Source organism: Oncorhynchus gorbuscha, linkage group LG04, assembly GCF_021184085.1.
Source record: "Oncorhynchus gorbuscha isolate QuinsamMale2020 ecotype Even-year linkage group LG04, OgorEven_v1.0, whole genome shotgun sequence".
Taxonomy (NCBI): Eukaryota; Metazoa; Chordata; class Actinopteri; order Salmoniformes; family Salmonidae; genus Oncorhynchus; species Oncorhynchus gorbuscha.
This window is the reverse complement of record NC_060176.1, coordinates 17483985-17598699: the sequence shown is the minus strand read 5'-3', so window position 1 is coordinate 17598699 and position 114715 is coordinate 17483985. Positions and strand designations below refer to the sequence as shown.

The 114715-nt window shown below is 43.6% G+C and overlaps 3 protein-coding genes across 8 annotated transcripts; 2 read left to right on the top strand and 1 right to left on the bottom strand.

Annotated features, from left to right (window-relative positions):
• The first annotated feature begins 631 nt into the window (after positions 1-631).
• Positions 632-36072, top strand: LOC124033486 (polycystic kidney disease protein 1-like 2). The gene is made up of 36 exons (XM_046345506.1): positions 632-956; positions 4278-4436; positions 4571-4759; positions 6827-6937; positions 7121-7268; positions 7357-7586; positions 7683-8090; positions 10474-10860; positions 11033-11175; positions 11309-11488; positions 12147-12284; positions 12397-12549; positions 24574-24698; positions 24850-24970; positions 25181-25312; positions 25500-25725; positions 25853-26040; positions 26147-26377; positions 26571-26672; positions 26767-26945; positions 27063-27209; positions 27309-27508; positions 27596-27828; positions 30112-30334; positions 32065-32534; positions 32630-32726; positions 32885-33025; positions 33116-33301; positions 33431-33761; positions 33872-34005; positions 34104-34231; positions 34350-34510; positions 34618-34828; positions 34992-35093; positions 35193-35324; positions 35486-36072. The coding sequence occupies exons 1-36, from the start codon at positions 632-634 to the stop codon at positions 35645-35647; spliced, it is 6933 nt and encodes a 2310-aa protein (XP_046201462.1). The 3' UTR covers positions 35648-36072.
• Positions 35809-40392, bottom strand: LOC124033771 (26S proteasome non-ATPase regulatory subunit 7). Its single transcript, XM_046346029.1, has 7 exons — positions 40219-40392; positions 39691-39782; positions 39494-39586; positions 39295-39392; positions 39078-39158; positions 38715-38806; positions 35809-36624 (listed from the first exon to the last, which is right to left on the bottom strand). Exons 1-7 carry the CDS (start codon positions 40290-40292, stop codon positions 36183-36185), a joined length of 972 nt encoding a protein of 323 aa, XP_046201985.1. The 5' UTR covers positions 40293-40392; the 3' UTR covers positions 35809-36182.
• Positions 40393-42404: 2012 nt separating this feature from the next.
• LOC124033770 (nuclear factor of activated T-cells 5-like) lies at positions 42405-98622 on the top strand. Of its 6 annotated transcripts, XM_046346023.1 has the most exons (15): positions 42405-42721; positions 62660-62786; positions 69393-69521; positions 84129-84789; positions 86664-86853; positions 87717-87907; positions 88085-88257; positions 89429-89563; positions 89690-89742; positions 90398-90530; positions 91152-91220; positions 91464-91567; positions 91712-93659; positions 93800-94056; positions 94259-98622. In XM_046346023.1, the coding sequence occupies exons 2-14, from the start codon at positions 62771-62773 to the stop codon at positions 94036-94038; spliced, it is 4041 nt and encodes a 1346-aa protein (XP_046201979.1). In that variant the 5' UTR covers positions 42405-42721; positions 62660-62770; the 3' UTR covers positions 94039-94056; positions 94259-98622. The 6 variants fall into 6 exon arrangements, with proteins under 6 accessions (XP_046201979.1, XP_046201978.1, XP_046201980.1 ...); XM_046346022.1 differs by lacking the exon at positions 62660-62786; XM_046346024.1 differs by lacking the exons at positions 42405-42721; positions 62660-62786 and adding an exon at positions 71137-71258 and having other exon boundaries at positions 69391-69521; positions 83475-84789.
• Positions 98623-114715: the final 16093 nt, after the last annotated feature.

The following is a 114715-nucleotide window of genomic DNA, read 5'->3' as shown; positions in this document are numbered from 1 at the left end:
TTTATTTTATTACGTTTTCCTCGTTCCCCTACAAAAGTGACATCAAATTGACTGGCAGTATAGTACTGGGTTGAGAGCGGGAACATAGTTCATTGTGGCTCTAATACTTCTACTACTATTTTGATATGTCCTTGATATACGTTGAAAAGGAAATTCTGACAGTAAAAATATATTGATTTCTTATCATTTGAATAAGGCAGGTTAGAGCTTCTGCTAGGGTTTGAATAGTGGTTGGATATACAGTATAAAGGTCTCTCTCTAACCAGCCTACTGGAGTGTATAGCACTGCTTACTGGACACAATCATCTTATACTGCATGCAGGCTGCAATGAGTGCTACATCATTGGCAGCCTTAAAGAAAGAGTATAACTCAGAGGCTGTTGACAGACGGGCCAGAGGACCTTATTATAGCCCATTCATGGTAGGCCTTTGCTCCGTTTGTTTGTGAACAAGGATAATGCAACCAATGGGAACTCACAAAGCCAGACTGTAAGGCGGACAGCCCTTTGTTGGAGCCAGAACAAATCATTCTGTGATGTTGAAGTGGTGACAGGGATTGCTGACGTCAGTCCCCTTTAAAGATAGCATGTCACCAGGCTGCCTGTAACAGTGTACAGGTGAAGGGGTGAAGATGGACAGCACTAAGCTCTCTGTATTACTCTTGAATGCTTTCCTCTTAAGCCTGTCTTGTGCTGAGGATGAGATAGCACCTCTATCCTGCCCAGAGTACCAAGAGAGCTTTGACGGCTCCTGCTATGAGTTTGTAGGTCCACCTCGTTCGCGTTCCTTCCTCAGTGCACAGGGTTGGTGTGAGCGAGGTGGTGGACACCTGGCCTTCATTTTAAACGACGAAACACAGCAGTTCCTACAGAAGCACCTGCAGACGGAGCAGGATTGGTGGCTGGGTCTGGCACCTGCCTCCTCAAACCTAACACTGGACTCTGCTGCTGCTGAGGGTAAGAGGACAATTGAAGAAAACACTAATTGCAATCAACATACTGTACAATAATAGATATGATTATGTAAAGGAAATCAAAGGTTGAGAGTAGACTGTCCTGTGCATGGATGTATTTGCAAAGAGTTATTTTATTGTGTTAGAGTGTATGATTTAAAGTCTTATGAAATTGCCATGATATGAGGGAATTTTGATGTAAAAGGACCCATAAGCACTAACAAGAGAAGTTCATAGGATCATGTCAAATCTAGCATCAAATGAAAGCTATATTTTTTTAAATGAAGGAATATATACATTTTCCGACCATTTTCTATCCTAAATATTAGGAATAACAAGCAAAGGCTTTGACTGCTGGTCAAACAGATGGAAAAGGGGTCTTAGAAAACATCTACCAGATGTTGGTTCAGATTTGATCCGAACCAATAAAATGTTGTCTTGTTTTGGGAGGAGCTCATTATTAAAATAATAGCCAGTGTGTAGAATAATACCCAAATATGCAAAGGTGGATATACAATTGAAGTCGGAAGATTACTTACACTTAGGTTGGAGTCATTAAAACTTGTTTTTCAACCACTCCACAAATTTCTTGTTAACAAACTATAGTTTTGGCAAGTCGGTTAGGACATCTACTTTGTGCATGACACAAGTCATTTTTCCAACAATTGTTTACAGACAGATTATTTCACTTATAATTCACTGTATCACAATTCCAGTGGGTCAGAAGTTTACATACACTATGTTGACTGTGCCTTTAAACAGCTTGGAAAATTACAGAAAATGATGTCATGGTTTTATAAGCTTCTGATAGGCTAATTGACATCATTTGAGTTGGAGGTGTATGATTATGATGTTATCCATAATGATGTTATCGGGTGTGTAAATCCACTTCATTACTGTAGTTCAATATCGAAAAGAGGTTCAAGGTTAAGGTTTCATGTCATAGCTGACACCCCATTGTCTTTTGAATCCTCCTTCGGAGCAGATATTGAGTTTTTGGAAAACGTGGTCCCGTAAAAACCTGAGGGAGATTTTACCAAAATTCTGTTACCAAATATGCATCTGCACAGTTTTTCCAGTAAATGTGTTTTTGGAAAATGTTCAGTTTAAATTGTTAAAAGTAGTCTTATGTAAAACATCAGTGCAATTACAGTGCATTCGGATAATATTCAGACCCCCTTGACTTTTTCCAAATTTGGTTACGTTACAGCCTTATTATAAAATGGATTAAATACATTTGTTCCTCATCAATCTACACACAATAAACCATAAGGACAATGCAAACACAGATTTACATTTTTTTGGGCAAATTTATAAAAAATAAATAACTGATACCTTATTTACATAAGTATTCAGACCCTTTGCTATGAGACTCGAAATTTAGCTCAGGTGCATCCTGTTTCCATTGATCATCCTTGAGATGTTTCTACAACTTGATTGGTGTCCACCTGTGGTAAATTCAATTGATTGGAAATTATTTGGAAAGGAACAAACCTGTCCATATAATGCCAAGAATCACATCTGGAGGAAACCTGGCACCATCCCTACGGTGAAGCATGGTAGTGGCAGCATCATGCTGTGGGGATGTTTTTCAGCGGCAGGGACTGGGAGACTAGTCAAGATCGAGGCAAAGATGAATGGAGCAAAGTACAGAGAGATCCTTGATGAAAGACAATGCAGGAGTGGCTTGGAGACAAGTCTCTGAATGTCCTTGTGTGACCCAGCCAGAGCCCAGACTTGAACTAATTTGAACATCTCTGGAGAGACCTGAAAATAGCTGTGCAACGACACTCCCCATCCAACCTGACAGAGCTTGAGCGGATCTGCAGAGAAGAATGGGAGAAACTCCCCAAATACAGGTATGCTAAGCTTGTAGCGTCATACCCAAGAAGACTCGAGGCTGTAATCCCTGCCAAAGGTGCTTGAACAAAGTACTGAATAAACGGTCTGGGATATTTCATTATTATTTTATTTTTTAATAAACTTTCAAAAATGTCCACAAACCTGTTTTTGCTTTGTCATTATGGGGTATTGTGTGTAGATTGATGAGGGGGAAAAATAATTTAGTCCATTTTAGAATAAGGCTGTAACATAAAAGAATGTGGAAAAAGTGAAAGGGTCTGAATACTTTCTGAATGCACTGTACATTACCATGGAATTGCCCATGATGACTTTGTGTGAGAGTAGGCCTAAATATTTCATTGATATTTGAAAGAGGTAATAGTGTTTTGGGGTTGTTGTTTTTTCATAGAATAATCCTACTCCTTTGCTGAGCTGTGGAAGAAGTATTCCTCACAATATTTTTTTTTCATGATTATTTGCATCAGAAATCAGTTCCATTCCCAGTCTCCTAAACTAACATGATCCGCCCACCACTTCTCTTGAGACAAAGATGGTTACTCTTGGTCTTGTTTTATCAGTAGACCTTCTTTGATCTGGCAGTAAAACTGGAAGTAGACACAGGCTGGGTTTGGTGGCTATCTCTCAAGTCAGCTGGCCTTCCTGTGTCACGCTGGGAGATTTATAATGTATTTACCTCGTACCATTGCTAGGAGACCATGCCACATTAAGATATCTCCTTTTAGCAGCACCTGGCTGATGAAGAACACTTGTCATTCAATTGGATCTGCTGTCCAGTCCCTTGATTTAGACAGGCCTTTTTTATTCCCGTACAAAGGACCAAATTTATCACCTATTCACAGCCGGCTCCTGTGGCATTGACTTTGTTTTCTTACGTCATATCCCTTACTCTGCTTTTCAAGTGTTTTATTACGTCATATCCCTTACTCTGCTTTTCAAGTGTTTTCTTACGTCATATCCCTTACTCTGCTTTTCAAGTGTTTTATTACGTCATATCCCTTACTCTGCTTTTCAAGTGTTTTCTTACGTCATATCCCTTACTCTGCTTTTCAAGTGTTTTATTACGTCATATCCCTTACTCTGCTTTTCAAGTGTTTTATTACGTCATATCCCTTACTCTGCTTTTCAAGTGTTTTATTACGTCATATCCCTTACTCTGCTTTTCAAGTGTTTTCTTACGTCATATCCCTTACTCTGCTTTTCAAGTGTTTTCTTACGTCATATCCCTTACTCTGCTTTTCAAGTGTTTTATTACGTGAATTAGAGTATTAACAGAATGATGTATCAGGATGAACAGCTGGGATGTCATTTTGTAGGAATATATGTCACAAATATAATATAATATGACAGAGTACTTACATACTTTATTTCCTCTACTTTGAAGAGCAGGTGTTCCTAATGTTTTATACCCTCAGTGTATATAGAATATAATACTTTGATTGGTGTCTGTGCTGTAAATCCTCAGGTCCTCTCTCCTGGCTTGATGGCTCTGATGTCAGCTACTCTAACTGGGTGAACGACCCTGATCCAGGGGCTGGCTGTGGTCACATACTGAGGAGGTCAGGGTTTCAGTGGGAGGCAACAAGCAACTGTAGCCAGGAGCTGCACTTCATCTGCCAATTTGGTTTGTATTTGATGTGTGTGTTTGCACACATGCATCTGTGTGTGCATGTATGCAGAATAACAAGGTAGCGAGGAATATACTGTATGCGCTTGCTATTCCCTTTAACCTAAACCTTATTTACTTATTTGTCTCAGAATCTGGGCGCTCCATTGCTTGTGCTGCCCACAATGCAACACTACAGTGTGGTTCTGGTCAGGTGATAGAGATTGATGATAGCTTCTATGGTCGTAAGACGGTTCACTACTGCCGGACGAGTCCCACTTCTTCAGCCACCTCCACACAGGAGGAGTGTAGCTGGATAGATGTTGTACATTCAGTGACAGGTATGGTGTGAAGTCTAATGTTTTTGAAACTTTTGAAATATTGTGCAAGGTGTATTTTGTCCATCACTCAGGATATTGATATATGTTTTGGTTTGACTATTGATTCAAGAATAGTCGTGTTCTTACATTGTATGAGTAAGAACAGTAAAGGTCCAATGCAGCCGTTTTTTAACATCTCAAAATCAAATCATTTCTGGGTAACAATTAAGTACCTTAATGTGATTGCTTTCAATTAATATGGTCAATAAGAAACATAAATAGCTTCTTAGGATAGAGTAATTTCTAAAGCAAGAATTTTGCTAGGACTGTCTGGGAGTGGTCTGAGTGGGGAGGGGGAAACTGAAAACTAGCTGTTATTGACAGAGAGGTTTGGATTTAACTATATTTCTTATTGGTGTTATGCAGGTGAATGAGGACCCAAAAGCAACTTGGCGAAAACAGAGTCTTTAATCCAGTAAAGTAATTCTACAAACATAAGACATAATTCCGCTCGTAATGACGAGAACAGACTGGAGACTCGATCTTGAACAGCAGGTTGCCTCGGGAAGGCACTTGAACTTAGCAGACTCAGACACCTGCTCACCACGCAGCATCTGAGGGAAACACGACACGACAGGGCGATACACAAACACAACACGGTGAACAATAGACAAGGATCCGACAGGGCAGGAACGGAAAACAAGGGGAGAAATAGGGACTCTAATCAGGGAAAAAGATATGGAACAGGTGTGGGAAGACTAAATGATTGATTAGGGGAATAGGAACAGCTGGGAGCAGGAACGGAACGATAGAGAGAGGAGAGAGAGGGAGGGGGAGAGAGAGGGATAGAAAAAGGGAACGAACCTAATAAGACCAGCAGGGGGAAACGAACAGAAGGGAAAGCATAATGACAAGACAATATATGACAAAACATGACAATTGGTCTATTAACTAACTTATTGCCTGGTGATGTCGCGAGGCAGGCCAATACTCCATCCCACCAAAATAGGCTGACATTTCACGCAGTCTTTTCAAACAGCTCTCACACTAAAAGAGCATTATCATAATTTGCACAATATCACAGTATTATTCCAGCCTAATAGAGTAGAAATACAGTGGGGAGAACAAGTATTTGATACACTGTCGATTTTGCAGATTTTGTTTTAGATTCCGTCTCTCACAGTTGAAGTGTACCTATGATAAACATTACAGACCTCTACATGCTTTGTAAGTAGGAAAACCTACAAAATCGGCAGTGTATCAAATACTTGTTCTCACCACTGTATATATATATATATATATATATAAAACACAGGAAACCACGTTTTTGACTGCACTGGGCTTTTAAGCAAAGTGCTTTTAATGGGTCAAAGTAATTGCCTGCTGTGCAGTATTTGATCATTGCACTTTTAGGACACACTGCTTAAAGTAAAAAGCAGAAATGTAAATATTGTAAAGCAAACACAGATTCAATAAAGGGCCCTGCAATTCAATAGAGGCAGCAATTCAACTTAGTTTCACTTTAGCAGGATGCTAATTACCAAACAACTACATGATGAACAATATTTAAACATTGAGCTCTTAGAACATGTATGCATTTGCAAAGCATAGAGCAGAACTGTAAATATTGTAAAACACACACAGCTTCAACAACGGCACCAGATGCACTGAGGCAGCAATAAAACTTAATTGCACAAAGCACCAAAAAAAATATGTATTTGTGTCTTAACAAAAACCATAATAGAGGTACATATGCTGGTACAATGTCAAGACTGAAAGTAAAGCCACAAAATGTACCAGTTTTAAATGGTTGTAATACTGTCAATGAAATCTAAATGTACTGCACTAGGTTTAAGCCATTGCTTAAGTTAGTGCTTCATGTATGAATGACAAATAGAATAGGCATTGTGATAATAATCCTTCCTTTGAACAGTGTGCACACAATGTATATTTTCAGAGCACTTGGATAAGTCTATTATAATGATAATGTGGATGATGATCTTAATGATGATTCTGATGACAATTATGGTGGAAAACTCTTCTATTTCTTCACCTCTCATATCTCTATTTAATGTACATTATTTCCAGGAGACTGCCGTGGGCTGCAGGCGTGCCAGGCCACGGCAGATGTGGCCTCTTTTGGTGAACCATGCCCAGGGCTTGGAAGCTACCTGTCTGTGGAATACAACTGCAAAGATGGTCAGAACATTCTACCCCTGTTACTGTCTCTCCTTCCCTCCCTTCTACATTCCATTTAAATACTCAAATATGTTTTCAGCTAGTGAAGGGCTCGATTTACGTTTTCTCTAATGTTGTATTTCAACACATTATGAGTTGCGGTTAGCACACACAATCTAACCTAGCCATGTCTGTGGTCCACAGGTCTCCACTTATTAATGAGCAAGTTGGCTGCCGTCTTTGACAATGTCTCCATAACAGTGAAGTGGCTTCTCCATCCCTTCCAGGGCAACCTGACCTGCACTCTAAGTGCTGGAGATGGGCACAACATTGATCCTTATAGTCCAGAAGAGTGAGTAACTGAGTAATGTATATCACCCAACATCAAAGCCAAAAAGTCCCTAATTCATTCACAATTAATGGAATTTACACTCTCACAGGTTGGAGAGCAGTGTGGTTCATAAATACACCCGTCCAGGTGTCTTCATAGTTGGGGTGGAGTGTACCACCAGTGAGTGGCATGTGACAGCTCAGAAAGCCATCACCATTCAGGAGCCCATCGGGGAGTTTGGCGTCATTAAGTGCTATAGCATGAACCAATCAACAGATGGAGCAAACTGCAAGGCCCTGTATGGCAGTCCCCTTCAAATCCAGGTTGAAGTAGAAGCTGGTAAGTAAAACCAACATGAGCAGAAATAAAAGCATTTGGTCTTACATTTCCGAGAGTACAAATCTTGGTAGAATGAGACAGCTTTGCTATCTACAGGTACGAATGTGACCTACAAAGTCCACCGTGGTGAGATGTTGGTGGCCAATTCATCAGCAGTCAGAGGAATCGTCCCCCACAACATCACAGTGGGACCAGAGGTGGAGCAACAACTGGGCTCTGGCTGCCACCAGCTGACCCTGCATGCCTCTAACGGGGTCTCGGTCTTGGGCATGTCCACTGAGCTGCAGGTGTGTCTGCTGGAGCCAGTGGAGGGCCTGCTGGGATCAGTGATGGCTGAGGAGGGGGAGTGTCCAGACTCAGACCTCTATGTTAGTGTCTCCCTGGACCGGGGGTCCCCGGTGCAGCTTCTCTTCCAGGTGTCTGGAGCTAACGACAGCATCTCTGAGACCAGAGACATGCAAAACAGCAGCATGCAGGTTTACAATATCTCAACCACTATCCAAGGTACCTACCCAAATACAATCAGAAACAATGACAGAAGATAGGAAAAGATGAAATGTTTCCTTGTTTATTTATATCAGCTGTTTTGTTACAGGAGCTTTGCAAGTGAAAGTCAGAGCCTGGAATGTCTTCTCACACATGGACGTGGATGTGGGGAACACAGCAGCAGTTTGTCACAATAAATCAGAATTTCAGACAGAGGAGCATAAAAGGCTTCCCCAGGCTAATGTGGAAATCACTTCTGATCCAGAAAGTCCATCTGACTTCACGCAAAGTGTCACACTTGGGTTAACTGGCTTGAGTGGAGTACTCGGAATCAGTGAACCTGGAATACTACTTGAATGGGAATGCAGTAAGTACCAGAGCTGAGAACACTCACCTCTCAGTTCAACTCATTAGTAGGCTACAGTAACAAAGTCTGTCAAGACTTTTACGTGGCCCACTTGTTCAAGTCTTATCTTCAAGGCCTGTGCTAGTTATAAATCTGAAATCCGAAGATTTTAGTTTTCAGTTCAGGCACAATCTTTCTATGAATAGAATTGTTCTTCTAAACTCACTAAGTAACAACGGCGGTATTTCTCTGGTTTCCGGGTGACCGTATAGATTGTGTAGGACCTTTAATGTCCTTTCAGCACAGATGTTATACTCAAACCATGTTCCCCATTTATTCCAACAGATGAACAATGTAAATGCAGAGACAAAACAAACCAGGAGACTCATGTGATTACAGCAGCCTGTCTTCCAGACCCATTTCTTTTTTATATATACAGTTTTACTGTGCAGAAGAAAAATGGGACCGGGGCTCAAGTGGCTAAAGCAGAGAAATGCATCACTGTCACTCCGCCAGAATTCACCGATGTTACCATAAGGTAAAACAAGGGAGGGAATGGCTCATTAGACAGATGTATAGTCCCGAGTGACATTTTGTTGGTTAGGAGAGGTTTGCATTATCAAACGAAGAAGCTAAATGGCTGATTTGAATCAAATTCAAAGTTACAGTAATCTATGTCCCAGAAGATCTGTTGTATGATAAAAGTTAACCTTTGTTCTTTTAGTTGTTCTAATTGTAACCCAGTGAACATAAACCAAGATGTAACCCTCAAATTGGAGTGTACCACCGCAATGAGTTGCCCAACAGTAGTTTGGCATGTTGAGGACACAAGACCTTTGACAGTAAGTGTGAGACTCCTCTATTGTGCACACAAGCATATTTATGAATAGTGGTTTCAGTGCATGAATAGATAGAACTTATGTTGTCTAATTTAAGATTAGATATACTTTATTAGTCCAGACAGAAATATGTCTGTTGTTAACCAACCCCACCGACATGCACACAAACACACAGGTGTTTGAACACACATACACACAAACACACAGGTGTTTGAACACACATGGACACAAACACACAGGTGTTTGAACACACATACACACAAACACACAGGTGTTTGAACACACATACACACAAACAAACAGGTGTTTGAACACACATACACACAAACACACAGGTGTTTGAACACACATACACACAAACACACAGGTGTTTGAACACACATACACACAAACACACAGGTGTTTGAACACACATACACACAAACACACAGGTGTTTGAACAGACATACACACAAACACACAGGTGTTTGAACACACATACACACAAACACACAGGTGTTTGAACACACATACACACAAACACACAGGTGTTTGAACACACATACACACAAACACACAGGTGTTTGAACACACATACACACAAACACACAGGTGTTTGAACACACATACACACAAACACACAGGTGTTTGAACACACATACACACAAACATACATTCATTTGTAATTTGTCACATGAGCAAAATAAGTAACCTGAAATGAACGCATGCGCAGTTGGATTGTACAAAAGCTGTAGTCATTCTGTACAACGACAGTGTCTATGAAGGAAACAGATTTAATTTTGAGCTAATTCCTTCTAGGGAGACCTCAAACACTGCTACAAAAAAGCAAAGCAAAGACCACTGCTACACAGAATAGATGGTGGCAATGAATACATGGTGACAAGTGACAATCTGAAAAATGCCCAGTCCAGATCTCTGAATCTCAATGTGATAGCGTATGGTAGGTATTCATTGATTTTAGAGTATGTGCTGTTACACGTGCTTTATTTACAGATTATAGTAGGATGAGCATCACTTATGTTGAACCTGACATCAGAATGTCAAATTAGCCATTGTAATGTGGGCCATAAAATGAATAAAGTGTTCCAATGTGTTATCTTTTAGGTAGTGTATCATTTGATCATGGATATTTAGAGTAAATCGTGTACATCCAGACCAACATTTACAGAATGCATTTATTTACATTAATGTAACCTATTCAACTTTTTTGTTGTAGGTAAGACGACACCTGGCGTTGTCAAGTACACCATTCAGATACCAGGTGTTGCAACACTTGCACCTGTTGCCACTAACATACCGCCTGCTACCTTACCGGCTGCTACCACCATCCTACCGGCTGTTACTACTCGTCCATCTGCTACTACAATACCTGTTGCTACCATCCCACTGGTAGCTACTACCCTACTGGCTGCTACCACCATAGCGGCAACTACTACTGTATCTGTAACTGTACCTGAAAGAACAGCGCCAACTACCATCACCAGCCTCCATTCCTGTGTAATTTCCCCTCAGTCAGGCACAGTTCTAGATGCTTTCAATATCACCTGTGCAACAACCTCCTGCTCCACAGGCAAATGCCAATATTGTTTCAAAACTGACAAAGGTGAGTTGTCTGAAATCTGTCGACAATGTAGTCTATTTCAAGAGACTTTCCCCTATCAAAGAAGTTGAATAGTAGGACATTAAATCAAAATTTAAAATGCAGTTCCCTGTATACAGATGAAGCTTCATCCACTGTATGAAAACACATTATATAATATTTATTTATATTTCAGATAAACATTTGCGCTGCAGTTATGGAAATGAAGTCAAGTCAATCTTCCTACCTCTCGGGAACAAAAGTTACAACTACAGTCTGTCTGTGGTGGTTACTCTAACAAATGGGGAAAGAAAAACCAATGCCACAATCACCACTGAGGTTTGTCATCAAGTAAAAATCCTATCATTTACTTCATGATTTAATGCATGGAATCTGTCCTGCCTTTCTGCTCCATAGAGCTCACATTTATAATGGAGTATCTGGAGCTCTCATTTGATTGTTGTCCACCAAGGTGTGGCCAGCCAACTCCAGTTCCTCAGTGGAGAATCTGCAGTCTGTGGTTGAGAACACTGTCGCTCAGCTACAGCAGCAGGGGTTGCTCACTGGGGAGACCCTAGGACAGATGTTCAAGTCTGTGTCCGACATTCTGAACAAGGGCTCCAGTGAGGATCAGAAAGGTGCCAGGGAGGAGGTGAGAACGGGGTAATATTCTATGGTCATAGGGAGCATGGGCTTTAATGCCAGGAATGTCTACGCCAGGGATTGGCAACACACGACCCGCTTTTGTAGTCCCATGGATCAATTTCCAAAAACGAAGCACCAATAATTATAATTGTTTATTGCCTTTATAGACTAATAATGAACAGTTTATAAACTACTTATCATGGTTGGCTCCAGGCATAAGCGGTCACTTAGGGCCCCTGGCTGCTAAGACGGGGACCAGTCAAATAAATTGGCCCACGAGGTGCAAGGCCAAGTCTCGCTCAGGGCCCCCAAAAGACTAGGGCCCTGAGCGAGGGCCCTACGGGTGTAATGCATTAAGTTAAGAGCGTTAAGTAGTTTAACTGCAGAAATTGATCGATTGCTAAATTCAGTTGACTGCATGTCTGGCTATGGATGAGGGTACGCAGACCCGCGAGCCACTGCAGCTCCTCATGATGAGTTCACATTTTTTGTTTCCCCTCGCCCCCATCAAAGTTGCCCATCCCTGGTCTAGGGACTCTGTGTATTGTTGAACGTAAGACATGACACTAAACTAAAAGAGTTATGATAAATGAGTATGAAGTTCAAGACAAAGGGAAGTGTCTCTTTAGATGGATGTTTGTGAGGTGTTCTGATTGATGTTCCAGCTGCGAGAACAGATGCTGAGCACCATGACTGCAGTGCTGAAGAATGTCCCCAACAACACTCCTCAGGAAGTGGAGCTGACGGCCAGAGCAGTGGCAGGGATCACCAAGAGGAGGGAAGAGGTCAATTCCGCTGCTCAGGTACAATTGGATATGAGAGCAAGGCAACAAAATCTTTTCCAAACATGTATTGCTGAAAGAGAGCAGAGATTTAGTTCCCAATGGTCTATGTTATGCTGTGGATCTTTTCCAGCTAGAAGCTAGCTCCCTGGTGGCAGACCTCAGCTCTTCCCTCCTCTATATGAATGTCAGTGAGCATGGTGGACAAGAGATGGTGCAGGCAGCTACACCAATTGTAGAGGCAGCCAGCAATATCCTGGGAGTCCCTTCAAATGCAAGCACACAGGTGATATACAGTTGAAGGCGGATGTTACACTTAGGTTGGAGTCATTAAAACATGTTTTTCAACCACTCTACAAGTGTCTTGTTAACAAACTATAGTTTTGGCAAGTTGGTCAGGACATCTACTTTGTGCATGACACAAGTAATGTTTCCAGAGGCAAAAGAAACGCACTGTCATGTTTTGTCATTTATTATCTTGTCTTGTCCCTGTGCTTCCCATTCTATTCGTTTCCCTCTGCTGGTCTTATTAGGTTCTTTCCCTCTTTCTATCCCTCTCTCTCCCCCTCCCTCTCTCACTCTCTCGCTCTCTCTTCTCTCTATCGTTCCGTTCCTGCTCCCAGCTGTTCCTATTCCCCTAATCATCATTTAGTCTTCCCACACCTGTTCCCGATCCTTTTCCCTGATTAGAGTCCCTATTTCACTCCTTGTTTCCCGTACCTGCCCTGTCGGATCCTCATTTATAATTCACCGTGCTGTGTCAATGTTTTGCCCTGTCGTGTCGTGTTTCCCTCAGATGCTGCGTGGTGAGCAGGTGTCTGAGTCTGCTAGGTTCAAGTGCCTTCCCGAGGCAACCTGCAGTTCTCGATCAAGTCTCCAGTCTGTTCTTGTCTTTACGTGTAGTATTATGCTTTTTGTTTTGTAAAGTTTATTCTGGATTAAATACTCTGTTTTCGCCAAGTCGCTTTTGGGTCCTCATTCACCTGCATGACAGAAGGATCCGACCGAGGAATGGACCCAGCGACTACAGACGCTCGTAACACTGCCGTCGAGATCCAAGGAGCCATGCTCGGCAGACACGAGCAGGAATTGTCTGCTGCTCGCCATGCCGTGGAGAACCTGGCCGCTCAGGTTTCCGACCTCTCTGGACAGTTCCAGAGTCTTCGTCTCGTGCCACCTGTTACTTCCTGGCCTGCCGAGCCTCCAGAACCTAGGGTTAATAACCCACCTTGCTACTCCGGGCAGCCCACTGAGTGCCGCTCCTTTCTCACCCAGTGTGAGATTGTGTTCTCTCTCCAACCCAACACATACTCTAGAGAGAGAGCTCGGGTTGCTTACGTCATTTCACTCCTTACTGGCCGGGCCCGAGAGTGGGGCACAGCTATCTGGGAGGCAAGGGCTGATTGTTCTAACAATTACCAGAACTTTAAAGAGGAGATGATTCGGGTTTTTGACCGTTCAGTTTTTGGTGGGGAGGCTTCTAGGGTCCTGGCTTCCCTATGCCAAGGTGATCGATCCATAACGGATTACTCTATAGAGTTTCGTACTCTTGCTGCCTCTAGTGACTGGAACGAGCCGGCGCTGCTCGCTCGTTTTCTGGAGGGACTCCACACAGTGGTCAAAGATGAGATTCTCTCTCGGGAGGTTCCTTCCTGTGTGGACTCTTTGATTGCTCTCGCCATCCGCATAGAACGACGGGTAGATCTTCGTCACCAGGCTCGTGGAAGAGAGCTCGCATCAACGGTGTTTCCCTGCTCCGCATCGCAACCATCTCCCTCCTCTGGCTCTGAGACTGAGCCCATGCAGCTGGGAGGGATTCGCATCTCGACTAAGGAGAGGGAACGGAGGATCACCAACCGCCTGTGCCTCTATTGCGGATTTGATGGACATTTTGTTAATTCATGTCCAGTAAGAGGCCAGAGCCCATCAGTAAGCGGAGGGCTACTGGTGAGCGCTACTACTCAGGTCTCTTCATCTAGATCTTGTACTACTATGTCGGTCCATCTACGCTGGACCGGTTCGGGTGCTACATGCAGTGCCTTGATTGACTCTGGGGCTGAGGGTTGTTTCATGGACGAAGCATGGGTTCGGAAACATAACATTCCTTTCAGACAGTTAGACAAGCCTACGCCCATGTTTGCCTTAGATGGTAGTCATCTTCCCAGTATCAAATTTGAGACACTACCTTTAACTCTCACAGTATCTGGTAACCACAGTGAGACTATTTCTTTTTTGATTTTTGATTCACCTTTCACACCTGTTGTTTTGGGTCATCCCTGGCTAGTATGTCATAATCCTTCTATTAATTGGTCTTGTAATTCTATCCTATCCTGGAACGTATCTTGTCATGTGAAGTGCTTAATGTCTGCCATCCCTCCCATTTCTTCTGTCCCCACTTCTCAGGAGGAACCTGGCGATTTGACAGGAGTGCCGGAGGAATATCATGATCTGCGCACGGTCTTCAGTCGGTCCCGAGCCAACTCCCTTCCTCCTCACCGGTCGTATGATTGTAGTATTGATCTCCTTCCGGGGACCACTCCTCCTCGGGGTAGACTATACTCTCTGTCGGCTCCCGAACGTAAGGCTCTCGAGGATTATTTATCTGTGTCTCTTGACGCCGGTACCATAGTGCCTTCTTCCTCTCCGGCCGGGGCGGGGTTCTTTTTGTTAAGAAGAAGGACGGTACTCTGCGCCCCTGCGTGGATTATCGAGGGCTGAATGACATAACGGTTAAGAATCGTTATCCGCTTCCCCTTATGTCATCAGCCTTCGAGATTCTGCAGGGAGCCAGGTGCTTTACTAAGTTGGACCTTCGTAACGCTTACCATCTCGTGCGCATCAGAGAGGGGGACGAGTGGAAAATGGCGTTTAACACTCCGTTAGGGCATTTTGAGTACCGGGTTCTGCCGTTTGGTCTCGCCAATGCGCCAGCTGTTTTTCAGGCATTAGTTAATGATGTTCTGAGAGACATGCTGAACATCTTTGTTTTTGTCTATCTTGACGATATCCTGATTTTTTCACCGTCACTCGAGATTCATGTTCAGCACGTTCGACGTGTTCTACAGCGCCTTTTAGAGAATTGTCTCTACGTAAAGGCTGAGAAGTGTTCTTTTCATGTCTCCTCCGTTACTTTTCTCGGTTCCGCTAAGGTCCAAGCTGTCAGTGATTGGCCCGTTCCTAGGTCACGTGTCGAGTTGCAGCGCTTTTAGGTTTCGCTAATTTCTATCGGCGTTTCATTCGTAATTTCGGTCAAGTTGCTGCCCCTCTCACAGCTCTTACTTCTGTCAAGACGTGTTTTAAGTGGTCCGGTTCCGCCCAGGGAGCTTTTGATCTTCTAAAAGAACGTTTTACGTCCGCTCCTATCCTCGTTACTCCTGACGTCACTAGACAATTCATTGTCGAGGTTGACGCTTCAGAGGTAGGCGTGGGAGCCATTCTATCCCAGCGCTTCCAGTCTGACGATAAGGTTCATCCTTGCGCTTATTTTTCTCATCGCCTGTCGCCATCTGAGCGCAACTATGATGTGGGTAACCGTGAACTGCTCGCCATCCGCTTAGCCCTAGGCGAATGGCGACAGTGGTTGGAGGGGGCGACCGTTCCTTTTGTCGTTTGGACAGACCATAAGAACCTTGAGTACATCCGTTCTGCCAAACGACTTAATGCCCGTCAAGCTCGTTGGGCGTTGTTTTTCGCTCGTTTCGAGTTTGTGATTTCTTACCGTCCGGGTAGCAAGAACACCAAGCCTGATGCCTTATCCCGTCTGTTTAGTTCTTCTGTGGCTTCTACTGATCCCGAGGGGATTCTTCCTTATGGGCGTGTTGTCGGGTTGACAGTCTGGGGAATTGAAAGACAGGTTAAGCAAGCACTCACGCACACTGCGTCGCCGCGCGCTTGTCCTAGTAACCTCCTTTTCGTTCCTGTTTCCACTCGTCTGGCTGTTCTTCAGTGGGCTCACTCTGCCAAGTTAGCTGGTCATCCCGGTGTTCGAGGCACTCTTGCGTCTATTCGCCAGCGATTTTGGTGGCCGACTCAGGAGCGTGACACGCGCCGTTTCGTGGCTGCTTGTTCGGACTGCGCGCAGACTAAGTCGGGTAACTCTCCTCCTGCCGGTCGTCTCAGACCGCTCCCCATTCCTTCTCGACCATGGTCTCACATCGCCCTAGACTTCATTACCGGTCTGCCTTTGTCTGCGGGGAAGACTGTGATTCTTACGGTTGTCGATAGGTTCTCTAAGGCGGCACATTTCATTCCCCTCGCTAAACTTCCTTCCGCTAAGGAGACGGCACAAATCATTATCGAGAATGTGTTCAGAATTCATGGCCTCCCGTTAGACGCCGTTTCAGACAGAGGCCCGCAATTCACGTCACAGGTTTGGAGGGAGTTCTGTCGTTTGATTGGTGCGTCCGTCAGTCTCTCTTCCGGGTTTCATCCCCAGTCTAACGGTCAAGCAGAGAGGGCCAATCAGACGATTGGTCGCATACTACGCAGCCTTTCTTTCAGAAACCCTGCGTCTTGGGCAGAACAGCTCCCCTGGGCAGAATACGCTCACAACTCGCTTCCTTCGTCTGCTACCGGGTTATCTCCGTTTCAGAGTAGTCTGGGTTACCAGCCTCCTCTATTCTCTTCCCAGCTTGCCGAGTCCAGCGTTCCCTCCGCTCAAGCGTTTGTCCAACGTTGTGAGCGCACCTGGAGGAGGGTGAGGTCTGCACTTTGCCGCTACAGGGCACAGACTGTGAGAGCCGCCAATAAACGCAGGATTAAGAGTCCTAGGTATTGTTGCGGCCAGAGAGTGTGGCTTTCCACTCGCAACCTTCCTCTTACGACAGCTTCTCGTAAGTTGACTCCGCGGTTCATTGGTCCGTTCCGTGTCTCCCAGGTCGTCAATCCTGTCGCTGTGCGACTGCTTCTTCCGCGACATCTTCGTCGCGTCCATCCTGTCTTCCATGTCTCCTGTGTTAAGCCCTTTCTTCGCACCCCCGTTCGTCTTCCCTCCCCCTCCCGTCCTTGTCGAGAGCGCACCTATTTACAAGGTACATAAGATCATGGACATGCGTTCTCGGGGACGGGGTCACCAATACTTAGTGGATTGGGAGGGTTACGGTCCTGAGGAGAGGAGTTGGGTTCCGTCTCGGGACGTGCTGGACCGTTCACTCATTGATGATTTCCTCCGTTGCCGCCAGGATTCCTCCTCGAGTGCGCCAGGAGGCGCTCGGTGAGTGGGGGGTACTGTCATGTTTTGTCATTTATTATCTTGTCTTGTCCCTGTGCTTCCCATTCTATTCGTTTCCCTCTGCTGGTCTTATTAGGTTCTTTCCCTCTTTCTATCCCTCTCTCTCCCCCTCCCTCTCTCACTCTCTCGCTCTCTCTTCTCTCTATCGTTCCGTTCCTGCTCCCAGCTGTTCCTATTCCCCTAATCATCATTTAGTCTTCCCACACCTGTTCCCGATCCTTTTCCCTGATTAGAGTCCCTATTTCACTCCTTGTTTCCCGTACCTGCCCTGTCGGATCCTCATTTATAATTCACCGTGCTGTGTCAATGTTTTGCCCTGTCGTGTCGTGTTTCCCTCAGATGCTGCGTGGTGAGCAGGTGTCTGAGTCTGCTAGGTTCAAGTGCCTTCCCGAGGCAACCTGCAGTTCTCGATCAAGTCTCCAGTCTGTTCTTGTCTTTACGTGTAGTATTATGCTTTTTGTTTTGTAAAGTTTATTCTGGATTAAATACTCTGTTTTCGCCAAGTCGCTTTTGGGTCCTCATTCACCTGCATGACAGAAGGATCCGACCGAGGAATGGACCCAGCGACTACAGACGCTCGTAACACTGCCGTCGAGATCCAAGGAGCCATGCTCGGCAGACACGAGCAGGAATTGTCTGCTGCTCGCCATGCCGTGGAGAACCTGGCCGCTCAGGTTTCCGACCTCTCTGGACAGTTCCAGAGTCTTCGTCTCGTGCCACCTGTTACTTCCTGGCCTGCCGAGCCTCCAGAACCTAGGGTTAATAACCCACCTTGCTACTCCGGGCAGCCCACTGAGTGCCGCTCCTTTCTCACCCAGTGTGAGATTGTGTTCTCTCTCCAACCCAACACATACTCTAGAGAGAGAGCTCGGGTTGCTTACGTCATTTCACACCTTACTGGCCGGGCCCGAGAGTGGGGCACAGCTATCTGGGAGGCAAGGGCTGATTGTTCTAACAATTACCAGAACTTTAAAGAGGAGATGATTCGGGTTTTTGACCGTTCAGTTTTTGGTGGGGAGGCTTCTAGGGTCCTGGCTTCCCTATGCCAAGGTGATCGATCCATAACGGATTACTCTATAGAGTTTCGTACTCTTGCTGCCTCTAGTGACTGGAACGAGCCGGCGCTGCTCGCTCGTTTTCTGGAGGGACTCCACACAGTGGTCAAAGATGAGATTCTCTCTCGGGAGGTTCCTTCCTGTGTGGACTCTTTGATTGCTCTCGCCATCCGCATAGAACGACGGGTAGATCTTCGTCACCAGGCTCGTGGAAGAGAGCTCGCATCAACGGTGTTTCCCTGCTCCGCATCGCAACCATCTCCCTCCTCTGGCTCTGAGACTGAGCCCATGCAGCTGGGAGGGATTCGCATCTCGACTAAGGAGAGGGAACGGAGGATCACCAACCGCCTGTGCCTCTATTGCGGATTTGATGGACATTTTGTTAATTCATGTCCAGTAAGAGGCCAGAGCCCATCAGTAAGCGGAGGGCTACTGGTGAGCGCTACTACTCAGGTCTCTTCATCTAGATCTTGTACTACTATGTCGGTCCATCTACGCTGGACCGGTTCGGGTGCTACATGCAGTGCCTTGATTGACTCTGGGGCTGAGGGTTGTTTCATGGACGAAGCATGGGTTCGGAAACATAACATTCCTTTCAGACAGTTAGACAAGCCTACGCCCATGTTTGCCTTAGATGGTAGTCATCTTCCCAGTATCAAATTTGAGACACTACCTTTAACTCTCACAGTATCTGGTAACCACAGTGAGACTATTTCTTTTTGATTTTTGATTCACCTTTCACACCTGTTGTTTTGGGTCATCCCTGGCTAGTATGTCATAATCCTTCTATTAATTGGTCTTGTAATTCTATCCTATCCTGGAACGTATCTTGTCATGTGAAGTGCTTAATGTCTGCCATCCCTCCCATTTCTTCTGTCCCCACTTCTCAGGAGGAACCTGGCGATTTGACAGGAGTGCCGGAGGAATATCATGATCTGCGCACGGTCTTCAGTCGGTCCCGAGCCAACTCCCTTCCTCCTCACCGGTCGTATGATTGTAGTATTGATCTCCTTCCGGGGACCACTCCTCCTCGGGGTAGACTATACTCTCTGTCGGCTCCCGAACGTAAGGCTCTCGAGGATTATTTATCTGTGTCTCTTGACGCCGGTACCATAGTGCCTTCTTCCTCTCCGGCCGGGGCGGGGTTCTTTTTGTTAAGAAGAAGGACGGTACTCTGCGCCCTGCGTGGATTATCGAGGGCTGAATGACATAACGGTTAAGAATCGTTATCCGCTTCCCCTTATGTCATCAGCCTTCGAGATTCTGCAGGGAGCCAGGTGCTTTACTAAGTTGGACCTTCGTAACGCTTACCATCTCGTGCGCATCAGAGAGGGGGACGAGTGGAAAATGGCGTTTAACACTCCGTTAGGGCATTTTGAGTACCGGGTTCTGCCGTTTGGTCTCGCCAATGCGCCAGCTGTTTTTCAGGCATTAGTTAATGATGTTCTGAGAGACATGCTGAACATCTTTGTTTTTGTCTATCTTGACGATATCCTGATTTTTTCACCGTCACTCGAGATTCATGTTCAGCACGTTCGACGTGTTCTACAGCGCCTTTTAGAGAATTGTCTCTACGTAAAGGCTGAGAAGTGTTCTTTTCATGTCTCCTCCGTTACTTTTCTCGGTTCCGCTAAGGTCCAAGCTGTCAGTGATTGGCCCGTTCCTAGGTCACGTGTCGAGTTGCAGCGCTTTTTAGGTTTCGCTAATTTCTATCGGCGTTTCATTCGTAATTTCGGTCAAGTTGCTGCCCCTCTCACAGCTCTTACTTCTGTCAAGACGTGTTTTAAGTGGTCCGGTTCCGCCCAGGGAGCTTTTGATCTTCTAAAAGAACGTTTTACGTCCGCTCCTATCCTCGTTACTCCTGACGTCACTAGACAATTCATTGTCGAGGTTGACGCTTCAGAGGTAGGCGTGGGAGCCATTCTATCCCAGCGCTTCCAGTCTGACGATAAGGTTCATCCTTGCGCTTATTTTTCTCATCGCCTGTCGCCATCTGAGCGCAACTATGATGTGGGTAACCGTGAACTGCTCGCCATCCGCTTAGCCCTAGGCGAATGGCGACAGTGGTTGGAGGGGGCGACCGTTCCTTTTGTCGTTTGGACAGACCATAAGAACCTTGAGTACATCCGTTCTGCCAAACGACTTAATGCCCGTCAAGCTCGTTGGGCGTTGTTTTTCGCTCGTTTCGAGTTTGTGATTTCTTACCGTCCGGGTAGCAAGAACACCAAGCCTGATGCCTTATCCCGTCTGTTTAGTTCTTCTGTGGCTTCTACTGATCCCGAGGGGATTCTTCCTTATGGGCGTGTTGTCGGGTTGACAGTCTGGGGAATTGAAAGACAGGTTAAGCAAGCACTCACGCACACTGCGTCGCGCGCGCTTGTCCTAGTAACCTCCTTTTCGTTCCTGTTTCCACTCGTCTGGCTGTTCTTCAGTGGGCTCACTCTGCCAAGTTAGCTGGTCATCCCGGTGTTCGAGGCACTCTTGCGTCTATTCGCCAGCGATTTTGGTGGCCGACTCAGGAGCGTGACACGCGCCGTTTCGTGGCTGCTTGTTCGGACTGCGCGCAGACTAAGTCGGGTAACTCTCCTCCTGCCGGTCGTCTCAGACCGCTCCCCATTCCTTCTCGACCATGGTCTCACATCGCCCTAGACTTCATTACCGGTCTGCCTTTGTCTGCGGGGAAGACTGTGATTCTTACGGTTGTCGATAGGTTCTCTAAGGCGGCACATTTCATTCCCCTCGCTAAACTTCCTTCCGCTAAGGAGACGGCACAAATCATTATCGAGAATGTGTTCAGAATTCATGGCCTCCCGTTAGACGCCGTTTCAGACAGAGGCCCGCAATTCACGTCACAGGTTTGGAGGGAGTTCTGTCGTTTGATTGGTGCGTCCGTCAGTCTCTCTTCCGGGTTTCATCCCCAGTCTAACGGTCAAGCAGAGAGGGCCAATCAGACGATTGGTCGCATACTACGCAGCCTTTCTTTCAGAAACCCTGCGTCTTGGGCAGAACAGCTCCCCTGGGCAGAATACGCTCACAACTCGCTTCCTTCGTCTGCTACCGGGTTATCTCCGTTTCAGAGTAGTCTGGGTTACCAGCCTCCTCTATTCTCTTCCCAGCTTGCCGAGTCCAGCGTTCCCTCCGCTCAAGCGTTTGTCCAACGTTGTGAGCGCACCTGGAGGAGGGTGAGGTCTGCACTTTGCCGCTACAGGGCACAGACTGTGAGAGCCGCCAATAAACGCAGGATTAAGAGTCCTAGGTATTGTTGCGGCCAGAGAGTGTGGCTTTCCACTCGCAACCTTCCTCTTACGACAGCTTCTCGTAAGTTGACTCCGCGGTTCATTGGTCCGTTCCGTGTCTCCCAGGTCGTCAATCCTGTCGCTGTGCGACTGCTTCTTCCGCGACATCTTCGTCGCGTCCATCCTGTCTTCCATGTCTCCTGTGTTAAGCCCTTTCTTCGCACCCCGTTCGTCTTCCCTCCCCCTCCCGTCCTTGTCGAGAGCGCACCTATTTACAAGGTACATAAGATCATGGACATGCGTTCTCGGGACGGGGTCACCAATACTTAGTGGATTGGGAGGGTTACGGTCCTGAGGAGAGGAGTTGGGTTCCGTCTCGGGACGTGCTGGACCGTTCACTCATTGATGATTTCCTCCGTTGCCGCCAGGATTCCTCCTCGAGTGCGCCAGGAGGCGCTCGGTGAGTGGGGGGTACTGTCATGTTTTGTCATTTATTATCTTGTCTTGTCCCTGTGCTTCCCATTCTATTCGTTTCCCTCTGCTGGTCTTATTAGGTTCTTTCCCTCTTTCTATCCCTCTCTCTCCCCCTCCCTCTCTCACTCTCTCGCTCTCTCTTCTCTCTATCGTTCCGTTCCTGCTCCCAGCTGTTCCTATTCCCCTAATCATCATTTAGTCTTCCCACACCTGTTCCCGATCCTTTTCCCTGATTAGAGTCCCTATTTCACTCCTTGTTTCCCGTACCTGCCCTGTCGGATCCTCATTTATAATTCACCGTGCTGTGTCAATGTTTTGCCCTGTCGTGTCGTGTTTCCCTCAGATGCTGCGTGGTGAGCAGGTGTCTGAGTCTGCTAGGTTCAAGTGCCTTCCCGAGGCAACCTGCAGTTCTCGATCAAGTCTCCAGTCTGTTCTTGTCTTTACGTGTAGTATTATGCTTTTTGTTTTGTAAAGTTTATTCTGGATTAAATACTCTGTTTTCGCCAAGTCGCTTTTGGGTCCTCATTCACCTGCATGACACGCACACCTATTTAGATGAGGTGCTGGCTAGCGGAGTGGAACACTTAAATAAATGAAGGAGAGCCGCACACTCTAGGAGCTCAGATGCAAAAATATTTATGTACAACGTTTCGACAGACAATCGGTCTTCATCAAGGAATTAGCTATAAACTATACAAACTATAGTTTTGGCAAGTCGGTTAGGACATCTACTTTGTGCATGACACAAGTAATGTTTCCAACAATTGTTTACAGACTGATTAATTCACTGTATCACAATTCCAGTCGGTCAGAAGTTTACATACACTAAGTTGACTGTGCCTTTAAACAGCTTAGAAAATTCCAGAAAATGATGTCATGGCGTTAGAAGCTTCTGATAGGTTAGTTGACATCATTTGAGACAATTGGTGGTGTACCTGTGGATGTATTTCAAGGCCTACCTTCAAACTCAGTGCCTCTTTGCTTGACATCATGGGAAAATCAAAAGAAATCAGCCAAGACCTCAGAAAAAGAAATGTAGACCTCCACAAGTCTGGTTCATCCTTGGGAGCAATTTCCAAACACCAGAAGGTACCACATTCATCTGTACAAACAATAGTACGCAAGTATAAACACCATGGGACCACGCAGCCGTCATACCACTCAGGAAGGAGACGCGTTCTGTCTCCTAGAGATGAACGTACTTTGGTGCAAAAAAGTGCAAATCAATCCCAGAACAACAGCAAAGGACCTTGTGAAGATGCTGAAGGAAACGGGTACAAAACCATCTATATCCACAGTAAAACAAGTCCTATATTGACATAACCTGAAAGGCCACTCAGCAAGGAAGAGGCCACTGTTCCAAAACCGCAATAAAAAAGCCAGACTACGGTTTGCAACTGCACATGGGGACAAAGGTCGATGTCCTCTGGTCTGATGAAACAAAAATATACCTTTTTGGCCATAACGACTATCGTTATGTTTGGAGGGAAAAGGGGGAGGCTTGCAAGCCGAAGAACACCATCCCAACCGTGAAGCACGGGGGTGGCTGCATCATGGTGTGAGGGCGCTTTGCTGCAGGAGGGACTGGTGCACTTCACAAAATAGATGGCCTGATGAGGAAGAAAAATGATGTGGATATATTGAAGCAACATCTCAAGACATCAGTCAGGAAGTTAAAGCTTGGTCGCAAATGGGTCTTCCAAATGGACAATGACCCCAAGCATACTTCCAAAGTTGTGGCAAAAAAAGACAACAAAGTCAAGGTATTGGAATGGCCATAACAAAGCCCTGACCTCAATCCCATAGAAAATTTGTGGGCACAACTGAAAAAGCGAGTGTGAGCAAGGAGGCCTACAAACCTGATTCAGTTACACCAGCTCTGTCAGGAGTAATGGGTCAGAATTCACCCAACTTATTGTGGGAAGCTTGTGGAAGGCTACCCAAAACGTTTGACCCAAGTTAAACAATTTAAAGGCAATGCCACCAAATATTAATTGAGTGCATGTAAACTTCTGACCCACTAGTGATATGATTAAAGAAATAAAAGTTGAAATAAATAATTGTCTCTACTATTATTCTGACATTTCACATTCTTAAAATAAAATGGTGATCCTAACTGACCTGAAACTGAATCTTTACTAGAATTAAATGTCAGGAATTGTGAAAAACTGAGTTTAAATGTATTTGCCTAAGGTGTATGTAAACTTCAGACTTCAACTGTATATAGCTTCACTGAGTTCCCTGATGACAGTTGTGAATTATGGTTACTTTTCAGCCCTTTTCAGGACTACTGCATTTTGTTTTGTCTTTCACAGAGAAAGGTCTCAAAGACTATCCTGAACAGTATGGACAATGTGCAGAGTGCACTGTTAAATGGTAAAAAGGTTGGTCAGGAGCCTGCCATTATCAAGAGCCCTGAGATCAGTGTGTATGCTAACAGGTAAGAGACAGAGCGTTGGAGTGGAAACATTACTATAACAAATGCAAGGCCTGTCACATAAATGTAACTTGAAATATGTAATTTGTATTTACAATACAATATCTCAAATACAATTTTGAGTTACAGTATATTATACACTCTCTTCTCTTAGGATGTCTGCAAATAGCATTCAGATGCAGTCTATAAACATCCCAGATAGCTCCTCTGCAAGCTTTTCCTTCCCTCCCCTGGGTGCTGATGTCCTTTCTCCAGAGGAACCAGTGGATGTGCGAGTAAGTGTGTATGTCTGCGAGTGAATGTGTGGAGGTTAGTGAGGGATTTAATCACAGAAGTGAATACGGCAGTGAAAATGATTTTTTTTTTGTGTCAAGCATTAGGGAGGTTTTCATTTGGTTAATTGTTCATGTAGTAATTGTCTATTAGTATATTGTGGACGGTTTTAACCCTCATTCCCTTATCTCATCATTTCCTTACTTTTACAGATGCTGAGTTTTGAGAAGAACCCTTATTCTTGGAGTGAGGGGGGTAACATCAGTGGTGCCATGGGGTCTGTGACACTCACCAGACAGGATGGATCAGCCATCCCTGTGGAGAACCTGTCTGAGGAAATTGAGGTCAGAACCCTCCTGCAAACGTGTACCAATTTTAATGGGGCTTTTCTCTTGAGAGCCCTTGATGTCCAAGACGTACAGTATATCTTCTAAGATAATGTCCAAGACATATACTTTAAAGACTATATGATCAAGTAAACAGAATTATGATTACAGTTGTATATATTACAACATATCCTATGATTCTCAGATCCTCTTGCCGAGACTTGAAGGCGGGCAGGTAAACAGCACAATCCTTGACCTGGGAAACTACAGCACACTGATGATTGACGTCCCTTCACCAGACATAACACTGGTGCTAAAGATGGAGCCCTCAGAGGACATACCATTTGTACTGTTGCTGGGGTATAAAGACTACCCAAAGGACAAGCAATATGTAGCCAAGACGCAGATGCCTCATCAAGGCAATTCACAAGGTGATCAACCTCCTGAACTGACTTCTTGTAAATGGCAGACATAGAACTATTGTGAAGCATAATGAACCAACGACACTGAGTGTTTAGAAAGATAAATGTGCTTGTGTTGTGTTTATTTTGGGTACAGAGAGATACACCTGGGTCCTGGGTCCCAATGATTTGACAGGAAAAGTTGGGGTGCATTACCTTGTGGTGAGGCCCATTGTAGAAGCAGGGGTTAAATCCGTCAATGCCACTGTGACTGTCACCTCCATTGCTGCCCAGTGCAAGTATTGGAATGAAACCTTATCCACCTGGAGTGAAGATGGCTGCAGGGTGAGTTCAACAAGTACTACACAACACCTTATAATAAAATATTGGTACATCACTGCAACCAGGCACTGCCAATATCAAATGCATAAACTGACTGTGGTCTCCTTAGGTCGGTCCTTTAACCACGTCATTGGTCACTCAGTGCTTATGTAACCATTTGACCTTCTTCGGGAGCTCTTTCTTCATCATGCCCAACCTTGTGGATGTGTCCCGTACCGCTGAGCTCTTTGCCACCTTCTCAGACAACCCTGTGGTGGTGTGCTTTGTTGGTGCCATCTTCATTGCTTATCTCTTGGTGGTTGTGTGGGCACGCAGGAAGGACATCAAGGACATAGCCAAGGTCTGCCTTCAACAATCGCTGCCGCCATTTTCTAGACAATTTTTGTCCAGACTATACAGACACCTTGAGAACATGCTACTCTGGTGATCCAATCAGCAGATTTCCAGTGCTTAGATTTACCAGTTTGAGAATGTATCATCCTGTTGGTTTGCTGTTGATGCTGAGTTTTACCTTCAAGTGTTACTTCTTGTAGGTGAAGGTAACATTGTTGGAAGATAATGACCCCTTGGCTGAATACCGTTACATGCTGAATATCAGCACTGGGCATCGGCGTGGTGCTTCCACCTCCTCTCAGGTCAGTACCAACAGTTCCCACTGCTGCAGGACATCATATTCTGTTCTCTGATAAAACCACACTCAGTCACCCTGACCCTGTGTTGCTGCTGCAGGTTACTGTGACTCTGCTGGGCACGGAGGGAGAGAGTGAGCCACACCACCTCGCTGACCCTGACAAGCCTGTGTTTGAGAGGGGTGCAGTGGATACGTACCTGTTGACCACACCCTTCTCTCTGGGGGAGCTGCAGAGCATCAGGCTGTGGCATGACAACTCAGGGGGGCACCCTGCCTGGTAGGAGAGTGGACGGGGAGGATGTCTCACAGTAGTAGAGGGACAGATGGATTTTACGTTAATTAAAGCTGACGTTTGAAATTGTAAATGTAGTTGACAATAACGGTTTTCATGCAGGTATATAAACAAAGTGACGGTGCAGGATCTAGAAACTGGACAGAAGTGGCACTTCCTGTGTAACTCATGGCTGGCCATAGATATGGGCGAGTGCATCCTTGATAAAGTCTTCCCTGTTGCCTCTGACATAGATTTGAAGAAATTCAGGTGAGGTTAAGCATGGATGCATTTTGGTATGGCAATATATATATACCAGGATATTTGTCAATCATGTAACTAAATCTTCTTACATTGTATATTCTGCAGTAATCTGTTCTTCATGAAAACGGCAAAGGATTTCCGTGATGGCCACATCTGGTTTTCTGTGATCAGCCGGCCTCCAACGAGCACCTTCACATGTGTCCAGCGAGTCTCCTGCTGTTTCTCTCTGCTGCTGTGTACCATGCTGACCAGCATCATGTTCTGGGGCATCCCTACCGATCCCTCTGAGCAGACCATGGACCTGGGTATGGATGCCTGCACAGTATTGGTGCTGTATGGAAATAATAACATGTTTTCAGAACATTAAGATTTTCTCTCTCTCTCTCCTGTAGGTCATATCGAGTTCACCTGGCAGCAGGTGATGATCGGCGTTCAGAGTTCAATCATAATGTTTCCAATTAATCTCCTCATTGTGAGTATCTTCAGAAACACCCGCCCCCGAGAGACGAAGCCTGGAAAGCCCAAGGCAGAGGTGTCCAAGCAGGGGAAGACTGGCAGAGTGACTCCTTCACAGCCTCCGTCCCCACAGAGGGAGAGAGAACTCACACCAGACACTGTCATAAAGGTAAAAGAAGTAAACCATTTTAACAGAATTTGTGATCAAGAGTCACCCCCAGTTTGCATCGCCACAGTAGCAAAGCTGTTAATACAGTGCTGTGGTATGACTTAAAGATTGTTGTACACCAGCAGAACCAATCCAACTTGAAGGAGCTGGAGCAGTTTTGCCTTGAAGAATGTGGCTAGATGTGACAAGCTTATAGAAACATACCTCAAGAGACTTGCAGCTGTAATTGCTGCAAAAGGTGGCTCTACAAAGTATTGACTTTTGGGGGGTGAATAGTTATGCAAGCTCAAGTTCTGTTTTTTTGTCTTATTTCTTGTTTGTTTCACAATACAACATACTTTGCATCTTCAAATTGGTGCATGTTGTGTAAATCAAATGATACAAAGCCCCCAAAAATCTATTTGAATTCCAGGCAACAAAATATGAAAAACTCCAATGGGGTGAATACTTCCGCAAGCCACTGTAGGTAGAGTTGGAAGTTTAAATACACCTTAGCCAAATACATTTCAACTCGGTTTTTCACAATTCCTGACATTTAATCCTAGTAAAAATTCATGTCAGGTCAGTTAGGATCACCACTTTATTTTAAGAATGTGAAATGTCAGAATAATAGTAGAGAGTGATTTATTTCAGATTTTATTTATTTCATCACATTCCCAGTGGTCAGAAGTTTACAAACACTCAAATAGTATTTGGTAGCATTGCCTTGAAATTGTTTAACTTGGGTCAAACATTTTGGGTAGCCTTCCACAAGCTTCCCACAATAAGTTGGGTGAATTTTGTCCCATTCCTCCTGACAGAGCTGGTGTAACTGAGTAAGGTTTGTAGGCCTCCCTGCTCGCACACGCTTTTTCAGTTCTGCCCACAAATGTTTGATAGGATTGAGGTCAGGGCTTTGTGATGGCCACTCCAATACCTTGACTTTGTCGTCAGTAAATTTTGCCACAACTTTGGAAGTATGCTTGGGGTCATTGTCCATTTGGAAGAACCATTTGCGACCAAACTTTAACTTCCTGAACATGTCTTGAGATGTTGCTTTAATATATGCACATAATTGTCCACCCTCATGATGCCATCTATTTTGTGAAGTGCACCAGTCTCTCCTGCAGCAAAGCACCACCCCGTGCTTCACAGTTGTCCAAACATAACTATGGTCATTATGACCAAACAGTTCTATTTTGGTTTCAACAAACCAGAGGACATTCCTCCAAAAAGTATGATCTTTGTCCCCATGTGCAGTTGCAAACCGTAGTCTGGCTTTTTTATGGCTGTTTTGGAGCAGTGACTTCTTCCTTGCTGAGCGGCCTTTCAGGTTATGTCGATATAGGACTAATTTTACTTGTAGATATAGATACTTTTGTACCTGGTTCCTCCAGCATCTTCACAATGTACTTTGCTGTTGTTCTGTTATTGATTTGCACTTTTCGCACCAAAGTACATTCATCACTAGGAGACAGAACGTGTCTCCTTCCTGAGCGGTACGACGGCTGCGTAGTCCCATGGTGTTTATACTTGCGTACTATTGTTTGTACAGATGAACGTGGTACCTTCAGGCATTTGGAAATTGCTCCGATGGATGAACCAGACTTGTGGAGGTCTACAATTGTTTTCTGAGTTCTTGGCTGATTTCTTTAATTTCTCATGTCAAGCAAAGAGGCACTGAAGGTAGGCTTGATTTGCACTTTTTGCACCAAAGTACGTTCATCTCTAGGAGACAGAACGCGTCTCCTTCCTGAGCAGTATGACGGCTGCGTGGACCCATGGTTTAAATACTTGCGAACTATTGTTTGTACAGATGAATGTGGTATCTTCTGGTGTTTGGAAATTGCTCCCAAGGATGAACCAGACTTGAGGTCTACATTTCTTTTTCTGAGGTCTTGGCTGATTTCTTTTAATTTTCCCATGATGTCAAGCAAAGAGGCACTGAGTTTGAAGGTAGGCCTTGAAATACATCCACAGGTACACCTCCAATTTATTGAAATTATGTCAATTAGCCTATCAGAAGCTTCTAAAGCCATGACATCATTTTCTGGAATTTTCCAAGCCGTTTGAAGGCACAGTCAATTTAGTGTATGTAAACTTCTGACCGACTGGAATTGTGATACAGTGAATTGTTGGAAAAAAATACTTGTGTCATGCACAAAGTAGATGTCCTAACCGACTTGACAAAACTATAGTTTGTTAACAAGAAATTTGTGGAGTGGTTGAAAAACCAGTTTTAATGACTCCAACCTAAATGTATGAGAACTTCCAACTTCAACTGTAAATATGTTATTCTCTCAGGACATAAAGAAGATTGCTCAGTCACTCTCCAAGGCTATGAAGAGCCCCATTCCACACCTGGAGTTAGAGATGAAGCCTGGACAACAAACTGATATCAACTCTATGCTCTCTCTGGTGGAGGACATCATCCGGCAGCAGAACCGAGCCAGTGGAGAGTTCTACACTGATGCCTCCAAGAAAGAGGGATCGCTCATTCTCTCACTAGGGGTAACCAATCTGCAAGGTACAGCCCAGTTGGGAGGGGGGGGGGGAGGGGTCCTGCATTGCACTGCTGGTTAATCTGATGTTCTGGTAGCTTGTCCAGAGATGCAATATTTACAGTATTTAGTGGCCAAAGTTTAATCATTGCTGTCAGTCAGCAAAAGTATAATCATATGATATTTGGCTCAAACTCAGAAATTATAACCAGATTAAAAACAGCTAGGATCCAGAACCCTGTGTCACCTCTCACCTTACAAGAAACCAAAAGATCCCTGTGTGCCACGTTGACAACCGGGATACTGCCTCTGGCAATTAAGGTAAGCAGGTTAAATGCAATAATTGAAGAGTAGCTAGGGGCGATTTAGGGCAGGTTGAGAATGAACTGTATTTTACATTTACATTTTGATTTACATGTTTAAGAGTAACTGTGTTTGATAAAATGCAACAACTGAAACCAGAAATGAGATATGAAGAGAAACTGGAATGCTTATTTAGAAAATAAGTGTTGCTGGTCACAAATGTTTCCAAAGCATGGAAGATACATCAAGATAAGCTACACTGAGTATACACAACATTAAGAACCCTTGCTCTTTCCATGACATATACTAAGTGAATCCAGGGGAAAGCTATGATCCCGTATTGATGTCACTTGTTAAATCCACTTCAATCAGTGTAGATGAAGGAGAGGAGACAGGTGAATTAAATAAGGATTTTAAAGCCCTGAGACAATTGAGACATGGATTGTGTATGTGTGCCATTCAGAGGGTGAATGGGCAAGACAAAATATTTTAGTGCCTTTGAACAGGGTATGGTAGAAGGTCTCAGATGCACCGGTTTGAGTGTCAAGAACTGCAATGCTGCTGGGTTTTTCACGCTCAACAGTTCCCATGTGTATCAAGAATGGTCCACCATCCAAAGGACATCCAGCCAACATGACAGCTATGGGAAGCATTGGAGTCAACATGGGCCAGCATCCCTGTGGAACGCTTAACAAACCTTGTACAGTCCATGCCCAGACAAATTGACTGTTCTGTGGGCCAAAGGGGGTGCAACTCAATATTAGGAAGGTGTTCCTAATGTTTGTACATATTTTTTGTCAAAATTGTTCAAACTCAGTACATTTGGTTGGGAATAATTTATGGACAACAAATATTCAAACCTTGATCCCTGATTTTAGAGCTAATTTAAGTCAGGACCACGCAGGAACACTCAATCCCTATTGAAAAGCCATTCCGGTGTGTCTTTGGCAGTACCCATAACATGATGCTGCCACCACAATAGTTTAAAATACAGAGGATCAACAACATTGCATTCACTCCACATTACTGACCTGTATGAAAAAGTGAAAAGAAGGAACCCTGCGTAAAAAAAATCCACTCCAAATCTGTTTGCAACAAGGCTGTTAAGTAATACTGCAAGACAATACGGCAAATGAATGTACTTTTAAAAATGACAGGTTTGGGTCAAATACATCACACAGTGAAGCCCTTTGTATTTTCAAGTATTGTGGTGGCAGCATCGTGTTATGGGTATGCTTGTCACCAGCAGGGACTGGGGAGTTTCTCAGGATCCAAATAAATATGAAAGGAACAGTTGAATTTTAACTGGGGAGTTTGTATGTGCGCATATGTATAATTATTTTCTTTGCTACTGCAAATACAGTGCTCCTACAAGCCCATGTGGGCTGGGCATTTTGAAAATGCAAGACACTTTAATAATGAAATAAATCAAATCAAGAATTGCTGTTTTCAGAGACCAGCCTGTGTGGGAGCCCTGAGAAGACTGGGGATGGGAGACAGAAAAGGAGCAACAACAGCCAATATCTGTACAGGCAGCTACACCATGTAGAGAAGGAGCTGAGCCTACTGGGACCTTCTCGCTTCCCCAACCCAGACAGCTACTGCCGGGCAGTGCAGCAGGTCCAAGGCATGAGGGGTCTGCTAGAGTCCCACCTCTCCTCTTCCAGCCTGGGAGGGGACCAGCTGTCTCAAAGCCCCAGCCCGGCAGAGAGCAGTGAGGGAGACAGCAGTAGTAAGAAGCAGGGCGGGCTGCCCTGGTGGTTTGTGTTTATTGGCTGGATTCTGGTGTTAGCCACCAGCGGAGTATCAGGATACTTCACCATGATGTATGGGTTGACCTATGGGAAGGACCGCTCTATAAGCTGGCTCATCTCCATGGTCGTGTCTTTCTTTGAGAGCCTCTTTATCACTCAGCCGCTGAAGGTGAGACCTACAGTACAATACATACTGTACAATGTCAAATGCCGTGCAGCATGTATCTGAAATCTGGGTATTACTTTGTGGATTTCCTATCACAGGTGCTTGGTTTTGCAGCCTTCTTTGCTCTCGTTCTGAAGAAAGTTGATCAGGAGGACTATGGGGATGCAAAGTTTGAGGGGGAGCTCCGAAACCCAGGTGCTTTATCTTCAAGCTAATTTTCCATATCTCAGGCATAACAACATGTAAATTCTGCTTTCCTAAATCATTGTTATGAATATTGTGTTTACTTGTATATGAGATAGCTAAGACTAGATACAGCTTGTTTTCAACTTTTACAACCATCTTGTCCACAGATGACCCTGATGTGGTGCAGGCTGTCAGGAGGGATAGCACATGCAGCTTCTACCAGCCCCCTCCTCCAACAGACATCGAGAGGATGAAGAGCAACATGATCAAGGAGCAGAAGGTCTTTGCCCTAATCAAAGAGATTCTCAGTAAGAGGAACCGCTTTTTCATTCACCGCACTGTCATTCACTGCACTTATTGGTTAACATACATGTTTAAGGCCTATGATTCTGTTGCAGCCTACATGGGGTTCATGTGGATGTTGCTCCTGGTGGCATATGGCCAGCGGGACCCTAATGCTTACTTCCTGACTCAGCACATTCGGCAGAGTTTCAGCCAAGGGATCTCAGACAGCATGAGTCACAAAGATGTGTTCACCTGGGCCAATACCTCTCTTCTCAGCAACCTCTTCGGAGAGTACCCAGGTAGGATTCTCTAAAGAGGATCTTTATTTCAGAGAGAACATTAATTTATAGAAAGTTAAAGAGAAAAATTATAGCTGGAAGCGTGCTAGCGTTTTATCTTTTGGTATTTTTTTGCATGCTGTGTTATAGGTTTCATCACTGATGGGAACTCCAAACTGGTTGGTAATGCCCGACTTCGCCAGGTGAGGGTGCAGAAGAACTCCTGCCGCATCGCCCGCTCCATGTGCCAGGCTGTACCGGACTGCCATGCTCCATACTCATGGGAGGTGGAGGACATGGGCTCCTATGGGCCAGGCTGGAACCGCTCTGCGAGCGAATACGCCTCAAAGACCCTCCACAGTCCCTGGCAGTACCAAACCCAGGCCAGACTCAGAGCCCAACCCACCTGGGGCAGTGTGGTCCTCTACAGGGGAGGGGGGTATGTGGTGGACCTGGGCCCAGAGTCACAGAATGCTAGCAGGTAAATTAACATTTACAGTACTTAATGTTTAAAAATTATCAGAATTATCAAACCATCTTTGTGGTAGAGAAAGATGTTATTTTATTCATCAATGTTTTCTGTCTCTGCAGTACCCTTCAATATCTGTTTGACAACACCTGGCTTGATATGTTCACCCGAGCAGTTTTTGTAGAGTTCACTGTGTACAATGCCAATGTCAACCTCTTCTGCACTGTCACACTCATGCTGGAGACCACAGCTGTAGGTGAGACAGTTTTTATATCACTCCATGAATACAGCACAAAGTAAGTATTTTAAAGGCATCCAAAGCTCAGATTGTCAGCACCTGCCTTATTCGCTCAGGAGCGTTCCAGTTTCGCAGTGAGCTGCAGAGTGTCCGACTATACCAGTCCACCGGTGGACTCCATATCTTTGTCATGGCATCTGAGGTCATCTATTTCCTCTTTATCCTCTACTATATGTATGTTCAGGTAAGTGTTCATTTAAATACCTTTCTTATGTGTATAGAGTATAACATCTGTGAAACAATGGTCTAGTGCCATTGTTCTGGAATTCCTCCTCAGTCTAACTCTTCTCATCTCTTCACAGGGAAAGCTGATGAAGCTGCAGAAGTGGGATTACTTCAAGACAAAGTGGAACCTGCTGGAGCTCGCCATCATCCTCCTGAGCTGGAGCGCGCTGTCTGTCTTCATTAAGAGGACCCTGTTAGGGAACCGGGACATGGAGTACTACCACAACCATAAAGACCAGTGAGTTCACACCGGGTTGGGTTTCTGCTTTAGTTTCGCCAGTCTGCTACCCCTATCGTTGATCAGTTGCTCCTGTGTGATGTTCAACTTCTCCGCTCCCTATCCAGGTTTGCCAGTTTCCATGAGACAGCCACAGCAGATGCAGTGCTGGGGTATCTGATCGCATTCCTGGTGCTACTGGCTACAGTCAAACTGTGGCATCTGCTGAGGCTCAACCCCAAGCTACACATGATCACAGCCACACTGCAACGGGCCTGGACTGACATATCAGGCTTCCTCGTGGTCATCACCATTATGTTCCTGGCCTATTCTATCGCTGTAAGCATCTTTCTGAAACACCTATCCTAGAAGTGGTCCATGGTACAGTCATTCTTCAACTTCATCCTCATTCTCTTCTTATGTGATGTTGTGCTTGTGTATGATGGGTGTTCCCTCGACTTTTTGCGTGAGTGTCTAAACTGTGATCATTCTCTGTCTGCAGTCTTATCTAATGTATGGCTGGAAGCTGTACTCATATAGGACTCTCCTGGATGCTGCTCTGACCATGGTCAGCTTACAACTGGGCATCTTTAACTATGACGAGGTTAGTAAAGTAGGACAGCTCAACTAGACTCCCCGATTACTGCTGTAGTCATGATGGTATCTTTGTAATTCAATTCTGTAACTTCTCCTTCTAATCCAGGTTCTTGATTACAACCCGGTGCTTGGTGCGTTCCTCATCGGCTCCTGCATTATATTCATGACCTTTGTGGTTTTAAACCTGTTCATCTCAGTCATCCTGGTGGCGTTCACTCAAGAGCAAATACATCACAAGGTACTGCGCATCAATCGTACACTATGTAAAATTAACCTTGTTCTGGTCGTATTAGGTTGTAAAATATAGAATAGAATCAACAGGGACCAATACCTTAATACATTTTGACAGAGGTGGTCACTTGACTATCAATTCTGAGCTGTCTGCTCACTATTCCACAGCCCTCAGAGGAGGAGGAGATAGTGGATCTGATGCTGATGAAGCTCTGCAGCTTGTTTGGAATCAAAATGAAGAAGGAGGAGAAAGAAGACAGTGACAGCCCCAAGGAGAATGGCATGACTGCCTCAGCAACTAACAAAGGATTCTCCACTATATCATCATAGATGTTACTTCTAAGTACTGGTGAATCACTCTGTATGTATTCATAGTGAGCTGTCATTTTCATTTCTGTTGCTTTCTAGGAGCGGTGATGCTTTTGTTGACTTGTTGCCTCTAGCTGTTCAATTATCTAACATATCACGCATAAATGAGGCTATTTGTGCCATTTTGTGATCTAATGCAAAGCTTTAAAAAGAAGTTAGAGGAAATAACAGCTCCTTCTGTTACCTCACACAGTCAGAAATACACATATGTATGGTTACTATGGTAACATGTTAGGAGACAACAATGAGGAGAGAAGGATACAAAGATAATTCCAATGTTGTTCTATTAGTATTATGTTTGTTGTGAAATTAATAAAAATGGTTGAAACATTAACCAAATGAGCTGTATAAGAATAAAAAACAATAAGACTTATGTGGAGTAGATAACCAAATAGCCAATTTCCTTCACTCTTTGAATCCATTAAAAAAAGAGTGTCTGACAGGTGGGGAGAACGAAGAAAAAAAAGCCAGTCCGTAGTCCGAAATGAGCATTGCTTCATTTCTTGTCCTTCTTATCTTTCTTAGTGTCTCCCTTCTCTTTCTCCTTCTCTTTCTCCTTGTCCTCTTTCTTCTCTTTCTTGCTGTCATCTTTTTCCTGGCCTTCCTTCTTCTCTGCATCTCGGTTGGCGACCTTGTTGTTGATGAGGTTGTGAAGAGCAACCACGGAGCGGATGAGTGAAGCCAGGTAAACCACCAGCATCTGGTCATTGGTCTTGAGGTAAAATGCCTTGATGAACTCTTGAAGGTTGACGTCAGGCAGCAGGTTGAAGACGTCCTGCAGCTGGTAGATGATCTGGTGGTTGATGGGCAGCTTACCTGCGGCAACTTTGTCCAAATACCCTTTGATATCCACTAACTTGCAGTTGAGGCCCTTTAGGCCATGCACCTGGTTGGTGATGCGTTGAGACAGGGTGCCAACTGTTGTGTCCTTGATGTCTCTGGATAGAGATACAAATCATTTTATTTTAGAAACTTGCATGTTTTAAGTTACCCTGTTTCCCTTTTTGGTGGCAAAACTGGCCTTACATTTTTATGGTATGAATCAGACTTGGGTTCAAATACTAGTTCAAATTGTTCAGTTACTTTCACATACATTTAAAGTACAGTCCAGGCAAAAGTTTGGACACACCTACTCATTCAAGGGTTTTTCTTTATTTGTACTATTTTCTACATTGTAGAATAATAGTGAAGACATCAAAACAATGAATTCACACATGAAATCAAGTAGTAACTTATATTTTGATTTGTTTAAATATATATATATTTAAGATTCTTCAAAGTAGCCTTGATGACAACGTTGCACACTCATCGCATTCTCTCAACCAGCTTCACCTGGAATGCTTTTCCAACAGTCTTGAAGGAGCTCCCACATATGCGGAGCACTTGTTAGCTGTTTTTCCTTAACTCTGCGGTCCAACTCAAGTCGGGTGATTGTGGAGGCCAGGTCATCTGATGCAGTACTCCATTACTCTCCTTCTTGGTCAAATAGCCCTTACACAGCCTGGAGGTGTGTTTGGGGTCATTGTCCTATTGAAAAACAAATGATAGTCCCACTAAGCGCAAACAAGATGGGATGGCGTATTGCTGCAGAATGCTGTGGAAGCCATGCTGGTTAAGTGTGCCTTGAATTCTAAATAAATCACTGACCGTGTCACCAGTAAAGCACCCCCACACTATCACACCTTCTCCATGCTTCACTTGAGAACCACACATGCGGAGATCATCCGTTCACCTACTCTGCATCTCATATAGACACGGCGGTTGGAACCAAAACTCTTACATTTCGACTCATCAGATCAAAGGACATATTTCCACCAGTCTAAATGTCCATTGCTCGTGTTCCTTGGCCCAAGCAAGTCTCATCTTATTGGTGTCTTTTATTAGTGGTTTCTTTACAGAAATTCAAACATGAAGGCCTAATTCACACAGTCTCCTCTTAACAGTTGATGTTGAGATGTGTCTGTTATTTGGGCTGCAAAGGCTGGTAACTCTAATGAACTTATCCTCTGCAGTAGAATTAACTCTGGGTCTTACTTTCCTGTGGTGGTCCTCATGAGAGCCCGTTTCATCATTGCGCACAATGTTTTTTGACTGAACTTGAAGAAACGTTCTTGAAATTGTTTGCATTGACATTAATCCATTAATCCACCGCCATCACGTTTCAGCATGATAATGCACGGCCACATGTCTCAAGGATCTGTACACAATCCTGGAAGCAGAAAATGTTCCAGTTCTTCCATGGCCTGCATACTCACCAGACATGTCACCCATTGAGCCCGTTTGGGATGCTCTGGATCAACATGTACAACAGCATGTTCCAGTTCCCGCCAATAACCAGCAACTTCGCTGGAGGAATGGGAAAACATTCTACAGGCCACAATCAACAGCCTAATAAACACTATGCAAAGGAGATGTGTCGCTCTGCATGAGGCAAATGGTGGTCACACCAGATACTGACTGGCATTCTGATCCATGCCCCTATTTTTTTTTAAGGTATCTGTGGCCAACAGATGCATATCTACATTCCTAGTCATGTGAAATACATAGATTAGGCACTAATAAATGTATTTAAATGGACTGATTTCCTTATATGAACTTTAACTCAGTAAAGTCTTTGAAATTGTTGTATGTTGCATTTATATTTTTGTCCAGTATATTTAGAAATACACTTGGAAAGCATTGAAAACACTCAAATACACACCCATGCACTTAACCCAGATATTTGAAAATAGTATTTAAAAATGGTTTCAAATACAATTTGGTAGACTTTTTAAAATATTTATTTTATTTTAATTTGACAAATAAACATTAAAATACTCAAATAAAAGTACTTGATTTGGGCTGTGTATTTGAAAATACTCAGAGAATAAAAAATAGTTTAAATACCAGATAATCAAATATACATGTATTTGAACCCAGGTCTGATATGAAAAAAAGATGAGCAATAATACAAGAACAGTAATTTACATATTGAACTTCAAGACCAATGACAAGAACACATTGACTACATGCATGGGCCCAGTCTTACCGGAGTAAATGCTCCACGCCCACTTCCTCTGCTTCTTCAGCACCAATCTCACTGGTGACATGTTCAAAGGTCTTGGTTGTGGGAGTGCCATCCTAAAAACAAAAGGAATGTTACAACCATTAGACCGTCTCAAGCAAATGTGCAGGTTTTCCTCAACATTAAAGCTCAAAAGGCATATGTTGCTCCACAACCCTTAACTTAAATTTGTACAGTGACATTCTTTCTAATCCTACAATTTTTTGAGTTCACTAAGTGGTAGATGTAAGACTGACATGCAGCATACACCTTTGTTGCAGAGGTAATAGTAGAGAATTGTAGTTCCACTATTACATTCATTCAATAATTCCACTGATAAAAACATACATCATGCACTTCCTCCACAGATATGTAGGCCTCCGTTGGTAGACCCAGATCTTTCGGTTTCACGTCAATGATGACTAAAACCTATAAACGACCCCCCAAAAAATCAAGTTAAAATCTTTGTACCGTAGTATGTTTACTCATATCAGTGACATCAGTAGTAAAAAGTAATTACTAAGTAAAATAATTACATAAATTAATATGTTGTACTTATACTTACAGAATTGGTACAATATTGCTTCACGAGTTCATTGATGGCAATGTCATTCTTGTGTAGTTTGGGTCCTGTGTGATACCAACCAACTATTCTTTCTCTTGCTGAAACACAAATGGAATACATGTTTAATCTCCAAATTACATTAACAAGTAAATCCTAGTGTTGTTAAAATGCATAGGAATTTACAAAGAACTCATCTTACCATTGACTTTCTTGAACATGTTGTACATGTTCTCCAAATAGTCATGGTCCAGGAACCACACAGAATCATCCTTGTCATCCTCGTCAAATGGCACTGGAAGAGTGGGGGGGAGAGAGATCAGCCAGATCAACAAGAAACCAGAGTGTAATCAAAGAATGGACCGTGGTTGTAGAAATAGGTAACGTTAGGAAACTCACGTGCAAAGCTGTTGGAAACATCAAGAACCTTCTTATGCCATGAGCCGAGCAGTACACCCACAACCCTCTTCTGACTTCCAACTTTACCGATTCTGATCAAATACAGCACGAGAGTAGGCTGTTAGCTACAGACAGCGTTTCTGAACTGTCTTTGCGAAAGACATGTGACAGCATTATCCCTGACAAGAGAGCGCGGATGGAGCTAACGCGTTATAAGCTGGTTAACGTTAGCTAGCTACAATAGCTAGTAAAGTGCATAAAACGATGCACCAACCGTAGAGGAAACCTGCCATTTGTGTAATATGACAACTTGTGTATTTAGCTAGCTTCTAGCTATACTGGATAGCATTAGGTGAACCATAGCCTTCTGAGGTGAATCAGCTAGTTAGCTAACGTTAGCTTGGTTGCTCTACGTTAATTTACTGTCGTTAGTTAGCTAGCTAAACTTTACTGTTATTTGGGAAACAACAATAAATCCACATTTTTTAACAATCATCAACAACTGTCTAGCTCATTCGAATCATTTACCTGTTAAAATGATCCACCACACTCAGGAGCACCAGGGGATGGACAATCACTTTTTCAACAGCCAACTCCGGCATGTTTATGTGTGAATTAAATTCAATAGAAAATATTTTCGCTATAGAGAACCACAACCACCGTCAGTGCTCCACAATCCCACAATCCTTCGCGTAGGGTCATGTGACCAAAGAGCCAAAGGGGATCGATTTGTCAAAACTGCGCAAAAAATGCTCCGTTGAGTTTTAACGTGCATTTTTCATTCATTTGAATACTCTTTCAAAAACATTTTTAGGCGGGCGAAATATCTTAATTTGACATGCTATTTTTTTTTACCCAAATGAGTTGAGAATATACTTTGTGTAGATTCATTGCGAAGTTCATGTGCAATTTTTTTTTGTATGGATTCCTCCATGGGTTGGGCTGTCCCTGCTTTTAACACTAGAGGGCTGTAAACGCATAAATAATAACTCTTACCCACGTCCCCTCCTGTCATAGTTTGATTCAAGCATGAAAGTGCTTTTGAATTTAGACATTTGACCTATTTTCAATGTTGCTCATGATGGCAATACAGACAAATCAATGGTGGACAAATCAATCAATAAATTGTATCCTAATTTATTTCCCATCGTTTATAGCTGTAGCTCTTAGAGTTGGTGCTTCACTTTATACTGAACTCTCTTCTCGCGTTTCTTTAGAGTAAATAATAATCCGCCTTTGGTAACTTCATTACCCTCATGCTCATCCAAGGTTAGAAGTAGTTACCACATGATGTGTACATGACATGCTTCACCCTGGGTGTGTTATCTAACGGTACATAATATTTCGAATTTTGGTTGTGTGGTATTTTCTACAAAGGTTGATAAGGCTTCTTGTGATTGAGGAGTTAGGGTAGTGCCTTTATACACTAATAATGAGCAGTTTATAAACTACTTATAACCCTCGTTATAAATCCTTAGGTTGTTGGGTTGCTACAAGCTGGGCAGGGAGCTATTTTATTGCAGGCCTACTGTCTATTTTACTTCAAATGTAGCCTACCGGTAAAACATTTTTTATGATTAACCGTTCCTTGTGTCCACCATAGAAGGCAAATTAAGACATTACCACTGAACAGAAAGTATTTGGAAGGGTGGTCAGAGAAGCCTGGTGGTCATCAACATCAGGGGGTAAATAAAGGCATTAAATCCCAAGGACAGGGTCATAAACACTAAGGCCACAGGTCGTTTGAAGATTATTTTTCAGTGTTCCTTTCTTTTTATAGAAAGAGTAATGAATGAACTTCTGAATTTGAAACAACTGATGAAACATTAACTCAATGCACTGAGAAAGTGATGATGAAATACACATGGCTATTTTAGGAGGCACGTGGTGAGTGCAGTGGTGAGATTAGGTCTCTGCATTGTTCGGAATGGGCCCGTAAGTAAGCATTTAACTGTAAAATCTACACCTATTGTACTCGGTGCATGCAACCAATACAATTTGATTTGATGTCCAATGATGTTGGGATTTGATCTGGCAGAAGTCAGGATAGAGTACTTTAATGCCTATCTGCAAACCTGCAAACTTTCTAAAGCGTACATATGACATGAATAACGAAAAAGTCTCACATACCTCACAAGATCTACAGTACAGTGCAGTACACCCATTGTTACAGTCATGCCCCAATCAACAAATTAGTTTCTGCAATTACCTTGCTGCTGCATTAACTTTGCTCTTGGCCATTGTTAGGATTTATAAGCATATCATTATTCATTCCACTCAAGAAGCTCATTGTTTTATAATTGGTTTTTTTAAAGTCTGTATATCTATTTAAACTTTTGAAAGTTAACTAATTTAATATCACATATGACATAACACGTCAGAAGTGGCCAATGTGATGAGTGGATGCACCTGCATGACTTATAGCCACTTTGCCCGAAAGAAAGAAAAGCTGTGACCAATCTCATCATGACCATTTGCTTGTGGATTATCCTAGAACTACATTACAATTAGGGGGAGATCACCAAATGCAAGAATGAAAATGATTCGATTTACTTTTCCCTTATTTGTGTAGGTTTAGTGCTTTTACACATTCAATTATGCAAATTTTTCACTCGTTGTAGGCCTACAATCATGTGACAGATTATTGTCCAGTGGCTACTGTTTTATCTTGGCTGACGGGTTTGCGTCATGGGTGGGCGGGGCTGTACAGAAAATAGACGAACTGAACATATTTGACAAATACTAATGTAAAGGAGGCAGAAAGAAGCGTGCTACACAGGCTAATAACGACTGGTTCAAGATATACATAGCCTATATGTCAAATAGCGTTTTGTTTGGTATCAGTATATTTATTTCCCATTAATTCGGTGTCAGAGAAATATTTATTTCTAGTTTGCTAGCTCAACGACGGTCATATCTGAGGGGGTCCGATTTCCCCTCCTCTTCAGATGCATTACGATGCCCTCTGATTTTATATCCCTACTCAGCGCGGATCTCGACTTGAATTCCCCCAAATCCCTATATTCCAAAGGTAATACATCTATTTTATGTTAAGCATAGACTGTCCTATTTTCTTGTTTGTGTTGTTTTGGTTCTGTTCGTTGATATACGCTGTTGTTATTCTCGTACATGTGTGTTGAGAGCGCTGCCCTGTTTTACTGCACCGGTCGGCGTGAACGCCAGCGCACGGTGTCGCTTTGGCATTACATCTAAACCGTGGCTATATAGCTGCTGCCGCGTTCAGAACAACTGGGAAATCGGAAATATCCGATTGACAATGCATTTAAGTAAACTGGGAACTCGGGGGGAAAAACAGCTCCGACTGGGAAAAATCGTTTTGAACGGTCATCCAATATGGAATTCCAAGTTGTAAATCGGAAATGCATCTTCCTAGCGCGCCGACTTTTCCGACCTGAAGATCACTGACGTCATGATTTGACCTCGATTTTTCCAAGTTCCCAGTTGTCTTGAAAGCACCATCAAGTGATCTGTTTTGTATGAGAGCCATGTATAGATTATATAAGAAAACAGAAAGTTGCCTCTTAATTATAGGCTAGTCTTATGAATGTAAGACATTTTAAGATTTTGATACCATTCAATGTACCTTTATATGATATACAGACTGGTATCTGATAATGGACCAAAATCTGCTTACCTTGATGCAATGTCAACATGTTACTCTTGTTCGTCACAAGTCAACTAGGCTATTTATTCAGCTGGTAAATGATTACACTAACTATTTAATTTTTATTTTCCATGTAATTATGGTAATTAAACTATTTGTTTTTATGGTCCCATACCCTACACATATTTTAGGTGCTGTCATGAGTGTGAGAGGATAAAGGCTGCCTCATTGATGTCACAACACAAAAATAGTTAATTCCTGATACCCTATGTTGAAAGCATATTCATGCATTCAGTGGAAGTGTTTACCAACACTGCCATGTATTCAGTGGAAGTGTTTACCAACACTATGCCAGCAGTAATTGCAATATTTCATGTTTAAACAAACACACTCATCACTCAGATGGTGATTTAAAAAAAGAGGCAGATACTAGAGTACAATATAGGCCTAGGCCCTATTTTTATGGTGTAGTTGTAGGTCTAAATAGATTATATTCACCAGTCCCACTGAAAAACAACCAAGGGGGAGTGCACTGGTTGTCTGAACAGTTTTCATATATTTTGGCAATATGACTCAATACAGCACTTCAACAACATATCTATAAGCCCTTTGACGAACAATGGTATTAATGTCCAATGTCACAGTAAAAGTGAATTGTGAAACAAACAGCCCATGGACTTAGGCTAGCCTATGTCTCTTTTTTTTACTCCCTCAAATCCCCTACAGAGTGGGAAATGCAGTCTTTATTAAAATCAGAACTTTTTTTGTAACCCATTCCTGAAAACATGTTTTTAATTTCCTGAGTATACTGCAGAGATCTATATTCTGCTTGTAAATATACACACGTCTTTGGTTCCTAGTACAGGACCCCAGTAATCTCTGTGCAATTTAGTCTGAGAGAAATTAAACTTTTATCCTGGTATCTTTTATCAAACCCCTAATTACTATACATTTACCAGCATTTTCATGCAGTAAGTCCCGAGGGTGCGTGTGAATATTCAACTTCAATCGCACTGTTAGCCAAGTAGGGACTCTGTGGGTATAGTGTTGCACCTGAGTCATGAGTTCCTTATCATTTTAGAGGAATCTTCAGTCTTCATTGCCTACTTTCAAAGACAGATACTGTATAACTTAAGCTGCATGTTCCCTCAACTGAGAAAGGAGAAAAACAGTGTGTATGTTTTTCTGATGTCTTTGGTATGTTTGTGGTTTGCTGAAGGTATCCATAAGACTTTGACTGTGGTTTTCAACTGAATTCACAATAATCTGGATAACCTGAAGTATAAAGGGCTGTATTGACTTTCTGTTAGGTGCTGAAGTAGAGAAGTGGGTGTGTCTGACCGTGCTGTGCATTGCTGTTAATCCTCTACCTGGCTGGCTGCTGGCAGTGACCACACATAGGCTGCATGCCCAGAGTAATCTTTGTACAAACGATCAGATTGTATCTGTGGCTCAGATTTGCTGAGAGTAGCCTAAATATCATAGGCCCAGCATTGTTGGAGAGGTGGCAGACTGAATCCCAGAGGGGGTCAAAGAGCCACCCTTAATTTGTGTGGTTTAAAGCCAGTGGAGTGAAGAAATGACTTAATCATCCTTTTGACTAATGTCAGGAAGTTGCTCATAAATGGGTCAACTTGAGTTGGCCTGATTTGAGGCTGTGTTGGACTCCCCCATGTCAGAATATGCAAATGATTTGGCTAGGCCTAGTTTCTTCACTGAAAGTCTGCTTCTTGAGGAGCTAAAGATTGATATCATTACAGTAGGCTCACATGGCTATCTATTTTGTCACTACTTTTTTAAGGGTGGAATGAGTGACCGGGCATGTATGATTCTCTACACTGGCAGGCCCCTTACATAATCGTAATCCAAAAGATGCTGTGCGGGCTTAGAGGACGTTTATCCACTTTTGTAATAAGAAGGAAAAGTAGAGATTTGAGGAAGAGAGAATATCCTCAAAAAAAAGTATTTAACTAGGCAAGTCAGTTAAGAACAAACTCTTATTTACAATGACGGCCTACCAGGGAACAGTGGGTTAACTGCCTTGTTCAGGGGCAGAACAACAGATTTTTACCTTGTCAGCTCGGGGATTCGATATAGCAACCTTTCGGTTACTGGCCCAACGCCCGGTCACTCTTGTTTTTAACCACTAGGCTACCTGCTGATACCTTCCCATAGACTTCCAGTCATTGAGCCAACGACTATCCTTTTAAAAGCACGTCTTGGCAGAAATATATATATATTTTTGCAGTGAAATTAATATAGGGGAGACACTGGGATGATAAAGCAGATGTTGCTGTCAGCCGAGGCATGGTGATAAGCATTACATAGACAGGACAGAGTGCAATGAATGTCCACCGTTCTGTTGACTCTCTTAACCTGATTTTTAGCCTATAAGTGGTAGTTTATTAAATCAATTGTCAAACACCTAAATACTTGTACGTAGGTTACATCTATTACAATGTAATGTGGCTGGTATAAAACTGTACAAGGACTTTTATGATGGACAAGCAACAAGCATTTCACTACACTCGCATTAACACACACTGCCAACCATGTGTATGTGACCAATAAAATTTTATTTAATTTGGGTAAGGATTTTCATCCTTGTGTATTTTAGAGTATTCTTTTCATGTTAAAGGATAGAAATATATGTGAATTGAAACATGCAAAGTGTGAATGCAAAGTTTGCCTGCAGCTGAAGTTGAATCCAAAACATGAAACATTCACAGCTTACATGGAATTTGGAGCAGACAGCTGTTTCCCTCATGGCTGCGTGAGGTTGTGTCGTCATACTGTACTTTTCTTTGCTGTCATTTATGGATCGTATTGTGGTGTCCCCCTCTGGCTCAGAGAGACTTCCGGGGCCTCTGGGAGCTCTCTAATGAGGCAGTGAATCACACTACACTGCAAACACGGCTGTGGAGATGGAGCCAAGCATATGGCCATGTCTCTGCTGTCCTGAAAACATGGCAGAATGCCCTAGAGGTGAAACACTTCTATTTCTAGTACATTTCTCCTATTACATCTGTTTTTAGTCAGAATTCACATAGTCTATATGTAGATGTAGGGGCAGTGAGGGCTTAGGTTGCATTTAGTACATCTCAGTTGGGTTTTGTAATGTGATCCAGGTACAGTACCATAGACTTAAGAATATTTGAAACTATAGGATAAGGGCATGCTTTGCTTGTCTTAGGGCTGGCAATTGCCACAGACCTTACAATATGATATCACAATACTTAGTTCTGATACGATAGAATCTTGATCATCTCAATACATATGTGTTGTGTTTTGATATTCCAAACATATTGCTCACTATATGTCTGCTGCAGAGAGAAGAGAGCATTATAACATTTTGTTTTGATCAGTCATGATAATAAAAGCTGAAAACATGTTGGCTGAATATTTTTCTGAAGAAGATTGAGGATATAGGATGAAAATACTGGAGGTTTGGCGCAGGTACAGCCACTAGTGCTAGCAAATGCTACCTAGCAAAAAAAAATGTTTTGCAATTTTCTTTACCCCCATCACTAGAGTGCCTTGTCAAGTTGTAGAATTGTGACCATTTTGCAATGTGACAGGCATTTTAGGAGAAGGTGTTACTACCATTAGAAGTCAAATGGAATTGGTAGATTACAAGGCAAGATATTTTAAATGGCCAGTCACACATTGAAACCTTTACTCTTGAACACTTACTTCACTGTTAAGTTAACTGGTCGGCCCAATTTACAAACCCTGTGGTTTTGGTAAGCTTAAGAGCTCAGGCCTAGGGAGACTGGTCCCTGTGTTAATGACTGTATCTCACAGTGATGCTTTCCATCAGTATTGCTGTCTTTGTCCTACCCTGGACCACAGATCTCCCTTTGGCAGAGGCCCTCTTTATCTCTACTAAACTGGCCCACCAGAGCCCATAGGGTCAATCATTAACCATCACAAGGGAGCGGCTGCATTGTGTGTAAACCTGTGCTTGCGCTCAATTAATATTGACTCTGCTATGTTAAACAAACTTGGTGGCATGCGCTTAAAAATATTTGATTGCCTTGAATGCTAATATATTTATGATGATGAAAGACCAAAGACCTCAAAGGGACAACAAATGAAGCCAGTTTTTGATTAGATTCTTGATAATAATTTTACTTGTTTGACTTTCTCATCGGAACAATGAGAATCAAATGATTTGATTTGATTTGACTACAATGCCAATATCCTCTCTTTTTTAAAACCGATGCACAAACATTCAGTCCCACACTCCTGTGCTTGCACTTCTACCTCAAATCTGCAGGCATGGCATATACAGAGAAAGGACGGATTAGTGATCTCTCTTTTTAACCTTTGGGATCATCGTTTAGAAAGAAGCCAGAATCAGCTATCCCACTCTTTTTCTGCGCCACACAATTTAATTTAGCCTAATCACAGCAGTTGATGGTGTCAGTTTCACACTACTACCCAGGCACACTTTTGAAACATGCCCTAAATCCTTCCGATGAGGGTGTGCAGAGTTACGGCACAATTAGCCTAGCGTCGTCCAGGTCAGGGAGGGTTTGGGAGGGTCAGGGAGGTAGGGATATCATTGTCCCATCGTGCACTAGCAACTCCTGTGGCGGGCCGGGCGCAGTGCACGCTAACCAGGTCGCCAGGTGCACGGTGTTTCCTCCGACACATTGGTGCGGCTGGCTTCCGGGTTGGATGCGCGCTCTGCTAAGAAGCAGTACGGCTTGGTTGGGTTGTGTTTCGGAGGATGCGTGGCTTTCGACCTTTGTCTCTCCCGAGCCCGTACGGGAGTCATAGCGATGAGACAAGATAGTAGCTACTAACAATTGGATACCACAAAATTGGGGAGAAAAAGGGGGGTAAAATTCAAAACAATAAATAAAATAAAAATTTAAAAAACATAATTTTGCCAGAGACCAAGTTATAATACGCTGGGTATTACATGTCATGCAGGGAAGATTATGCCAGCTGGGGTGCTACAGGTACAAGGGCTGCAGAGGGCTGTTACATCGCCATCTGTGTCAGTGAGTTAGGCTCCACAGTGGGTTAGTTAGGGGCAAGTGTAAGGTTTTTGCCAAAGTGGATGCTTGTCTCAATGTCTAGTTACACACAGATAAATCCATTGGATTTGGCTTCCAAGAACCATCGTATGATTTAGTCTCTTTAGGCATAGGCTACTGCTTTAGGAACATTGTCATAAACCAGGCTAAATGGTTGCATACTTTAGTATCATTCACATAGGAATAGTTGATATATCAATGAATGGATTGTTTTGTATCCAAAGACTATTTTTTTCATTTGCCCTTTACAGAGATAGACCTACTTTAGGACTCTGACTGTAGGAGAGTCAAATTACAGTGTGGTCTGGACATTTTGAAATATGGCTAGTATTTTTCAGTCCCATTTCCAATAGTCATGGTCATGTAAATTGCAGTGTACTTTAGGTCAAAGGAATGTTCAATGCCAATCTATGGCTTAGGCCCTTGTCTTTGTTATCTGTGGGTCTGGGTCACTCTTTGTTGTGAATCCATCCAGTGGTTATCAAAATGCTTGGTTATTTCTGAGTAGCTCATTGTTTTTGTGCTTGTCTGGATATTGAAAGCTGTATGTCACCACCAACATGGAAGGAAATGGGTCGGCATCGCGTCCGCTGTGTTGACATGGCTGAGAGTGGTGGTTCTTTCACTTGGTTCAAAGAGCCAATACAGATGACAGTTACGGGTGTAGGATCTTAATTTGACCTGTTTTGTCGCAGCAAAATAGTCCTGCAGCAACAGGATTTGAACGTTTAGTCTATAATGTTGCTTCATCGGTGGTTAGGTAATTAACTGGTCAAAATGAGGCTATATGAAACGTGGAATACTGTTAATATAACTGTGTGTTAGTGCAGTAACTGATATGAGGAATTTCTGTAAATCACAATCTGCATTTCCTGTAAATCAGGAAAATTCTCAGCAACAAGAGTGATCAAATTAAAATCCTTAATCTGTATGTGAAAACAACACGTTTTCTGGAAGATGATAGGTTTACTAATAGCCTAGTTTTTTCACCCAATGTTATTGTTCAAACTATGTCTTGGGCCAATGTGTTTAACAGGTTCATAATCAAAGCAAATGTATTTATATAGCCCTTCGTCCATCAGCTGATATCTCAAAGTGCTGTACAGAAACCCAGCCTAAAACCCCAAGCAGCAAGCAATGCATGTGTAGAAGCACGGTGGCTAGGAAAATGCTTTTTATGCTCTCAGAGTACAATGTTGTCAATGAACAAGAGCTGTCAGCACTAACTAGAGTTATTAAAGCGGTGTATGCATAAAAGTGAGACTTGTTTTGAGAAATTAAATTTGAACGCACAGCCCACTCCCCCTCAACACACTAGCCTACTTCAAACCAGGCTGCACACTAAAGTCTTCACTGATGGATCTTAAATCCACATTTTGCCATGACTTATTCCATGTTCATATGACACCTGAGTGAGAGTGAATATCAATATCAATGAGGGTCCTGACCTCTAGGGGACTGGGAACATGCCTTGAGTGCCCAGTCACTAATTCATGACTAAAACAAGGTTTAGATTAGCTGGCTAGACTAATTTACCTAGCAAACTAAACTGTTAGCTGACATGGGCTTATTGACTGGCTGCCAGTAACTGACATAACGAGTAATACTTCCTTTTGGTTGGGGGTCTCATAGCGGCCGTGGGGCCCTCCCCCATAACTTCCTTCTCCCCCATAACTTCCTTTTAGAAACTCAGAGGTTAATGGTTAACACTAACCAAACCTCAGTAAAGAGGAGCAATTTGCATCAGGTCAAATCATTACCTCTTCCAGTATTTACTGTGATCTTGTTTAGGCTCTAACCATTCTATGCGTGAACGGTTTAACCTCCTAGCACCCCTAGCAACAGTCACTGATAGTAACATCAACACTTGTCATTTCACCTTGTAGTGGTTATCATCCTTCTTGTTCTCGTATCAAATTGACAGATTAATTATTTTATTTTTTATTTTACCCCGTTTTTTTTCTCCCCAATTTCGTGGTATCCAATTGTTTAGTAGCTACTATCTTGTCTCATCGCTACAACTCCCGTACGGGCTCAGGAGAGACGAAGGCTGAAAGTCATGCGTCCTCCGATACACAACCCAACCCAACCAAGCCGCACCTGGCAACCTTGGTTAGCGCACACTGCACCCGGCCCGCCACAGGGGTCGCTGGTGCGCGATGAGACAAAGATATCCCTACCGGCCAACCCCTCCCTAACCCGGACGACACTAGGCCAATTGTGCGTCGCCCCACGGACCTCCCGGTCGTGGCCGGTTACGACAGAGCCTGGGCGCGAACCCAGAGTCTCTGGTGGCACACATAATGATCGACACACCAGTCCCTGTTGCATGGTTTGTATTGATACAATAAGTCACTGCTGTGAATGAAGTGCCTTGCCTCATTGAGCTTAAAAGTGTGGCTTTTATCTGTACTGTTAAATGCCATTTGTGATTTTGGTGAACATCAAGACTGTGGTCTCTAATGTGACTCTAATTGATTACATAGCAATTCAGAAACCCTGTTTTAGGAGCTATTGAAGGGATTCCCAGATCAGTTGTCTGTTGGGGACAATTCAAGAAAGACACAATCGTGCAGGAAGAATGACACATCGGGCAGTAGGTAGCCTATCAGTTCGAGAGGCGAGCCAGCTACCAGAGGGTTGCCAGTTTGAATCCCGGTTCTGAAGGGGGGAAAATCTGGCTGAAAGTGAGCCAGGCAATTGGAGGGTTGCTGGTATCCTAGATTCCATTGCCTGCCGCTGTGCCCTTGAGCAAGGCAGTAAACTCCCCGTAACAACTGCTCCACGGGCGCCCAGTGTAGCAACCCCTGCTCCAACCTCTCTAACCTGTATGTGTCTTTTGGTGGGGTTGGGATAAAGCAGAAGTCACATTTCGGTTAGACATTCTGTACAATCAACAAAGTGATCATAATCTTGTGCCACATGATCTGCACGTACCCAAGTTCTAGCTTATCTTTGGAATCAGAACTTGGCACTATTTGATTTCTGCTACTGCCAGTAACTATAAGGAAATACATGTCGGCCTTAGGTAGGCCTATGCACTTAACAGCATAGTCTCTGACCAAATAGGGCCTTAAATTGGGCGATACAATTGCCCAGTCTCAACACTGTCCCTTGGCTTTTGTCTCAGAGACAGATCCTGCTGTATTCAGTGATACCCCGTGCCCACAGGGTACCCTGTGCCCATTCCGGTAGTAGATTCATTCTCACGTTTAGTATTTCAGAAATCTCTTGTTGACAGATGCACGTACCATAAATGTTAATAGCAGCTGTCGACAGAGTGTGATGCGACGACTGAAGCCTGCTGCATGCTTCCCAATCAAAACATTTTGTGGATATATTATGAAAACATTTGGTGAAGTTTTGGTGTTTGGCAGGGTTTTTTTTCATCTGTTCACGCGCACACAAAAAATTCTTAGGGCGAGTCGAAGTTTGGTAGCTGAAGTCTGCTCCCCTTCGTCAGTGATTGGTCAACAGTACTACTCCTAGTAGGAGTGGGAACTATGGACAGGATTTTTCAATAGTGTTTGTTGTCATTGAACGAGAGACAACTAGTTTTCATACAATTTTTTAAACTTAAATACTCCAGTTAGATGTGAAATTGCACAACTAAGACCTCCTTTGCAAAATCGTTCAAATGAATTACAGATTTCTTGATTTATCTTTGTGTAATTATTTTGAGGAAGTGTTACTGGGTATGTTGTTGCTACAGCAACTCAAGAGGGACAAATAATAATTTTGCTGCTTTTTTTCAAGTTTTTCAAGCAAAGGTCTTTTTTAAAGGATCACGCGAGGCACAGACGTTCACTTTGCCTAGCCGGGTTCTGCTAGGAGCAAACCGAACCTAGCATGCAGACGCCATTTATGTGGAGCTTTTAGGTACACAGATTTTTTTGTCACTGGTCTTTTGGACAAATCACGATTTAGCAGGTCCTCACATCTTTCAAATTTCAGAAGGGGAAGAGGTATCTGGGCTGTAGACTTGCCCCAAACTGTCTGAGAGTTTATGTTCAGAGGGGCGGAGACCGCTTGTCTCATTAGTAATTTTTAGAATACGTCTCCCCCTATAACCTAATCGAGCAACTGACGCAATTACGCAAGGTTTTAGTTCTGGATGTCCGAGGTTAGTGGTTTATTAAATCCTCTCTGGCCACAGGTGCTGTACCAGTGATAGACGGGATCGTCTAGGAGGTTGGCTGTGGCGCTCTCTGCTCTCGCTGTGCCTCTCCCTCGTAGGAGACTGATTTGTGACACCTTTCTGTGAAAACCCAAATGCGTCTCCGAGCTCTGATCCCTCTGTTTCTACCCAGAGCGAAATGAAGACTTTTTTTATGTCAACAAAGATGTTAAATATTTAGAGGGCTAAATCATAGCTGTCAGGAGCTTTTCCGTTAGCAGCTGAGGAGACACGGTCAGGTTTCAGTGTAGGCTTACAGCTCTACTAGTCCCTCCTTAAAGAGCATGGCTCCTTATGTGGACTTCGTGACATGTCTGCCCCACTTGGATCCACCGCTAATGAGCATTGTTCATCAATCTTAACCAAAGACCATAAGCCTTTTCCTCTTGTGGTAGTTTTCAGATAACCCCTTGCTCTTTAGTGCTATTTAAAGTCCTATTCCTGATTTGTGATTCTTGTTAAAGCTGTTTCTCTCCTCCCTCCCTCCCTCTGCTCCTGCCATTGCCACACCAACACGTGCTCTGTCAGAGAGCTTGCCCAATGATAGATTATTATACACAGGACGTATGCCAAGGGCTTTGGCAACACTGTGACTTCAAGGGGGGTATAAAGAGACAAACATTCCAGCACACCATAACGGTTGTGCAATCTTAATTTCCTGTGTTTTCATTCCTTTTTCCTGAGTCACCTGTTAGTTCTCAGGGAGGTGGGGGCAGAAAGAATGGTACCTTTTGGAGTGACAGTGTCCTATTGTTCCCCCTAACATCCTGTCATAAAATATATATATATTTTATGTTTTATGTAAGTAGCTTAGCTACCTGTCTTAAGTCTCAATAACTTGTAATTGGGAGCATAATAAGGTTCACTTTCACTGAAGTACAGTTAGTTATAATTTTACCTCAGCTGAACTGCCTCTTAGTCACAGCCTGATAAATTGTGAAATGTTAGAAGGGTTTTGGTGAGTGGGAAAACCAGACGTCATCATCAGGTATGACGGTGCCCCACTGCCAAGCTCTGAACCAGATGGAACCTGTTTCTGGTTAGAGATGGAACTGATTACATTTTATCTCAGGGCCTCTTGCTTGATAGCACTGTTTAATCAATCTGTGTGGCAAAAAAATGGGCTACTACCTTTCTCAAAACGTATCTGGAACAGCATTCATTGTCCCTCATAGTTTTGAATCACATCCAATACAGCCTTGGCAACCGAACAATTCTGCTGAACTAAATTATGTAGCTTAATTCATTTGGTTCTTCTCAGGATAACACCCTCGCCCCCAAACATTGCAAACTGAGTTGCCATCAATTATTTATTTGTGGTGGTGTTGGCATGTACTATTGCTCTGATAATAGCCTCATTCTCCCATGGTTATTTCTAATTAATCAGCAGACATTCTAAAGCCTTAATTAGATTTTGTGCCAAATCCTCTTAGGTGATTAATATACTGTAGGTGTGGTCTTAGTATGGCAAGGAGAGGTGAGACTGAAGGACAAATTAGCACTGCTGTGCAGCACTGGCCAAGACAAAGACCGCTCCAAACCCACACGCGGCACCATCATGGTCCAACTGAAGAATTCAATCAGGATTGTGGTCAATGTGTACAGCAAGCCTATCTCATCACGTTTAAATTATACAAATGGGTAAATACACAGTTGGTTTCATTTTGGTTGTTCTGACTGCTGTTGCTGCAGTCCTTCATAGTGCTCTGCTCAGTAATAACCTATGTTATTTTCATGTTTTGTCGATTATTCTAAATGCATCCACAACCTCCCTCCCCAACCCCCATGAAGGGGGAGCCTCAAGGCCAAAACAACCCTTCCTAACATAAATTGTTAATGCCAAATATTTTATCAGCTTATTTCAACATTCTTATTAGCAGAGTCAACATGCGCCCGTAGCAAAATCAAGAGCAAATACACAAAGGTTCCAAATTTGGAGCCTTGTGACGCCGCAGGCTATTTTTAAGCATATCACTAATAACTCTCCTGGCCTTTATAGATGGATGGTAGGAAAGGACTCTCTGTTTCCCCATGCTCTACGGAGCTGACGTTTGACTGTGGATTTCATGGGCTGCTGGGTAAATGGTTTGGAGTCTTTCATAGTTCTCCTATGTCAACATGGCTGGTACTGATAGAGCCTCAACCAGTAACCATTGTTCATCAATCATTCACTTGGGAAGAGATGCATTTTTCTCCTTCATATGATCCTGGGTAAATCATAGGGCCGGGACTATACCAGTATTGCGATTTATTTTTTCCATGACAAAAATGAAACCATGAAGCAGACTATTTGGTCCTTTTAACCTGCTGTGTGTAAAATATTCTGTACTATAGCTTGGAAAATAAATAAATGTGACTCTGGATGACAACATAATGATGTTTGTTTCCAACATTAGAGCTGATTTCCTAAAGAAGTTCAATCCACATTGTTTTGTTTTCTTGCCATGATACTGTATCTTCCTGATCCTAGTAAATAGTATTTCCCTTTTTGTCTTTTAACAAAATCTAAATCTAATCCATTTGTATTTGTCACATACAGAGTTTACAGCAGGTATAAAGGGGGAAGCCAAATGCTTATGTGCTAGATCCACTGAGGTATAAGAAGAACTAGAAACTGACTACAAGATGGCTGATCGTTGTTTTCATCTTAATCTTCTCACATTCGCATATACCGTTCTGTGGTTGCTGCCAACTTTCTTACTGGGCCTACGCCGCCTGCGCAGTAGCACTCTGTGCGCACTGCACAGACAGCAGTATCGCACGAACCTGCTCCGGGAACTCAGTCAAAGCAGGTGGGCAGCTAAACAAGCCAACCGGCACTTCCTCTGGCTAGCTGGGGTCATGACCTCAGAGCAAGAATAAAACATGTTAACTTCTGCTGTGAGTGATGAAAAAAATATTAAAAAGGACTCTCAGCGACAATTATTTGAATAATTCAAAATTGTTTTGTGCATAAAGGGGGTGACTAAAGTCTTATTGCAAATTTTATAATTCGACTTCTCTACGGCGCCGTCAATGGGAATTGTCTTTCTTGGCTAGGATTCAGTTAAACTGCAATACTGTAGGTGCAGTCAAAAGTATGCTTCCATTACATTTACATTACATTTAAGTCATTTAGCAGACGCTCTTATCCAGAGCGACTTACAAATTGGTGCATTCACCTTATGACATCCAGTGGAACAGTCACTTTACACAGACTGGAACCCTGGCCCCTTGATTAGCTCCCTCAACAATGCAGTATTTCAGTCAATAACAATAATACCGAAAAAAAATAGTCAAAAATAACAAGTAATAAGAGAGGTAGTATGCATAGTAATAATGGACTGTAATTACACTATTTTTATACATATAGAGTGGGTAGTGACTTGGTCACGCAGTGAAATAAATATTATATAGTAGAACTGCAGTGTTGACTGTGTGTGTGTGTGTGTGTGTGTGTGTGTGTGTGTGTGTGTGTGTGTGTGTGTGTGTGTGTGTGTGTGTGTGTGTGTGTGTGTGTGTGTGTGTGTGTGTGTGTGTGTGTGTGTGTGTGTGTGTGTGTGTGTGTGTGTGTGTGTGTGTGTGTGTGTGAGAGCTATTAGTACATGTGGGGGCTTGTTTGTGTGTGTAGTCAGTGGGGCTGGGAATTGCCATGGACTTCACAAGACAATATTATCACAATATTTAGGTGCCGATACGATATGTTTTGCGGTTCTCATTACTCTAATATATAACATGGGGCAAAAAGTATTTAGCCAGCCACCAATTGTGCAAGTTCTCCCACTTAAAAAGATGAGAGAGGCCTGTAATTTTCAACATAGGTACACTTAAACTATGACAGACAAAATTAGAGAGAAAATAACCCAGAAAATCACATTATAGGATTTTTAATGAATTTATTTGCAAATTATGGTGGAAAATAACCATTTGGTCGCCTACAAACAAGCAAGATTTCTGGCTCTCACAGACCTGTAACTTCTTCTTTAAGAGGCTCCTCTGTCCTCCACTCGTTACCTGTATTAATGGCACCTGTTTGAACTTGTTATCAGTATAAAAGACACCTGTCCACAACCTCAAACAGTCACACTCCAAACTCCACCATGGCCAAGACCAAAGAGCTGTCAAAGGACACCAGAAACAAAATTGTAGACCTGCACCAGGCTGGGAAGACTGAATCTGCAATAGGTAAACAGCTTGGTTTGAAGAAATCAACTGTGGGAGCAATTATTAGGAAATGGAAGACATACAAGACCACTGATAATCTCCCTCGATCTGGGACTCCACGCAAGATCTCACCCCGTGGAGTCAAAATGATCACAAGCAAGAATTCCAGAGCAAAAATCCCAGAACCACACGGGAGGACCTAGTGAATGACCTGCAGAGAGCTGGGACCAAAGTAACAAAGCCTACCATCAGCAACAGCCCCAAAACATCACTGCTCTAGAGGAGATCTGCATGGAGTAATGGGCCAAAATACCAGCAACAGTGTGTGAAAACTTTGAAGACTTACAGTAAACGTTTGACCTCTGTCATTGCCAACAAAGGGTATATAACAAAGTATTGAGATAAACGTTTGTTATTGACCAAACACTTATTTTCCACCATAATTGGCAAATTAATTAAGAAAAATCCTACAATGTGATTTTCTGGATTTTTTTTCTAATTTTGTCTGTCATAGTTGAAGTGTACCTATGATGGAAATTACAGGCCTTTCATCTTTTTCAGTGGGAGAACTTTCACAATTGGTGGCTGACTAAATACTTTTTTGACACACTGTACATATATACACACAGTGAGCTCCAAAACTACTGCCACCCCTGACTGGCAATACAGAAACAATACTTTAAAAAATATAAACAATATAATTATAGAGAAACTCACAATACCAACATGTGAGAAATACTGTACTTTATTAATATTTCAATGGAACCAACCAAAATCATTTATAGATCCTCCAAATCAAGTTTTCACAATTAATGGCATCCTAAAATATTATTGTAAATAACATCTAACAAAATTAAACCAGGAATTAAATTCCACTTATTTAAGTTGATCTAAGTCTTAAGAAACTATATTGAGCCATTACATCACTTCCTGTTTCACTAGGGTATAAAAATGAGGTAACGCATGCAATATCCCTTTGTCATCCAACACCATGAAGAAAACAAAAGAACTGGCAGTTCAAAAGAGACCGATGGTTGTAGACCTTCATGAATCTGGTAATGGCTACAAGAAGATCCACAAACAAATGAATATACTACTGAGCACTGTCAGAGCAATTAATAGAAAATTGAAAAGATTTGGAACAGTTGAAAATCTCACAGGTAGAGGACGCAAATGCACCCCCCCCCCCAGGATAGGGAGGAGGATGGTGAGAGAATCAACTAAATCCCCAAGAATCACTGTGAAAGAATTGCAGGCCTTGGTGGCATCTTGGGGTCAACAGGTTTCAAAAAGCACCATCAGACTCCACCTCCACAACCACAGGCTCTTTGGAAGGGTTGCCAGGCTCATTCTGACGCCAAAACAAAGACGCAAGTGCTTGTAGTTTGCCAACCGTCATTTAAATTATGACTGGAAGAAGGTGCTCTGGTCAGATAAGACCAACATTTAACATTTTGGTCAGATACAGCATCGGCATGTTTGGCGTCGAAACAGAGATGCATAATAGGAGAGGCACCTCGTACCCACGGTGTAATATGGTGGTGGGTCAGTGATGTTCTGGGGTTGTTTTTATTCCAGAGGTCCAGGGGCACTGGTTAAGATTGATTGCATAATGAATTCCACCAAGTTTCAGGCAATTTATGGGTGAGAATCTGGTTGCCTCTGCCAGAAGGCTGGGACTTGGCCGTAGGTGGACTTTCCAACAAGACAATGACCTAAAACATACCTCAAAATCCACACAGAAATGGTTCTGTGATCACAAAATCAATGTTCTGCCATTGCCATCTCAGTCGCCGGTCCTCAATCCAATCGAAAACCCGTGGGTTGAGTTGAGGAGGGCAGTTGAGAAGCGCAAAGCCAAGAATGTGAAGAATCTTGAAAGGATCTGCAAAATCTCTCCAAATGTGTTCTATAACCTTGTCAAACATTACAGGAAAAGACTCCATGCTGTTATCCTTGCCAGGGGTGGTTGCATTAAGTACTAAATTAGGATAAATAAATCAAATAAAAGGAGTGCCAAAAATGATGAAACCTTGAATTTGGTGAAATGTATTTTGTATTAAATAATTGTATGATTTTGGTTGGTTCCATTGAAACATTAATAAAGTACAGTATTTCTCACATGTTGGTATTTTTAGTTTCTCTCTATAAAAATATAAACAATATAATTTAAAGTATTGTTTGTGCATTGCCAGTCAGGGGTGCCAGTAATTTTGGATCCCACTGTATAAATACTTACATTTGATTGCTGTTCCGTGTTACAAACATATTGCTCACCATATGTCTTCTGCAGAGGGACGAGAGAGCCATGAGAAAATGAATTTGATCAGTTGTGGCAATAAAAGTGCTCAAACCAAATTGGCTCCCTATTTAAAAACAAGATGGAGAACAAGCTATGAAGGAAAAATACTGGAACATTGGTGCAACTAGCACAAAAATATTGCGATATTGTCAAAATGAAACGATACATCGTCCAAAATGATATCCCGATATGTAACTGTATGGATTTTTTTTCATCACTAGTCAGTGCAATTAATCTCTACAGTGCAGATACTCTCTGAGGTAAATGAACTCTAATTTCAGTGTTGTATGGCTGTTTTTTTTCTGATTGTCCTGTTTGGGAGGCTGAGAAGCTAAAAGCTTGGCTTGGTGATTTCATGCAGTGAGTGTATTTGTGCGTGCTGAGTGACCACAGGCCTCCTTGTTGCCTAAGCATGGTTTTCCCTCTGGCTGGAGAAATGCCTATGTGGGCACACTACGCTCATTGTGAAGCAGCGTCCTTGTGAATATGGGGGAATGGCAGTCCTGTGATGTGTCCTATGAATGAGACTAGCAGTAACAAGATAGATATTAGCAGATGGACCTGATTGTGACTGACAGCCTGATGGTATGCAAGGCCTGGTCTGCAATCGTACCGGTAAATTGACAGTTGATGAGTCGGATTAAATGATTGTCGTAATAGGTAAAGAAGGAAGTGTTTAAAATGGCTAAATAAAGGTTGGCAATAGGTTTAGCTACTTAAGAATCATACTGCATGTTTATGGACTTAAATCTGTAGATCCGTGCGTGTATGTGTGTTCTCACTTCTCAAACCTTGGGCAGATTTCAGCTGTTCAGACAGAATGTGCATTGTCGTTTTAATCTTTTTTTGCTACCCCCGCTCTCCCTGTTCGATATATTATCCACATATATGGCTTCGTAGCGAATGTAATCACCATTAGCTAGTTCTCATAGTATCTGAAAACCTCAACAAATGATTGAGTTATTTCGAATTTAGTCATGGCAGCTGAGTTGTTTAGAGGTGCATCCTGACGGCAACAAAAACAATACAAATATATTCCAGATCACAGAAAATGACTAAAAATACTAGTTTCATAACAATTCATGATCATAAATCATGATGTTACGTTGGACCCATTTGCATTGAATAGCTATTCTCAAACTAACAGCAGTGCCTATATGATGTCCTTCCATACAGGCGTGACATGCTGGAGTGATTCTGCTATGCAAATGTTGTTGATCAGTAGGCTACTATATGTCCCAAATAGAAGGGAAACAGATTGTCATCTGTAGCATCCACTGATCAGCTAAAACAGGCTCAATAACTCAATGCATGCACACACTCTTATTGAATATGCATTCACATGTATTGTGAGTAGGCCTATGCCATCTTCATTTACCCAGTTTATCAAGAGATTTACCATTCAAATCAAATGTTATGTAGTTAGATTGGTAAAAACTTTTAAAAAAGGCAAATGTATTGTTAGATTTTCTTTAATTGATGAATAAATGCATACATGGCTGTCTCTGGGAAATTTAATTAAATTGAATATCGGCCTAAAATATCGGCAATCGGCCTCTCAAAATTAGTATGGACATTAGCCCTAAAAAATCCATATCGGTCGTTCTCTAAACAGAACATGCAAATCACAGATGCAACAGCATTCGTCCTTCTTACTGAATTCCGATGCGCAGTTTGAAGATGTTAGAATAATTGTCCACATATGTTTCTCAGCCAACAAGATGAGTAACGAACAGCAAAATCTGTAGCCTATGTCAATCTACTATCCTCCATAGTCAAAAAGTTGACCTACTCTGTTGGTCAGCTTGTTCTGTGCGAGAAAGAAATTCCAAACAGACTCTGGGACAGTTGTGCGATAATAGATCCCATATTCATACAACTAGTACATCAAAATAACTTTAAAAAGCATTGAGGCTGATGCAACAGATCAGAACTTTTGGCTTAAAATTATGATAAACAATTATTTCTTAACATTATAGCTGTGTGGCAAAGCACACACGTCAGTAGGCTATGCGTGAATGTTCCTTCCATAATGCAATTAGAGAGAAAACAACAACGTTATCAAAAGCACACTGCACATGCAAGCGGTTTCATGTGACAGAGATGAATGAAAATATCCATTAGAAATTTCGAGAGATGGGACATCTAAAGATGCAGCAACAAACATGGGTTGCTAATATGACTAGGATTGTGCCTTAGGCTACTGGACAATGAAAGAAAGTTGATTTGAAAACCAATAGAACATGGGAGAAATCAGGCTAATTGTTTCAGTGGCATATGGAGTTGTTGTGTTTTAATAATTACCTCCACGTTTATAGAAACGGATTTTGGCTCAGCTACTTTGAAGCAATGTAAAGACATGCCTCATGATATGAAGTAAAACGTTAAGGTTTCACACAATACGTATACGTTTTAAAAATGCATACTGCCTCCAGCTCTTGTGGTGAGATTATAAATCCTGCCCACTGTTGCCTAAGCACTTGAATGGTGAATGAGAAGCGCTCTTCAATTACCAGTTGAGAAATAAAAAATAGTAGCTATCTTTAAGCCTGACCATCAAATCTGTAGAATTGTTGCACAATGATTGGGCTAATAGAAGCACGTTTCACTCCAGCAGCAACAGGATCTGTAGCAGCAGCTCTCGTACAGATCTTCCACTCAAATTACGCTCTGTATCTGTAAACTGTGCATGCGTGATAATTAAGAATCATAACAACTAACAAAAATACACGCACAATTGAATTCCACAGTAGGGCTCACTGTGACTGGCTAGTTTATCCTGATGAAGGTTGGTGGTGTTGTCTTGCGAGCCAGTCGGAGGTAGGCCTAATCTGATTCCAAGAAGTGGTCTCTGGTCACCATGAGATTAGCTGGACAGAAACAGGAAGCAGGTCACGATCTCTGAGCCTTGCATGACACCAACGGCTGCCCTTAACCCAGGACCTGGCTGCCTTTCACAAACAAACACAGATGGAGAAAGAATAAAGAGTGAGAAGACCAAAGATGCATAGACGACAGAGATCACATTCTGAGAGGTGATATGGGACCTGATAAAGATGATGCACAGTCTATGAAACCAAACCTCTCAACCTACCTTGTGATGCGTTTCACTCAATGGTTAACAAACCTCGGCTAGTTAGTTTCTTCCCCTGTCATACTGAATGGAATCAATGACACACACTAGGAAGCACATGGAGGGGAAATGATAAACATCCACTCTGTTAACTCCTCTGTCCATGCACTGCTCTTGCATTGGTCTAAAATGGTCTTCTTTCATCTCAGTGCTAAGATATTGTTTGCGTGAGACGTTATGGCGCTGTACTAATGGTCAACCACACAGATACACACTGGACTGGTTGTGTGGAAAGAAGCCTGAAGTACATCTGCTCTCACCTAACCTCTACACTCGTCGTGACTCCTTCCAAACATTGTACTGCAACTGGTATATAACTCAAATATTGCCACTCATTAAATAATTTATTTGAGCTATTTGCCCCAACAACATTGTTCCAAGTAGTACAGTGATTTGAAAATACAGATAAAATTGAGAATCCTCATCTTGTTCTTTGTGAACAAATTCACCTAAAATGTCCCTATGAAACAGGAAGTACACTGGACGCTGAGGGTATGGGCCCCTGTGTAAGTCACACATTGTGTTTTGTTTTTTCTTTCAGGTGGTTGATTCCTCTCTGTCTCTGTGTGAAGAATAGATCTGCTCTGGGATTCAATTCCATGGAGAGCATTGTCATAAAACATTCATCAGTGGATGGCTTAGGTGACAGGACATGGCACAGGAAGTAGGTGAGAAGACCAGACCTGCTCTATTGGATTAATGAAGCCATTATGTTTTTTTTTCTCAGGTAGTGAGAGATTGTGACTGGTCTGGGGCTGAGGATGGTCACATTTGCATTTGGTTTCCGGTTTTCAGGTACCCTAGATGGAGATATGAATGTTCCTTTGGTTATGCACAGATAGAGACCCCAGTTCAGCGGTGTGGTGGGGCAATGTATTGGAAACCTGTAGGAGTTTCTTCTATGACTGGAACTGTGTGTGGGAAAGAACATAAAGTAATAGTTGTGTCTGTTGTGCTTTTAACCAAACTGTTTCCACAAGACTGTGACTGACACACATCATCGCAGTGTCTTTGTTAGTCTTTTTTGCAATGTCCTTGTTGGAGGTGTGCTGGTGACCACATCTATAATAATGTCACTAGGCCGTGTGGTCCTTGTTTACACCTCTATTTGGGCAGCGGGCACAGCAGCAAGAGATGTGGGTTGATGACGGTACGGTGACACTGGTAACGCGCAGGCCAACTGTGCTATGAGCTTGCCCCCTAGACGTCAACACATTTACATTAATCCCTGACACCAGAGCTGGTGACCCCTCACTTTGTTCTCTCCCAGCCCTCCAGTTTTCCTGGAGAGAGTGAGAGGGGACAGATTTGCTGTTGGGTGATACCGTGGAAGCATTTTATCACTCCATCCCTTAGTTGTCAGGCGCATTTGAATCATGCCTCTGTTAGGTTGGCCAAATTGAACCGATGGGCATTGCAATGGTTGAGATTGTCATAGTTGCCTTTGGGGAAACCTTTTTGTTGTGGCTTGAGTGGACTCTTGGTGATATAGGTTACTGTTGGGTGTGAGGATCACAGTGGACAGGGTAGGCTAGGCCTACTTGTCAAATAAGTTTTGGTTGACATTTGGGGTGAATACTTTTAGCACTTATTTTTGTCGCAACAATTTCACAATGTTTCAGTCATACATTTTATCAAGTCGCATGGGTGGCAACATCTTCCTTCCTGTTGAACAAATTTGAAACCACGCTTTTGACGTCATCATTCAGCATTCCTCACTCAAAATCGTATTTTTCTGTGTCAATGTTATACAAAGTAGGCCGGCCGGCCGTATGTGACTTGTGCTTCAATGGTTTGTGTTGGTTTGCCGTTAGGAGTGTATTTTGCGAAGATGTTGAGTTGTCCCTCTGGGCTCATACCAGAGTAGCACCTGATTTGAATATAGAGTTGATTGATGGCTGCCCAGATCCTTTGCCTGCTTTAGATGTCAGGGGAGGCCGTGGGTGGCGTTTAAAGAGTTGAACGATTCTTATTTTATTTTTTTAACACGTGTGTGTGTTACCATTGCTTACTGAGATGATTCTGCAGTATTTACAGTAACTCTGGCAGTTGTTGAAATAGCCACCTGTAATATTAGGCTAACTTATTTAGGGATATATGTGTCTGTTTTTCTCCTCATTAGCTCAGGAGAAGAGACAACTCTCTTCTGGAAAGTGCCCCCATGTTCCCTGTTGCTATGGTGTCAGTGGCATCCCTCGTGTAGGCTTGGTTGTAAACATGTCAGGAGTGTTGTAAATAGCTCACTGCAGGTGCCAGCCCTCTGAATGTGTTTCTCCCTGCCTGGGTTGCACATCAGATGTGCTGCTGTGAAGGTAAGCCTATTCTTTATCCTTCCTAGAGTCTCTTCATTTAGTGTTGTCCCACCATAATGTAGCCTAGCCACCCTGCACCTTTATCCTACTTTGGCTGTTTGTGTTTTTCTCAATGGCCTCCATTTCTATTTGACAAGCTTCAAATGACAAGTTGAACAAGCTGATAGAAAAAGGTTGGTGAACACCATAACAAGACAAGTGGTGGGAGGGGAGGGGCACAGAAGGGGTGTTAACAGTCATTCGGCCAAAAGCACAGTGCCACGCCCCAGGTGCTAGGGCTAGTGAGAGCAAGCAGCAGGAATGTGAGGGAAATGAATGGGAGTGTAAGTCCTGCCTTTCCCATGGTGAGTGGTCTCTCTACACTTTTACTTCGACATAGAGTTGTGCAGTAAAAACTGAACACAAGGGTGTCACATGCTATGGACACGATTTTTAACTGTGTGGATGTTTAGAGATCCACTTTGCCTCGATTTTTTTATTTTACCTTTTATTTAACCAGGCAAGTCAGTTAAGAACAAATTCTTATTTTCAATGACGGCCTAGGAACAGTGGGTTAACTGCCTGTTCAGGGGCAGAACGACAGATTTGTACCTTGTCAGCTCAGGGGTTTGAACTCGCAACCTTCCGGTTACTAGTCCAACGCTCTAACCACTAGGCTACCCTGCTTCTAAAGAAGATGAATCTTTGAACAGTAGGCTACATGTGGCAGAGTTGGGCTAAATAAATTGTACCTTCATTTGTACCCTATCATCATTGCATGTGTAGTAACAGCATTATTTATTTGAGAAATGGGATGGTGGCATCTTTCCCTTCATTCATTTTAGTTTAGAAGCAGATCCAATCAAATAATTGGTATCTTAAATCCAGTTTTGGGGCTGTGAACTGATTCACTTTCTGAACTGTGACGTCTGTCAGAATAGAAGAGGAAATTAAGTTATCCTCATTTTCAGTCTGACTTGATCAAATTCACAGAACAGCAAAACAGAGCGTATTAGAATGGAGGCAACACATGGTGTCAAGTCAATGTGTTTATTTAGCCAGTTAATGATATTGACCCTTGTTTTTCTTTTCCCCATGCGAAAGGAAAATCGTGTTTAGCGATGTGAAAAGAAAGCACTGTGCTCTGTTTGCGAGGGAGGAAACTATGCAGCAGAATGGGAATTTTCACTCTTTATAAAGTCCTGGGACTGTGGAAACACTAAAACAGGCCAGCCACTGATTCGAGAGCAGAGCTCTGAGAGCAGAGTACACACTTTCTGTCTGTGCGGTCTGCATTCTGTTTACTGGAAGGGCCCCGTGCAGAGTGCACATGTTCCCGCATGTGCCATCAGTGTGGCCAGGGAGGACTGGTAGAGGGACTGGTAAAACGGAGCGGCAGACTCAGAGAATTGGAGAGAAAGTGTGTGTTTGTTTATAGCCTTTCTTTTCTGAAGAGGTTACCTAACATAGGAGCATTCCAACCACACCAGGTCCCCTTGTGCCGCTGCAACGTGAAGCAGGGATGAGGAGGCGGCGGACTTTGTCATTTTCAGGCCCCTCTGTGTGGGAAACTGTGTTTTCATCCAGAATGAGCCGTGCTGTGGGACTCTCAAGGCCTGTGGGCTTGTTTCACTGCTTGCTTCCCAGGTTAGTCTGTAGTGGACAGCCAGAGGTAACAATGGGAGGGTTAGGTATCTGACACACACACCAAACCCCGGGACTCAGCTGCAAGTAATTAAAGCTGGCAGTTGGCAGAGAGTCAGGCGACTGTAATGGTCACTGTAAGTTCATACCATAATATTTGGAAGATGAATAGGGTCTAGCAGTAAACGTGTTGTATTGTTGTTGACCTAAGGCTTTCTAGCTCCCCTCCCTCTGTCCTGTTCACCCTAATGGGGGAGTCCGAGGGAGACAGGCCCTCAGTAAATCCTGCTCTCTCTACTGTAATCACTTCTGAAATGCTACTTATTGACATGCGAGAGCTTTTGTTGTGACCTGCGTGGTCTTGTTTTTTCCATAGAAGTCGTTTATCCCTGAGGTGTTACCGTCTCGGGTTTGAAAGTAAAAGATGGTTTCCTTCTCAGAGAACCCTCAGCAGGCCATTCATTTGATTCTAATTTGACACGACTGCATGGATTCATTCAGATCTGGTGTTGCAATCTCAATCATAAAGAGAAAAGTAGCTATTGAGCTTTTTGTCTTGTAAAATATATAAAGTATCAGCAGGGGCTTTACTAGGACACTAAAAGCAATCTATTCAAATGATAATTGGGATAGGGAATTTGGTGTTCAGTAGGACTTGTTTGTTTGGGCTGACGATGGCCCTATTCCCACTACGAGATATGAAGGTCTGAGGAGCGGGGTGGTGAAAGAAAATTCAACTTTTCAATTCACATTACATCCTCGCTTTACATTTCGTAGTGGCAGGCAACACAACATTCTTTGTCCGCAGCTCAAATTGAACATAAATATCACAGTAGCCACTAGCCATAAAGCACGAACTATTCAACAATATCCAACTTTTCTTCAAAAACATATAACATTGTTGAATAATGCAACCAAACCATATTACACTCTTGAATAATACAAGAATTCACAAGCATGTATATGCAGACAATTAAAGGGTTTGTTTTCTCGTCCATAGCCTACACTCGTTACATTTTTAGCATAGAGTTGCTATAACGACATGTTATAGTAATATATGCCATTTAGCAGACGCTTTTATCCAAAGCGACTTACAGTCATGTGTGCATACATTCTACGTATGGGTGGTCCCGGGGATCAAACCCACTACCCTGGCGTTACAAGCGCCATGCTCTACCAACTGAGCTACAGAAGGACCACCTATAGCAAAGTTAGCCTATCAAAGATGTTTTATATGGAAGCCCATAACTGCCACAAAAAATAAAATTCCTCATGATTTGTCAACGTGCACAATTAGTCTGATCTTCAGTCTGATCAACTGTAGTCTACTGATAACAACCACAGCTGCAGGTAGCCTAGAGAAACCTATGCGATTCTATCCCATCTGCGCCTGGCCAGGGGAACGTCATGTTGTTATAGCCTACGCTATGTATTTATAGTTGGGATGTAACGATTCACCCGATTTTTCAGTTGTTTAACATCGGTCGGTGGACCTCAAAACGATCCAAATGTAGCATGCATAAGTCAGAAAATCAATTCAAACATTGCGAATCGCCGGTTCACTTTTTTTTGTGACAACTGATGTGTCCTCTCATTCATTGTCAAACTAGCCATTGTCAAACTAGCCATATATACTAGCCACATGGGGAGGGATGGGCCGGTAGGGATGTTCTTGTCCCATTGCTCTCTAGCGACACCTGTGGTGGACCGGGTGCAGTGCATGCTGACACGGTCGCCAGGTGTTCGGTGTTTCCTCCTACACATTGGTGCGGCTGGCTTTCAGGTTAAGCGGGCATTGTGTCAAGAAGCAATGCTGCTGGGTTGTGTTTCGGAGGACGCACGTCTCTTAACCTTAGCCACTCCCGAGTCCGTGCGGGAGTTGCAGCGATGCAGCGATTGCCAATTGGATACCACGTAATTGGGGAGGAAGGGGTTAAAAAATAAATAATAAGAAGAAGAAATATATATTATTTCAATTGTTCAGGTTCACCATCAGCAATCGTTTTGGTCCTTTAAATGTCAAACGTTCAAATCAGTCGGTTTTGAGATGGGGTGAAATCCAAAGTTGCGCTATATTCATTGGCTATGTCATAGCTAATTTGTAAACAATAAGTATTGATACATTACTTGCCCAAGCACTTAATCTGCAAAAATGACAAATTAATTAATGGGCACAATTGATTTCAGAACCAAAGTGGGGAGACAAACATAAACTAAATCTGATAGTGGTGGTAGATTTCTAGTCTCTCTTATTCCTCAGATCAGGCTCCTACTGCGACAATTTCAGAATGTAACAGGCTGTTACTGCAATTTCAGGTAAAAACTCAATAAAACAAGTCTCAAATATTAGGAAAACGCCTATACATTTCAGCTGTTTCAAAAACATTGCTCTGGTATTGCCATTTATACTTTAGGAGTGTTGTCTCAATGAGACAATTCTGTTCGCACTGCCCTGCTTCAAGTCGGGCGAGTGTCATGCACTACCTCTGAAGTAATATGTGTAACCAACGTTATATTAGTAAAAGTCTAGTAAGTGTGAAGAGACTCTATCTGCAGAACCATAGATAGTCCTATTGAATGGAGGAGTTGGATGTGTGAATGTTCTGGTCGTCATCACAAGTAGTGTAGCGCTTGAAGTCACCTCCCTCCACACCCGCTTTCCTCCAGTCCTCCTCAGCCCCTATTGTTTTCATTGTGGTGCTCATCAGCATACTTAACATGGCTCGGGGGGCATTGCGCTCTTGTTCCTCTAAATAGCTCCCTGCCATTTTTCAGGGAGGGGGCCTAGCAAGACCTCCCAGGCCCCTGGCACAGGCATGTGGGGATGGGGGTTGGTAGGTGGTAGGGGCATCCGGGCAGCAGCTGATAGGCCAGGCTGTGGAGACATGGTAGGAATCTGGACTGGGTCTGTATTTATCACTATAGTGCATTTTATAAACTGCTAGGTCATTTTCTAGAGTGCTGGCCAGGCAGGATAATGCTCTGGGCCTGGTACAGGGTCAGTGTCAACTGACAAAGGCATGCTGTACCATGTTTATGAAAGTTATTGTTTTCGCTGTTTAACATTTTTCTTGATGTTTATAAGGAGAGCCTATAAGTATAGGTGAAAGGAAAAAAATAACTATACTCACAGAATTGTATTTGACAATTTTACTCAAATTTTGAAAAGGAGGAGCTGCAAATTTAAACTTGTACTAAGAATTCTGAAAGAGCTTCATCTACAGTAAATCTGCTGACTTCTTTGCAAGCGCTCTCATGCTGTTAGATTATCAACAACCTTTCAAGTCCTTACAAAGGGACTCGACTCATCTCCTGAACCCCCCCCCTCTCTCTACACAGAATCAGTGTATGACCTTCTCCCCAAAGAGCTGCAGCTGCCATCCTCCACTCAGCAAATCCCAGCAGCAGCCATGAGCCAGAAGAGCGGTGGAGAGGCAGTTCCTCCTCCCTCAGCTGCCCTTGACTCAGGTAAGCCCCTCCTCCTCTGCCTCCTCGTCTCTTCTTCCTCCATGGTAACAGTGAGCAGTGCTGGTAATGGTTCCATCCTGTTTCCTGGAGTCAACCCTTCTTTAGGCTACCTCTTCCAACTACATTAGGGGTAGGCAGCACACAGTCTGTACCTGTAGGCTTACACCTGCATGTAGAGAGTACAGCCAATAGGCAAGGAGCAGCTGCTGAAGACCGGCGTTATGAGGCCTTATTGCCCTCTCCCTTGGGCGTCCTGTGGCCCTCAGAAATCATACTGCACACAATGCCAGCCAGCCATCCCTGGGCCCTGGGGGCTTGCTCACGTCTCTGAAGACTGTGAACAGTTCTAACTGTGAGTGATGGGAATGACCTGTTCCTGTTTTTTTGTTTTGGTGTGCATTATCCCCTGGGTTTTTACACAGAGATAATTATTGCAGACATGCAGAACTATGAGTACCTTTTATATCATGATCTGTTGCTGGTTTCTATAAACCTCACAGCTCAGATGTAATCAGCTCCAGCTGCAGCCCCTTTTAGAATCCCAATCAGAGGGCTAGACTGAAAATGAGCTGTAATAAAGCATTGCCTGGGTTTGTGCTGAAACAATGATTCTATACAGGGACTCTAGGATCCAAACATCTCTTTATGACACAGGCCTACAGGTTGCAAGCAGATCAGAAAGGCCTCTTTTTAATGTGCTTTAGAGTAGACATTTTTAAAGGTTTTCCCATCCGGGCGTAGGGGCTGTTACACACTAACAGAGAGGGCATTCTCGCTCTCCATAGAAATCCAACTTCATGATCCTAGCTCAACAATTGGCTAAACGGATTGCATTGTTTTGAGTGGTTGGGTTATGCCAAAACAAAGTCATGCCTACAGTCCTTGCTGGGAACACTGTGCCTTGCAGTTGGAGTCTAAGGAAACTCTCTTCATTCCATGCCATTAGAGGACACCCCTGATTATTTCGGGGCACACAAGACCTACCGAGTCCCCATCTTTTTGGGCTGTCTGAATGATCTTCAATATGGCAGTCTGTCTATTTGGGGTCCACTAAATCATGAAAGGCAAAATGTACCCCATTATTTGACAATAGCAATTGGCTCCCAGTCTGTTATTGTACATTTGTGAAGATAGATGTTATAAAAATGCAAACCATCTCTCTTTGGGACAAGACACAAGTCAGAAGCCGGGTACAAAACCATTTCTGTACTGCTCACAAAATCATTGTTTGAGATTCAAAAATGTGAAGTAATTCAGTGATATCTCTTTGCAAAATTCCAGAAATATTACTAACTGTTTACTTATGTGTTTTGCAGCTATTTTGCTTAACCAGTTACTGCCACACCATTAGTTCAAGTAGTATCTTCTGACACCATGCATCAGTCTGTGTAAGGCTAAATAGTACATCTCGTACACTACAGTACTTGCACATAAGGAATCCAGAAAATCTAGTATGTTTGCAACTGTAGGCCTAAATGTTAATTAACCCAATATCATATTCAAAGCAAGAGGAAAAAATATAAAACAAAACACCTTTTTCTGGTTAAATCTGTCACAACCTGAACGTTCAAAATGCAATTCACTTTAGCTCTTTTTACTCTGCCCCTTACCAAAGTGCCCCGGTTTAGAGTGAGTTTCAGTAGAACCAGAAGTCTGTTGCCTTCGGACATCAGTGCTTCAATGCAGCCAATGCAGCCCTCAGACAAGGCGGGACATACTGACTGTAGCTGGAGGAAGGTGAAGTATTTTTCAGTTTACATGAAATTTAATTTGGGACTGTAGGTTTTACTGCAAATTGGCCTTACTTCTTCTGGCTATCTCTTCTTCTTTTCACTTTTTTTGTGAATTTTATTTTGTACCACAAATCTTTCAAATCAAGTATTGAAAAAATACTTTGACATTAAAATGTAGGTTTCTATTGGTTCTCTGTCAAATGAGGACAACTTTTTAAATTTTAGGCTGTCCAGCAGTTCAGGTTAGTTTTTTTTGGTCACACCAGCCAATTTTCCCCATCGCTTTGGCTCTTTGTTCAAGTAGTTTCTCCCTCCCCGTATCCCTGCACAGCCTTCATCCACTTGCTTTCATATAGCTCTCTGCTGAAGCATCTCTGCCCTGGCCTTTTTACACCTTTACTGTTCTGTGCTGTTACTGTTCTTTGCAAGGCGGGTGCATGCTGGCTGTGATATTACCCTACACCCATCACCCATCCGTGGTCTGCCCTGCTACTTTTTATAGCTTGGCCTGGCTGTCACCACATCCCTGATGCCAGTGTCCTTACTGTTTAGCTCTATGCGGCTGCACACTTCCATGTTCCTATCCCTGTTCTTATCCCTGTCCTACCACCCCTGCCTGTAACTTTAAGGCTTGGTTACTTATGTTTGTCCCCTCCCCTGATCCCTCCATTTTGAGATATGGCTGAATGGAGATGTAGCATCGCTCTAGGTTGGCTTCAGCTGTTGTGTAGGAATGTCGGCTATTTTTAGTCAACTCTGGCCATACAAAATTCATATTGCTTTTACTTTGTTTATTAGCTCACCCCTTTTTATTTTTCTAATTGATGTAACATGTTATTGATTTCCATTTAGAAGTCTGAAATGAGCATGAATTATTTGTTGTCTGAGGTCAACTTTCTTCCTTGCCTTTCAGTCAGTCTACAGTTGAGGCCAAAAGTTTTGAGAATTACACAAATATTAATTTCCACAGTGTGCTGCTTTAGTGTCTTTAGATATTTTTGTCAGATATTACTATGGAATACTGAAGTATAATTACAAGCATTTCATAAGTGTCAAAGGCTTTGATTAACAATTACATGAAGTTGATGCAAAGAGTCAATATTTGCAGTGTTGACCCTTTTTCCAGTCCTCTGCAATCCGCCCTGGCATGCTGTCAATTAACTTCTGGGCCACATCCTGACTTATGGTAGCCCATTATTGCATAATCAATGCTTGGAGTTTGTCAGAATTTGTGGGTTTTTGTTTGTCCACCTGCCTCTTGAGGATTGACCACAAGTTCTCAATGGGATTAAGGTCTGGGGAGTTTCCTGGCCATGGATCCTAAATATTGATGTTTTGTTCCCCGAGCCACTTAGTTATCACTTTTGCCTTATGACAAGGTGTTACATCATGCTGGAAAAGGCATTGTTCTTCACCAAACTGTTCCTGGATGGTTGGGAGAAGTTGCTCTCGGAGGATGTGTTGGTACCATTCTTTATTCATGGCTGTGTTCTTAGGCAAAATTGTGAGTGAGCCCACTCCCTTGGCTGAGAAGCAACCCCACACATGAATGGTCTCAGGATGCTTTACTGTTGGCATGACACAGGACTGATGGTAGTGCTCTCACCTTGTCTTCTCTGGACAAGCTTTTTTCCGGATGCCCCAACCAATCGGAAAGGAGATTCATCAGAGAAAACGACTACCCCAGTCCTCACCAGTCCAATCCCTGTACCTTTTGCAGAATATCAGTCTGTCCCTGGTGTTTTTCCTGGAGAGAAGTGGCTTCTTTGCTGCCCTTCTTGACACCAGGCCATCCTCAAAGTCTTCACCTCACTGTGCATACAGATGCACTCACCTGCCTGCTACCATTCCTAAGCAAGCTCTGTACTGGTGGTGCCCCGATCCTGCAGCTGAATCAACTTTAGGAGACGGTCCTGGCGCTTGCTGGACTTTCTTGGGCACCCTGAAGCCTTCTTCACAACAATTGAACCGCTCTCCTTGAAGTTCTTGATGATCCGATAAATGGTTGATTTAGGTGCAATCTTACTGGCAGCAATATCCTTGCCTGTGAAGCCCTTTTTGTGCAAAGCAATGATGATGGCACATGTTTCCTTCCAGGTAACCACGGTTGACAGAGGAAGAACAATGATTCCAAGCACCAGCCTCCTTTTGAAGCTTCCAGTCTGTTATTCAAACTCAATCAGCATGACAGAGTGATCTCCAGCCTAGTCCTTGTCAACACTCACACCTGTGTTAATGAGAGAATCACTGACATGATGTCAGCTGGTCCTTTTGTGACAGGGCTGAAATGCAGTGGAAATGTTTTTTGGGGGATTCAGTTCATTTGCATGGCAACAAGGGACTTTGCAATTCATCTGACCACTCTTCATAACATTCTGGAGTAACTGCAAATTGCCATCATACAAACTGAGGCAGCAGAATATGTGAAAATTAATATTTGTGGAATTCTCAGAACTTTTGGCCATGACTGTATATGGGAAAACATTTTGTAAAAGGAAATCCAAATTGGATCTAATGCCAAGCCATTTAAGGGAGGTCATTTCAAGTAGTGCAGTTCACAAGAGAGTCTGTTTTTCCGTTTTAAGTAGGTAATTGCAGTGGGAGTCTTTTTATAGGTGAACACCCATTAGAGAGGGAAAGGACCTTATGTTACTTTTGCCCATAATTTCATTCATTCAGTTCATCTTTAGGAATGTTTGTTCAGTTCAGACCTTACTATCCCAGCCACTCCTTCTCCTGCTTCCCACCCATGCTAAAGGGTCCGAGTTTGCTTGTGCCAACTTAGCTTCTGCATGAGTTTAAAGTGGAAATGCATTTTATTTTACAAGCTCCAAAATGACACTCAGCCTGTACATTGAACAGCACCCGATCAATATCGGCATCCACACACCTCAGCAATATATTGACAAGTGAACATACTCCACAAAGCCTTTGAAATGTTCTTCCTTTCTTTGTTTCAATAATATTCAGCAAATGCACAAAGTGAATTGCTTTTTTGTTGATTGGATGGAAGTTGTTTTGCTATTAATGAACTTAACTTGCATTTTAGCTGGGCCCCACAGGCGTCGTGGTGGGTTGTGGTACTGTGTCTGTCTATCAGTACACATTTAGTCCCAAGGGCTCTTAACCCATCAAAATTCATCCAGGGTGTTGAGTAGGTCCGTCTAAACTTTTAGACTTCTTATTATTTTCATTTACTGCATTTACCATTTTTTGTATTGTATTGCAACTGAGTTTTTGATGTCAAATGTTTTGTTTCTTTAATTCTGCATTTAAATGGTAGTGGAACATATTGTGGAAGGGGTGGAGTTAAAGGGACATAAAATACAAAAAAATTAAATCGATTTCATATTCATTATCTCCAGCACCACCCCAACATCAACATATGCGAAAAAGGTGCACTTCTGTGTTTTGTAGTAAAAAATATAAAGATCTGTTTTTCCAATGACATCATGAACCAATTAGTAGGTAATATCTACTCAAAATGTGTCAATCACACGATGCACACCGATGTCGTCATTGGAAACACGTATCTTCCGCTATCTTTTTTTTACTATAAAACATAGAAATGCTCCATTTTCCCTTATGTTGATTTTGGGGTGGTGGTGGAGATGATGAATATGATGTTGAGAAAGAGTTTTCCTTCATGGGTTTAAGGGTACAGAAAAGCAGAACTTGGGCTAGGATGGAACATGCAATGGTCCCATAGGTGGAGGCATGGGTCTTCGGTAATGTGTTTACAATAAGAGTAAATGTTCTATGTTTATTTGAAAATGTATTAAGTCTACGCTGTAATACACCTTGAGTATTATTGCCTCCATCTGCTGGGACTGGGCAATAATCACATTGGTTTTAAGAGCATGGTGATTTGCAGCCACTTTCAGCATTTTTGTTAAGTGGAAATTGGTAGGGTTTGTGGAAAGAATAGCCTAAATATATTGAGTGATACTACCGATACTACCATTTTATGGCCGAAACAAATAGTTCCAGTGCCTTCAGAAAGTATTCATACCATTTGACTTATTACATATTTTGTTGTGTTAAGACCTGAATTCAAAATGTATGAAATTGTTTTTTTCCCTCCCCCATCTACACGCAATAGCACATAATGACAAAATTAAAACATGTATTTAAACATTTTAGCAAATTTATTGAAAATGAATACAGAAATATTGAATTTACATAAGTTTTCACACCGCTGAGTTAATACTTTCTAGAAGCACCTTTGGCAGTGATTACATTTACATTTAAGTCATTTAGCAGACGCTCTTATCCAGAGCGACTTACAAATTGGTGCATTCACCTTATGACATCCAGTGGAACAGCCACTTTACAATAGTGCATCTACATATTTTAAGGGGGGAGGGGGGTGAGAAGGATTACTTTATCCTATCCTAGGTATTCCTTAAAGAGGTGGGGTTTCAGGTGTCTCCGGAAGGTGGTGATTGACTCCGCTGTCCTGGCGTCGTGAGGGAGTTTGTTCCACCATTGGGGAGCCAGAGCAGCGAACAGTTTTGACTGGGCTGAGCGGGAACTGTACTTCCTCAGTGGTAGGGAGGCGAGCAGGCCAGAGGTGGATGAACGCAGTGCCCTTATTTGGGTGTAGGGCCTGATCAGAGCCTGGAGGTACTGAGGTGCCGTTCCCCTCACAGCTCCGTAGGCAAGCACCATGGTCTTGTAGCGGATGCGAGCTTCAACTGGAAGCCAGTGGAGAGAGCGGAGGAGCGGGGTGACGTGAGAGAACTTGGGAAGGTTGAACACTAGACGGGCTGCGGCGTTCTGGATGAGTTGTAGGGGTTTAATGGCACAGGCAGGGAGCCCAGCCAACAGCGAGTTGCAGTAATCCAGACGGGAGATGACAAGTGCCTGGATTAGGACCTGCGCCGCTTCCTGTGTGAGGCAGGGTCGTACTCTGCGGATGTTGTAGAGCATGAACCTACAGGAACGGGCCACCGCCTTGATGTTAGTTGAGAACGACAGGGTGTTGTCCAGGATCACGCCAAGGTTCTTAGCGCTCTGGGAGAAGGACACAATGGAGTTGTCAACCGTGATGGCGAGATCATGGAACGGGCAGTCCTTCCCCGGGAGGAAGAGCAGCTCCGTCTTGCCGAAGTTCAGCTTGAGGTGGTGATCCGTCATCCACACTGATATGTCTGCCAGACATGCAGAGATGCGATTCGCCACCTGGTCATCAGAAGGGGGAAAGGAGAAGATTAATTGTGTGTCGTCTGCATAGCAATGATAGGAGAGACCATGTGAGGTTATGACAGAGCCAAGTGACTTGGTGTATAGCGAGAATAGTAGAGGGCCTAGAACAGAGCCCTGGGGGACACCAGTGGTGAGAGCGCGTGGTGAGGAGACAGATTCTCGCCACGCCACCTGGTAGGAGCGACCTGTCAGGTAGGACGCAATCCAAGCGTGGGCCGCGCCGGAGATGCCCAACTCGGAGAGGGTGGAGAGGAGGATCTGATGGTTCACAGTATCGAAGGCAGCCGATAGGTCTAGAAGGATGAGAGCAGAGGAGAGAGAGTTAGCTTTAGCGGTGCGGAGCGCCTCCGTGATACAGAGAAGAGCAGTCTCAGTTGAATGACTAGTCTTGAAACCTGACTGATTTGGATCAAGAAGGTCATTCTGAGAGAGATAGCGGGAGAGCTGACCAAGGACGGCACGTTCAAGAGTTTTGGAGAGAAAAGAAAGAAGGGATACTGGTCTGTAGTTGTTGACATCGGAGGGATCGAGTGTAGGTTTTTTCAGAAGGGGTGCAACTCTCGCTCTCTTGAAGACGGAAGGGACGTAGCCAGCGGTCAGGGATAAGTTGATGAGCGAGGTGAGGTAAGGGAGAAGGTCTCCGGAAATGGTCTGGAGAAGAGAGGAGGGGATAGGGTCAAGCGGGCAGGTTGTTGGGCGGCCGGCCGTCACAAGACGCGAGATTTCATCTGGAGAGAGAGGGGAGAAAGAGATCAGAGCACAGGGTAGGGCAGTGTGAGCAGAACCAGCGGTGTCGTTTGACTTAGCAAACGAGGATCGGATGTCGTCGACCTTCTTTTCAAAATGGTTGACGAAGTCATCTGCAGAGAGGGAGGAGGGGGGAGGGGGAGGAGGATTCAGGAGGGAGGAGAAGGTGGCAAAGAGCTTCCTAGGGTTAGAGGCAGATGCTTGGAATTTAGAGTGGTAGAAAGTGGCTTTAGCAGCAGAGACAGAGGAGGAAAATGTAGAGAGGAGGGAGTGAAAGGATGCCAGGTCCGCAGGGAGGCGAGTTTTCCTCCATTTCCGCTCGGCTGCCCGGAGCCCTGTTCTGTGAGCTCGCAATGAGTCGTCAAGCCACGGAGCGGGAGGGGAGGACCGAGCCGGCCTGGAAGATAGGGGACATAGAGAGTCAAAGGATGCAGAAAGGGAGGAGAGGAGGGTTGAGGAGGCAGAATCAGGAGATAGGTTGGAGAAGGTTTGAGCAGAGGGAAGAGATGATAGGATGGAAGAGGAGAGAGTAGCGGGGGAGAGAGAGCGAAGGTTGGGACGGCGCGATACCATCCGAGTAGGGGCAGTGTGGGAAGTGTTGGATGAGAGCGAGAGGGAAAAGGATACAAGGTAGTGGTCGGAGACTTGGAGGGGAGTTGCAATGAGGTTAGTGGAAAAACAGCATCTAGTAAAGATGAGGTCGAGCGTATTGCCTGCCTTGTGAGTAGGGGGAAGGTGAGAGGGTGAGGTCAAAAGAGGAGAGGAGTGGAAAGAAGGAGGCAGAGAGGAATGAGTCAAAGGTAGACGTGGGGAGGTTAAAGTCGCCCAGAACTGTGAGAGGTGAGCCGTCCTCAGGAAAGGAGCTTATCAAGGCATCAAGCTCATTGATGAACTCTCCGAGGGGACCTGGAGGGCGATAAATGATAAGGATGTTAAGCTTGAAAGGGCTGGTAACTGTGACAGCATGAAATTCAAAGGAGGCGATAGACAGATGGGTAAGGGGAGAAAGAGAGAATGACCACTTGGGAGAGATAAGGATCCCGATGCCACCACCCCGCTGACCAGAAGCTCTCGGGGTGTGCGAGAACACGTGGGCGGACGAAGAGAGAGCAGTAGGAGTAGCAGTGTTATCTGTGGTGATCCATGTTTCTGTCAGTGCCAAGAAGTCGAGGGACTGGAGGGAGGCATAGGCTGAGATGAACTCTGCCTTGTTGGCTGCAGATCGGCAGTTCCAGAGGCTACCGGAGACCTGGAACTCCACGTGGGTCGTGCGCGCTGGGACCACCAGATTAGGGTGGCAGCGGCCACGCGGTGTGGAGCGTTTGTATGGTCTGTGCAGAGAGGAGAGAACAGGGATAGACAGACACATAGTTGACAGGCTACAGAAGAGGCTACGCTAATGCAAGGAGATTGGAATGACAAGTGGACTACACGTCTCAAATGTTCAGAAAGTTAAGCTTACGTAGCAAGAATCTTATTGACTAAAATGATTAAAATGATACAGTACTGCTGAAGTAGGCTAGCTGGCAGTGGCTGCGTTGTTGACTTTGTAGGCTAGCTGGCAGTGGCTGCGTTGTTGACACTACACTAATCAAGTTGTTCCGTTGAGTGTAATAGTTTCTACAGTGCTGCTATTCGGGGGCTAGCTGGCTAGCTAGCAGTGTTGATTACGTTATGTTGCGTTAAAAGAACGACAACAATTATCTTTGATACACAGACGGCTATGTAGCTAGCTATGTAGCTAGCTACGATCAAACAAATCAAACCGTTGTGCTGTAATGAAATGAAATGAAAAATGTGATACTACCTGTGGAGCGAAGCGGAATGCGACCCGGTTGTTGAGTGCGGAAGTTCTATTCAGTAGACGTTGGCTAGCTGTTGGCTAGCTAGCAGTGTCTCCTACGTTAAGGACGACAAATAGCTGGCTAGCTAACCTCAGTAAATTAAGATAATTACTCTAAGACTACACGCTCTAAACTACACAATTATCTTGGATACGAAGACAGCAAAGACAACTATGTAGCTAGCTAACACTACACTAATCACGTCGTTCAGTTGAGTGTAATAGTTTCTACAGTGCTGCAATTCGGTAGACGGTGGACGTATGCTAGCTGGCTAGCTGCTGGGCAGATAGCAGTGTAGACTACGTTAGGACGACGAAATACAAGTTGCAATAGAAGTACTGTTTCACTATGTTGTCCTCTTTCTTTTCCTTTTTCTTCTGTCCTTCTTTTGTCCTTATTTTGTCTTCCTTTCTTCTGTTAACTAGATATTTTTTGTTGTTATTCTTTGTAAGCTAGCTAGCTTCAGCTGTGTAGATTACAGCTGTGTACGTCTGCTTTCCACACCTATTTTAAGCCCTGTCAAATTGGTTGCTGATCATTGCAAGACAACCATTTTCAGGTCTTGCCATAGATTTTCAAGGAGATTTAAGTAAAAACTCGGCCACTTGGGAACATTCACTGTCTTGTTAAGCAACTCCAGCGTAGATTTGGCTTTGTGTTTTAGGTTATTGTCCTGCTGAAATGTGAATTAATCTCCTGTATGGTGGAAAGCAGACTGAACCAGGTTTTCCTCTAGGATTTTGCCTGTGCTTAGCTCCATTCTGTTTTATTTTTTTTATTCTGATAACCCCCCCAGTCCTTAATGATTACAGGCATAACCATTACATGATGCAGCCACCACTATGCTAAAATATGGAGAGTGGTACTCAGTAATGTATTGGATTTGATCCAAACATAACACAGGACAAAAAGTTAATTGCTTTGACACATTTTTTTGCAGTATTACTTTTGATGCAAACAGGATGCTTGTTTTAGAATATTTTTATTCTGTACAAACTTTCTTCTGTTCTCTCTGTCAATTACGTTAGTATTGTGGCGTAACTACAGTGTTGTTGATCATCCTCAGGTTTTGCCCATCACAGCTATTAAACTCTAACTGTTTAAATGTCACCATTGGCCTCGTGGTGAAATCCTTTGGCAGTTTCCTTACTCTCCGGCAACTGAGTTAGGAAGGATACCTGTATCTTTGTAGTGACTGGGTGTATTGAAACACCATCCAACGTGTAATAACTTCACCATGCTCAAAGGGATATTCAATGTCTGCCCTTCTTTAGGAGGCATTTGAAATCCTCCCTGGTCTTTGTGGTTGAATCTGTGTTTGAAATTCACTGCTCGACTGAGGGACATTACAGATAATTGATTGTGCGCGGTATCATGGTAAAGGCTATTATTGCACATAAAGTGAGTCCATGCAACCTATTGTGTGACTTGTTAAGCAAATTTTTACTTCTGAACTTATTTAGGTTTGCCATAAGAGGTTGAATAATTATCGCCTCAAGGCATTTATTATTTATTTTTTCTACTTTGACGTTATGGGGTATTGTGTGTAGGTTAGTGACAAATCTCAATTAATCCATTTTAAATTCAGGCTGTGTAACATCTACTGTGTGAATACTTTCTGAAGGCACTGTATAAAATTTGTTCATAATATACACAATTTTATGAATGAAGTTCTTTAGCTTCAACCTATCTGTACTCTGTTCCTCTGGATGTCTCGGAACCAAACCTCTTCAGAGTAATTATACATGAAGCCTTCAACCTTTTGTCCTCCATCTCCCTTTGAATATTGAATTTCAATGCATTTCGTTAGCCAGGGTATTATGCACAAACGGAGCAGGTGATGACTCAAAATTCAAGCAAGAAATGAATCCTGAATCCCTGCCCTTCAAGTCAGCCATTTTGGTGGTTATAGCTGTCCTATTGGCCAGCTGTCTTTTTCTATTAGAATGGATGGGCTCCTATTGAACAGGATGTCTTAATTACCACCTGGCGCTCAGCATTTCAAGGTTATCACATGTACTGTGCTGTTTACAGGTATCATAGTTTGTCAAGATCAAAAGGTTTAACACCAGGCAATGCTTTACGAGGGCCAATTTCCTGGACCCAGATTAAGCATACTCCTGAATTAAAAAGACTCTCCAATGAAAGTGCTTTTTAGTCCAGAAATAGTCTTAACTTGACATGTTGATGACCAAAAGACACATTATGCTTTATAGAGGCTTAACAACAGGGGTTAAAATGTTTATGTGATAAATGTCTCTTTCTGTGGCCAGGTGCCTTTCTCCTGTGATAAATCAGACTTCCTGATTTAAATGATTTATACCCTGGATAAAGAGATGCAGCAGTGCTCTCCTCTGTCCTCCGTGTAGGTGTCTCTGGGTTTTCTCTTCTTTAAGACCTGGCTACATTTTAAACAAATCAGCCTTGCGTGTTTAGACTAGAACGCTAATGGGGGTGTGGTAGAGGGAGAGACGGAGAGGGAGATTCTATCCAACAGTTCTACTGCTCCACAGCACAGGCCAAAAACAGAGGGATTTCATTCTCTCCCACAGCGTTTGCTGTCCTGACGTTTATTACACGGTTGTCTTTAGTTTCATTACACTCAAAGCAGGGCAACTCGTTTTATATGAGAAAAAACTAGATTACCTCCCTCTGGACAGACAGCAGGACATAAAAGGGCAGTTGTTTGAAATGTGTACACAACTCACGGATGGGACAATTTACTCAGGCATATTTGCCAGTGTACAGTAGTCTACAGAAAGCTTTTAGGCCATATAAATAAGTCAGGAGGGAGCAGAGTAAGAGCTGTGAACCTTTACAAAGCTGGAGAGATTTACTGGACTGGGTTTCTTTGAGGCCTTTGTTTCTCCAGATTCTGTGAGTGTTTTTAAGTGTGGTGAGGGGGCGCTCAAAGTGGCTGCAAATCATTCACTGCGGTTCCAATCTTAGCAGGGCCTGTACGTTTCTCATGTTTGTTACGCTACCTAAAATCTGCATGAACAGCACATCATGAAATGTGTTTCAAAGGAATGCGTCATATTTAGATTTTGTACCTGACTTCATTTTGTAATTAACTAATTCTTCAGCATTTCAAATCCACTGTTCTGTTATTTTTATTCTTGTTTTAAAACTGATTTTCATTTGATATTACATGGTTGTGAAAATGGAACTAGTTCTTTTGGTTCTGTGGTATGAAGCTTACAACTGCCATGGGGAACAAATTGCTGTCTTGCAGGATCCCAATCGAACTAAAATTATTCCCGTCTCTCGAATAAAACATTTAATTATAATCTATTGGGTAAAATAGCTGCTCCCTACCATCTGCAATCAGGTGGAGTTTTTTTGTCTGTTTGCTAGATTGCTTCTGTTTGCAGAAATCCATACAATGTGCTGTATGTTTTGAAAGCATTCCTGTTCATCAGAGCATAAATAGATGTTATTGCTTTATTCATTTCTTCTTTTTATCATGGCTACTCTTCAATAAATTCAAATAGTTTAGCCACTAAAATTAATTTGAGAAAAATAAAAACCTATTAATTAAAGCAAAATGATGTTCCATATTGTTGCAGTCAGGGATAGTTCCTACATATGAGTGCATTTGGAATGGGAAAAGTGAGAGGGCTTGTGGGTGGAATGTAAAGTGACTGGAATTTCTTCATAGACAATGCACCACATTGGCTTGTAATGAGTCATAGATACCTGGCATTCTTCCGATTGCCAACAGAAAGCTATCTTATTTTTCAGTCAAAAGCACTGTAGCTACAGTTTTGAATGATGTGCCGCCTAGTTGCACCTCTTATTTTTAATTGTTTTTATTGACATGTTGAATTCACAGTATCGATAAAGGTTTTACAAATTAGGATAGCTTGTCTGCCTCTCCTCTCCCTTCCTCCTGCAGCAGTCTTCAGGATTTCACCTCCATGCTCAGACCTTATCCTAGAGCTAGGCCCTTAGGCCACCAAGGCTTCCATTTCTTCCATCATATCATCTTGAGTAGACAGTCGGGTATTGCGTGTTTATTTCTTACCATGGGGTGTCATAAGCTTTCTCCAACTCCCATGTTTTTTGTCCCCCTTTTATGCCAGTAGCCAAACTATCCAGTTTGTTTTCACAGAAGTGGAAGATGACAATCTACCATGCAGCATCTGCCATTTCACCTGCTTGAAGCTGCACTCTACTGTACCCTGCATTGAGGACCTGATAACTAGGAATGCTTTTGAAATGTACTCCACATTTGCTGCCATTTTCCTCAGGTGTTTTAGGAGGACATTCAGAAAAACATATTGAGCAGGAATAGAACGAGACCCTTGAATGACGGTTCCATTTTCACATATACTTTTTGTTCAACAGTTAAAAAAAAAAAAAATTACATTTGAATGTTCAGCTCTTATTGCTCATTCGCTGTCTCGTTTTTATTCCAGGAAGTTCCCTCTGAAGCAGGGAGTGTCTGCATATAAAATGGTCTGCAGTTCTCTGCTTCATAGGTCAGAAGCTTGTTTATTTTGTCTCTGTGGCTACGTTCAGTCCCAACTAAATTGTTTGAACCTGTATGAGAAGGAGCTCTATTTGGCACGCATCATCTTACACACCAGATAATCTTCATTTCATTTGAACATCCCTCTACGTGTAGATTTCCCAGTTAATTTCTGTTCATGGCAAATGCTATTGAAAATCAAGGTCCAGTGTCACTGAAAGATGGCTAGAGAATTGGATTACTGCACGTTCTGGGGCACAATTTTTTTGCAGATTGAATTAGAAACTCTACGTATCAATTTCAGATAATTAGATATTCATGTCAGAAAATGCATGACTTTCCATGTATATTATGTCCTATAATATGACTCTTTTCCCCCATTTTTTTTGTGTCAGAACACACTACATACACTCTCACACACATAGACACACTCACACATCATGATGCAATAAAAGAAAAGGGAAAATTATAATTGGATGACCAAAGAAAAGGGAAAAAAACACAAAAAAACAATTATGCACAAATTTCGCTGCTTGAATGGGACTGCTAGCCAATGCTGGTTGAGATGCCTTTATTTACTGTCTAATTATATACACTGTAGATGCCACCACCGTCTCCTCTTCTATGACCATGGGAGGCCCTCGCAGTGCTTTTCCCACCTCTTCCAGCTCCATCGTGCACTCCACTACTTCAGCCACCGACCAGACCTCTGCTCACACCAGCATCGCTGCTCCAGACGAAGGTGTAAGTAGCAGAGCGGTGGCGGAGATGCTTGGCGCTGAGGGCGGGACTGGCAACAGTGGGAGTGCTGGTGGCGGAAGGGCTGGCGGCGAGAAAGGAGGAGGGGCCGGATCCCTAGGTGGAGGAGGAAGAGGGGGGGCATCCCAGGAGGCCCAGCAGCACCACCAGATGACCCCCTCCAAGCGGCGCACGGTGCTGAACATCTCGCCTCCGCCCGAGGACCTGTTTGACGACAGCCGCATGTCCTGCCAGGAGGATCAGCTCCAGGACTCCGAGCAGAGCAACAGCATCTGGATGGATGACTCCGCCTCCAACTTCAGCATCGTCAGCTCCAGCTCCTACAACGACAACACAGAGGTGCCCCGGAAGTCGCGCAAGCGCACCCCCCGCCAGCGACCCGGGCCCAAGCCTGCCTCGGCCGAGGAGGCCAGCATGGACGTGTTTGATGCAGACAGTGCCAAAGGGCCTCACTTTGTGCTCTCACAGCTGGGCTCAGACAGCAAGGCCTGTACCAAAGGAAGGTGGGTGCCCCTGGATCTCTTTTACAGTGAAATTAGCCCATGTGGAAACATATCTAGCCTACTGTTTACTTCCTTTTGGTCTGCAGAGTTAACTTTCCTATTATTTTACATCTCTGAGATGGCTCTATGGACTTTGGTTGAGTTTCCGTTTTCAGTTTGAATCTTGTTCTTAACACAGAATGGAAATACATTTAGAAATACATTAAGACAAGTTACATGTCATAAAATTATTAATTCATCGAAAAACACTGATAAACTTATACCATTACAACTACTATTGAATGGACATCTCAACAGAACTGTTCATACCTTGCCTGATTTTGAAGAAGTTTATCTAAATTTGCTCCATACTTATTCCCATTGTTAAGATGTGTAAACCCCTATACCACAAGTGGAAATCGAACCAAACCACTGGCTGAATGTTTCTCTGTGCTTGAAGAAGAGCTGGCAGATCAGACACTAGGGAGGGGCAGGATACCACAGCTCAAACAATGGTCAGCCATGGTGAATCACACTGAGCCTCTTTGAAAAGCGTTGAGAAAGCAGAGCAGATTAAATAACCCAATAAGTCCATCTCCTAAGAGGTTCTGGTGGACCCTGCTTGGTAGTGAGCCTCCAAACTCTGCATTGCTCACTAGTGTCACTGGGAAACCATGGCAGCTATTTGGGGATCCCTCACTCATCCCCTGCTGCTCTCTAGTTCCAAATACCCCCTATGCTCCACCATACACACATACTGACACTCACTCACACACAAACACACACAGATATCTGCTGGTGGGGGTCACAGCTTGGCTGGAACTTTGATAGTAAGTGGATGGTCTCCAAGTCCTGTCAAGTTCTCTTCCACTGAGAGGAAGCTTGGTGCCAACAGTGGAGCTGATCTTCCCTCCCCTTACATAAACGAACACAAGGTGGAGCTGATCTTCCCTCCCCTTACATAAACAAACACAAGGTGGAGCTGATCTTCCCTCCCCTTACATAAACAAACACAAGGTGGAGCTGATCTTCCCTCCCCTTACATAAACAAACACAAGGTGGAGCTGATCTTCCCTCCCCTTACATAAACAAACACAAGGTGGAGCTGATCTTCCCTCCCCTTACATAAACGAACACAAGGTGGAGCTGATCTTCCCTCCCCTTACATAAACAAACACAAGGTGGAGCTGATCTTCCCTCCCCTTACATAAACAAACACAAGGTGGAGCTGATCTTCCCTCCTTACATAAACAAACACAAGGTGGAGCTGATCTTCCCTCCTTACATAAACAAACACAAGGTGGAGCTGATCTTCCCTCCCCTTACATAAACGAACACAAGGTGGAGCTGATCTTCCCTCCCCTTACATAAACAAACACAAGGTGGAGCTGATCTTCCCTCCCCTTACATAAACAAACACAAGGTGGAGCTGATTTTCCCTCCCCTTACATAAACGAACACAAGGTGGAGCTGATCTTCCCTCCCCTTACATAAACAAACACAAGGTGGAGCTGATTTTCCCTCCCCTTACATAAACGAACACAAGGTGGAGCTGATCTTCCCTCCCCTTACATAAACGAACACAAGGTGGAGCTGATCTTCCCCCCCTTACATAAACGAACACAAGGTGGAGCGGAGAGGAGGAGTGGGGGTGAGGGTTGCTGCCACTGTCACCCAACGCCAGGTTGTGCGGCCCTCAGTCCCCAATGATTACAAGGTCACAGGCAGGGTTAGCAGGGGACAAGTGCTGTGAATGAGTGAAAGGAAACAGTCCCCTGCATTAAATATATATGGAAGTGGAAGTGTATTGTAGATAATGTTAGTGTTGCGTGTTTCAATGTAGGTTGTTTAGGAGCTGTTGGGCTGACACAGTAGCTAACCAGTCTGTCTTGCAGTTCGGCAGATGGCTCCCAAACAACCCATCAGAAATGTGGGACCCTAGCGAGCCAGTTCCCTCAGAAGAGTGAGTGCAAGGAGCTGAAGATCCTGGTCCAGCCTGAGACCCAGCACAGAGCCCGCTACCTGACTGAGGGCAGCAGGGGGTCAGTGAAGGACCGCACTCAGCAGGGCTTCCCTACCCTAAAGGTATGCCTTAAACCAGCACCAGGACCAGGGGGGCTGTGGCCTCTAGGGCTTTTCGTGGACGGTCAGTGCCCCATACACGTGTCACTGTTTTGACTCTACCCCTTTGAAAGTATGCCTTTATCTGTCCTTCATCAAATGCCACCATCAACCTGCTCCATACTCATTGTTACATAACACCTCTACATTGGCTTAACATGCTTAAGTCAGTGATTCAGTGATTGTCACAGGCTATGTAGAAACTTGTATAAAAAGTGATGCAACATATCAACCCCAGGTTATTTTCTTTTTATGAAACAAGGTTTAATAGCTAGCGGTTACAACACACCTTGGAAGGCAGCACTCAGGTGGTAGAGCATGGCTCTTGCAATGCCAGGATAGTGGGTTCAATTCCCATGAATGAATGACTAAGTCGCTTTGGATAAATGTGCCTGCTAAATGCAATATAGTATATAAACTACATAAACACAACAGATTTTCTTGTCCACCGAGAAAATAGGTAACTATCATTATTCTCTTGAAATGATTACAATCGCAAATCGTGACTTTGTTTGCATTTCTTTGTCATATCTCAGTATCAGCAATGTATTCCTTATTTCAAATGTTTTACTCTCAAAGTAGACAGCAAAACAGACAGTTGTGCAGTGACAGCTCTGTTATCATATAATGCTATTAGATATCATCTTACTAAGCAGAAAGCTGCCACTGTCTATTCACCTTTGTATGTTATTTTAGCTCCACCCCACTTGCACAATATATTCCACGCTCAAAAGTCTCTAGTGACTTACAAAAATAGGTAGAGTTGACTTTGGAGCAGCTGTGCTATTTTCTGATTTGAGTGTTCTTTGTTTCCTTCTTGTCCACAGCTGGAGGGTGTGAATGAGGCAGTGGTGCTGCAGGTGTTTGTGGGTAATGATGCTGGGCGTGTGAAGCCACATGGGTTCTACCAGGCCTGCAGGGTGACGGGGCGCAACACTACAGCCTGCAAGGAGGTGGACATTGAGGGCACCACTGTCATTGAAGTGTCCCTGGACCCCAGCAATAATATGACCCTGGCGTATGTATCTGCTTATTGCCATAGCTGTTGCAATTCTGTAAAATCACACATACTGGAGACTGCTCCTCTTAGTAGACCTCCAATGGGAGTTATTTGGGGGCTGTTACAGCCGCTGGGGCCTTGTTCAGCAGGCCTGCTTGCCAGTCTAATAGCTGTGATGTGTGTGTGTCTCTGCAGGGTGGACTGCGTGGGGATCCTGAAGCTGCGTAACGCTGATGTGGAAGCTCGTATCGGGGTGGCCGGCTCCAAAAAGAAGAGCACACGTGCCAGGCTGGTGTTTCGGGTCAACATCTCCAGGCCGGACGGCTCGGTGCTCACGTTACAGACACCGTCGTCCCCCATCCTGTGCAGTGAGTGGCTTTAGGTTATTCATAGCATCTGCCCACCGGAGTTCTCTCAGGAACGCTGTCGGAGCTTAGAGCTGACGCACGTCACCAGAGGATTAGGGGGAGGGAGAGGTTCATTCAGGGGGTTGGGTGGACAGGAGGAAAATGAAAAGGAGCTTGGGTCAGGACAATGATGTAAATAATGAAGTCTCCATTGGGAGCCGTTACTGTCCAAATTCGACTGGATAGTCTTATGAGCATTTGTAATATAGGTTTTGTTTTATTGTTTTCATCTCGTTTTTAAGTTCCAGGCTGAAGACTTGGACACTTTGAAGAGTTGATTCAGTCTAGAAGTTTCATTTTCTAATGCATTATGTATGCTTAGCAGATCATTTTCAAATTTAAGTACATTTTCAGAGACCATGTCTATAGACTCTCTTCAGCATCATGTGTTCCTCCCGTTGTGGACATAGGGTGTGGCTATGAGTGGCAAAAACAGGAAAGACTGCTCTGGGGTATAAGAAGTTCTATTTGTCGGTGGTTTTAGAAGCAGAACTCCAAAAAATCGAGGGAGAGAAAGAAAGGCCGGTGAAAGAGGTGTGGACTTTTTTGTTTACAATGCCAGCGTGCAATCCGACCAAGCAAAAATCTGTCCAGAAAATATAAATCTCCAACGGCGTCTGTCTGTGTGTGTTGTGGAGCGGGGTGGTGAGAGTGTGGAAGGCCTGTGAAAACTGGGGAGGGAGGAGGAGTGGGAGGAGTCTGAGCTTGTTGTTTATAGAAACTTGGGGATTTCTATTTGCCTGTGAGAAAGGGGGACTGCAAAGAGTGTCAACTTTACCTATAGTACAGTCATTTTACTGTCTGGTTAATGATCATATACTGTAAAATAACAAAATAAATGTACATAAACTCTCAAGTACATGCACATACACACCATTTTTTTAAACACCAGCTCAGCTCACATTTGTCCTGGCAAAGCAATTAAAGCACAATTACTATTTCCCCAAGATTACACATGTGCCTTCCAAGAATTCACAATGTACTCTTGAGCAATTGGTTTAAGCTTTTCTGTCGGCTTCCCCTGGTTCCTCTGAGAAGGCCAGCAGTTCTGTACTCGTGACAAAATATTAGTTAGAGAAGCTAGGTCAAGCAGAACTCAGAGCCTGACGGTATGTTGGTGTCCTGTCTACAGCCCAGCCTGCAGGGGTGCCTGAGATTCTGAAGAAGTCCCTCCACAGTTGCTCGGTGAGGGGGGGTGGGGAGGTCTTCATCATTGGGAAGAACTTCCTCAAGGATACCAAAGTCATATTCCAGGAAAATGTATCAGGTAGGTCTACACAACCAATTATTGTCTGAAATCCATGTCCTTACAGTATATGAATAATGAATAACATTTATATTTATTCCTTTACCTACCATACTATTGAAACCGTTCACTGTTTTCCCCCCTAAGATGAGAAGTGTTGGAAGGCAGAGGCTGAAATTGACATGGAGCTGTTTCACCAGGTAAATAAGCTTATTCTCTGCTTATTGTGGTCCTAGAATGATTCATGCTAATGATTTAACAGGGTGGTTAGATAACAGCAGCCATTTGAGATTTGTAGGTTTAGATGTAATCATCTTAAATTGCTACTCACTCAGGGAGGTGAATGGCCTCATTGTTTTGTCACCTAATTACTGTGAGCCACAGTGGTAAGTAGGTCTCAACAGTCCTGCGTAAACCTTTGCCCTTGAAGCTCTGACCCTCTGGCTCCCGTTAGCTAAGCCTCAATCAGTTGTCTAGCCCAGAGGTGTTTAGATGTCTTTCACATGTTATTCACAATTTGTAACCAGGCAAACTCTGTAAATCATCGCCACACCTTCTACTAGTCAGAAAAGTTTGAAAGGGGTTGCACATCTGAACTAGTTGATGATGTATGGAATCTCCAGTTCATCGTCTGTGCCAGGATTATGTCCATTGTGGCTCTCTCTCTCTCTCTTTCAACTCTACATTGTGCTGACATCACTTGATTATTTCATCCAAGTAATTATGCGCTTGCGCCTGTTTTATAAGGCATGTTGACACGTTTGTCACATGACTTGATGTATGTAATTATAAGACTGGGGCTACTGTACATTTCTGTTAGCTAAGTCGATTTGTCTGTTATGCGTTTCCCCTCAGAATCACTTGATTGTGAAGGTTCCTCCTTACCAGAACCCAGCCATCGCGTCTGCAGTGTGTGTGGGAATCTACGTGGTGACCAATGCTGGCCGATCCCACGACGTGCAGCCTTTTACATACACTCCAGAACCAGGTCTGTGATAAGTCCATGAACAAATGTTCTTTTGTTTCACCTTCTGCGCCACATTAGGACCAAAACAACATTTCCTCAGACCATGTCTTCAGCCAGAGTAAATTACAACCAGTACTCTACCACGACAACTGTATTAGGTGGATATATCATCTAGCCTGCTCTAAATTTACCATTACAGTCTTTAGTACAGGAAGCCATGTCAACTTGGGAACAGGGGGGTATTTGTCTCCTCCTTTTTCCTCATCACTTCCAGGCGTCAAAATGTCCTTTGGGCACTGTGGCACGAACTATCAATGAGCAAGCAGGAAGTGACAGGGAAAGGAACTAAAACAATGAAACAAAACATGGAAGTGTAGATGATCTATCTAAAAACAAAAATGCCCTTCTATATACAGTATGTACTAAACATGATACCGGATTAGGCAGCGTCCTATACAAAACAGTCAAGTCATACAGATTTAGTCCTGATTGTTTTTCACTCTATACAGTTTCATTTCATATTATATTTTTTGTATATGAAAACCTGACATGCAGACGAAGGAGAATGAGACTGGGTATGAAGAATAAGGTCATCTGATTTGCATGTCCTTAACTCAACCTGCTTATTTGTGTACGTCTCAGTGGACATATCTGTGAAGAAAGAAGTTCCATCTCCAGGCAAGCCCTGCCCTTTTGATCAACGGATGAAAGGTATAGTATATCTCTACCATGCTGTATTGTGTGTGTGTGTGTGTGTGTGTGTGTGTGTGTGTGTGTGTGTGTGTGTGTGTGTGTGTGTGTGTGTGTGTGTGTGTGTGTGTGTGTGTGTGTGTGTGTGTGTGTGTGTGTGTGTGTGTGTGTGTGTGTGTGTGTGTGTGTGTGTGTGTGTGTGTGTGTGTGTGTGCTCCTTCCTGTATGACAAAATTGTAACATTGTCCCTACATGCCCCTACAGTAATTGATGGTGCCTTGATGCCCCCAATGTTGCCTCTTGTGAAGAGAGAAGAGATCACTCCAATGGAGGTCTCCAGCAACCTCCCTTCTGCTGGCATTTTCAAGGTAAAAGCTCTACAATTGCATTCCCAGCCTTGGCTGTGATAATGCCTCATTAAATAGTAGACTCATATCCATATGAACCATATCGATCTTTCCCCCAATATATATGAAAAGCTAGCAGGTATCATCTGTTTTTTGAATTCTCAGCGGACCCCCGATGTCATGTGTTCCGCCCAGCAGACGCTGGACATGAGTTCCAACCTTCCCCCCAACAACAGCCCGTACTCCAACTCCTTGCCGCGGCCTGCCAAGGACCCTGCCGAATCCCAAACAGCAGTCTTCAACAGTGCAGACGCCCTGAGCACCATACAGAAGCAGGACATCGCTCTCACCAACTCCTTCCCCGTGCCTGCGCCTGCAGACTCTCTACTCCAACCTGGGCCTCAGCAGTTCCTCCTGGAGCCCAGAGAGGGGCATGGTCAGGACAGGGCTGGCAACAATGCTGGGGCGGTAGGGAGGCTCAGTCAACAAGTGGAGGCCCCTCAACCTGCTCCCCAGCAGCACCAGCTGCCCATATTCCCCCCAGACGATGTGGCCCAACTGGAACAAGCAGTGAGACAACTGCAGGCAAAAGGGTACTGCAGCCAGCAGCAACAGCGACAACAGCAACAGATTCAACAACAACAAATTCAGCAACAACAGCAACTACAGCAACAGCAACTACAGCAACAGCAACAGGTTCAGCAGCAACAGGTTCAGCAGCAACAGGTTCAGCAGCAACAGGTTCAGCAGCAACAGGTTCAGCAGCAACAGGTTCAGCAGCAACAGATTCAGCAGCAACAAATTCAACACCAACAGATTCAGCAGCAACAAATTCAACACCAACAACAGCAACAGCATGTGTTGGAGAACCTGCGGCAGGAGCTGTTTAAATCACAGATGCCAATGCAGTGTGGCATATTTCAGGGCGGTTCTCTAGGTGAGAACGCTGAACAGCAGGGTTCCCAGCAGGGCATGGTGCAGAACCATGGTTCCCTCTTTCAGCAGGCCCAACAGCAGCAGAGGCAACAACAGAAACAGCAGCAGCAAGCAGCACTCTTTCAGCAAGCCAATGAGCTCCTCTCCATTCAGACCAACTTTCTCCATCAGACCCCTTCTCATCCCTCTCCACCCCTCTTCCATAACCCCAGCCCCCTGGCTGAGGCACAGGACCCACAGGGGGCGCTGTTCCACACTCAGAAGGCCTCTCCCATCCAGGAGCAGGTCCAGGCAACCCTCTTCCAGAACACCCTGACAGTGTTGAGTAGGACCAGCCTCTCCCCAGAGCAGCCCCCCTCTGCCGCCAACCTGTTCCTCCCCCAGAGTGCCCTGCCTGGTCAGCTCTCCTCTAGCGGCAGCCAGCAGCAGCAGCTGGCCTTCCTCAGTGCCCTGCAGACCTCTGCCCCTGAGCCCCAGTCAGTGTTCCAGGCTCAGACCCAGCTTTCTCCTATCCAGCAGGGGACCCCCATGGAGCAGCAGCAGCCCTCCCAGCCTCAGCCACCTCAGCAGACCTCTATGTTTCAGAACATCTCCCCTCATCCACCTGCAAACACTCTCTCTCAGACCCAGCAGCAGCAGGCTGGCCTACTGTTCTGCAGCAAACACCTCTCCACTCCAGAGCAGCCCCCCAGTTTGCTGTTCAGTGGCCAGGGCCAGATGCCCCCCATGAGCAGCAGCCTGAACTCTCCCCAAAACCCCTCCATGCTGTTCTCTCAGGCCAGCATGGTGACTGTTAGCCAACAGGAATCCTCTGAGCCCATGGCCTTCCAGGACCAGAGCCAGGTGGTGGGGAACCCCTCAGAGCCTCGCCATCACGGCCTGTTCCAAGAGCAGCAGCCCATGCAGCTGATCACCAGCTCCAACAACGGCCCAGAGCAGCCCGTCTCTCTCTTCATGCCCCAATCCAACATGTCTGCCCTGCAGGGTTGCATGGCTGCCCGGGAACTCCCGCAGACAGGCATCTTCAGCACTCAGAATGGGGTGGCAGGCTTGCAGACCACCACCTCCTCCCCCGTACAGCAGCCAGGGTCTCTGTTCCAGACAGCAGTCAGTGGGAGCCTCAACCAGCCCAGCGAGGCCCAGCAGCCAGGCCTCTTCCTCTTTGGGATTCAGAATGGTAAGGATTCATGATTATGTGATCTGTCCTTTTATCAAATGTCATCTTTTTTTTTATATGCTCCAGAAAAACATTGTTTGGTTTTTGTTAGCATTTCATGTGGCATGTAGTCAGTGACTACCCTTTTCTTCCCCATACAGAGTGTGGCCAGCTGATAACCTCTCCTGGAACCACTCTGTCTGATCAGATCATTGCCATCAGTCAGTCTGGTCAGAACCAGAGAGAGAGCGAGGCCCAGATCCAGTCGCTGCTCAACCAGTCCATGTCTGAGTCAGGGAGCATGCAGAACAGCATGACCGCCTCCCAGAACATGGAGAAGATAGATGACCTGCTTGTCAGCCTGCAGGAGCAGGGCAACAACCTCACTCGCTCCTACTAGGCCTGCTATAGGTTTCAGGTGAATGCTCATCTATCTATGAACATGTTAAAAAGTTTGGTTTGTGTTTAAAATGGTAGTACTTTCATTGTTCATTTTATACATCTTTGAGGGTATCTCAGAAAGCAGGATTAACCATTTGGAATTCTAGTTCCAATTTGAATCACTGACTACTGTTTACATGCTTCTATGTCTTTAAACATGTAATTGCCCCTCCCTTTAGGAGCCCAGAAGACCCCCAGTGTGGACCCCCATTACAGACGGCAGAAGACCCCGGTGTGGACCCCCATTACAGACGGCATAAGAATGAAAACAAACTCAATGGTGGGCTCCTGTCCGAACTCCAAGTTACATGTAAGCCTCAGCGGCCTTTTTCTCCAAGGACAGTCTTCATGTGTAGATGCTCCACACATGAAGTCCTCCACTGCATCTAAACCTGGACCTCAAAATAGGACATAGGTTGTAGTTACCCCACAACTGTCATTGTATCTCGCAGCTAGTCGCCTCCAGCTCTTAATGAAACATGACACTATGTAATGTTTGGCTAACTCCTCAGTTCTCAGAGCAGCACTTTGCGGTGTGGTTTTATAAGGATGGTGGTGGAAGCTAGCACAGCATTCTGTCTTCTCCAGGACCAGAGTGTGGGCTCACAATTGTTTATAACGCATTGTTGTCCTTTTTATACGATATTAAAAGTATTTTAGGAAATAGCAAAAGAAAATTTACAATTCATGAAAAATAAACCTTTGTAATATATTTTGACTTTAGTTCTTTCAGCACTTTACGATGCTTTCCTTTTGTGGCCAGTTACTCATTAAGTTGGCCTATGCATTCGCTAGTCAGCTATTTAGTCAGTACATCTCGACAACTTTATTACTCATGCATGTGTTTTGAGTTATGGCTTTAGTTTTTTATTGTTCCTTTCATGAAATACCAGTTTCTTATTGGCAGCCATCTTCCCATTACCCATTCATGAGAATAACTCCAACTATTGGAGTATTACACCATGGATTTCTTTCCCTGATTAGACTCTGTAGTACGAGAGATGCTCTAGATTAGGGTCAATGTGGATCAAGAGAAAAAAATCATCCAGCCTTTAAATGAAGAATTTCCAGTCTACATAATTAAATAGGCCTACATTTTGAATAAAACAGAACCATATATGTGTACTATATACCAGTGTGCATGGTTGTCTAATGTAATTAAAGAGTATATTGTTATTTGTATCATTCTATCGCAAATGTAGATAATGTGTTGTTTTGTAATGATGTCTCCATGGAAGATGTTTGTATTAGCTCACGTCTGGCACGCACAAACTGGACTTTTATCCATAGATCAGAGAGGAGTTTTCCGTATGTTTGTCTTACTGTAAAATACCAACTCTCTTGCCTACAGTGGGCCACCCCAGGACCTGAGTCAAGGCCTCAAGTCACAGCCTCCTTTTTCGTCTTCATGAATGGCCAGTTTTATGGCTCATATTGATTGGTGTGTTCATATTTGTCATTTGAGACTCGCCATGTTTTGACAGGAAGAAAGTGGTGAAAGTGACTGGATCTGTTTTGCCTTGAGCATGAATGGTTGTTTGTAGTTGGATTATTAGTATCAGGCGTGATATACAGATGTATGATCTTAATTTGATCACTCTTTTGTTGCTGAGAATTTTCCTGCACTGGAAGAAAAACATTTTTTATTATTATTTGTATTTTATAATTTTTGTATATATTTTTGGTATACTTTGTACCCCGAATTTCATGATATCCAATTGGTAGTTAGTCTTGTACCATCGCTGCAACTCTGCAACTGCAACACGACTCTGCCAAGCCGCTCTGCTTCTTGACGCACAGCTCGCTTGTGTGTCAAATTTCGACTTTGACATTTCAGACTTGATTTACCCTAATGAAAAATGTATCAACCTCTACAAAAATGTCCATTAATTATAATCCACAGAATAATTCACATTTCCTTTTGCAGCAGGATTATTTTTCTGCTTTAGCAAACTGGCTCAAATTAAGACCCTACACCTGTACTGCTGCCAAACTGGTTTGTGCTTTTATTCTTTACATGTGAGTATTGGGCTGGAGTGGAGCCAACAGTAAGATTGTGTCTTGTTTTTTGTCTGAATCTGAGTATACACATGAACAAGGTGCTGGTCTCTGATGACAACAATAACAGCTTCGTTGAGTGCCTCCATCTTTCTCTCTTAGTGTTGTATTTTATTGTGTGTTCTTAACATCATTACCTTTTTTTCACTTTAAAAACAAGCAGATTTTTTAAATGGAGAGTATTTAAATAATTTTTAGTAATGTGATTGGTGGGGCCCCATATTCCCCATCCCAGAGCTTGAGCTGTGTTCTTTTAGATATTTAAAGGGACCGTTAAGTTGCTTTGGAGAAAAGAGCTGTCTGTGATTGGCCTTCTTCAACTCTTGTGAAATACTAGTAGTTTTGTTTCCAGTAGTCGTGAGTATTTGTGAATTTTTATCATATTTACAAATATTTTATCATATCTTTTTTACTGGTGTAGTTCTAATACATCTTTTCAGAAATCATATCTAATTTATTTGGTATTTCTTGTTTTAGATATTGTCTAAATTGTGTCCCACAATCATATTTGTGCTACAAATGACTTGATGTACAAGTTTGGTTCTGATTTAACTCCGTAATTGTATTAATATTAGTTATGTGGATTTGGCCCTTCCCCACCTGTTGAAACTGTAGTTGGCTGTGGTCTTGTGTGACATATCTGTCAGTGAAGCTTTTCTTCTCCTTGTAGATGCGAGGACAGGAATACAACTTTATGATTGAGGGAGTTAAAATGTAACATGTACACTGAGTCACATGCACATTCCTGTGCATTGTTTTCTTCCCTTAGATAGATTTCTGTTCATATGCCAGGTTGAGATCAATTGTACAGTATGTTTGTCCAAATCTGATTTAAAGTCAAACCCTTGTGTTATCATCCATGAAACATTGAACCATTGAACCTGTACTGTCACATCTACAACTTATTTCACCTCTTGAATAAGGAAAGAGCAGGAAGTTATTGGACAACTATGCCAGTTATAAAGCCATACAGACAGTTTAAAACAGCATCTATTAAATATTTGTTAATAGGGTTTACAAAAAACTCCAAACGCAGAATGTGTTTGTTACCTCAACCCGAGCAGGTTGCTAATCAGGCCACCTTACTCAACATTGGACCAATTTCAATGATAAAGTACATTCTTTATATATAGTATACATACAATATTTTGTTAGCAACATGTTAATGTTTTGTGTTATGAATACACAATAAGATTATTGTTATTTTCAAGCATAAGGATATTGAGGAAAGAAATACCTATTTTCAAATGTAACCCATGAATATCCCATGTAGTATGTATGACCTTTGACAAAATAGGAGGCCTATTTGTCAAGTAGGCTACATGTTTTACATTGATGACGACATGAGTCTTTGTAATTGAGTGGCGCTGTACTTTATTGTGCCAGTAAAGGTTTAATTTATTGAAGACCTAAAAATGAACGACTTTTCCTACTCAACCAATGACTACAAAAATGCAGGGGTCACCTTGAAAGTTCATCTATATTTTTACCATATTTGCACCCAGACTAACCAATGATTTATGACATCACAGTGTACAGCAAATATATTTTAGAAGTATTGCTCAGTACATTGGATGATATACTTGTGCCTTGACAAACTTTTATAGTAGAGACCAGATTTATCTTGTACCAGTGTTGCCTGATTTATTCACCGCTGTGACACTTGTCAGTGGTTATTAGCCCTTGATTACTAGTATCTTGCAAGCCATACAACTTGTGTGCTTCTAATGCCGTACAGAAATGAGTGACCAGATAAATGTATAGTGTTGTGCAATTTGTTGTGCATCTGATTTATTTTCACGAAAATATGAATTGCCTTTGTTTAACGTCGTTGCAATTGAAGTTTTGTCTCAAACTGCTATGCAGCTTGATTCAATATAAATGTATATCTGTTACTTTTTTAATATATATTTTATCTATCTAGCCTCTCTTGATTGTTCATTGCAAAGGGGAAACTATAACGAAATATTGTAATTATGTGAATTATTTATGTAACTTTTTGAAATAGTATTGATACTGTGTGCCACCGGGATTTGTTTTTATTTTTATGATTGGGCTTATGTCAGTCAAGACCAACACAAATTTCACCTAATTCAAACAAACTTGTCATTCAGAATTTTCATCATGGTTGTTTTGTTTTTATTGTAAATGTAATCTGTTAGTCTGTTCACACACTGTTCTGTTTGTGTCCCCTTAACCTGTCTGGCTTTGGTTTGATGTGAAAGTCTGCTTTATTTCCATTAGGTTTTTTTCTGGTGATCAGTAATGAACCTGTTGATAGCATTGACAGGTTCTAGGTATGGGGAGTGCATATCACCTATGTGTTTTTACCTACCATGTGAACAACTGTTAAATATTACCTTTAAAAAAAATGAATCTATATAAAAATGTATTTTTGCTTTTGTTGGGGCATTTGTATACTCTTGCAATTATATTTATGTAAACCTGCTGGTATCTATATATTAATAAAGATAGATGATACGTTTTCCTTTGTCTAGTTGATTTCCCCACCCTCTGTTTGGTTTTCGTTCGATTTTTGCATTGAAAGACTTTTTGTTTTTGCTCAGGAGAGACAGAAAGACAACATGAATTTCCCATACCGTGAAAGATTGGAAATGGCAAAATCACAAGCACACCAATCCAATTGCGTTTCAAGAGTAACATAACAAATCATTAATCAAATGCGCCATGGCCTTACCCTAGTTGTCCATCCAAAACATGTTTTAACATTATGAAGGGAGGAGAACGAGGGAAGTAGAAAGGGAAAACATGCTTGCATGCTCAGAAACCAGATGAATATGATCACATATTAAAATGTAATTTAATATTGTGATTAGAGATGTATAATTAGTAAATGACCTGTGTTCTTCAATGAAGAGGGTGAGGGTTTGGCCGTCATTGTAAATAATCATTTGTTCTGAACTGACTTGCCTAGTTACATACATTTTTAAAAATGAAGACCGCCCGCAACAAAATTAACTAATCTGATCCCCCTGGTGGTCTGGGTGCAGTACTACTTTTGCGCAGTGTCTTCTGTGACTGATCCCCTCGAACACGCTGAGCCGTCATTGCGTACAGTTCAACGTCAAAGTGTGTGTACGTGCGTTGATCTCGTTTAGAGCTGGAGAGGATGGAGGGCCAGGATAGAAGTAAGGTAATGTGGTGTAGGGAAACGGATCGATGGAAATGACCAAGTGATGGAAAATCTGATAGTAATGAAAGATGTGGTGTGCCTGAATGATGGCCGAGGGACCAGGATTGATGTAGCCACAGTCTGCCTTGGCACTCACTCTGGTGTCTAGTGTGATAGCAGGAATCCTTTGAGTGGAATGTATGGGAGGAGTTGACAGTAGGGAGTGATCATTATCCCATACTATGTACAGTAGGTTGGAGGAGGTGTCAGTGGAGTAGACCGGTGGGTGTTTGGAAGGGCAAAGTGGGATCAGTTTCAGGAGCTGAGTGAGCAGGTGATGGCTCGGGTGGATATAAGTGGGGATGTGGATAGTATGAATACCTGAGTGGGACAGCTACTGTGGCTATACCTAAGAGTTCAGGAAGGAGGAGGGGGAAAGCAGTCCCATGGTGGACGGAGGTGTGAAGGGCAATGGCAATGGAGGAGTAGAAAGAGGACATTTAGAGTACTGAAAAGGACGCATGACTTCCAACATCTGATTCGGTATAAGAAGGCCCTGGTGAGGAGAACTATTCGTCAGGCAAAGAGGTCATGTTGGCGTCGGTTCTGGGACACCATTGGAAGGGCGACACCTGTGGGAGAAGTGGGGTTAAAGGGAGTGAGATTATCCAGTGTTGACGAATGGGGAGGATATGGCAGTAGCAGATGAGAAGGCAGAGATGATGGCCAAAATGTTTGTCCAAGTGCATAGCACAGCAAATTTGGCAGAGGGGCAGAGGGGGAGAGAGAGAACAAGAGAGGAGCACCCAGGAGTGCTGGACAGGAGGGAGGATGTAAATGATGTGTTGAATGCACCCTTTACCATGGCAGAGGTGAAAAGGGCAATAGGTAAGGCTGGGTTATCTTCACCTGGGAAATATAAAGTGTGCTATGTTATGTCGACCCATCTTCTTGATGGGGCACTGGATAAGGTATTGGTGTTGTACATCAACGTGTGGGAGGAGGGGAAACTACCAGGCAGTTGGGAGGCAGTAGTGGTACCAATCCGGAAGCCAGGGAAGGACCCAGCGAGGCCAACAAGTTATTGGCCAATAGATTTAACATCACGTGTGAAAGATTATGGAACATATGATTACGGCGAGGCTAACTTCCTTCCTGGAGAGCAAGGGGCTAGTATCACCACATCAGAGTGGGTTCAGGAAGGGAAGGGGGACCCAGTGCTCTGCTTAGAATCAGAGGTCAAAGGCTCAGGTGAACAAGGAGAATGTTGTAGCTGTCTTTTTTGATGTGAAGGCGTATGATATGATGTGGAAGGAGGGGTTGTTAATCAAGCTTGATATTATGGGGGTAGGAGGAAGAATGTACAACTGGATAAAGGATTTTCTGTTTGGTGGTACAGTTGAAGTCAGAAGTTTACATACACCTTAGCCAAATACATTTAAACAAAGACAAAGACACAGTTTTTCATCATTCCTGACATTTAATTCTAGTAAAAAATTGGGTAGCCTTCCACATGCTTCCCACAATAAATTGGGTGAATTTTGACCCATTCCTCCTGACAGAGCTGGTGTAACCGAGTCAGGTTTGTAGGCCTCCTTGCTCGCACACACTTTTTCAGTTCTGTCCACAAATGTTATATGGGATTGAGGTCAGGGCTTTGTTATGGCCACTCCAACACCTTGACTTTGTTGTCCTTAAGCCATTTTGCCACAACTTTGGAAGTATGCTTGGGGTCATTGTGCATTTGGAAGACCCACTTGCAACCAAGCTTTAACTTCCTGACTGATGTCTTGAGATGTTGCTTCAATATATCCACATAATTTTCCTCCCTCATGATGCCATCTATTTTTTACAACAGTCCCTCCTGCAGCAAAGCACCCCACAACATAATGCTGCCACCCCTGTGCTTCACGGTTGGGATGGTGTTCAACGGCTTGCAAGCCTCCCCGTTTGTCCTCCAAACATAATGATGGTCATTATGGCCAAACAGTTCTATTTTTGTTTCATCAGATCAGAGGACATTTCTCCAAAAAGTATGATCTTTGTCCCCATGTGCAGTTGCAAACCTTAGTCTGGCTTTATGGCAGTTTTTGAGCAGTGGCTTCTTCCTTGCTGAGTGGCCTTTCAGGTTATGTCATTATAGGTCTCGTTTTATTGTGGATATAGATACTTTTGTACCTGTTTCCTCCAGCATCTTCACAAGGTCTTTGCTGTTGTTCTGGGATTGATTTGCCCTTTTCGCACCAAAGTCCGTTAATCTCTAGGAGACAGAACGCGTCTCCTTCCTGAGTGGTATGACGGCTGCTTGGTCCCATGGTGCTTATACTTGCGTACTATTGTTTGTACATATGAACATGGTACCTTCAGGCGTTTGGAAATTGCTCCCAAGGATGAACCAGACTTGTGCAGGTCTACAATTTATTTTCTGAGGTCTTGGCTTTCTTTTGATTTTCCCATGATGTCAAGCAAGGAGGCACTGCGTTTGAAGGTAGGCCTTGAAATACATCCACAGGTATACCTCCAATTGACTCAAATGATGTCAATTAGCCTATCAGAAGCTTCTAAAGCCATGACATCATTTTCTGGAATTTTTCAGGCTGTTTATCCTACAGGATGCTTTCAATTGTGCATCTGTAAAAGTGTGTGGGGCCAAGACAAAGTCTTAGGGGCTCAGACAAATTTATTCAGCCTCCTAAGGTTGAAGAGGCACTGTTGTGCCTTTTTCACCACACTGTTTGTGTGGGTGGACCATTTCAGGTTGCCAATGATGTGCAATCCAAGGAACTTGAAGCTTTTCACCGTCTCCACTGTAGTCCTGTCGATGTGGATAGGGGCGTGCACCCTCTGCTGTCTCCTGAAGTCCATGATCAGCTTCTTCATTGGTTGACATTGAGGGAGAGGTTATTTTCCTGGCACCACTACGCCAGGGCCCTCGCCTCCTCCCTGTAGGTAATCAGGCCTGCTACTCTTGTGTCGTCTGCAAACTTGATGTTTGAGTTCGAGGTGTGAGTGGCCACGCAGTCATGGGTGAACAGGGAGTACAGGAGGGGGCTGAGCACGCACCCTTGTCAGGCCCCTGTGTTGAAAATCAGCTCAGTGGAGGTGATGTTTCCAACCTTCACCACCTGGGGGTAGCCCTTCAGGAAGTCCAGGACCCAGTTGCACAGGGCGGGGTTCAGACTCTGGGCCCAAGCTTGGAGGGTACTATGGTGTTGAAGGCTGAGCTATAGTTAATGAACAGCATTCTTACATAGGTATTCCTCTTGTCCAGATGGGAAGGACAAGGCAGCTACCTGGTGGATAACGATACACCGCTGGGGAGCGTAATTAGGCCTTTGTTGTTTTCATTCATGGTCAATGATGTTTACTCTCAGGTATGGCGCGATATTTGGAGGTCGTCATCCAGGTCCTGGATGGCAGGAGACAGTGGAGCATGTATTGATACAGTGTGGGCAGTATGAGAGGGAAAGAGAGAGGCAGAGATCTTGTATGGGGGAGAAGGGAATAGAAGAAATTAGTTTAAAGAGTATATTGAGTAGAACGTCATTAGATATAGTCTCAAATATTTGTTAATCTTTTTTAAGAGAAACATGGCTGGCAGGTAGAAGTTCATTTCTCCCTTGCTCTGGCCCACAGTCCAGTACAGAAGGTGGCGGTAATGCACCATAACTTGGATGCCAACGCCCGACAAAGCCTTGCGAAAGAGAAAAATAAGATGGCAGACGTTACGGAGGTGGATGCAGAGAAACTAAGCAAAAAGTAAGCCATTGTCGAATTCACTCGTTTATTGGACAACATTTATGAAGACGTGTGCAACACGTTGATGGTGTGTGTGGATCACTTCCGTGTTATTATTCCATAAAAGCAGTAGGATATTGTTGCACATGGTTGCATCAGATCGGATAAAGCAAGATGGAAAAATAAGTGTACCATAGCGAATGTACATACATATTCTAATGGTCCATTAGGTTCAAGCAGCTTATCACACGTGCTGCTTGCAGTTCATTAATGTACACGTATGCATGCTCTCCATCCTATTCTGTGAGTGGATATAACTACAAAACCGATATTGCATCGTACAAATTACCTTAGGTTATTTGCTGATTTGAAGTTTCTTGTTTTCATGTAGGCTGATTAACAAAACCACGTTTTAGCTAACGAAGTGTTTGCCTTCTTAGCTTTATCATAATGAGTCGCTTGCCAAATTCACCAACCTTGCAGGTCATACTGATGTGCTATTTATGTGAAGAAACATTGAACTCATCAGTATTTTGCATTATTCTATAATCTCACTTCTGTAATGGGATGGCTTGCTAGCTAGTGTATTTAGCTAGCTACTTCTGGGCTACGTGGTCTTGTAATGGTTTTCTTCCATGATCTCGCCATCACGGTTGACAACTCCATTGTGTCCTCCTCCCAAAGCGCTAAGAACCTTGGCGTGATCCTGGACAACACCCTGTCGTTCTCAACCAACATCAAGGCGGTGGCCCATTCCTGTAGGTTCATGCTCTACAACATCCGCAGAGTACGACCCTGCCTCACACAGGAAGCAGCGCAGGTCCTAATCCAGGCACTTGTCATCTCCCGTCTGGATTACTGCAACTCGCTGTTGGCTGGGCTCCCTGCCTGTGCCATTAAACCCCTTCAACTCATCCAGAACGCCGCAGCCCGTCTGGTGTTCAACCTTCCCAAGTTCTCTCACGTCACCCCGCTCCTCCGTTCTCTCCACTGGCTTCCAGTTGAAGCTCGCATCCGCTACAAGACCATGGTGCTTGCCTACGGAGCTGTGAGGGGAACGGCACCTCAGTACCTCCAGGCTCTGATCAGGCCCTACACCCAAACAAGGGCACTGCGTTCATCCACCTCTGGCCTGCTCGCCTCCCTACCACTGAGGAAGTACAGCTCCCGCTCAGCCCAGTCAAAACTGTTCGCTGCTCTGGCCCCCCAATGGTGGAACAAACTCCCTCACGACGCCAGGACAGCGGAGTCAATCACCACCTTCCGGAGACACCTGAAACCCCACCTCTTTAAGGAATACCTAGGATAGAATAAGTAATCCCTCTCACCCCCCCTCCTTTAAGATTTAGATGCACTATTGTAAAGTGACTGTTCCACTGGATGTCATAAGGTGAATGCACCAATTTGTAAGTCGCTCTGGATAAGAGCGTCTGCTAAATGACTTAAATGTAAATGTAAATGTAAAGAGAGGCGGACCAAAATGCAGCGTGGTTATTTTTGTACATCTTTAATAAAGATCAAAATAGAACAATCTACAAAACAGGAAACGTGAAAAAACGAAAGTCCTATCTGGTGCAACAAACACAAAGACAGGAACAATCACCCACCAAACCCAACACAAAACAGGCTACCTAAATATGGCAACCAATCAGAGACAATGACTAACACCTGCCTCTGATTGAGAACCATATCAGGCCCAAACACAGAAACAGACAACCAAGACATCCAACATAGAATGCCCCCTCAGACCACACCCTGACCAAACAAAACATAGAACATACAAAGCAAACTATGGTCAGGGTGTGACAGTAACCACCCCCCAAGGTGCGGACTCCGGACGCAAAACCTGAACCTATTGGGGAGGGTCTGGGTGGGCATCTGTCCGCGGTGGCGGCTCTGGTGCTGGACGTGGCCCCCACTTCACCATTGTCTTAGTCCGCCCCATTGTCCGATTCCGTGGCCTCCTAACCACAGCGACCCTTCTAAATGAACCCACTGGACTGAGGGGCAGCTCGGGACAGAGGGGCAGCTCGGGACAGAGGGGCAGCTCGGGACAGAGGGGCAGCTCGGGACAGAGGGGCAGCTCGGGACAGAGGGGCAGCTCGGGACAGAGGGGCAGCTCGGGACAGAGGGGCAGCTCGGGACAGAGGGGCAGCTCGGGACAGAGGGGCAGCTCGGGACAGAGGGGCAGCTCGGGACAGAGGGGCAGCTCGGGACAGAGGGGCAGCTCGGGACAGACTGATGACTCTGGCAGATCCTGGCTGACTGGCGGATCCTGGCAGACTGGCGGCACTGGCGGCTCCTGGCAGACTGGCGGCACTGGCGGCTCCTGGCAGACTGGCGGCACTGGCGGCTCCTGGCAGACTGGCGGCACTGGCGGCTCCTGGCAGACTGGCAGCTCCTTGCAGACTGGCGGCACTGGCGGCTCAGGACAGACTGGCGGCACAGGACAGACTGGCGGCACTGGCGGCTCAGGACAGACGGGTGAGACTGATAGCGCTGGGCAGATGGGTAGCTTAGGCGGCGCTGGAGAGGAGGAAGGTTCCGGCGGCGCTGGAGAGGAGGAAGGCTCCGGCAGCGCTGGACTGAGGGTCTCTGGCGCCTCTGGACTGAGTGGCTCTGTGGCCTCTGGACTGAGTGGCTCTGGCACCTCTGGACTGAGGGGCGGAAGCTCTGGCAGCGCCGGACAGGCAGGAGATTCCGGCAGAGGTGGAGAGGAGGAAGGCTCTGGCAGCGCTGGACAGACGGCCAGCGCAGGCTGCGCTGGGCAGACGGCCAGCTCAGGCGGCGCTGGGCAGACGGCCAGCTCAGGCGGCGCTGGGCAGACGGCCAGCTCAGGCGGCGCTGGGCAGACGGCCAGCTCAGGCGGCCAGCTCTGGACAGAGGGGCTCTGGCGCCTCTGGACTGAGGGGCTCTGGCGCCTCTGGACTGAGGGGCTCTGGCGCCTCTGGACTGAGGGGCTCTGGCGCCTCTGGACTGAGGGGCTCTGGCGCCTCTGGACTGAGGGGCTCTGGCGCCTCTGGACAGGCGGGAGACTCCGGCTGCGCTGGAGAGGAGGAAGGCTCCGGCAGCGCTGGACAGAGGAGCTCTGGCACCTCTGGACTGAGGGGCTCTGGCGCCTCTGGACTGAGGAGCGGAATCGATGGTAGCGCCGAACAGGCGGTAGCACCTGTCTTGATGGGACGGAGAAACAGCCTGGTGCGGGGAGCCGGCACTGGTGGTACCGGGCCGGGGACACGCACCTCCGGGTGAGTGCAAGAAACAGGACACACCAGGTTGTGAAGGTGTACTGGAGACTTGGTGTGTATAGCCGGCATCAAATCCTCCGGAACTCCAACACAAGTTTCAGGCTGAGTACGAGGAACTGACACAGGTGGCATCGGACAGCTAACACGCTCCTCAGGGCGAATGCCGTGCATACTATGCCAAATCAACTGCTCTTTCTCCTCACACTCCCCCAATTCTATTAACACCTCCTCGAGTGTCTCATCTCCCATCCGTTCACTCTCCTCCATTCTGTCCAATAACTCCTCGACCCTCTCAGACTCAGCCCTCAGCTTCGCCGATAGCTCCGATAACATCCATGGCTCCTTACGATAAACAGGGGGAGTTGGCTCAGGTCTGACTCCTGACTCTACCACACTCTCCCTGTGCCCCCACCCCAATAAATTTTTGGGACTGCCTCTCGGGCTTCCAGCCGCTCTGCCGTGCTAGCTCCTCATAATGCCGCCTCTCTGCTTTCGCTGCCTCCAGCTCGGCTTTGGGGCGGCAATATTCCCCTGGCTCTGCCCAGGGTCCTTTCCCGTCTAGGATCTCCTCCCAAGTCCATTCTTCCAAATAATGCAGTCTCTCCCACTGCTGCTGCTGCTACTGCCTCTGTTGCTTCTCCTGCTGCTGCTTTTGCTGCTGCTGCTGTTGCTCCTGCTGCTTCTCCTGCTGCTGCTTTTGCTGCTGTTGCTGTTGCTCCTGCTGCTTCTCCTGCTGCTGCTTTTGTTGCTGCTGCTGCTGCCTCTGTTGCTTCTCCTGCTGCTGCTTTTGCTGCTGCTGCTGTTGCTCCTGCTGCTTCTCCTGCTGATGCTTTTGCTGCTGCCTCTGTTTGCCACACCGCTTGGTCCTTGGTTGGTGATTCTGTAACAGTTTTCTTCTGGTGAAAGAGAGGCGGACCAAAATGCAGCGTGGTTATTTTTGTACATCTTTAATAAAGATGAAAATAGAACAATCTACAAAACAAGAAACGTGCAAAAACGAAACAGTCCTATCTGGTGCAACAAACACAAAGACAGGAACAATCACCCACAAAACCCAACACAAAACAGGCTACCTAAATATGGCTCCCAATCAGAGACAATGACTAACACCTGCCTCTGATTGAGAACCATATCAGGCCCAACCACAGAAACAAACAACCAAGACATCCAACATAGAATGCCCACTCAGATCACACCCTGACCAAACAAAACATAGAAAATACAAAGCAAACTATGGTCAGGGTGTGACAGGTCTGACTGATCAGCTCAGAATGAAAGTGAAAATGTTCTTCCTACTCAGTGGAACAAGTACCCAATTGTCATAAAGTAAAGTTACCTGAATAGAAAATGACTCAAGTGAAAGTCAGAGTAAAATATATTCCTTGAGAAAAGTATATGTTTGTTTTTATGTATACTTAATTCTCAGAAGTAAAAAAATACTATTACTTTTATTACTTATATTAGGCAAATCAGAAAGCATGATTTTTGTTTAAAAACAAAATCTCAAACACTAAGTAGACAGGACACACCAGAAAGCATTTTTTTTTACATTGGATAAAAACACAGACTACAAAATAGTATATCTATATCAAACACTACACTGGTTACCTTGTAACCCCACTTCTGAGAAAAGGGCCCTTGTTTTGGTACACCTACTGGAGAGTTCTTATTTCTCTATACCCATTCAGCAGAGTTCACACCCTCTTAAGCCTTAGCCCCACCCATCTCTTTAAGGATTCACATGTGAGGCCATGAGCGAAACAAAGTTTTCAAGACTTAAAGTGGTGAAAGTAGCAGCAAAAAGTATTAGTTCACTTTATCTAGTCCTTGGCCTAAATCTTAATCTGATGTTGGTGCAGGTCATGTTGTTCTTCACATTACCATCTCTGGTAAACACACACGATATATCAAATCAAAGTTTGTCACATGCACAGGATACAGAAGGTGTAAAAGCTACAGTGAAATGGTTACTTGCATGTCTGCTTTTGCAATATAACAAATAGAACGGGTCCAGATGAAAATATTGTATAAATATTTTATTATTAAATGATGCTTACCCATACACACTTGTCTAAATTGATGGTTCATGTGAAAGAAATGCTGTAACCACCCCCCAACCATAAATAGCTAAGTGGATGGGTCACAATTATCTAGACATGTATACATGTTCATGAAATACATGCATTGGACAAAGGTATATGGACACCCCTTCAAATCAGTTAATTCAGCTATTTCAGCTACACCCGTTGCTGAAAGGTGTATAAAATTGAGCACACAACCATGCAATCTCTGTAGACAAACATTGGCAGTAGAATGGCCCGCATTGAAGAGCTCGGGGACTTTCAACGTGGCACTGTCATAGGATGCCACCTTTCCAACAGGTGTCGTGGAAATTCTAACCAAGTGAGAGAGACTCTGAAGTAATGACAAACAATCATCTGGTGATCGCTGAGAACCTCGAAACAGAGTTGGGTTAAGATGGCAAAGATACAACCTCTTAGTCTACATGACAAACAACATGCGTGGAATGGGTCAAAGGGTGAGGTTTTGTATTTGAAAAAGGAGTATTCCCCAGCCAGATATCATTTGCTGTGAAAACTGTTCTAATTGTATAGAAACCAAAGTTTGGCCCCTAAGACAAGGTTATTCTTATCAGCTGTCCATACCAGAGCCATCTCCTCCCTGGTACCTCAGAGTACACAAACACCAGAATAACAGGCTCTGAGAGAGGACAAGACCATCCTAAATCCATTGCTAGCTCAAACCCCAGAGGCCAACTCAGTTAACACAGACACAGATGAGGAAGTACTGAGAAACCGTATTCGATGCATAAACAGTATTAACACAATCTCATAATTTTCTACCATACAAGTCAATTTGTCAAATCTCTGCCCTGCTAGAGCTGCCCCAATCATCTGTAAGTGCTGTTATTGTTTAGTGGAAACATCTAGGAGTAATGTCTCAGCTGCCAAACTCACAGAATGGGACCACCGAGTGCTGAAGCGCGTAGCGTGTAAAAGTTGTCTGTCCTCGGTTGCAACACTCACTACTGAGTTTCAAACTGCCTCTGGAAGCAATGTCAGCACAATAACTATTCGTCGGGAAATTTGTGAAACGGGTTTCCATGGCCGAGCAGCCGCACACAAACCTAAGATAGCCATTGGACTCTCGAGCAAGTGGAAACGCATTCTCTGCAGTGAGGAATCATGCTTCACCATCTAGCTAGCTAAACAATAAACCATAATCCCAACCCATACAGTGCAAACAGATTGTCATGGCTAGCCACTGTTGGATTCTGGGTGAAACTTTGAACATTGTTATACTCAGAAGTATAGGAACATTAGTTGCAAAAGAGACATGAGGGGTGCCATAATGAAGCTTGGGAGGGGCTGAGTGCAGGGAACACGATTGCATGTGGCAATACTGAGTCACTCCGGTTCACACTGACAGTGTGCAGAAAGTAGTCCATCACAACTTTTTCTCACTGATCTTTCTCACTCATGCATGTAGCACAATGGCAACATTAAACGATTGATTAAATAATAAAGGGATGATGCCTTTCTATAACATGGCAGTGTTCTCCTCTCAGATCTATAAATAAGTCTAGTTTGTGTATGCCAGACACAAGCCAATACAAACATCTTCCATGGAGACATCACTACAAAACACATTATGTACATTTGCCATAGAACGATACAAATAATAATATACTATTTAATTACATCAAACAGACAACTGTGCACACTGATATACAGTGTATTCAGACCCCTTCACGTTTTTGTTTTTACAGCCTTATTTTAAAATAGATTTTCACTCGTCAATCTACACACAATACCCCATTATGACAAAGTGAAAACAGATTTTTTGAAATTGTAGCAAATGTATTAAAAATAAAAAACATAACATATTTGATTTGGTCAAATAAGTATTCAGACACTTTTTCTATGATACTCAAAATTGAGCTCAGGTGCATCCTGTTTCCATTGATCATCCTTGAGATGTTTCTTGGACATTGACCAAGTTATTATTATTGTAGCTGTCTACCACAGCATATTGGAGTTTAAATTAAATAAGGAGCTGAAAGTGTAGACGTTCATTTGAGGGTATTTACATCCAAATCGGGTAACCGGTGTAGGAATTACAGCACTTTTTATATGTGCCCCCCTTTTTTAAGGGACTAAAAGTAATTGGACAATTGGCTGCTCAGCTGTTCAATGGCCAGGTGTGTGTTATTCCCTTATTAGTTAATTTACAAATAAGCAGATAAAAGGTCTAGAGCTGATTTCAAGTGTGACATTTGCATTTGGGATCTGTTGCTGTTAACCCTCAATATGAAGTCCAAAGAGCTGTCACTGCCAGTGAAGCAAGCCATCATTAGGCTGAAAATCAAAACATACACATCAGAGAGATAGCAAAAACATTATGTGTGACCAAATCAACAATTTGGTACATTCTTAAAAAGAAACAACACACTGGTGAGCTCAGGAACACTAAAAGGCCTGGAAGACCACTGAAAACAACTGGGTTGGATGACAATAATTATTTCCCTAGTGAAAAAAAAACCTTCACAACAGTTGGCCAAATCAAGAACACCCTCTAGGAGGTAGGCTTTTCTGTGTCAAAGTCAACAATCAAGAGAAGACTTCACCAGAGTAAATACAGAGGGTTTACCACAAGATGTAAACCATTGCTAAGCCTCAAAAACAGGAAGACCAGATTAGTTTGCTAAAAAAGCCTATACAGTTCTGGAACAACATCCTATGTGAAGATGAGACAAAGATATCTTGTACCAGAATGATGAGAAGGGAAGAAACTGCTCATGATTCGAAGCTTACCACCTGATCTGTGAAGCATGGTGGAGGTGGTGTTATGGCGTGGGCATGTATGGCTGCCAATGGAACTGGTTCCCTTGTATTTATTGATGATGTGACTGCTGACAAAAGCAGCAGGATTAATTCTGAATTGTTTAGGGCTATATTATCTGCTCAGATTCAGCCAAATGCTTCAAAACTCGTTGAACGGTGCTTCACAGTGCAGATGGACAATGAACCAAAGCATACAGTGGAAGCAACCTAATTATTTTTTTTAAGTTAAGGAAGTGGAATATTCTCCAATGGCAAAGTCAATCACCTGACATCAATTGAGCATGCATTTCACTTGCTGAAGGCAAAACTGAAGGCAAATAGCCCCAAGAACAAGCAGGAACGGTGTCACTGTCCAAATTCTTATGGACCTGACTGAATAAGGTCCCACAGTTGACAGTGCATGTCAGAGCAAAAACCAAGCCATGAGGTCAAAGGAATTGTCCGTAGAGCTCCGAGACAGGATTGTGTCGAGGCACAGATTTGGAAGTATACCAACAAATTTCTGCAGCATTGAAGGACCCCAAAAACACAGTGGACTCCATCCATCATAAATGGAAGAAGTTTTGAACCACTGAGACTCTTCCTAGAGCTGGCTTCCCAGCCAAACTGAGCAATCGGGGATAAGGGCCTTGGTCAGACGCCTCACAAGTCCTTAACTGGCAGCTTCATTAAACAGTTCCCGCAGAACACCAGTCTGTCAACAGTGAAGAGGCGACTCCGGGATGCTGGCCTTCTAGACAGAGTTCCTCTGTCCAGTGTCTGTGTTCTTTTTCCCAACTTAATATTTTATTTTTATTAGCCAGTCTGAGATATGGATTTTTCTTTGCAACTCTGTTTAGAAGGCCAGCATCCTGGGGTTGCCTCTTCACTGTTGACATTGAGACTGGTGTTTTGCGGGTACTATTTAATGAAGCTGCCAGTTGAGGACTTGTGAGGTGTCTGTTTCTCAAACTAGACACTAATTTACTTGTCCTCTTGCTCAGTTGTGCACCGGGTCCTCTCACTCCGCTTTCTATTCAGGTTAGAGACCGTCTGTGCTGTTCTGTGAAGGGAGTAGTGCACAGCGTTGTACGAGATCTTCAGTTTCTTGGCAATTTCTCGCATGAAATAGCATTCATTTCTCAGAATTAGAATAGACTGACGAGTTTCAGAAGAAAGTTATTTGTTTCTGGCCATTTTGAGCCTGTAATCAAACCCACAAATGCTGATGCTCCAGATACTCTGACAAACAGTTTTCAGCTGTGATAACATAATTGCAAAAGGGTTTTCTAATGATCAATTAGCCTTTTAAAATGATAAACTTGAATTAGCTAACAACATGCCATTGTAACACAGGAGTATTGGTTGCTGATAATGAACCTCTGTACACCTATGTAAATATTCCATTAAAAAATCAGCCATTTCCAGCTACAATAGTCATTTCCAACATTAACATTGTCTACACTGTATTTCTGATCAATTTGATGTTATTTTAATGGACCAAATTTTTTATTTTCTTTCAAAAACAAGAATTTCTAAGTGACCCCAAACTGTTGAATGGTAGTGTGTATCTGTTACTTTTTAAATATATATTTTTTATCTATTTAGCCAATCTTGATTGTTCATTGCAAAGGGGAAACTATAACGAAACATTGTAATTCTATGAGTTATTTATGTATCTTTTTGAATAGTATTGATACTGTGTGCCACTGGGTTTTTATTTTATTTTTATGATTGTGCTTTTGTCAACCGAGACAAACACATTTCACCTAATTCAAACAAACTTGGCATTTTTGGGGGGGGGGGGGGGGGGCTCAGTAGTGAACCTGTTGATAGCACTGACAGGTTATAGGTATGGGGAGTGCATGTTGCCTATGTGTTTTTAGCTACCATGTGAACAACTTAAATGTTATCATAAATTAAATTAAAATGAATCCATATAAAATGTATTTTTGCTTTTGTTGGGGCATTTGTATATTCTTGTAGTTATGACATTTTTGGCCGATACGATATCCAATATTTTCCTTGCCAAAAAAACGATACCCATAACCGGAACTTTAAATTTTAGTAGCCTTTTAAGCATTCTAGTACAATTAAATAGTTGAAACACACACACACACTGACCAAAAAAGTTATTTTGTTGGCATTTACATATGTCCTCATTACCAGTAAAACTTAATGAAAACCTATTTCTTTCACTTACTTGCTGTGCTGTTTTGTTGTTCATTTGTTCAGTCTCAACCAGGATTTCATCATAAATGTCAAGCAGTTAAGTTTTAGCTCTGTCTGTCCATGGCCTCTCTCCCTCGGTGCACACTGTCACTGTGTCCATTTCCATCTTGTCCAGCTCTGTCTGTAACATTTCACGTAAACCCTGTTTCTTGTCTGCATCGAAGTAGCGGTCCTTGTACCTAACATCAAGCATGTTGGTGACACAGTAGACTCAGAGAAAGTGCCACCAGATCACTTGTTCACAGCCTCTAGTAGAGTACTTTTTGAAGTTAACCTGACGGTCTGTGTTGGTATTTTTGTTGAGCAGGTGTTTCTATGCCATGACAGAGGGTATCACGTCTGCTGCAGACGCAGTTGACCTTATTTCTTGAGTCAGTTGTTCGAATGGAGCTAGGAGTGTTCGTGTTTCCAAGTTTAAAACATGTTCTCAAATGCCATTGAAATCGCAGCAGTGCTATGAGAACCAGCACATTCTTGGGGTGGCAATACGGCTTTCCTCAGTAGGAAATCCTTGTTAACCCACTATGCTGTCAGACTCATCATGCTCATGTGGGCTAGGTTATGAATGCTGTGTTTCACATGTAGCGCTATATTTTTTGTGGCGTCATCTACCTACGTTATATAGGTATGCATGTCAGCTTTGACATCAGTTTTGCACATCTGCGTTAAACTAGACATCGGGCCGATGCTGAAGTTGGCATTTTTAGCTAATATCGGCCTATTCCAATATGCTTATTCCTAAACGATATCTTAACCACCATCGATAAGAAACATTACTGTGCAGCCATATTCATTGATCTGGCCAAGGCTTTCGACTCTGTCAATCACCACATCCTCATCGGCAGACTCGACAGCCTTGGTTTCTCAAATGATTTCCTCGCCTGGTTCACCAACTACTTCTCTGATAGAGTTCAGTGTGTCAAATCGGAGGGTCTGCTGTCCGGACCTCTGGCAGTCTCTATGGGGGAGCCACAGGGTTCAATTCTTGGACCGACTCTCTTCTCTGTATACATCAATGAGGTCGCTCTTGTTGCTGGTGAGTCTCTGATCCACCTCTACGCAGACGACACCATTCTGTATACTTCTGGCCCTTCTTTGGACACTGTGTTAACAACCCTCCAGGCAAGCTTCAATGCCATACAACTCTCCTTCCGTGGCCTCCAATTGCTCTTAAATACAAGTAAAACTAAATGCAGGCTCTTCAACCGATCGCTACCTGCACCTGCCCGCCTGTCCAACATCACTACTCTGGACGGCTCTGACTTAGAATACGTGGACAACTACAAATACTTAGGTGTCTGGTTAGACTGTAAACTCTCCTTCCAGATCCATATCAAACATTTCCAATCCAAAGTTAAATCTAGAATTGGCTTCCTATTTCGC

Excerpts from the sequence above, each read along its gene's own strand:
- LOC124033771 (XM_046346029.1), bottom strand. The coding sequence starts at position 40,292 with ATGCCGGAGTTGGCTGTTGAAAAAGTGATTGTCCATCCCCTGGTGCTC. Across the intron at positions 39,587-39,690 it reads TGTTTCCAACAGCTTTGCAC|TGCCATTTGACGAGGATGAC; the intron begins GTGAGTTTCCTA and ends CCACTCTTCCAG. Across the intron at positions 39,393-39,493 it reads CATGTTCAAGAAAGTCAATG|CAAGAGAAAGAATAGTTGGT; the intron begins GTAAGATGAGTT and ends TTTGTGTTTCAG.
- LOC124033486 (XM_046345506.1), top strand. The coding sequence starts at position 632 with ATGGACAGCACTAAGCTCTCTGTATTACTCTTGAATGCTTTCCTCTTA. Across the intron at positions 11,176-11,308 it reads ATGCCACAATCACCACTGAG|GTGTGGCCAGCCAACTCCAG; the intron begins GTTTGTCATCAA and ends TTGTCCACCAAG. Across the intron at positions 34,232-34,349 it reads TCTACTATATGTATGTTCAG|GGAAAGCTGATGAAGCTGCA; the intron begins GTAAGTGTTCAT and ends ATCTCTTCACAG.
- LOC124033770 (XM_046346022.1), top strand. The coding sequence starts at position 42,649 with ATGCCCTCTGATTTTATATCCCTACTCAGCGCGGATCTCGACTTGAAT. Across the intron at positions 84,790-86,663 it reads AAGGCCTGTACCAAAGGAAG|TTCGGCAGATGGCTCCCAAA; the intron begins GTGGGTGCCCCT and ends TCTGTCTTGCAG. Across the intron at positions 89,743-90,397 it reads ACATGGAGCTGTTTCACCAG|AATCACTTGATTGTGAAGGT; the intron begins GTAAATAAGCTT and ends GTTTCCCCTCAG.